We start from the raw sequence: 144179 nt of genomic DNA, 5'->3' as shown, positions 1-144179 counted from the left end.
CACAGCGCATTCAAGATTCTCTCCGCCTGCTGTGTTCCCTCACTTTGACGCTCACCTGATAATGCGATGAGTCATTCATTCATTCATAGCTCGTGCCAACACGTGTAAACACCACGCCACTGCTCGCTCCTTCCTTCCCTCCTTCCTCCCCCTCTTAGCCAGGTTTCACTCAGATTAATCCGCCGAGGGTTTTTGTTGTGGAGCTACAGGCTTGTAATAGGATCTGGAGAAAGCATCTGGATGTGCGGTAACACGGTGAGCTCTTAAGTTGTACGAAACAGGGCGTACCTCGGGAAAATCGTCTTAATGGATAATGCTGGATAAAGAAAGGGATAACGTTCTCTTGTAGCGCGTTTACAGGAAGTAAAATTAAATTGGATGTGTTGTTGTGTTTGATGTGATGTTAGAGGCAAATTACACCCTTGGAGTTCTTGAGTATGTTTACTCTAAGCAAGAAAGAGGGAAAACACAATGTCCCATTTGAATAGGCCTGAATATCGCCTTTATACATCACATCAGTGAAATGATCCATGCAGTGCCTCCATTGTATTCTGGAGTTCAGGACTTGCTTTCTTTTGGACAGTCTGTCCACTCTCCTCTTCCTCCAATTCCGTCATATTCTTCGGGTAATAATGAATACAGAGTAAGAGCAGATTTGGATAGTGGTTAGAGAAGCAGCTTTGGGTTCCAGGTTTGCATCCCCATGTCCATGGCTGACGTGCCTTGAGCAAACATCTAATCTCCGGAGAGCTCTCCGGGTGCTACACAAGAAGCACCCCACTGCTCCGAGAGTACACACTGCTGCGTGAACGAATGGATGGGTCAAATGCAGAGAAACAGTTTCCCCATGAGGGATCAATAAAGTAATAAAAATGATTATTATTGCTATTTTATTTGTTTAACTGACAAATTAAATGTCTTAACAATTGACCCGGTTCTCCAGGGGTTATTCACAGTGGCTGTATGACATAGATGGCGTAACTTACGCACGCAGCCTACGCCGGTGCAAGTCATATATAGTTGTACGCTCGTCAGTATGGCTCACTCTGTAAAAACGCCTCCCAAACACTAGTCGGCGCTGTGTCTTTTTTTTTTTGCCAGTCGGATTCATTTTTGTTTCCACTTCCTGCTTCACTTTCAACAATGGCGACAGAAACCTTCGCTGAAATTTTGTCGAAGTCGAGTCATGCAAATGTTTGTATCTCCGAACCTCTTCAGTTAACCTCTCCTCGATGTGTTCCATCTTTATTGATCCAAAACAATCAATCTGAAAATTGTTTTAGACTCCTCACACACAGCCCAAAGACATGCATGTTTGGTGTCAATTGCTCCTAATGACGATTGTGACCACTTATTTTGTGATATTGTGAGATTAACTGCACGTGGTTCATGCTGCGAAGACTTGTTTGTATTAGTATGTGCATCATGTGCATGATTTGGGGAGAATTTAACTGGAATGATCACTAGTAAAGTCTACGATAAAATGTCGGATTAGTGCTAAATGAATTGCACTTTAGTACCACCAAAGTAATGTGGTTTGGAAATGAAGTGTTGCTGGGAAATACTCCACCAGCTGGTATGTGCGCGCACACACTGTACGTGTACGTCACATTCCAGGAGCAGATCACGCACCTAATTTTCTCCAAAGCAACCCTTCCTTCCTCCGGCCTGCGTCCATTCAAAGGGAAGCTAAGTTTTTCAATTAGACTCAGGTACATGTCTAGACAGGGCCAGTAACGCCCTGCAACATACCGACATTAACGATATAATTATGCCTTAGATGGGTAATGGCTTATTTACAAAACCCAGTCATTGGTGAGGTCACATTCATTCCAGATAAAGCAATTTGCTTCCATAGACCCTTAGAAGCTGCTTGTGCATGCAAATGGCTGCATTCATTAATACGTGACTGCTCTCTGCGTGGCATAGAGGGGCTATTACCACCAGACACTGGGTGCCATTATCAGACAGAAGAAAGTGAGATGGATAGACCTTTCTCTTCACACTGTCCATGGTTGATGTTGTTAATTTGGGTCCTTGCCAGTGGGAGTGGTGTGTTTTTTTTCCCCGCCTAACAACCCCCTCCAAGTTGGTAATTGGTTGTAACATCTACTGCAGACAAGTTCTTCAGCTGGCCTGAGCAGCCGGTGTGGACGTGGTAATGGTGAGCTGGGAGCGAAAGCACACACAGTCAGCGTCGTTTCAGCCCCCCCCCCCCCCCCCCCCCCCCGACCCACTGACTCATTAATCATGGAGTGTGCTGAAAGTGGAATGACAGGCAGCTAAGAGTGTACACATGCAGAATCAACAGCATAATGGCACAGGAGTCCGCAGGAAAGCCTCGCCTCTGTGTGCTCTGTTTGCTAATGCAGCCGCTGAAGTGCAAATAAGCTCATGTCTGCTTGATGGCATCGGTGTCAATCTGGAGTTGACATCCGTCCACACGCTTACTAATTATGTGGCTGCATTCACGTTACCCGGATTTTAGTTGCGTGACGCTTAACAGAGCGTAGGTGTGAGAAACAAAAACTGCGAGCTTTGTGATCCTGTGAAATAATAAGCGCGAATTAGAGTACAGACTCTGGTGGAAGTTGGTAAACAAAATAATATACAGTACATTGCAGCTAATCAACTTAACAAGAGTCAGCCTATTGTGAAACAACAATATGAAAATGTGATACCGAGATAAGATATTCCTGTAATAATAGTGAAATTAATTAAAAAACACAAACAAACAAGAAATGCGGAAAAGCAGCGCTGTGTAATGAGGCATTACAATTAAAAGGTACATTGCAGCTAATCAACTTAGCAACAGCCAACGTATGGCAAAACAACAACAATACGATGCAGTGATAATGAGTGGAGCTATTCCTGTAATAACAGTGACATTAAAAAAACGAGCGATGTGGAGAAGGTGTACACAGCTGCTCAAAAACAATAGTGGGTGTGAACAGATAGAGAGAATTAAAAAAAAAAGCAGCTTGTCCTTAAAACAGCTGCTTTGCTGCTAGTGTTTCAAAGTATGTGGCGGGTAATGTCGTTTCCGTTTTCATGCAGTTACCGCATGATGTTGAAATGAGCGCTCCACATCAGCTGTAACATTCGTTGCGTGACTTTATGACTATGTTTTGGGTCATTGTATTGCTCCGAGTGAATCTGAGACCAATCAGACGGCCCCGTGGTGCAATAACTACATATATCCGACAGGAATTTAAATATGCCATACTGCATGAACAAACGGCTGAAATCCGTGGTTAGAAATTATGATGTATTTTTGTCTAATGGACACCGGCAGCTAGACATGTCCATTCAGGACAAAAAGGGGTCTTTTTATGGGCGCGTTCTTCCTTTTGGCTGTTTATCATTATGTCACTTTATGGCTATCAAGTATTTAAATTATGACAATATTGTAGATGTTTAGTGTTAAAAAGATTAAGACTATTTGCAGTTTGTCACACTTCATCTCACATGTCTTTATGAACCCATGTGCACCCCCAGGGAGAACACTTTTACATGAACGGTCCAGATAAAGGAGCCTTAGACAAAAAAAAAAATAAAAAAACTGGCAATAACATTGATGCAATGCAGTTCAAGTAATTGCACGATTCACCTCATTGTCTCGTGGAATATTTTTAATATCACATTCAGCAGCCTGGAGCTCCAACTTTCCCTGCCCACAGAATGTTCTGGAGTTGCTCCGTTGGGACGATTATGCCCGGCCCAATCACATTGTTTGTTTGGGATTCATAGGATGATGGACAGAAGAGAGACAACGACGTAGTCATACATGTCATCTGAGCGCTGTTGAGTTTAATTTGTTAACAACAGAATGACTCCGATTGGTTGTAGGACAATCTAATTGTTTAACTGTATCAGTGGAAACACATCAATAATGAAATCCCGGTGGTGTGTTTCCAGAGAACTGAGTCTGCCTAAGCCAGGATTATATTGTCATGTCGACGGACCGGATACTGCTAACATCACAGCCGCAGCTGTCCATCCCAACACACACCCACTCGGTTTAGTCAGCAGTAACTCCTTTGACGTATGATAATTCACTGGCTTCATTGCACCTTTGTGTTTTCCAACCTTGACGATCCCATACCCGTGGCATCCGCGCTAAAACATAAGCTCAGTAACATATAGGCACTGCAACAATCGAACATTTTAGGATTCACAAAGAGCTTGTTGTTTGTTACCTGCAGTGCCGGCAATCGGTCATCCTGCCACAGGTTTTTTTGTCAGCGGGGTTGTGTCACAACAAACCCGAGTTCAGCTAAACATGATGGAGTGTCGGAGCTCCTTGCTGTGATTTACCGTCTCCCGTGTTCACACCAATTAAGAAGACATTAATCAACGCATTATTAAGCAGTTTTGAGCAGGTGTTCAGATGTTAACATCTGTTTCAGAACCATTAAATTCCAAGTCGGTTTGGGAGAGGACTGACTCAATTCACTCATTAGGTACTGGTGGTTGTATTTTGCTTTTTATTTTTATCGTCAAAAACTTTCTCAACATGGATGTAATACATTTGAGATTGTACACTGTAACGAACCAGCTGTCCAAAAGCATACCAGATAACGCTGGCATAAATAGCCCATGTCAACCGTCGTCATTTAATGTTCACACATGGGAAAAGTGTAACCTTTCCTACTCTTATATAAAAGCCTCCATGCTACAGTCTAGGTCAGAATACACTGTACTATAACAAAATTCTCAAAGGACTGTGCTGATGGAGAGAGACTGCTATAGCTTTGCAGTGTGTGGTCCAGGAGAGATGGTTATGGAGATGGTTATATCGAGGCAGGATGACCAAGAATGCCAGAGATGGATTGGGGTAGAAAAGCAGAAAGGCAAATGTAAAAGCCTGTAGGACTAGGGGGAAACATAATAATGGGAGAAAATGCTGAGTGATTCCCAGAAAGGTTGGTGAAGTAGAGGTTATATATCGTCCTGAGAAGAATAAGGAGAAAGGACAGACATGAGAGGAAAACGAGAGAAGAGAGAGTTCACGGCGGGTGCTAAGACAGAAAAAAATATATATACCTGTTTTGGGGGAGATCACAGCGCCAGACCTTGTCGCAGGCAGCCAGTGTGCAGATGTTACAATGTACAAAAGGTCCCAGTCGCCCCTGATCTCGAACAGCTTGACGATGGCTGCCAGCGCTCTCCATGGAGTGGTCAGGTGGGCGAGGGACAGATATAATAAGAAGGGCTATTGTGTTTGGATGGGACTGCAGCGAGCCAGGGCAGTAAAGGTCTAATGAGGCACCGTGTTCCTACAATCACACATAAATACGATACAACGTGGCCACCTGATCGCCGCAGTCGCGCGTCCCGCAGAAATTGAATAGCCTGTCGGAAATAATGGAGTGTGAAAACCTCTGCCCTCCGCTATAAATAACGACCGCAAAACCAAAATAATCGTATAAAAAAAAAAAAAAACACTGGCAAATGCAAATAATCCTGCCACATGATTGTGGGTGTCTCAGTCGGCGGTGCTCGCACGTACAAAGGTGCATAATGTGTATTAGCAGGGTGGATTTCCGATCCTGCAACACTGTAGTGCTGGCAAACCATTTTAATTGATATTAGGCATGCTTAGGTTGCGTTCAATTTGCAGCATGTCTGCACATGGTTTAAAAAGGCAACACAGGGTTTTTCATGTGAGCCCGCAACATTATTTGTTACATTATCAGTGATACACTTAGTGAAAGAGCAGCAGAATGCACCTTCTACCATGTGTACACTGTCCTTGACTTCCATTAAAACTGGGCTGAATTTAACAGACATCGATTGAAGGTTTAATGGGGCCTTGATTCTACATCACTCCAATGACTCATTTCTACATCTAGTTAAGAAAGATGTACACACTTTATATGTTGCGTGGGAAGTAAGTATAGCCTTGCGCATCTTTGCACACTGTACAAGTCATATACACAATAATTTGGTTATTTTCTGTGTCTAGTAGGCACACAGCAAACACAAGGTTTTATAATTCTTGTTTTAAATAGTGCGGAATTCATTATCCACTATCACAAAGACAACAAGAAGAAAAAAATGTGTTAGCTTGGGTGAAATTTCCGGCACTCCAAAGAAGCACATTTTCAGTGAAGCCGTCGAATTTTCATTTGCATTTGTAACAGCGCCTGATTTATAAATACACAATATGATCTTGAGTTTGTATCTGACTCTCTAACAACATGCTATACCTCTTGTGTTCTCAGCTGGAGGCGCTCTGTCATGTGATGTCTGGCGAGTCTGGCAACACCGGCCCAAATGATATATGCACCACCCCTACCTGTCATCATAGCAACACCATTAAGACTCTGCGTGTCACAAAGTGTGAGAATCATTTTTTATTTTTTTTTTCCTAAGTGCCAGGCCAGGAGTTACTGCTGGTATTTTCAATTTTTCTCCGATGAGGGGCCCGTGGGTATTTCCAACACATTAGCGCCTTCGAGTAGCTCGAAGCCGTCGCCGTGCCACTGCGTTTGAACTCAGCAGAAGTAAGGTATTCCTTTCTTTAGTCATCATCAGATCCTTATAGATATGGTAATGTTTCTGAACTGCGGTGAGCTTTGAAGACTAAATAAAAAGATGTGACGAAGGTATCATGCAATGTTTGGTGTCGGAGACATCTCAAAGGATATAAAATGCTTCGTAAATTCGCAGCCATTAATGTTTTACACTGAGTGACTCACAGTTTGACTGCATTTATTTGCACAAAACATTCCTGTTTTTCACTCTCACTCCAAGCTGTTTACATGGCTAGTAAACAAAAAAAAAGAGCAGGCTATTGCCAAACTATCCCAGTTTACATGATTATCATTTGACCCCCAAATCACAACTTCCCTCTTCATTCATGTATTCATTCCATTTTTGGTGGAGCAAACCCTGATATTCATGTCTTTTGTAATAGTTTAAGTGTAGGTGAGTTCTTCTTCCTACAGAGGAATGGGAGCTTTTCTTTGGGGCATCTATCTCTACTACAGAAAAAGGTTGGCTAGGCAGTTTGTGTACAAAGACCTGACCATAACAGACAGGAGGCTGTGTGTCACAAACTGTGGTAAAAACACGAACTGAGATGTGCAGAATGTTGTAAGTGGGGTCCTTTGGGTCCTATGGGTTGAGGGGGAAGGGGCCTCTGTGGATCATCCCACAGATACTTGGTCAGTTTGGGATCTAGTGAATTTGGAGGCCAGGTCAACACCTGTGCTGTTTTTCAAAATGCTAGTTTGGAATTCCAAATGGAATATGACATTTATCAAAACCGAAATATTGTCAACTTTAGAAAAAATATATAAAAAATATTAGTGTTCATGTTAACATATTGAGCGACAAGTTAGTTTATCCTCTCTCCCAGGCTCAAAACTGAGAGCCAAAACCTGAGGCGCAAATGTCTAAAATGTTTTTCTCTTTCGTGTACTCGTGTAATTTTCTAGCTCTTTTCACGTGATGTTACACTGCAGTCCAAAATCTTTCGTGTCTTCAAGTTCATAACACAAGCACCCAGCTGCCTACAAGGCAGAGAGCACATGATTCTGTCACCACAACGCATAAAGCGAGCCTTCCTTCCTTAATTCTTCAAGACATACTGTCATGTCTCTATCCTTCTCTTATTGGCTTGAACTTTCCCAGACTTTTCTGATCTTCGCGAGATCTCTGAGCACAAATTTGAAAACTGTCAAGGGATAACTTTGAGACTGATTATACAGTCCGATGCTGTAACTGCAATGTAGCCCAGCTAATCTCTGTTTTATTTTTACTTTTTATTTCCCTCCTCACCACTTCAATCATCCATGGTTTCCCCCCAAAAAAGATATCATGTCTTTTTCGAGAAGAAAATCCCCAGATTTTTGCGTGTTAGAGAACATAATCATTTATTTATGTGTCCCCCTTGTTTTCACAAGGCTATAACGGAAACAGTGTCATGCAATTTCCACTCTTCACCCAAATGGCTACACAGGTAAACCCATAGTACCTGCCCTGTGGGAGAGAAAGAAACAAGCGAATACAATAAGCAGTGGAAATTACATCTGTACATTACACTAAAGACGCCATAAAATTTCCTATAATGTAGATGGATCTCCTGGCATTGGGCCAGCGATTGTGCACAAACACCGAAACACAAAGAAAGAGCAAACGCAGCAAAACAAAGGATGGTGAATGTGCAAAAGTCTCCACTGTGTAGGTGGAGGAACGCGACGGCATTAAATGACAATGTCCCACGAAGAAGGATAAACAGGACTGTGAAGACCTTTAATTAAAAATAGTGAAAGCTAAAGACAGACACCTTATTCTTCTCATTTGTCAGTCATCTCTGAACCCCACTGGGTTTCCTTGTTTCAGCCCTTCCACCCAAGAGGGGTCCTCCATAATAATTGCCCCATGTGGCATTCACAACCTCATAAGTGGAAATGTTGGGTAATGTCCAAGTTCACGAGATGTGCTGCATTTGCTGAAAATGTTCTCAGAAATTGGAAAACAAAACCTCTGTATATAATCTTACCATCCACGTCTAGATGGTAAGATTATATACAGAGGTTTTGTTTTGTGGAGTTTTCTTTGTAAGTCAAAAATATGGTATATTTTCAAATTCCCAACGGCTGCATCCACTCATTATTGCCTTTGCATTCCCCACATGAAGCTACCCCGCTGTTAGCTTGCTAAACTGTTAGCCTCGGTGGCCTAGCAATGGTGTTCTTGCAACTTACAGCTCATGTTATCACTTGAACACCAAGGATCTTGTGTACAGACAACTTCCCAGGTCCTAACCACAAGCTCAACTATTCCCAACTATGAAAAATAAAATAAGATAATGCATTTTTATCAGTCCGTCATTACCGTAATAAACGTGGATATTGGATTTAGCGACAAATATTAGTAGCCTGTGCTGTTCATTAGTTCATCTACAGGAATACTAAACAAAAGGCTGTTGAGACGCAGCATTCAATGTACAAATGTATGTAAAATTAAATTAAGAATCAGCGAATAAATCTAATTCAATCTAACTTTGCTCGCTTGCGCTTATAAAGTTAAGCTAGTTCACGTCGTGTCTGGAGTCTTTTCCTCCGAGTTTTGACCAACTCTCTTTGAATAATTGTAAATCTCCATGGTCTAAAAGATCAAAAGCACAAACATCGGGTTTTAAAAAAGTGGTGGTCAATTTTTTTATTATGGAACAACACAAATAGCTTCTCATGCTACGTGACTTTTCCATGCCGTTTTCTCCATCAAGTTAAATTCAGTACAGATTAGGTGTGGCTTTGGGGAGGGGAGGGAGAGAGAGAGAGAGATGCTTTCGAGAGCAATACGAAAAACAACGTAAGCGCAATGTTGTTTGAAACGTGCAAAAATATTTCTAATTCGTTATGAGACCATGGAGTGAATTAGACCCTGGCCGGCCACCATAGCATTAACACTGTATGGGAAACAATGCTTTAAGCATTGCCTGATTTGAGCCTGCTTTGGTTTTGTGTTTTGATGCCACACACATTCATTGGATCTCTGATTATGTCAGGTTGCTCTAACTCATGGCAGGTGCTTTTTCTTTAAAAAACCCCAAACATTTATGTATTCAGCTAATTATAGTCAGGATGTTTAGCAATCAGAGTTTAAAATGACGAAACACCTTTTTTATGTGGCACTTAACTTTAAAGCAGAAAAGACCTCCACACATCCTCTCAGTGACTAATTTACCATGTCTAACCTGTGTTGTGAAACGTCAGTTTGTGAGCTTGGATGTAGGACATTTCCAAGACTCTGAGCTCAAGATGTCACATCGCCAAGTGATCTTGAGGAACTCATACTCGTGGTAGGCAGCATAATTATATTTTCTGCCTCCACAGCACTTAATTGGGTACTGGAAACTGAACTGCATCAAATAAATGATGGATATGAGAGGCTGTCACAAATAATACATGCCCTAAATAATTTACTAATGTCAACCAAGTTATGTTTACTCCTGTGAACGCTGCAATATTTAACTTCTTGGCTAATGATTCATTCCATTCACCTTGGATGTTAGAAGACGGAGCTAGGAGATCATTAATCCAAAGATCCAGTGTGACAAGTAAGTCAGAAAACCAAGATACAATACAGAGAATCTGCCCATCAGCCAGATTAGCCATTGGTTGCATCGGTTTACACTGACTATAACAATGTTGACAATCCAGTAGACAGTATTGTATGATTAATGTGTTAATAATATATATATTACTACTTTTGCTTTTACTAATGTCTCTACACAGAGCACACATCTTGGACTTAAGCAGAGTTTATAGACCCACAGGGACATAGACGCTGTAACCTATGCACATAGCCTGTGTCGATGCGAGCCATTTATACTTGTGCACTCGTCAATCTTGCTCGCTCTGTAACAACAACACCGAGACACTAGTGGGCGCTGTGTCTTTTTTGCCAGTCGGATTAATTTTTGTTCTACTTCCTGCTTCACTTTCAACAATGGCGAAGGAAATTTTAGAAATTTGGCCAAAGACAAGTCATACAAATGTTTGTATCTGTACCTAAGTTAACCTTTCCTTGATGTGTTCCATCTTTATTGATCCAAAACAATCGATTCATCGATTGCGCCGATGGAGAAGCAGCTGGAAATACTAAAGCGGAAACACGCTACTACCAAACGAACCAATCAAAACTCTTGTTCTCTGCGTCGCACGTCAGTTACAGCACTCGAGTCTGCGTTGTCGCCATAGTCTCTGCATCAACTTAACGCAGAAGTCTAAACCACCTATTAGAGATTGTAGCTGGTGAAGGTAGTCCAACTTTTTAAGTCCAAAATCTTGTGTGGAAATTTCCTCCTCAACAATTCTGACTTCCTAAGTTTGACAGTCAGGGCTCAAATCTCAAGGGCTGTTTCATCAAACTTTATCAAGTTGGTGGTCAGAAATATTCCAAGTTCTTCAGAATACACCATCTGACTACACCATCTGTTGGAATTTGCCTTATACAGGAGTGTTTTCAGGTGAGGGGAAACAATGGCAGAGAAAGAAAGAGCGAGGCAGTCTTCAGTATTGGAAAGGACGCATGTAGGAAGCTATACAGCCCCATATATGGTAAAGCACACTGAAATACTTCACTTCTGCTGTTTTAGTATCAGTTTGTTTTGTTTGTTTCCCTGATGCGTTCACCCAACCATACGTACAGTATAGCTGTCAGTACTGCACACCAGCTGTGAAATGTGGATGTTACTCACACAGCACAGATGGTTAGGGCGCAGACCGCTACCAGTCTTGCTTAATAAATGTTGGCATTAATAAATGAGTCAATTCTTCATATTTGCAGCCAAATGGAAGTGCGTCAGTATTCCTGACAAGCTGACAGGCGGCCAATGAGATGCAGGAAAGGCAGGGGGAAAACAGACGCTCTCTATGTATTTATTTTGTATGGGATCATATATGATCAGTCAGTAATGGTACAGAAAAGTGGAGATTCGAAAGCACAAAACCTTTTTTTAAACACGCACTAACATTGTCGCCTTTTTTAGTAGATAATATCCACTTTCTTTTCAATGATAAGTAACAGAATGTGAAATACAACAAAGCACCATGACTCTTCTACCACAGCTTTATTTGTATTTCATCAAATCAAGTATCACAGTCTCATTGTGTCTTTGATTTTCCTGGGTTCGTAATGTCTTCTAGCATTAAAGCAGGGCTTTCCGGCACTACTCAATCATCTTCCTCTGCTGCATAAATAGCCGCTGCGAGCACAAGAAGACCAGGGCTCAGTTTACGGCCTGGCCAGGCACATATTGGGGGGGTGTTTTATTTGCCCTTCGCGGTTTGGCTGCCAGTGTGTTGACTCTCCAGCAGACTGTAATAGAATTTAAAGTGATTTAATGAGCGTTAAAATGATTTCAACAGGTTTTAAACTGATTTTTTAGAAGCGCGACGAGAATTCTGAGCGATACCACGTGGCTAAAAGCATGTGGGCACACAAACATCCACGTATTTGTGCCTTCTCTCCGCAGCAGAGGTTTTGCATGAGATTCCAGAGCTCTGCTGAGGAGCATGGACACATGGATAGGCACCAGATTTGTCGTCCCACTGTTTATTTAAAGGTGTTGGATGGGGAAGAGGATATAGATCTGTGCAGATCTGTGAAGTTCTTCAACAAGAAACTGATAAAGTTGGAAGTATTAAAGGGGAACTACTGTTCTTTACAACCTGGACCTTATTTATGGCATAATACGATCGTTTACTCACCCATATAACTTTTGTGTAATTTGTAGTCAATTGGGAGATATTTAGATCAGCGTATATCCATATAGTGGGAGTGACTGGGGCACCGAAACACAGCCTCTAAATAACGCATTATCTGCCACGAAACTCATTAATTTCGCCAATATTTTGTTATCGTACGCTAGTGCTATTCCCCATTGAGTCCGGAGTTACCTGTTATCATCATCCGGGGTCTGCAGATTGACTGCGCGCACCCGCAACGGTTGACTTGTTTACCTGTAATTTGCTACTGTTATGGTTTGTCCACAACCTCAGAATCAGAAACGCACCGCTCAGAGATGACATCATCCAGGTCAGAAGACATCATCCGGGGTCTGTAGGTCAATCTACAGACCCCGGATGATGATAACAGGTAACTCTGGACTCAATGGGGAATAGCACTGGCGTATCATAACAAAATATTGGTGAAATTAATGAGTTTTGCATTATTTAGAGGCTGCGTTTCGGTGCCCCAGTAACTCCCACTATATGGATATACGCAGATCTAATTGTCTCCCGAATGACTGCAAATTACACAAAAGTTATATGGGTGAGTAAACGATCGTATTTTATGCCAGAATTAAGGTCCAGGTTGTAAATAAACAGTAGTTCCCCTTTAAATAAATTGTAATTTAATCAGCCAACATTTCGCTTTAGTGCAATATTAAAATCAACTTGGAAACTATGAAAATAAACCCCAGATAAAACACAATAATGTGTGCATTAGTGTGTGGATTAAGGTGCCCAAATACTTTTGCCTGTAAACCCTGCCTCATCATTTCTATCATAATCATTTGGTTACTGTCTTTTGTGGCTGTTCTTTTCCAATATGGGGACAAAAACGACACTTCCTTCCTCGCCCTCTGTGGAATGCCACTAATTTTTGTTGTACAGATTTATTTCAGCCGTAAAATGGCGGTGAAAACCTTCCATGAAACAAGCTTAGGTGGGTTTATGGGCCTCCATTTCCCTGGTGGTGACACCGAACAACACTGAACATTTTTCTTTCTTGATGAAGGCTGCGCAGCCAAAAGAGGTTCACTCTTAAGCGCTACACCAACACGGCTCTATCATATTTTCATACTCTGAGACGATATATTTCAGCCTCTGCACATATTCAAATCCATTCCATCTCAATTTGTCTTTTTTTGATTTGTGAATAGAGCTGAATGCGCCGCCTTGGTGCATGTATTTGATGGCGCTCAAAGAGAGATTAGTTTCTCAGACATTGGATTGTGAAGTATTCTAAGTGGGAGGCCTCCATCCTGCAGCAGAGGTACCGCATCATGCGGCAACGGAAATATGTTAGCTTCCTAATGAAGCAATCAGACCAGGGAAGATGTTTATCAGTCCAGCAATCACACAGTTTGAAAACCTGCTGAAAGACAGCCAGATGAATTACATGAAACAACCAAGCATATCAAGAGCAATTTACTTTTTTTTTTCTGGTGGGTTTTTGTCAATCCAGGTTGAATCAGTGCTTCTTCACATCACTTCTACTTCATATTAAAAAAATATTCAGATTACTACCTTCTCAGTTGTGTAGTAGGATGAAGATTTTAGACTTTACAACTTGTTTTCTTTTGTTCTTTACTCTCTAAAGAAATGTAAAGCAGATGGAAAGTTTCTAAAAATACGATTTAGCTAAAATTAGGAGTAAGCTCCACACGTAGATTTTATAAGCATTTGAAAAACTTTATTTGTCCATGGTTATTTCACTGAGAGTCAACCTTTTTCCAGAATCACATTCGTACAGCTGCGTTTCATTTAATCAAAATGTGATGGGGCTTCCTAGAGCATCTCCTGACCTTTATTTAGCAAATGGAGCTGGCTCACTTCCTAGGTATGGCGCTATTTGCAGTAGATGGTTGTAGGGAAGATTATAACCTCTGTCTCTTGGGTTCGACGTGAATGGCCTTTTTGATCTTTTACCACTCACTTCCAGTCAAATGACTTTGACCCCTTCCCAGGTAATTGCACATTCACCTCCCTTCGTGGGTTTGGTTCAGAGCTCACCGACAGCTGATATTGTCGCTTTCTATTGTTGATCCGGTTTTTGACTATGCCGTGTTTTCGAGCAGCTTTAGATGTGATTCATGTGTGATTTTGTACACCGGAGCTCAGTTAAAAGCTCGCCGTCGCTGATGATGTTCTGACAACCAAGCCTCACTCTACGTTGGTACATTACTGCTGGTCTCTGATCAATCACCAGTGTCCTTCCTCATCTCCCTGAGGAAATGTTCCTCTTGGCCATGCACTTTTTCTGCCATTATTGTCCTCCCACATTGGGGCGATTAGCAGTGTTGCCGGATGGGAAATGAAGAAATATTGTACTGTGGCTTTTAAAATGATTGTATTTTTATTATATTTTGCACGGCCACCCCTTTCGCCCTTAACTATCAAAATAAAAGCATCGGAACTACACACTGCATGCAGAGCTGCCTCAGAAGGAGAAACTGAACTGCTTTCTTACCGCTGTCCGTGTCTGTGCTGCCGGACTCTTTTCTTTTAGTACTTCTTCCCACCGAGTCTGAACTCATGTTCACTTATTTTTTTAAGTTTTTCTTGCGGGCACAGACAAACATGAGCTGAAAGCTGCCGATGTGATTGGCGGCGAGGAGGAGCCAGCCAGGCATGAGCTGATCGGGGATGAGCAGGCATCAGTTTGTGGTGATGTGTGGGTGGTTTTTTTTGTTTTTTTCGGGGGGGTGCGTGGAAAGGCCAAAACTATCTTATTACTACTATATTTGGCCTTTTTTAAAAGTATTGATCTTGAATCGTATAGGCCGTGAAACTAACATATCAGTATGATAATTATGGTATATCTGGCATTACTGGCGATTAGCAGTTAAAAGGTTATTGTTTGGGTTGGCGTCTTAAATTTGTTCAGAAAGGGTAGATGCATTAGAATGGCATCTGCTTGATATCTCCTCACTGAAATGAACACAGGTTTCAAGAAATCACAGCTTGATATTAATGTGCAGTGAACGTGGGCAAGTCCAAAATTAGGGTTAAAGCCAATATTTATGGTGTTTACATGGTGCATCTTACAAAACACACTTACACCTAAGTAATTTAACAAGAATCTCTTTTTTCCAGCTCACAAAAAGCCTACGTAGTGCACATAATGATACAGAAGGTGGAGTGGGTAAGCCTGTTTTTCTGCTGCGTTTAACGATCCCTCCAAGCTGTCACGTTTATTTTTTAAAGACTTAACTGAAGCAGTTTCACTTCATACAATCTATGGGTTTTTTGAGAGAATATCAAAGACAATCTGGAGACTGCACATTGTCTCATCATCGGTTGGCTCGCTTCTTTTGTCCCTCTTATTTGTATTTTCTTCACCATCGCCGAGGGAACGCGGTGGGAGCGGTAATTGTAAGCGTCGGACGGATTTTTTTTATATATTTGCTTATTCCCTCTCAAGCATCATATTAAATAAACTTCCCTGTGAGATTTGTCTAGTCAGCTGGGACATGACTGTGCTATGAGGCAGCCACCGTGGAGAGCTCCACACACCGTATTAGCTTTTGAGGAACTGGGACAGGATTCAACGCTGCTGTATGATTTCAATATGTCACCCGTACATGTGGGTCGCAAACATTTCCCCGGAGCCTTGGAACTGAACATCCAATTGTGTTCCTTCCACAACACACACGACGAGGAAAAGGATCTTGCCCAGTTCTCTGCAGAAAAATCTCGCAGCAACAAAAAGACAGTCCGTGTTTTTGTTCATTTCAGCTTTTGTACATTTTTTTAATCCTGTCATGTTTTTGCAAAATATTCACTTAAAGCTGACGTTAAAGTGTTTTTTGTGCGATGACAGATGCAAAAGAAGAAGAAAAAGCCTACTGATGAATTCCTAGCATCGGCTTTTGCAGAGATGTTCTCAAAGAAACAACAATCACCACCCCATTTCTAACTGTTTGATGTTCCTTCTGAATCCCTTGTGCTTTTCATTTTGCTCATTTTAGAAGCACTAAGAAGGTACTTTAGCTCAAAGACGAGTATTTGAGCACTGTTCTTAGCGTCAGGTAAACACTCATGCGCCACAGGAAACATGGACACTAGCAGCAGAAGCACATCCCTGGGGGCCTCTCTCGGCTTTTATCTCCAGATCGGGAATTATACAGGATAATCTCAAGACTCACATAAATATACATAATCATGAAATGGCAAAATAGAGATGAAGATAGTGCCCTCGCATTACCTATGACATGCTGTGTTGCTCAGCAGGTTTTCACAGATCACTCTGTATATCTCTGCTGCTCTTCTGCAGTCTGCAGATAATGTTACCGCAGTGCAAACATTGCTTAGGGGTTCCTGTCACCCAGAGGAGTTTCTTTTTAAATTCAGCTGCAGCTACGAAAGTTGTTCTTTTATTAAACACTCTATTGTTGTTGGGAATCCAGTCCCGTTGCATGGGGGTCTCTGCTTTACCTGTAAAATCTGTGATAAAAATATGACCTCTGCCTCACTTCCAAACTACTCAAAGGATAGTTAGGGCTAAAAAAAAAAAAAAAATCGTTCTGTTTCATTTTATTTCATATGACAGGATTGTGCCCTCGCTTTGGAAAAGTGGGCCAATTTAGCGTTCGCAGAGAGAACTGCTTCCAAAAGTGTTAAATGAATTTATTCCTCAAGAATAGATTATTGTGGACTTTTCATCGTCCGCGATTCGTTTTAATTCTTGGCAGCGGACTGCAGCTTCCCTGGTGTCTCCATTTTTTGACATAAAGCCAGAAACGTTCAGGTGTAGAAAGTACTAGTAAGTAAGTTAAGTACTCTGGTTCCAGTCCAGTGCTCTTGTTCTTCCCTGTTCACTGACATGATTTAGTTTAGTTTAGTTTTGCCTCCTCGGTTGATGTCGCTTAGGAATTGAATTTCCGTTCTTAAAAAAGACTACTCATACAACTTTACTATTTAGTAAGCTAGAAAAACAGGATGTCCTACTACACCTGCTCACATTTTGCCAGCGTTCTTTCCTAGCAAACCTGACTCATAATACCGTACATAGCTGAAGATACACCGATTGGACATAACATTATGACCACCTTCCTAATATTGCGTAGGTCTCCATTGTGCCTCCAAAACAGTTGTGACTCATCAGAGAATGGACATGGTCCTTCTGAGGGTGTCCTGTTGTATCTGGCAACTGAATGTTATCAGTGGGGGCCTTTAGGTCCTATGGTGTTGAGGGGAGGGGCCTCTGTGGATCATCCCACGGATACTTGATTAGTTTGGGATCTAGTGAACTTGTGCTGTTTTCCAAATTTTTTGAGTTGTTCCTAAACCGTTATTGTGTGTGCGCCTGTGGATGCTGTCATCAAAGAGTGTCATTGCTATGGGGTGGGGGTGCCTGCCTGGTCTGGTCTAGGTGGGTGGTACATGTCTAAGTAACATCCACACGAATGCCAGGTCCAAAAGATACAGAACAGACAAGAAGGTCAATGTTATTCGCTTCAGTGGTTTTAATGTTGTGGCTGACTGGTGTACATCACATAACTGAGCCGCCAAGAAAGGGCAGACGATTAATAACAATAATGGCACCTGAAATTCTCCAAGGTAAGAAATGTAGCACCAACCATTTTTTCAACATTATTCACTAACGTGGATCTGTGTGTGTCTCTTTTTATGCATACTGCACACGATGGCACATAGTTTTGTGAGGGCAGCTTCAGCGCGTACTTGAAGTACAAATCAGAAGTATGCGATTCATAACCCAAGGACAGTTTGGGCTCAGATGGCTGATTTGCACATACCAGGCAAAAGCTGGTAGAATAATAGCAGCACTAAAAATAACTGCTGTAATTGCTGCCGCACACGCTTTTACACCTTCCGACAATATTTCCTTCATAACGTCTGCGCTTTCCGACGCGAGAAAGCTCATATCTTTTTCGGAAAAACATCACAGCTATTTGGCAGCGGGGATTGGGAGTGTTGCTCGATTTTCAAGCGGGACAGTTAACGAAGCTCAAAGAGAGAAAATGCTCCATTGTGCGCCGTATTACTTGACTATTAGCGCTCGGTTGTCCCGTTTAAATTGCTCAGAAGTGAAACACTGCCGTGGCCTCGTTTCATAAGCGTCAGTTTTGTCTCTTATGAAGGCAAATCAAAGTGGTTTATATATTCTGTCCCTCATTCAGCTGAATGTCAGAAACACTCATCTGTGTCTCCCCAAAGACCTCATTATCCTCTTAATTTCCAATTATTTCAAAGACAAATGAGTACACCTGGCATCCCAAGCTATCCTGTCGATGATGAACAAGGGAGACTGTGCCATCCTCGCCTCTCTCAGTGGAGATAAATGGGCTGATGATCAAAACCTTTTTTTTTTTCTTTTCTCTATTCCAACTAGGCTCGAATTCGAACAGGATTTTTTTTTGTCTTCTCACATGTTCCACAATTTTACTCTTTTCTTTTTTTCTCCCACACTCACAGGTAGGGTTACAGTACGTGCTATCTGCCATGTGCTGCTGCTCTGTTGTGATCGCAGCTGATTTGGTTAACACTGAAAGAGGATCTCCAGAGTGCTTTCTAACATGTGCAGTACAGGTGTCATGCGGTTCAACTGTTATCATATAGGCTATTACACTGCGTTCAGATTTAACCTCCTGTAATATAACAAAGCATCTATGACAAATACCAACGCAGCTCTGTATCAAAAATCTGTTTGGCGATCACTTAGACGAGGCTTGTATTTGCTTGGTTGTGTTATTACCCATATTAATTAAGCTCAGATCTGCAGGTATTGAGGGTAAAATTGTTGATCATGCCTGCGCACAAATTAGTGAGTAATTCCCTCAAACTCCTGGCCAAACATCAATCTTGGCCACAGATTATTCCTGCGTGAATTCTTTATTGCGCGGGTTTTCCTTTTTTCAGTGTCCAATAAAACAGCGAGCTTTAGGACATTGTGAGAGCTGCTATTGAAACAAGTCCATGAACACTGATCAGACTGATTGTGCAGAATGCCATACACTATACACCCACGAGAGGTCAAAGTAATCAAGTTAAAATACATCAGTGTAAATAAAAATAGATCATGCATTCTGTGCGTGCAGCACTTTTGGCTTCTTCTACTCTTAATCATTTAGGCCGCTGTGATTTCCAGCTGTCAGAGCAGTGGGGAGTGCCAGAACACCTAGATGAATTGTTAATGCTTGTAATACAACAAACAATAATCAGAGCGGTTACCGATAGGAAGGGCATCACCGCAATATTATTAGTAAAGAACCACCTTGCGGCTGCCTTCAGTTACATATTAGCAGTTTTCCTCCTTCAAAAGATGATGAATTCACGGTCCAAACATGCTGTGTGCAGTTTCCATTATAGAGTAGATGATCTGATATTGCTGAATTCAATACAATAACAGGGGGGAAGTTACTAGTGGATTAAATTATTAATGCTTCAGTATGTGAAGTAGAAATGACTCCACAGCAGAAAGCCCGAAACCAAAGTTCATGTTACACTGAATACGTTTGATCTGGTGAGTTGTGGTTTCACACAGTGGCGATCTTAGATTCTGGGGGGTCTTGGGCAAAGAAGGAAGTGCGCATTCCCCCCAGTCTAAACTAAAGCGGGGGAGATCTTAGGGGAGGTTGTGGACTACTGTGGATGCCTTCGTAGGTTTAGAGGGGGTTTATGGTTGTCATTGCAAAACATGCCAAAAGTTAACCATTTGGGGAGCCCCCTTTCTTCCACATTGCAATTATGAGAGTGCACTAAAGAACACTACAAGACACAGCAGCAGTTATTTCACACTGAGTTATCTCGATGGGAGACTGCACCCTCCTATCACCTAAGGGCTAAGGACTGGTGGTAAACGGATTCCGACACATGCAAAACGTGACCGACCTGGCATGCTATTCATATGCAATTCCATATTAGAACATGCACATGTCTTCATATCATCACGTGTTGGTTTGTAGAAGGGCGCGTTTCTGACCTCTTTGGATGAGCAGATTCATTTTGCTGCCATTGTAATAATATTAATATGGCGTCGCGCAGCTTTGTGAACCAATGTCCCAGTTTCTTTTTCTTTGTTCTCCCATGCGCTCATATCCTTTCTCTTTAATTCTCTGTCCAATACCAAGCAACTGTTGACTTTTCATAACATTGTCAGACCATATTTCAATTAAAAACCTGGTCTCCTCTACTCCCCGTGTGCTACTGCAGCTAACTTTCTGCCCTAACCAATGCTGCTTGGTCCAGACTGTGGTTGGAAGATTCTGCACCTGAAGTTTCGGTTCAGACTGAACAGAAAAGTTGGAAAGTTTGGACCAAGTGAGTTGTGTGTGAGGCGGCACTAAAATGAGAAATTCGTCCAAAAGCAAGCCAAATGAACACAGCTCATCAATGTAGAAGAACAAACAAGTGGGGCACTGTAACCTCAAGAGGAGGTATCAGCTTCCAAACTTCTTCAGTAGAGCCCTTTTAGTTGATTAATCAAAGTTTTCACAAAAGCTATCGAACTGAAACTTCCGGCTTCAATTAAAAGCGGAGAGACATCCACATCAGGGACTAATTAGTGCAAAAACCCTAATGTTAGAGGAAACATTCAGGTATTCAGTCTGTTTTACCTGTTTGATGGTTGCACACCATCAGTTTGTCACTCCAAAGAGTATTGCTGCCTCATTCTACAGAGGCCCACCGTCCCCTGTGGGGTGAAGTCGTGTGAAAGACTCATTCCCGACGAAGAAAGGGACTTCACAAAAAGCAGTCTGGAGTGTGCTGAGAGTTTAAGCTGCGCTAAAATCAACTAACTTGTATGGATTTCTCGTTGAACCTTTTCGGATACCTTCAGAAGGGATCAGGCAAAGGCCACGCGTTCTATTAATGCACAGCTTGCCGGAACAGTAGCAAGTGGCAGCAGATTGACATTACGCCAGAAACAGATGTGGCGCTGAGACAGCTATTCTCTGTGCATTTTCCATCAAAAGGCAAACAAACAACTTCATCCGCGCTGCCTCACATCTGCATCTCGCTTCCCACCTGTGCACTGCATTCCCCCGCGCTCGGCTCAAAGGTACAACACAGCTGGGCGATGCGCATTTTTTAAGGTCAAGCAATTACCGAGCAGTTTTAGCGCCGCTTGCTCCGATTGTTAGCAGTGAGTAACACATTGAATGTAAACCTTAAGGAAACTGAAAACTTTAGCTAATAATGTTTTTCCTTATCACGAGGATCTTATGGTGTTGGCTCATTGAAGGGTCTGGAGGATAATTAAACCTTTAGATTTAACCTTCCACTAAAAATAAGCACGCGGGCCGATAGCTAAACAGATAGATAGCTAGCTAGGTATCTGTTTAGCCATTGACTGTTTGTGATGAACAGTAGAGTTCACGTCTATAAGTTTGGCTTGAATCGAACTGAAAGTTTGAACCATACAAGTTAGGCCTGAAAGGTCCCCAAAATAACAAATGAACTTTAGTACTTTAAGGCATTACAAAGACCTCAAAGAAGCCTCAGAATCTGTTTCCAAACCCTTTCAGCGACAGCCTTCGAATTGTCTTCCATAGCAGTATCCTAGTAGCAGCATGGGATCTGCTCAGCACTTTTGTCACTCTGGATTTGGCATCTTAGCTGTGTTTGTCACATTGCAGTGACGCAAAAGAGACATGGATTTCCTATTTCAGTGACCAGATTGTCCGGACTGAGTCATGTCTGCAAAAATATGGAAATATGGTTTGGAATCCACTTGCACAAAACTCATTTTATATGGATTTCTGCTGTCCGACCTCAATCTGGATACATTCTGATTGTGCCCAGATACAGTCGTGGGCTGGGCAGTCTGAACAACTGTACATATTGTATGTGTAGGCGTTTATGGGAAACTGTCCAAGCCTAATGTGTAATCCAAATTGGCATTTACCAGAATTTTCCAAAAGGAATCGTTACTGCAGCTCCAGCTAACACGCTGACTGAATTACACCTTAAGACAGACAGTTTGCAGTTAATTCCACGTGCATTAAGTAGCATAGGAATCTGTCTCATATCCGCGAACAGGTCTCAATTTCAGGGTGTAGCTTATATTAGTCACACTCGGGTAAAGAAAGTCAGCAGCAGCCTGTTCCCACTTCTCCCCTGCACAATGTTCCAAGGCTATCTAGGTCAGCTGTCTCACTGATGGTGTTTTTCTAAACCGCGATTTTCAACTTCTTCATTGTGAATTCGATGAAGTTATTGGAACTGATGGCCTCAGGCAGAGGTGAAGTATGAGGGAGAAAATGAAAATCAACACATTTCAGCCTTATTTCTCTGACGTCGGTGAAGGTATGCAAGAGCTACACGAATAAGAATGATTATTTTATTTTAAGGTTTCAAAAGCCTGGATTTAAAGGAATCCACTTATCTTATTACAGCCCCTCAACTGTCACGAACATCTGTGACAGAAGTTGCGACGCTGATTAGCCGCTTTGCATCTTAAAGCTGAAACTTCTGCCGAGTACTTTTTAACAGCAAACAAACCTGTGCAGCCCCGACTTTTGGCGTAAAACAACTTTAATGATCACGGGCTTGAATTTGAAAGGATTCTCACTCTCTTTGATCTTTTATTTCCAGTTCACCTTCACGTACTCCAGAGTCATGAACATTTATAATATGCAAAGCCCTCCTCCATTAAACCACACTCTCTGGGAAAGCTTCAAACCTTCTTAGAAGCTTCTGACCTCAAATGCTATAAAAAAAAAAAAAAAAAAGGTGCACCAGCTGGTTCTGTCGGCCCTGAGGTCTTGCTTACACTAACCACTGGAAAATAAAATAGTAACAAGAAATATATACCTTACCCCTAAGGCGCTTCGATATAAATGCACATCCACCCTTGATCTGATATGCAAAGCGTAATTAATGGTGTTCTAGTATGCATGCATGCTCTATAAACAAACTGTGTGATGCTTGGTTACTCTTTCAAAAGATAGGAGGGTGTTAAAGGTGAAGGAGGTAGTAAAACATCGCGAGTACGCAACTGAACAAATATTTTCTTTGATAATCCATTCCGCTCCCTATGACAAAAGATAAAACCTGGAGAGCTATTTCCCCAACAAATATCCTCATCCGGCCCGTGAGATAGTACCCCTGCCTTATCTGGGAAACATATGTGAAGAGCTTTGATAGATTATGGCTCTATAAGACAGAAATCTTTATTCAGGGAGTGACGTTTTAATCCATGTAAACCTCTCTCTGTGTTATCTCACGGCTCATTTTTTTTTTTGTTTTTTTGGTCCAAAAGCGCAATTTGGCACCCAACCCGAAACTTTACACCACTTTTTAATTAACTGACATTTGATTTCATTTCTCAGCTAAAACTTGCCTCGTAAGTGTCATGTTTGCTTAATTTTCCTAACAAGTAACTAATTGCTTCGAGATTAGTTTTTCCAGTCATGGATGAAAAACTCCCCCACCCCACCCCGCCCGCCCCTCGTGGAAGGCTTTATTCTCCACTAGATTTATCTTCTGCGCAAATTGCATGCCCGTGGATGCGATAAGAACATGCTGTGCACAATGGAACGGTGCCGCCTCTGCTGAGGGATATTATGTCGATTTCATGTCATTAGTCTGGCGAGGAGAGACTGCGGCACAACGAGCAGGCCGTGTTGTCCCGTAGAGGTCAAATTCAATGCAGTCAAATTCGAATAGCGTCCTTCAATACACACTGTAAAATAGGCTCTGCAGCTAAATCATTTAGAGAGTCCTGAGGGGTGTTTATTGACTTAGACATCAGCAGCTATACAAAAGCCAGTGTTTAGATGTGAAACTTAAAAACTCGATATCTGCTAGAATATTGAGTGTGAATTTGTGCTTAATTCTGACAAGTTTATGACAAAAATATAAAAGAAAATTAAGTAAAACTGCCTACAGTTATATTCCATAGTCAATATATTATAGCATTGTATATTTTTTTAAATAATAAAAAGACAAATAGCTTTTTGTCAAAACAGTCCAACCCTCACACATATTTACTTTACCAGGACGTGAAAGTCTCAGTTCTGAGAATAAGCTTGAGCCAGAGAACAATTGACAAATAATTTACACGGCTCATTGATGAGACAAATTGTGATGTTTCCCTCAAGTAATGGATTAATCAACAAATCATTTTGGCACCAAACAGGGTAAACGGGACGCTCCAGTGGTTTGGCACAGACACCGTTTAAAAAAAGAACGGTCAAAAATAAGCAGATAATCAGCCTGCGAGTGGAAAATCTAAAAATATTGTTCATTTAAAACGTTTTTTTTTTAAAGACTCTTACTGAATTCAACGAACAGGCAGTTTTACAAATTCGGGTCATTTTCCTGCTACAGTACAAGGAAAACTATTTTAAATTTCCGGTTCCCTCCCCGGGGGCAGGGTCGGGTTTATTTGCTGCCTGGAAAAAAAAAAAAAAAAAAAGAAAGAAAATTTGACACTTTAAGAGCTTGGGTGTCATCAAAAAGTTGCAGTTTTCTAGGCTATGTTTCCCCTGGCAACCGCCACCAGAAGAGTGTGAGATTGTAAAAAATTGTTAACAGATGAAAGGGAAGAGGATGACAGAGTCTGAGTGTTGACTGACGGCTTCTGCGTTCGCCTGATTCAAATACTTTAGGTACAAATCAAACCCGAGATGTGCTTTTCAAAAATGCAAATACACAGTGTCTCCAAATAGAAGGAGATGCAGCACAGCTGAATGACAATTTTGAAAACTTCTACGCTTGCCTTTGGCTAATTTATATCACCTTTGCCGTGAGCCAGCCTCAGGCTCTTCACAAATGTTGGAAGCATTTCTACACCTGTCGCCGTGTTTCAACGCAATTGTGAAAGACAAAGGCACAGCAATTCTGTAAACAGAGGAAAATGAGCGAGGAAAGATAGAATTGCTATAACCACATTACCGCATGGTAGGAGTGGTGAGTGTAAAATATTCATCATCCCCACTTTGTCTCCTCCAAGACCAAGATAAGAGCTCCTGAAACTACCAACACTGAATGAGAGAGCGTGACACAAAAGAGGAGACATCTTCTACCATTTCTGTAAGTCCTTTTTTTTTTTTTTCCTGTCGTCACCATACACAGAAGAGCCAAAGACTTTTTTTGTTGCAGAAATGAGACGTTCACCATTTGTGGCAGCTACTGAACCTCCCGGAGATGACCCTGTTTCACAAAACGCTTCGGGGCACAAAATGAAAGCAAATTGTGCATTTTGGATGGGAGTAGATTACTGTAACTGACAAAATGACACCACTTTGAAGTTTAGTTTTCTTAAATGTATTAGGTGATACGTGTGAGGGGATTCTTTGCGTCCTAATGGATGTCGCACATGGAAAGTTTCTTCCATTTAGTGTCAAAGTGTATAGTAGCTTGATAAAACTTATCAGATGAGACCTACTTTGCAATTAACGCAAAAGCACGTGAGGAAAATGCGAAAATGAGTGTGAATCATAGACTGTATATAAATATGGATGATGCGTCCCCACTTCCTTGCATTGGCCAGACTGACGCTATATTCCTGGGGATACGGGTGGCGCCATCTTGTGACTTTGGAGCCAGAGTTTGCACAGTACAGTCCGAAAGCCACGCGGAGCCGCGATAATGATTATATTATATTATATTAACTACCTAAAATGATTGAAACCATCCTTGAAAAATGTATTAAACATGTACTTTCATGTTTTAACTTGGCCTAAGTCCCATCCACTGACATCGACGAGGTGGAGCTTATGACCTATACTGTAGCCAGTCACCCGGGGGAGCTCTACTTGCTTTGGCAAGGAACAATTCCACCGTCCATCTTTATATAGCTTATGGTATGAACTTTAATGCTCTACTTTGCATGTATGAAAGCCAGTAAACAAACTACAAGTAGGGAACTTTGGAAAAATATCAAGTACCAATCTTGATTTCAGTTTGGATGCTTTTCCGCAACACTTTACGTCAGCTGTACCCCAAATCTAGTTCTGTATACTACTACACACACACTTCACACTCACTGTTGACGCACACTCTATTGGCATTTTGTATCCGAGATGTGTATCAAAGCTGCTGAAATACAAATGTGACATGTTAGAGAAGCCTAAATGTGTCTCCTTTTTAGTTTAGTTTTGTTCTCCATGCTGTCCCTGGAGCTTTATCGCCATTTCTATCCTGCAGTGAAGTTCAGTTTCCTTTCTGCATTGTGGGCCAACAGGAAATAGCAATGACACACTTAAAAACTTCAGTTTTAGTTTAGCTTAAAAAAACCAAAAACAACACTGTTTACCTATAGCTCCCTAAGCGGTCCCGCATCACGGACAAACAAATTAATAAACCAACACACCAACAGAGAAATGGATTCCTATGATTGCCTCTCAAACAACTGATAAATTGGAGACTTGACCATGAACAGACACCACAGAAACCAAGTTTTTTTTTGTTTTTTGTCTTATGTGTTTTAGAGGAAGCGAGAACCTGACAGGTTTCTTTGGATCATACAGTCCACATCGATCAGGCATAACATTATGACCTTATGACCATTGTGTAGGGCTGCCTTGTGCCTCCAAAACAGTTCACCGGAGAATGGACGTGGGCCTTCTGAGGGTGTCCTGTGCTGAGTGTGGCCTCTCTGTATATCAGGCTTGTTCCAGTGCATCCCACAAATAATTGATCAGTTTGGGATCTAGGGAATTTATAGGCCAGGTCAACACCTTGTGCTGTTTTTTTATGTGTTTTTCAGTTGTTCTTAAACTGTTTTTTGTGTGTGTGTCTGTGTCAGGCTGCATCCTGCTGGGGATGGCTGCTGCCATCGAGGAGTGTCATTGCTACGGGGTGGGGGTGTGGGTGGGTGCTGCATGTCTAAGTAACATCCACATGAATGCCAGGTCCAAAAGTTTCCCTGCAGAACATTGCACTGTCACAAGATGGTCAATGTAATTTACTTCTCCTGTCAGTGGTCATAATGTTATGCATGTTCTGTGTATGCATCATGCTGTACGTACTGTATCAAAGATGACAGCTATGATACATGATCCACTGTGTATCTTCTAAGTTATACTGCTTCACCTTCAGTTAACAACAGAGAAGAATTTGCATAATGGCTGATTTCAGAAAGCGTTTGAAGCGAGCGACTGCACGGAATAAAGACACAAAACACCTTGTAAGCTCATTTGACGGGAGGTGTCATCGTTGTGCATATGGCTGCCTCAGCACCATCCTCTGAATCACGAACACCTTTGGTGATACATCCCACCACGTTATCTGCTAACTCGCTGTGCTGTAGATGCATTCTCTGAGAAAGAAAACAACAGTACCATTTGTTTTTCTTTTTTTTTCACATATCCACTCAAATGGATTTCAGGACTTTATTGAGCATTAAAAAATATACACCAAGGAAAATATCATTTTCCTTTTTTTCGCCCCGTATTTATGTTCTTCCATCTTAAAATCTGATTTAATACTTCCGGATGAACGACCCATGATCCAAAGCGACAAAAAACTGAAAAACAAAACAAAACAAAAAAAGTTGAGCAGTCTTTTTTTTAGTTCAACAGTAGAAGTCGAAAACCACCAAAACAGTTTGAAAGTCTGTTCGTATCATTCACTGAAAATCTGAAAAACGGATTTCAAACAGATTTGGTTCGAACGGGGGTGAAATCACAGACTAGGTCGTCACATCTGACTCTGCCTCTCCGTAGAGTTCTGCTAGTTTCTGGAACTCGGGTCCCCAGTCGTCCAGGTAGTTATAATCCTGCTCCGACTGCGTGCCGGTGGAGTCTAACGGGCTGATGGACCCTGTGGGCGAGCCCTGACCCTCGTAGGCGTAGGTCTGTAGGGAGTCGTAAGGCGGCACGCTGGTGTCCATGTCGGCCTCCACCAGTCTCTGCTTGATGAATTTGTGCACGTCCACCTCATCCAGCTCCACGGACGGGCTCCGGCAGCTGCGGGGTGGGCCGCAATGTTTCCTTGCCTCGGGGCGAATGTCCCGTCGGAACTTGAGCTCCTCTGCGGCGGCTGGGTTACGAAGAGCAATGATGTCGAAGGCCTCCGTGTCCTCCTCGCCTCCGCCCTCGTCATCGTAGGTGACCACGTTCTCTCTAATGTCCTCTTCAGAGATGATAAGTGGTTCTTTCTTGCTCCGCCTCAGCGTAATGAAGAGAACCACAATTGCTGTAAGACAAAAGAAAATTTTTGTAGCACCCATGCATACATTTCTTCAGAGTCTTGAGGTTTACACATGACATAGAACAAAATAAAGACAGGCAGACGGAAAGATAGTGTGCTTTCTCAGAAATTAAATGTGGTTATGATGCTTAGCTGTGTTTTTCTATGCTAATGCCTGTGCATTTTAATTTATAACTCCTGACAGAAAAACACGTTGCGGCTCCTAAACAGCAAATCAAATGAACACAAGGCAATTTTATGTGCACATTTATCCAATTTTCCATCAGGACACTAAAACTGTCCAAGCGTTGAAAAGTTATAAGTCAATAATGCACATTAGCCACCATTAGCTGAATGCAAGCTTTCGAGATGATGACAATTTACACATTAGAGTCCTCCGCGGAGCAGACACTGCTTCACATTCAACCACAACGCAATATGTCAAGAGAGGAGAAAGCATATGGAGGACTGTCTCCGGCAATAATCTTTAGGTGAACGGACAGTGAGAGCCAGCTGTGCCACACATCAAAGAAAGCACAGCCTGATGTTTTAAAACGTCTCCAATCATAAGTAGCGTGCGGTGCGGAATATCTTCTCCAACTGTTAATGAAGTCTAGTAATATTTAATGACATGCTACAGCGTGGAACTTGTTCCTATAGCTAATGAGAGATATGCTTCTGTGGGTTAATGATGACCCCTCACCAAGATGTTAACATTTATTTAATAAAATGACTTCAGCGAGGGAGGAACAGATTTACAGCAGCGCCATATCGAAGAGGAGTTCATTATGCCGCATTAACCGTGACGACAGCGATAGATCAGTGAACCTACAGAGGCATTGTGGCTTCAAAATGAAACCGTGTCGAGGGTTAGCAGGAGAAACAACATTCAGAGCAACAAAGTGAAAATCCAACTAATGAAAAGCTTTTTTTTTTGAAAAGGTGACATATATGGCATCCTACACCCGATTCTGCATTAATTTAAAAAGCAAATGTTTTAAATTAGCATCCTTGTAACACATACACTATATTGCCACAGGTGTATAAATTCAAGCACCTAGGCATTCAGACTGCTTCTACAAACATTTATGAAAGAATGGGTCGCTCAGGAGGAGCTGAGTGAATTCCAGCGTGGCACTGTGGTAGGATGCCACCTGTGCAACAAGTCCAGTTGTGAAATTTCCTCGCTACTAAATACAGTCAACTGTCAATGGTATTATAACAAAGTGAAAGCGATTGGGAGCGTCAGCAACTGAACCACAAAGTGGCAGGCCATGTAAAATGACAGAGCGGGGTCAGCGGATGCTGAGGCGCATAGTGCGCCGCGTCAATCGCTACAGACCTCCAAACTTCATGTGGCCTTCAGATTAGCTGAGGAACAGTGCGTAGAGGGCTTCATGGAATGGGTTTCCATGGCCGAGCAGCTGCATCCAAGCCATACATCACCAAGTGCAATGCAAAACGTCGGATGCAGTGGCGTAAAGTACACCACCACTGGACTCAGTGGAGACGTGTTCTCTGGAGTGACTAATCATGCTTCTCCAACTGGCAATCTGAGGGACGAATCTGGGTTTGGCGGTTTCCAGAAGAACAGTACTTGTTTTACTGCATTGTGCCAAGTGTGAAGTTTGGTGGAGGGGCGATTATGGTATGGGGTTGTTTTTCAGGAGCTGGGCTTGACCCCTTAGTTCCAGTGAAAGAAACTCTGAATGCTTCAGCATACCAAGAGATTTTGGACAATTCCATGCTCCCAACTTTGTGGGAACAGTTTGGCGATGGCCCCTTCCTGTTCCAACGTGACTAGAGCTCAAAGCAAAGTCCATAAAGACGTGGATGAGCGAGTTTGGTGTAGAGTCCTGACCTCAACCCGACGGAACACCTTTGGGATGAATTAGAGCGAAGACTGCGAGCCAGACCTTCTAGTCCAACATCAGTGTCTGACCTCACAAATGCGCTTCTGGAAGAACAGTCAAAAATTCCCATAAACACACTCCTAAACTTTGTGGAAAGCCTTCTCAGAATAGCTGAAGCTCTTATAGCTGCAAATGGTGGGCTGACGACATATTAAACCCTATGGATAAAGAATGGGATGTCACTTAAATTCATATGTGTGTAAAGGCAGATGAGCAAATACTGTTGGAAATATAGTCTACAAGACAGGAACGTGTTACATTTATATAAAGAGTTCAGCTGGCATAACCTCAAGGACGCTGTGATACATTACATACATTGACCAGTCCAGTGTATTTACTGAAGCAGTGCACTTTTGTACACACTGCAGTCCTTACACCAAGCTACAGAGATACCATAAAGCCGTTTCTTTAGTTGCACTGACATCAAGCTTGAGGTGAAGACTGGAAACCTTTTCAGTCCACTTGGATAGGTGTGTATAACCACATTCAAAGTGGGCCAGTCACATGCATTTGAATGGGGTCACTGCACCGATGCAATGGTCATGTCAAACCAGAAGGCTCTGGCAAAGTGAGAGTTCATCTTGGCTCGACGCGACTTGCAAGTTGTGATGTTCGCCAGCTGAATTCATCTGAGCACACATTCCCGGTTTGACATCTCTACCTCGAGGTTTTTTGCAAGTAAACGATTAAATGATCCACCACTTTGTCTCGCAGTATAATAAACTACACTGCCTTGCAATCGGATCAGACCTTTCAATGACGCACGCTGACCTTCTAAAGTCAAATTCAATCATCTCATCCAGCCCTGGGAATGAGCAGACAGAGATTGGCGTCTCATAGCCAGCAGTTATGCTTGGAGCCTCAAATAATAAAATAAATTAAAATAGTCTGGGTTCAAATTATCACAGCTATTTCTTTATGTCTTCTTATCTAAATTGTATCTGCAAGGTAAAATCTAACTTACTAGCTTTCTAACTTAGGCACTGATTGCGTTGCAGCTGAATGTCAAGTTAAAAGTAAAATGCAATGTAAAGTAAGATGTGTAATTATGACTTTGCTAAAAAAAAAAAAAAAATGTCCCTTAAGACACCTTATGACTTAAGTAATTACATATAATTTCATCTGTCTACTGTACATATATTTCATCGTTAAGTGCGGCTTCTTGCTTCTGTTTTAATGAAATGTCCCTGCTTGTTATTAATCGATGCAAAAAAGTCTAATTTCACTTTATGACCACCAGGTGCACCAGCACTGCCCAAGTGGGGTTATTGAGGGTGAGAAATGCAATTTGTCTGGAACAGTGCTTATCGCACGCCTTGTTTAAAGCAACCAATTACAAAATGCAGAAATGTGAGAGTGTGTGAGGTGAGTTGAGGTCAACCGCTGAGCAGGAACAGGAAATTCTTGCTATTTAGGTCCTGGTGCACATGCTTCCACTATCTACGGTTTAACAATTCACTGTGGTTTAGAATGAAACAACTGGAGCATAAGGAAAGTAAAAATAATAACGTGCATTAGGGTACATTAACTTTTTCACACTACCCAGAAAGTTCCCTGCTCAGTCCATTATTTCACAACTTAGCTCTCATCAAGCATCTGACATGCTCTTTTGTTTCTGCTTGCTTTCCTCTGCAGGGCGTATTACTGCTCTCCACAGGGTTCAGTTATTTCCTACGACCACACATCAGAGTCTGCTCGCTTTCCACAACGTTCCCACTTGTTTTGATCATTTATGATCTCTCAAACCAAGGGGCAGGCTGAGGTCATAATAACAGAAGACATGTGCATTAAAAAGAATTAGTAAATTCGTTAAAAGGAATTCGTGTTAACGCATTATTTTGAGATAATGCACCTTTACCATGACATTTTAAAATCTGCTTACATCTTGCTTGTGTAGTGTTTGCCCATACATTGTACACACCGTACTGTACATCAGGGGTGCCCAATACGTTGATTGCAATCGACCAGTTGTTCGCAAAGGTGGTGCGTGTAGATCCCGTGCCATTAAAGAAATTAATTAGATGTTAGTCTGTCATCAATGCTCTCTAGGGCGTTTGACCCATGGTTGACCGACAATACAGTGATGGATAGACAGGTGGCCAGTCTGAGATGGCCCCATGCATGCACGGTTAAACGCTTGGTGAGCTAAGCAGTTAGCCGTCCAATTTATATCGACCAAAGAAGGCTAGTGCAAGTCATCAGAGTAAGGTAAGTGACCATAAATGTATTGAATTGTACTGTGCCTTAAGGGTTCAACAACAAAAGAGAACAAAATGTATTAAACACATTAAAATGACACAAACGTAATACCAACTGTCCGTAAGGTTTTTTAAAAAAACAAAACAAAACACAGCACTTCTTTCTATGATCAATTTGGAAGCCCTGTAGTTTAGTCGGTTTTAAAACCGCTATATAGATGGGGTCCCTGGAAAATAATCGGACTAATGTCAGCAGTTTGTTAAGTAGCTGTGAGAATAAGGAAGAACTGCTAAGGATTACCGTATAGAACCACCTCTTCAAATTAACAAAAATGCTATGTTTTACAAAAGGCATGGTATTACAGCTGTCATTAAGATCGCTTCTGTGTTGATAATACTAAGTCAGATGAGTTCGTCCTGCATTAAGTAGGGACAGAAAAGACATAATGGTTTATTATGATTGTATTTTTAATCTATTCTATTCTCCCACTTAACCCAATTAGTACTGCATTACTGTACCATTTCCTTTGAAATTAAATCCAAATAATGATCTGCCCATGAATATTTTAAGGTATTTAAGTCATGTGTAAAGGCCATTATCAACCGAGCAGGCCCAGGAATAGTTAGTATCCCTTTCTGTTTTGCTGCAGACTTAATTAAGATGGGTTATTGGAGGGCACAGATATAAAGCACGAACATTAATCGGACAAACAGAAAACAATCAGGCGGAGGACAAATCACACCGACAAACAAAGATGAGCGAGAATTGAAAATGTGAGCCATGTCCGCGTAAGTGATACACTCACTCTATTTGTTTGCCAGCAAATGAGCTTTGGGAATGGGTTTGCATTTCTAAAAAATAAATAAATAAATAAATAAAAATAACACCCACAATCACTTTTTCTCATATGACTCTAGAGGTGTGTCCATCGTCATAACTCATTGTTTCCTCATTAATAGACAGTATCTCAGTTTGGAGACGACCAATGTTTCAGCCTTTCCACACTATGATTCCAAATGATTGACGGTATCCAGTTGATTACAATCTGTAACCTCACTAAGCCACTAAACCATACATTCTCATATATAAGCAAACCCAAAAAAAGTAGCATGTAATAGTTTAAGCTACTAATTTAAACAATGCCTCTACGTAGATTTATTTTTTATTTTTTTGTTGGAGATTTATGTCCATCCAGTGTTGCATTCATTTTTCACCAAGATCTTGTATTGATGATGGGAGAGTCTGACCACTGTGCAAAGCCTTCCCCACCAAAGATTCTCAATGGGGTTAAGGTCTGGACTCTGTGGTGGCCAATCCATGTGTGAAAATTATGTCTCATGCTCCCTGAACCACTCGTTCACAATTTGAGGCCGATTAATCCTGGCACTGTCATCTTGGAATACGCCCGTGCCATCAGGGGAAAAAAAAATCCATTGATGGAATAACCTGGTCATAAAGTATATTCAGGTAGTCAGCTGACCTCATTCTTTGGGCACATAATGTTGCTGAACCTAGACCTGACCAACTGCAGCAACCCCAGATCATAACACTGCCCCCACAGGCTTGTACAGTAGGCACTAGGCATGATGGGTGCGTCACCTCATCTGCCTCTCTTCTTACCCTGATGCCCCCATCACTCTGGAACAGGGTAAACCTGGACTCATCAGACCACATGGCCTTCTTCCATTGCTCTAGAGTTCAATCTTTATGCTCCCTAGCAAACTGAAGCCTTTTTATTCCGGTCAGCCTCACTGATTAGTGGTTTTCTTAAGGCTACACAGCTGTTCAGTACCAATCCCTTCACAGTGTACATGTGGAAATGTTCTCACTTTCATTATTAAACACAGTCCTGAGTTGTACTGTTGTTCTTCTTTGATTTGATTTCACCAAAAGTTTAAGTGATGGCTGATCACGATCAATCAGGATTTTCTTTCGACCACATTTCACGAAGACGTTGGTTACCCACTATCCTTCCGGTTTTTAATAAAGTGGTGGACAGTTCTTAACCCAATCTTAGTAGTTTCTGCAATCTCCTTAGATGTTTGTTTTCTCTGCTTGATGCATGCCAATGATTTGACTCTTCTCAAACGGACTAAAATCTTTTCCACGACCACGGGATGTGTCTTTCACCATGGTTGTTTAAGAAATGAGAAGCTACTCATTGCATCAGTTGGGATTAAATAACTTGTTTCCAGAAATGGATGAAACAATATCTACTTTAATGAAAACTCAGCTCAAGCTAGTGACATAAAGCGATGCCATGAAAAAACTGGCAGACAAAAAACCTCATAAAACAGCAGTAATTTCAACACAGACAGCTCAACAGATGACTTGACAAAGGAAAGGCAGGACTATATATACACACACACAAGCTGAGGGGTTAACAAGATACAGGTGGGACTAATGAGGGCGGAGCACACAAGGAGAAACCAATCCAACAATCAAAGGGGGGGGGAACACAGGAAATGAAGCAAGAAAGAAAACATCGAGGACGGAATTTTCAAGACAGAAACATTAAACGCAAAGAAAACCAGACAGGAAAAACACAACATCATTGACGGTGACGTGAAGTGGGAATGCAGCAAGTGGAACTAATCTCAAGTTTGAGGCGATTTAAGGTGACAGTACAGGAGACACACATATGATGCAAACACGGAGTTCAACAGAACATTCACTGCAAGAAAACACCGCCTACAGCTTTGTATCTTCTCACCAAATTCAAACTTCTGATAGCAGGCTTGGAGCGTGAACATAGGTGTCGTTGGCATTTTATTTTATTTTTTTCATTTCAAACACAAAGTGACGGCAACAAGAGTTGACTCCATTCATTCCGCAGTATTTTTCTGCTGTGTTTTTTTTTCACTCTGAAACATTTGGGCTGGGTTACATGCATAATTGCGACCTAGGCAATCACTCAAACGAAGCTCCTTACATTGGGTACCGCAAAAGTGCCATTTTGGAAACACTTATTTCTCTTCGGTGCCTTTTTTTTTTAACCTCACTTCTCAGAGACCCAAACATGTGTGACATTTCCAGTTAAACATCATCACTAGATCTATCTCGTCTCAGGCAGAAGGCCAACCGCTGGGTGATACGCCGCGAACTGTGCAGGGCTTGTAATCGTGTGCCACCGCAGGCTCCCATTTCCCGAACTTGCAAATTCAAGGTCCTTTGTATAATTTAATGAGTGTGTCATAGGCTTACACACCATTTTGTTACCTCACTGGGAAAAGCTAAATGACTAAACAGAGATTCACTGAAAGATTTGAAAGATTTAAACTGTGTACACAGGCGTCTTAGACCACATTTACACATTCATCTGTTTCTTCCTCACACCTGTGACATGGTTAATTATGAAAAAGGCAGAGAGATGTGAAATGGAGTGGAATCTCAAATCTCTCGGGGCGAACCTCCGCCTGAGCTATGCGCGAGACACCAAACCTGGAACTAGAAAGTGTGAACTCAAAAGACCTTCAGTTCCTGCCTCTGTGCGTTACTTTTTCTGTTTTGCTCAGACTAGGATCAGCTTTGTGCCGATGATTAGCGATTCGGCATGTGCCTCTCACTCAAGTGTTTTCTCCGAACGCCGGTGATGGCCTTTTGTTCGGCCCCAGCCAGAGGCTCTGGCGTGGAGGAGAGAGAAAAGCCAGTATGAATATGCATAACCTTCACGCACTAATGTCCACAGACAATCAGTAAAGAGGGGAGGGGAGCAACGGTGAGGCTGGGTTATTAGACCGCTTTGTTTGATCGTCTCCTGCTGCAGTTTGGTTTGTCTGTCTGTCTGCGGCACTCCTCATGTCTTAGCTGGCAGGAGATTGTTTACATTGCTGAATTTAATGAGTTCCTTTTTGATCCTTTACTTTGAGTTTGTGCCACATGTTTCCACCGCTATCTTTTTTTTTTTTAGTTGTTTTTTTTTCTGATCTGACCTGTAATGCTGACCGTCCACTTTCCAAATTCAAAGCGACAAGATCATATTTGCAAGTTTATATATATAAATATATAAAATCATGCCCTGTCACTGCAAAGGCCGGTCGCCATAGTAACAAGGCATGCATTCTCATTGACTCGAAGGAGTGTTTTTCTGGGGTGCCGAGACGAGCTGGTGAAACTGAAGAAGCCCTGCGTGTATTTTTCACAGTACGTCTGGTGGCGTTTTGTATTCGTGGCGCACCACCAATCCTTCACACCTGAAATCAACAAGAGTGGTATCTGTGTTGGCTGTCACCGCATTCCTCCATGCTTGTCCTATGCTCTTCTAGTCACAACGTGCAGTGTCAAACGCATGCCAGGCACGGAGGGATGGAGAAGAAAGTAGGATTCTGTTTTGTAGTAGGAGCCAAATTTCCATTTGTTGTCTACAAATGTGATTTACACCGATCAGGCATAACGTTATGACCACCTGCCTAATATTGTGTAAGTCTCCCTTGTGCCTCCGAAACAGTTGTGACTCATCAGAGAATGGACATGGGCCTTCTGGGGGTGTCCTGTGGTGTCTGGTAACAGGATGTTGTCAGTGGGGGTCTTTGGGTCCTATGGTTGAGAGGAGGGGCCTTTTTGTGTGTAGCTGCTGCCATCAAAGAGTGTCATTGCTATGGGATGGGGGTGCTTCGTCTGGTCTAGGTGGGTGGAACATGTCTAAGTAACATCCACACGAATGCCAGGTCCAAAAGTTTCGAAGTAGAACACTGAATTGTCACAAGATGGTCAGTGTTATGTGCTTCTCCTCCTAGTGGTCATATTGTTATGCCTGATCGGTGTAGGTCCCTTTTTTTTTTTTTTTTTGAGCTGCTATATGTCAAAATGTTTCCCTTATTCCAACTGCTGTATGTTGGTTTTCAACAATCTTTCTGTTGTATGCACCTCCATTCTGAATCACATTAACCCTGCATTCTACCTCTATCTTGTCTGTCTCTGTCCCCATCTCCTTTTTAGCCGCCTTTCCTCCACTGTCACCCTCCTCTTCTGCCCTTGACGTCCTCTTCTTTTTCTTCCACTCCTTCCCTCTCCTCATTCCAAATTCTACCTGTGTCTTTGCATGTCTATTCATCGCTCTCTCCTCCTCTGCCCTTGTCACACCCTTTCAAAGCCTTCCACTAGTCCCTGCTCCTCTATGGTCCATCTCCTCAGTCCACAGGCCTCGGGATATTTGCCCCCAGGCAGCTCCCCATCTCCCCCCACCCACCCCGCTGCAGTCACTGCAGTCCCTGCAGCGGCTGTGCCAGCTTACCCAGCAGGATGACGATACACAGCAGGATGGCAATCAGAGCCCCGGTGCTGAGGCCCGCGGAGGAGAGGAACGCCTCGCCCTGGCACATCCGGATTCGGCCGTGGCGTTGGCACGGGCACACCCGCAGGGTCAAGGTGCTGGTGCCGCTCAGCGACGGCTCCCCGCCATCCCACACCACGATGGGCAGCTCGTACAGCTCTTGTGTCAGGTGGTTGAAACGCCGCCGCCTGGCAATAATGCTGGCCGTGCTGTCTGTAATGAAAAACATTTATGTTTTTTTTTTTAAATTAATACAATATATAAGAACCTATATTTCAAAACACTAACTGATGATTTCCTCTTTCTTCTCAGTAAAATTTGCAATTACATGTTTACAGATAACGTTTATCAGCTAAACAGGGGAAAAAACTGACATTTAACACATTTGAATCTCCCTTTTGAAGTACATTATCTCGAGCTGCTAGATGTCTGAGCTGCAGCTCAATGCTAATTAATTTCAAAGGTGTTTGTTTACTATTTTAACGTGCCACGAAAGAGCAGTTCACCTTGGCCTCTGCAGAAACACTCCAGTTAATGGAACATGTCATGTACATAAACTGAAATAAAAGGCTGGATTTGTGGATTTAAAAACAAATAAGATGAATCTCTAGAGGGAGGATTTGTGAAGACTGAACAAAGAGAGGATAACCCACTACACACACACACACACACACACACAGATGTGAATTGAAAATTACATTGCTAAATGACTTTTCGTTGGTTTCCGGTGCTCTCCCGGGTGGATTATGTCTGAGTGCAGGAACTCTAACAGCCTCTACTCAAAGCCCTCGTCGATAGACCCATACCCACGAGTCCAAACCATAGACTGTATATAAATATGGAACCCACTTCCCTGCATTGGCCAAACTGACGCTATTTTCCCAGGGGTACGGGCAGTGCCATCTTGCAACTTTGGAGCCAGAGTCTGTGCAGTACGGTCCGAGAGTGGAGCTGCTATATCCTTGAGCCATCCACACTTCCTTAATACTACGCTCTTCGCTACCTCCACCAGTTACAAAGAAATGTTCTATTATACACTATACTTTTTTGTACTTCAATGTGTTTTTTTTTTTGTTTACAATTCTCACGGCCCCACAGGACCACTTGCTAACCGCTTTACGGAGGGGTTGGCATGACAGCTGGTCGTCGCCATGATGAAACATCCTGTTTCTATAGCGTCAAATAACTAACGAAACTTATCCAAAAAATTGACACTTGCATATAAAATGACAGAAACAATATTGAAAAAAAACAATTTTTATTTGACATGTATTTTAGTTTGGGCCAAGTCCCATCCGCTAACATAGAGCTTACGGTCTATACTGTAGCCAGTCACCAGGGGGCACTCTACTTGCTTTGGTTTCACTTTCGAGGCGCAGTCCCGCCGTCCATATTTATACAGTCTATGGTTCGTTGGAGTCAAATGAAGCAGCTAGTTTGCCAGGTTTATTTTGATGTTAACTAATTGTCTAAGCACTGGAGGAATACCGGCTACCGGCTTATTTTAGATTGTGTCTGTTTGAGCCAGGGATGACAGTTAAAAAAGATTCCAACGGTGAGATAGTCTGGGCAGCGACACGGACAATATTGCTGACCATTAGCCATCTGGTAGTGTTTAAGCTCCAGCTGCCAAAAACTGAGCCACCATGCTGTATTGACTTCCACCGTGGGCTGTTTGCCTTTAACTATGCTGGCAACATCAGCGCACTCATATCAGAGTGCTCAATATATTCTTTCACTAGCTTATCTGTAAACTAAATCGATGTTTGTACATGGACTGCTATATATTGTATTCTGAGACTGAAACAAGGATATTTCAGTGTAATACTACTATTGTTTTCCATGGATACCCTTCTTCTACTTCATTTCAGCCCAGTCCTATTTGATGCAATAGTCACAGAATTTAATTAAAGGTACTCGTGTCCTTGGACACCTGTTTTCTGGGGCACAGATCACATCTTTGAATATAATATATTTCAGTTAGTGGCAGTATCATTTGTGGTTGCTCCACTATTTCAAGGGAACCCAAACCACAACCTTTTTCTGAAACCAATCCAGTGGTTTTTGCTGCCTGAACCAAAGCAAGTGGCATTTGAAAGTGAGAGAAAAGAGTCTGTGCTTCACATTTGCCGGTACTGCACCTTGATACAAGTAGTCCTGGAAAAAAGGAAAATTCGAGTCTCAGTTGATTCGGTTTCATTGCTGTTTACTTATTGCAATCTTAAATGACTGTAAATAGCCTTTTTATCTCCAGCATCTTTTGTTTTTGTGAGAAGAGCCTACCATGAGGCTTATAGGCAGTTTAGACTTCTGCGTTATGTTGACGCAGAGGCTACAGTGATAACGCAGACACCTACGCAGAGACTAGCACTGTAGCTGACGTGCACCTCCGTAAGTACTCCCCATCTCCGCAATTTTCTAATAGATTGTTTTGGATCAATAAAGAATCTGTAAGGTTAACTGAGGAGGTGATGGAGAAGCAGCCGGAAATACTAAAGCGGAAACACGTTACTATCAAGCAGACCAATCACAGCTCTTGAGGTCGCCGCGGCGCAAAGTTACATTTCTGGAGAGGTGCACGTCAGCTACGGTCTATTACTCTAACACATAGCTCAACATACACCAATCAGGCATAACATTATGACCGCCTTCCTAATGTTGTGTAGGTCTCCCTTGTGACTCCAAAACAGTTGTGACCCATCAGAGAACGGACATGGGCCTTCCTAGGGTGTCCTGTGGTGTCTGGAAACAGAATGTTTTTTTAGTGAGGGGCCTTTGGGTCCTATGGGTTGAGGGGAGTGGCCTCTTGTTCCAGTGCATCCGACAGATACTTGATCAGTTTGGGATCTAGGGAATTTGGAGGCCAGGTCAACACCTTGTGCTGTTTTTCATGTGTACCATCTTTGTGTGTGTGCCTGTGTCAGGCTGCATCCTGCTGGGGATGGCTGCTGCCATCAAGGAGTGTCATTGCTATGGGGTGGGGGTGCCTGGTCTGGTCTAGGTGGATGGTACATGTCTAAGTAACATCTGCACGAAAGCCAGGATCAAATGTTTCCCGGCAGAACATTGTATTGTCACAAGATGGTCATTGTTATTTACTTCTCCTGTCAGTGGTCATAATGTTATGCCTATGACACACTATGCTTACTGGTGCATTAGATAATCTGCACAGACGAACATGAGGATATTAGATAATATGGATAGGTGTAGGTTTAATAGACAATATCGTGCAATCACAGGCCATTGGAGTAGATAACTGGAAGCAAATTAAGTTGGTGTGTAATGAATAAAGAGTCATCATCACATGATAATAAATAAAACTTGCTTGTAAAGCTCTAGGTACTAGATTATCCCTGCTCATTTTAACTATACGCCTGGCTGAATCAGGTACTTGGATGAACAACTTGGGCCTCATATGACTGACTCACAAGAAACCTGCAGATGACACGTTGCATACTGATACATATTCACGCAATATCTTAAGTTCTGAAAATGCTGAATCGTGCACACGGGGCAACCTTTCCTTTCCACCCTGCGAAAACACCTCCGTACTATAGCGTTGCTGCTCTGAGACCTCGCCTCCCACTCCAATCTCTGCTCCATCTATGAATAATTATAATGATCGACAGTTGGAATGACAACACGTACTTCAAGCTTTATTAAGTCAGACTCGCAGTCTCACCGTATCAGCAAGCAGATGGGTGGGTGGGGGTCGGAGAGAGGGGATTGTGAGAGATGCAAATAACAAGGAAGAGAGATGGGGAGTTGGGGGATGAGAGAAGAAGAGGGGAGGAAGCGTGATGAGTGAATGGAGGAGGAGTGTGTGTTTGTGTGTTAGCCAAAGAGAGGGAGTAGTGAAGATGGAGGCTGAGGAAAGGAGACACCCACAAGCTCTGTGTACGTGATGTTTGCCGCCACATCATTTACACTTTGAAGCACAACACCGCAGCAGCGCAGGTCCTTGTACGGGCCAAAATGAGGAAGTTCACATCAATTATCTCATGCTAATTTCACATCAAAAAGCCTCTCGTCGCAGGCAGGTTGGAGGAGAGCTGCGTGCTTGTTGATTAACGCCGCAGCGAGACGGGCCATCTGCATCCACGCCGCATCCACATAAGAGGAGAGGATGCATGAGTTAGCGCAGTCAGTTTAACTGCGCTGTGACAGCTCTCACTACGTCACATTACCTGCAGTACAAGACAGACGCCAACGCAGGAAATAAGGGAAAATATGCCTTTAAGAAGATTTAACACTTCATTGAAAAACGACTCACTCTTTTCTTCCCCCCGCTGCCTGCCCTTTTCCAGCATTAGAAAAAATAAATCACACAGGTATTCACATGAACACGTGTGGCACTGCAGTCCTGTGGAATTCCTTCCCGCACCGAGTTCGTTAAGCCGGAGTCAGAGCATGAGCCACTAACAGGCAAATGGCCTCATTTTTTCACTTTTCCGAAAGCATTAACATGATGAGAAGTGTCGCTTACATAACTTTTCTGCCACTTATGCATTCCTGCCGCTCCATTTCAAGATAGGCATGGAAAATTGGTGCAGTCTACGGAAACACATGATATATAGATATGATCTCACTGACGGTCAAAACACCTTTGAATGTCCCACAAACACTGGAGCCTTTTAAAGAAGCTGCACTTCTCTTGAACCGAAACCTGAACGCAAGTACGAGGCAGGCAGATGTGGAAATGTTTACCAGAAAAATTCTTGTTTTACTGTATGATGCTATATCAACGAATAACAATCTGTATATTTATGATATTTAAAATGCATTCAAAACGCAAATATCTGTAGAACATGTGAAGGGTGTGAGTAAAAAAAAATAAGCAAACCAAAAATAAATCAACAAGAGACGCACAAAGTCGCAACCACATCTCTGCAGACTTCACACTTGCCCACACATGCACTTAGCTGGATTCCTTGTGAACCTTGGTGGGTGTGTGTAGGTGCCGCTGATGGGATTCAGCACGATGCTTCCCTCCAGTTGCCACTTGGAACGTAATATACATACAGTGCTGTGGCACCGCTATTTTCGGGGTGTGTAACTATGTAACTTAGGGCATCGTGTTTATACAGACAAGAAAATGTACACACCGATCAGCCGCAGCATTATTAAAACCACTGACAGAAGTAAATAACACTAACCATCTTGTAACAATACAATGTTCTGTTGGGAAACAGGCATTCATGTGGATGTTACTTAGACATGTACCATCCACCTAGACCAGACCAGGCACCCCCACCCCATAGCAATGATACTCCTCGATGGCAGGATGCAGCCTTACACAGACACACACACAAAAACGGTTTAGGAACAACTCAAAACACATGAAAAACAGCACAAGGTGTTGACCTGGCCTTCAAATTCCCTAGATCCCAAATTGATCAAGTATCTGTGGGATGCACTGGAATAAGCAGAAGGTCCATGCCCATTCTCTGATGAATCAGAACTGTTTTGGAGGCACAAGGGGCGACCTACAGAATATTAGGACATAATGGTCATAATGTTATGCCTGATTGTGTATTTTGCACCATCATCAACACTATTGATTACCCAACAGGTCAATGATTAACAAGACAGTTTATTAAAGATGTCTGCTCTGAACATTTTAAGAACATTTTAAGAACTATCTAAAGTATGTGAGTTATGTCAAATGCAGGTAAATCGTCAGGCTTAATATGAATCAAACCTGACGATTTAGTCACAGACTATGACCTTCCCACAGTTCACTGAATGCTGTTGCATTACAATGGCTGATGCATGGATTTTATTCAAACTGTAGTTAATGCTTATACAAGAAGGTTCAGAGGCCAAGGCTGCTGTGTAGTTTCTATGGAAAGACAGAATGTGGAGATGCCTTGTAGGTTTAAGTATGGTTGCATGTGATAAGCACCCTATATGTTCTATAAAAAAACAAGTCACAGTGACGCACATCAGTTTTTTCATCAAATGAGCTAAAAAAATAAAAAAATAAAAAAGATAACGTTGCTTGAAGCAATGTGGTTGAGCAATGCCGGAACACAGCTTTCAGCCTATACAATCCATTTTATAATTTACTGTGAAACCCTTTTACATTAGGAGGGCTTACATGCTTTGACTTTCCATTTACACATACTATACCGGGGTAGAGGGTTTAGTTTTTGCCTTAAGGGCCACATTGAAAATATGACAGGTGGGCCGGGTCTGTAGGAGACTGGGTGTGAAACACAGACGGTATATAAATATGTACAACACGTCCCCACTTCCTTGCATTGGCCAAACTGATGGTATTTTCTCGGGGATACGGGCTGCGGCATTTTGTGACTTTGGAACCAGAGTCTGCGCAGTACATACTGCGCATGAGGCTAACCAGGTTAGCATGTCCTGGCCAACCAAGTCCCATACCAAACCTAACTATACTAAACAGAATACTACACGGACTGTAACACATATAGGCAGCCTTGAATACTGACAAATGGATCAGCTTTGTTCTGAGACTAATGGCGTTTTGTGCAGAAATAAAATGTCTTTCATGAGGACTAACAACACATCAAAAGACATACGTTCTATCTCCTTTTCAAAGCAGCCCCTATATTCAATAAGGATTAGCTTGACTCAGTAAGGCTTAGCTTAACACAACATGCCTGGCAGTAAAAACAGATAGCGATGTGTGCTGCTTGTGAGAAAACAGCTTTTCCTCACTGGTTTGAGCTTAATCTCCCCGACATCAGGGTTGCGTTTAAGGGTTGTGTTTTGCGTATTTGACTTAATGGCGAGGTTGGTCTGTATACTTTTGCAGCAGTAATCAAAAGGGACTCCGCAGCAATGTCGCGTTCCTCACCCGCGCAGGAACAAACTGGGTTACAGCTACGAAGCAACCGCCGAATCCTTCCTGCGCACATGTATAGCTCATTCATAACAATATTTAATCTCCAAATAGCTTCCCCTGTAATCATAAACACAGAGCAATTAGGGAAAATTCAAAACTTTGATTGAACAATGGGAAGCCTAATCAAATCTTCCGAAATGCGAGCGTGACAATTTTCAGCTGTTTGCTGTGCAAGTTTTAATAAAGCCAGCATGTGACAGGCTGCTCTGCCCTCTACATAAATCATGCTGTTTCAGCAGATAATAGGTGTTTGCGAGTCTGGAAGTCTAACACCCATTGCAAGTGAAGTGTGAATGACATAAAAGCTAATTAAAAGTCCCACATATCAATGGCTTGGCAGCGCTTCTTTCAACACAGCTGATTAACTGTAATATTATAAGGTCTTCTGTATGCAGGCTGGAAGAACATGCCTTCAGAAATCAACTGATCTATTTAAGTAGATGGGTTATTTTGGGATCACAGTATAATTTTTTTCAGAGGAAAATGTCATCACAGTGTGACAGCTCACAAGATCAGAGAGGCATTCACTCTTCAGTCATTGTAAAGTAGATATAGTCAAGTCGAATCTGTTTAAAGTGCTTTTAACAGTGCAGGTTCGTCACAAAGTGCTTTCCCAGAGCAGCCGAGCAGAAGCCCCCCTCCCTTTGTTTTTCAGCTTTAATGGTTTCTAATATGTTGCAGGAGTTTGACCTGCAGTTATTGTAGCACATCCGGCGCTTCAACAGGATCAACATTTCTGCATGACAACTCAATCTAAGGCACCCTGACTTCATCTGAGCAGACAAAGGCTGCAATTCCACGGCAAGAAAAAAGACCTTGATCTAAATCTAACACTGAATGTGTGCTTGCTTGCTTTTTTTTTTTTTTTTGCTGAAAAATCGACCGCTCTGCTGATATGATTTCGTGAAACAGATCTCATAAAGAAGATGAAAACGACCAACGGCAACGAGATCGGCAACAAATCTGATATGGCTAAGTACAGTAAAAAGCTTCCCCAAAAGGCCGTAACACTTTAGTTAATGAGTCCTTTAAGAGGTCGTGATTGTGGAATTATCAGTCGCAGATAAAACTGGCTCTTCATTAAATGTGTCAGTGTCTCAGACTAAATGATGTTTTTCTTTGTGTAGAAACAAACTGCACTCAGGCACAGAAATTCAAGTTCCTGGAGGATCCGCTGCGAGCAAACTGTAAACGCGGAGGAGGGAAAGGAGGTCATCAGAGAGTTAGCCGTGTGAGTGACTGAGAAGGATTTTTGTCAGTCGCACAACAACAGAGGGAGGTATTAGGCCTTGGCACAGAGCAGCTACCAACTGTTGGTCCGCTACAACAGCAATGGAAGAAGCTGCTTTGAGTGTGAAGAGCTTACTTTAATTATCAGACCCAGGAGTCAACAGTATGCCGCATTGTGCCTCTCTCTCTCTCTCTCTTTCACACAGCACATATCTTTTAACACAGTGAAAATACAAAGCCACATGATCTTTGCGCACCTTTAAAGTTCAAGTGCAAATGCAGACTCTGGGTGACTGCAGCTTCAACATTTCAGAGGAAAGGTTCATGCAGATGAGAGAAGAATTCAGAGAAAAAAAAGGTGGACGTCAAGTCGTAGCATGAAAACAGATCTGAAACAAAAGGTATGCTCGATGCTACACACCAATACAATGGTTTGTCATTTGAGTTTTCGGTCTGAAGCATTTTCTTTGTCTGAAAGTGAACAGAAAGGCATTTAGCTGCTCTGGTGAAGAACAAGCTGAAGGCTTAGTTGGGCTGCTCCCTCTCTGTCCTCCTGTATAAGTCGTTTCACCAAATCAAAACACGGTCTTAGGGAAGCGTCCTGGAGAAAAGGTAAGCTGAATGAGGAACTACAAAGATCCCTGCGGGTTAGAATGCTTGTTTAAATCCCACTCCTCTGCCAACATGATTGTTAGAATATTGTAGAATCAGCTGTCAGTTGTGTTACTGACTTCTTCTAAAGAGCGACTTCCGCCACGTACAGCGTGTCTTGCACAAAGTTTCTTCAGATTCTCTGCGACAAATGATTAAAGGCTGAATAGTTTTCTATTTGTATGTCGTAAAACGTAATTTGTCCATCCCACATGGGATTATATCACAGATCTAGACTGAGAATAAAAACATGAGCCTGTGGGATGGCAAGCAGTTGGAGCTTAAACCCGAACTGAAAAGAACCATTACTGAAACAGCATGAAGCAAAAAGAAAATTTCAAGTAATAAGGGCTCCCTTCCTGAACTCTTTAGGAATATTTTGCTGCAGATGGTTCCGCTGCAATAAAACCTTTGAGAGGATCATTTTGCAAGAGTGGAAAATGTTTTTTAAATGGTGGGTATTTGGATAAACAGAGTATTAAAGGTGCTAAGCAGTGGCCCCAGTGGCACACCTTGCCATGAGGCTACAGGAGGATGCCCTGACTTCTCTGGTCCAAGGAGAATGTTCTGAAGACACTTATCCAAGAAGAGCTTCGAGTTGCCCAGACTCCAGACTTTCATCTAAACCCAGTTAGCCCCAGAAGACTCTACCAGGAGCTTTTACCCCAACAAAAAAAGGTGCCATCAACACAAAGCAAATGCATAAATACAAAAATGAAAAAATTAAAGTCACCCTAGCAGAATTTGCAGTCTTTACCTCACTGTACATTTACACGTTAGCATTCGCTGCCATCGCAGAGTTTCAGTTCACAACTATGTACCGACGCTTGCATTACCTTGCAGGCAACACTATCCAGAAAGAACAACACGAATCTAAAGAAAACAAAGCAGCAGCTTGTTGTTGTTCCTTTTGTTATCTTTCCTCACTGTCATCCCTTAACACGGCATATGGCAAATCAGCAAGAGCTGTTTGCATGCAGCCGTGGAGGTGTACCTTGGTGTATTTCTCGGTAATACCCAGAGTAACAATGTGACAAAGATAAAAAAAAAAAAAAAGAAAAAACAGCGACACATATTTATCAAGTGGGTTTCATATACAACATACTCTCAAAAACACCCGTTCTCAAATAGGTGGGATAAAACCGGGCTAAGTGAGACTGCGGGATTTACAACAAACTGTGAATCCTTTGATATGGAGTTCTCATATTTTTGATTGGTAAAATGATTGGATCCTTGGAGGAATTCTGCAACAGACTGTAACGGATATAATTCAAGTAGAATGATTAATATTTGAGCATGGAAACATGGAATAGTAACTTTTTGGAGGCTCAGTAGTAGACTTCCAACCTGCTCTGGGTTGTATAAGTATAAAACTGAAAGAAAGCAGTGCCAGGAATATTTATTTATTCCATATACAGTATATACTTTAAAATTATATATATATATATATATATATATATATATATATAAAAAACACTGCCTTGCCTTGTTTGATTCATTTACCCCTTGGGAGTGGAGGTGGGCGGGGTTGAGGGATGTCTCTTAGTGCCACTTAAATGAATCCTGAAGTAGGGAAGGGAGTGCTCGGGATGGGAAGCAACTGGACCGACGGCTAAGCAGACTTATCTCCTATTATCACATTGATTTTTTTTTTTTTTTTTTATCCCTCTCATGCTATCTCCCTGTCTGTTTTTATGCCACTCTCAGGCTCAGAGATTCATCTGGAGTGCTGTGAACTCCTCTTCTCCGTGGGCATCTGTGAGATCTTCTAGCTGAGAGCTTTTTTATAAAAAAAAAAAAGAAAAAGCCCTGTGATTGCAGACCAACCCAGGGCTAGGTATTCACCTGAGGTTGAAGTGGTTGCTATGGCAACGCCCGCTGTTGGCCCTAAGCCGGCACAAAATAACGCACGCAGGGGGTGGAAAGAGAGGTTGGCATGAGCGGGTAATCCATCTGACAACACAATGCGCAAACAATCCAAACCTCTACGACTCTATGTTTCATGCGGACTTGACTCGGAGTCGGCCCCAGCGGCACTCGTATCTTCGCGTGGTTACCATACCCCGTTGACAGACAGCATACTTTTATTGCACCTCCAAGGTATGAGGAAATCAGTGCAGCTTATTGGATCTTAGAATGGGAGCGATGAGGATAATTCTGTAGACACAGTGCAATGCTCCTAAGAAATGCAAACAAACATATTGATCACTCTAATTACCTTCATTGTCCTTCAGGGTGAAGTTGGGATTAACTGGTAGCTGGCTCGGCAGAGCAAAGGAAAACCGCTGTCCATTGGCAAAGTCATCCTTATCCACTGCTGTGACAGTCTGGATCACCTGTTGTTTGGAAGACACGTCGTAAATTGCTTTCCAGAGGCAACACATGCAACATTTAATTAGCCCCTGCGCCATTTAGAATCGCTCCCTCTAATTACAAGCGGGGCGAGGAGCTGATTTAGCTTCTGAAGCATGTCTCGTGATTTGTTGATCATAATTCGTCAAAGTCAGCGTGCCTCTGACCTACAGCCAAATGGCGGTGTAACGTTTCCTCCTCTACCTGTGTACGGCGCCTGAAGGACAGTGCCTGGTTGTCACACTTGGATTTGAGAGCATTTGGCTTGGGCCTGGGGGGAGCTGGCATCTAACAATGACAAGGGTGCTCCCAGGGCACCCTCACTGCCACTTTTGTCAGATTGCTACCCTTAATTGGTAAAAGACACAGTGAGAGAGAGAGAGGAGGGAAACGGCACTGAGAGGGAAAATGACCCAATAGACTCTGTCACCACTGGAAGTTCTTATCTTCAGTGTGAAATTTGGGGCATTGTTGTGCTCCTGGTGTATTTGGTCAAGCCTCTTTCTTTAACTGCGCAGTATTAGGGTGCATTTTGTGTGTGATTGAGTTTACTTTTGAGAGTGAGGAAGGCAGGGCTCCCTTTTAATAATGGCTCCAGTGTTAAGTTTTCATTTTGCATCAGTGTGAATCCCACTAAGTGCCACTCAGTTATTCTTAAAAAATCGGGATAATGGAATGACTATATTCAAACATCCATGGGCTACCAATGGTTTATTAATACATCCATTCAGTAATCACAATTTCAAATGATACACCAGTACAGCACTGTGGCTGTTAAGTCCACATTTGCTGTTATCACACTGGGGTTTTTGCATAACCACAACCGTCAGATCCAAGAATCAGACTAGTCAAACTAACTTTTGAGCCTTTACAACCTAATCCAATTTTCTTTACACCAGTAACTCTTATGATGTTTTGCAGTTTGGGCACTTCCAACAGGCAAAGAAAAGCTGCATTAAAATCGTTACTTGAACCCTTATATACCCTGTACAGTGATTTAAAATTTGCGTATCCACCCAAAATACTCTAAACCATCGGTCTTCAACGTTTTCCAGAACAAGGACCCCCAAACTGATGGAGAGATGGAGTGGGGACCCCCTACTTATGTTTATGTGTATTTAAATACATTTAAATTTATGGGAAAAAATATTCGAGACCCCCCTGCAGTATCTCCGCGGACCCCCTAGGGGTTGCAGACCCCCTGCTGAAGACCTCTGCTCTAAACCCATAGTCCCAGGAACCAAAAGGTTCCTTCAGATCATAGGTTGTGTGAAGGACCTCCAGTCCAATAGTTGGCACAATGTTTCAACTATTGGACCAATCAGAAATATTCATTACTGCAAGCCCCACCCCCAAAGTTCTTGAACTTTTAAAAAAGCGCTCCCACCGTGAGCAGCTTTATTTGGATGCCGTCCCTGTGTTAGAAATGCACTTTTATATGTTTCCTCCTGTGGTTCCTAGCCCAAATAGAAAGTTCCTGCAGTGGAAACGTGGATGTAGGTGCCGGGCTACAAGTTTGATAGACACCTGCCACATTTATCGAAAGTTCTCCATTGCAGTGGTAGAATAATTGGAATTCAAATAGATTCTGAAACATAAATGAGCAGATCTGTTCTTTCACATACATTGTGGTGTACCACTGTCTCATCCAATGCATTATAATTCTTTCCACTTAATTGTCTGGGGGCAAGAATCTTGAGGCTACATTGTAACCTTAATTCAAATTCAATACAAACTTCTATTTAAAGTTTTCTCCCACCAGCGTGAAACTATTAAAAATGTATTTAGTTAGGACTTCCCAGTCTTTACTCCATCATCTTTTGCCGAACCACACTTTCAGCCATTTCCATGCCGCTGATTGCTCTATATCTCAGAAACCTTCTTAATTTGAATGAATCAAAGACTACTGAGAGCAAATTGGAATGAGCTTCGATTTAGAGCCGTCATGGTTTGCTGCTGAGATACTCGTTCTGAATGAGGGATGATTAAGCAGCTCTCTCTAGTTCCTTCACAGGCGCCTACTGCTCGGCTCTTACCGAGCAACTCAAACTGCTGAGGGAAACAATAGTTCAGTGCAGGAGTGCATGTAGTCAGGGAAATGGCTGTGGTTAATGGACAGCTCTCAACACTTACCTTCTGAGGTGCTTTCGGCATGAAGGATGTTTTGGGCGTGCGAGAGCACAGAGATGAAGAGAAAAACAGAAATATGTGTTGAGTGGCTTCTCTCAGACACTCACCTGTCCTGGCCTTGAGCTCTCACACACAATGACTTCCTCATCGGTTGCTATTTCTGGCGGATTGTCGTTCACGTCCAGGACCTGGACGGTAACAGGAACGTGATTGAGAAGGCTGGGGTTGTCTGTAGCAGAGAGAGAGAAAGAGAGAGAGAGAGAATGAGGACAAAGAAAATGAATGCCAAATGCAAGCCTTAATAGCAAAATAAAACATTCACCGCTGCGGCTCTAAACTGGGGCACACTGTGCTCTTCTTGTTAGACTGTTTATGGGTTTTGTCTCCGGTTTTGCCACCATAAAAGCACCGAAGGATGCAGCGTTGTAGAAAGCAATTTTGTTTATTAAAGTTAATCTGACCGTGTTTTGTGCGGCTTTCATTTTGTCTCAGTTGGGGCTCTCAATTGTAATACAGTACATCATCTGGCCCTTGCACAAGCGACTCGGCTAGCAAGTAAAGCATCCCATCTGCTGTGTGAAAAACAAAACATGCCTGAGTTATCTTTTGCTTTACTGAACTAATTCTAATAATTAACCGATATTACGAACTCTCTCCCATGTGATGGACACCAGTATGGACATCAAAGTGCCATCAGTCCAGAAACGTCAAGATAAATGGCTTTTATGTCTTACTGGGACTGTCTGAAACAACGTTAATAATGAGCAAAGACAATACTGACCTATTAAAATGTACAGCTTTCCATTTATTATTGGAATATTGAACTAATCAAGGTATTTAACCCTCAACACCTCGGCCCCTGGCGGAAAAGTATTTTTACCGGGTAGTGTCCAGGTGTGAGTATACTTAACAGTGCTGAAAAATAGACTGCACGCTCTGCAAAACCTTCAGTGAAGTCACACAGGTGCACAAGTCCTTAAATTAAATTTATGGACTCAAGATTTTTACTTAATTTATCCTGTGCTCCAGGATGCTGCACGCACCCTTTTTTGCTTTTTAGCACCTCATGAAAGCCTGACATTGCGCCTACTGTGTTTTTAGATGACGAGTACTGTGATAATCCACGGACAAAGAAATTCAATCATGGCTTCTCTAATTTACTCGCTCGCCGTGGAGAGTCTGTCTACTCCTTGTGGCCATTAGAAAGCGGGATAAAATCTCTGCAGGATCGTTTGCCCAGCTGTGTTGGGTGCTTTGTCTCTCTCTATGACACAGTGTGTCCTTGCTCATTCAGAGAGGTAAAAATTTATCATTCTGCCTTTTGACAGTGCCTCGGCATGTAACTCTTTCCTTGAATACTAAAGAGAAGGCGAAGAGATAAAGAAACATTAGCATGCAGCCCCCCTGTTGGTCGGCGAGAGATTTGCTTAATTGTGATTACAAATTACCCAAGTTACCTGATAGCGGTTCATGGAGTTAGAGGGGGCTGTATTGATTTAATTAATTTTCAGAATAGAAAAGGACATTGAAACAATTGGGACTAATTTAATTTTGTACTTAATTATGAGGAAAATACACACGCACCTATCTGAATACAATCCAATCATTATGCAAATGGTATCCTTCGTCCTTGTTTTCCTCAGACTTTGTTCATTTCATTATAAAGAGACTTGGCATTGAGCTGTGCTTAAATACAGTTAGTGATGGTTCTTGTAGGCTGTTAATAATGTTATTTAAATCATGCTGTGCTGAAAACAATACTCACACATGTCTGCGTGTAGATTAAAGTGTGCCAATTTTTCAGTTTAGCTCATGAATCGGGTTGGAAAGTTTAATTTCCTATTTATCCATTTATCCATTAAAAATGACATGACAATGTCCAAAAACACAAGGCGATTGTTATCGTTACATAATTTGTACATTGCAAGGCTTGCAGCAGCACTTTTTTATTTTTAACAGGCATCGTTTTTGGATAAATAAAATGCTGAACCTCCACGTAAATACCGCTCTGCTCTTTTTATCCTGTCGGTAAAGAGGGTGCAGTGCCGATCCATGTACTCATTTCTCTTTATGGAAACTTTCTTTTGTTGATATTGATTTTGACTCCAATTTTACCCTCTATGAATTTGAACCTAGACTGCTGTCAACAATACGATCCCCTCAGGGTGTCTCGTTATCTGGTGGCAGAGGAAAAAAATAAATAAATAAGATCTCTGGCTCGAGATATAGCATACACCTTTTTTATACACACACACATATATATATAGAAAACTTCTACTTTTTAAATCATGCTGTCATGGCACAGGCTCAAGCCACCGTCACCCATGATTTGAATGCAATTCTGATTTATAATGTCTAGCATTAGCTTGAGGCTAAAGAAAGTGAGTGTGGAATGAAAGATCGATCTGTCAGCCTCCTCTTGCAGCAACTGCTTTACAGCATTTCATGTGTTTACTGCGGTTCAGTTCAGGATGAGAAGTGTATGTGTGTACCTTCCCATCTGCTTTGTTACCTTTTGCAAAGCCGTAAACTTTACACAGACTAAAATAAATTAGATTTCTTTTATCGCTTTTAAAGCTAGGTAACGGTCATCTGTTGGATCGACCAGCTCTGCATGAGGATGTGTAGCACTTCCTAGCTTCCTAACTGGCCTTTGCTCTTCCTTTTTCCCCCTTTTTCAAATGCAAATACGGACTACTGCCAGCTACAGGTATAAAAAGCGCAAGGTGCGTTCAAGGTCAACCTTTCGGCCCAGACACAGTCAACGTACGGAAGCGTCACAGCCGGCCTTCTCTGCCGGTAGTTCTTTGACGTTCAGCGTGCATGCACCTTCAGAGACTCCCTAAAGCTAGTTTTAAGCCGGAATCACCTTTGCTCGCTCATAAAATAGTCACAACAGGTGTTGCCACGTTCGTCGCAAACTCAAACATTCGGTTTCCGGAGAGCGGCCTGGGTACCTACCAACCTCCGAGGCCATCACAGTAATGTTGTGCCAAGGCATGTCCTCTCTGTCCAGAGGCTGCGTCGTACGTATGACTCCGCTGCTCTCGTCGATTCTGAAGTACCTCACTCCATCCTCTTTGCTGTCCAAGAAGTATCTATTGGAAGAGAAAATTACAATCGTATGACTTCACTGAGGCAGAAAAAAACAGACATTACATTGACTCTGTGACTGTTTAACCCACATCAAGCAATATTAATACATCCATTATGAAAAATGAAACACACTGTAAAGAAAATACTAATTCAGAGCCTTACGTGTTTCAAACTGCCTTTTAACATTACCACGGAGTCACATTCTGTTCTGGACTGATCAACACTGTGCGGAAAATCCGTGTAATGTAAAGTAGAGTGGAAAAAGACAAAATTAAGCATGTGAAGCTGATATGTCTTAAGGGGTGTTCGAACAATTAAGTACTGCACTTCCACAAAGACTGGCGGCTCATAAGAGAGAGATAAAAGAAACAGAGAATGCTCAAACTCTAGGAAAAATAGCCTGGACTTTATAACCTTATAGCTCCCGTGGGTCAATCTTAATAAATACTGGATCTTATATTGCCCGCGATCAAACTAATAAAAATTTTTACCAAGCTTTTCCTTAACATAACCCGGATGATATGATCAGGAAAAGTTTTTAAAAACGGCTCCCTTCAGAGGCACGGATTATTATACGACTGCTTTCAGAGACCGAGCAATCCCGTGTATTATGGGTAAACTGATCTTAGCGTTTAATTGATCCAGTTTCCTTTTAAGTACCTAATTAAATGCCTCACAATCACTTGATGCGTTTCGCGACTGCTGGGGCCTCGGGAAACAAACATTTATTTGCATTTTTTTATGTCATATTTTGTTGAATAACCAGAAAACAAAGCCCTAAATTAATGAGAACTAGTCAACCGAAGCCAGACTGGAGCAGTTGGCGCGCTGGAGTGACGGAGGTACAGAAGCAGAAGCAGCTCAAGCCAAAGGGGATGCGTTTATGCTTCCGTGATTTTCCAAAGCCTTGTCCCACCTCTGAGGTACATGAATAGAATAATCCCTGCTGCTTTTAAATGGACTGGAGTGTTCTCAAAATACATATTTCTAAGTCAAGAGCAATTATCTTCAATATTTAATAATGACAATGCTGCCAATGTTTACACTCCTGTAATGTCTTTCTAGCAACAGCGTTATCAAACTAGAAGCAAAGCAGTCGCTGGAATACAAAGAGGAAATGGACTCCTCTCATGAGTTCAAGCACAAAATGGCCATTGACTGTGTATTCCCTAATTTATTTTTTAATGACCTATTTACACCTTTAATCCATCGTTCATTCAGCAGCGTAATGTACCCTAATGTCGAATATTTTCAATTGACACGAGAGAAGGAGGCAGTATAGGAATATAAATGCCAGGATTGAAGTTATTGGAAATAATGATCAATTTTTATTTATTTATTTTTTATCCCAGATTGCCAGTTTACCCGGCAGCCCATGCTGGAAATGCTGCCCTGATTTACTGAATGTTCGGGCTCATAAAAGCATGAAGGCTGCAAACGTGAGCGTCTTTGTCTGCAGAAGAGAAGCACATTATTTTACGGCTTACAGGGAAGTGGCACTGAAAAAACACTTCATTGTCGTTAATTACCGCTACCGGTGATAAATCTGGTGCATTCTGTTGTTTTAGTGTTGTTTCGTTGGCGGCAATTTTCTCCTTTGTGCAGATAACTAGAACAAGATGTCGCACTACAGGACCGTGGAAGACGAAAATCTTTGTTTTTCCTCGGTCAACATCAGGTTGACAATATCGTCTCAAGACCAAACATTTCTTAAACTGTTTCTTTAAATGAGTAATCTGTTGTAAGAAGTAGATTACAATTTAACATTTAAATATGTAGAAAACTGTTAAGATATGGTGGCCTTCCTGGCATTTCATCCCTACGTTTACTGATCATTTAATCAGTTTGTTAGTTAATACAGTGGATTATTGGGGCAGTAGCAGTGGCGTTCCTTGGTTCAGGGGGTCCTCGGGCCTCTAACATAAGACATCAAGACTAAACCTAACCTACCCGACCTATAAAAAACAACAGAGTAAAAGCTCCCACTGCAATGGCTGCAATGGCACACATCCATTTATTGGTTTTCTTCAATTAGACCAGACTGGTGTAATCTGAGGTACAAATGCAAGACAGCATGAGTCGGACACCATGTACCTCTCATAAATAGCATCTGGGGGCATTGGAGCACGTAGCGGTTCACACGCAAAGCTGCACAATTGGCTTGGTTTGCCTGTCATGACGGTGCGCCCCTGGGCAGGAGCAGTCTCCCCATCGACTGATTGATTGGTTAGTCAGTGTACTCTCTTTCAGACAAATTCTCAATGGGTGGACACTTGCCTTCATCAACAGCCTTCCAGGATTAATCCATACTTCTCAACAACGGGAGGTACAGACTGCACGTGAAGACCATTTGCACAACTTGCCCAACCTACGGGAGACAGTTAGGCCTAACGTATCTAACGTTCACTCAATACCCACTCGGACTTGGCTCCAAAGTGATCGCCACCATGTTAAAGAATTCGTCAATGTGTCTGCATTTTGTTAAAAATGGTGGACAATATCTACTAAAAAAAAATGTAGAGAAACCACTCTGTGTTGGTCAACTCTGAGTCTATTGGATAAAAATAGATGAATAGCACCAAACACCAGCATTCTTGTGTTACATTTATAATTTAGGCTTATAATCTTACAAAATAGAGAGCACTCAATGCACTATGCAGACTAATTATTCCAGAAATGAGAAGCTATTTTCCCTGTGACCATCTGGCACAACATTAAAACCACTGAAAAGAGAAGCAACTAAGATTGACCATCTTGTGACAATGCAATGATCTAATGTGAAACTTTTGGACCTGGCATTTGTGTGGATGTTGCTTAGACATGTACCACCCACCTAGACCAGACCACGCAGCAGCCATCCCCAGCAGGATGCAGCCTGACACAGGCACACACACAAAAACGGTTTAGGAACAACTCAAAAAAACATGAAGAACAGCACAAGGTGTTGACCTGGCCTCCAAATTCACTAGATCCCAAACTGGTCAAGTATCTCTGGGATGCACTGGAACAAGTCTGATCCACAGAGGCCCCTCCACTCAACCCATAGGACCCTAAGGCCCCCACTAACAACATCCTGTTACCAGACACCACAGGACACCCTCATAAGGCCCATGTCCATTCTCTGATGAGTCACAACTGTTTTGGAGGTACAGGGGAGACCTACACAACATTAGGTCATAATGTTGATTTTCTTCGGTCGACTACAGCCCTACCGTTTATACCGGAAGGTAAAAGACCTTAGTCTTACAAGTCCTTACGAGTATCTAGGCAATAATTATGTTAATATCCAAGAGCAACCACAGGAAATGACCCACAGAGACCTTGTTTGGTAATTTAGATGTCAATTTCACAGCATTCCTCAAAGTTTAAAATGCCACTTCAGTGACATGTTTATTTCACTGCACGCACGGGCAGACTTTTGATGATCAAAGGCCGCCAAACACTGATCCCTGCTGCGCTTTACATTCAGATGCCAACATGAGCGGCGGCAGTGGCACAGTTGTTTAGTATTCTGGGTTCAAGTGGATGTCATCAGAATATTTCCCGCTGGCTTCTTTTATATGTGGTGATCACTGCGAGCGATGCTCTATAGGAATGGACGAGGTATCCCACAAGGACAAAATGGAAAGTCTTTCATATGTAGATTACCTTCTTGTTTACGACAAATCGCTCACGTCAAGATTCTGACAGGAAACCTTATTTAACCCCCGTTTTCTTTTCATTTCACAGTGGACGAGAGCATCGCAGAGCTCACCTCGTACAAAACAAACAAAAAAGTAGTATGGAAATGTACTGATAGAGAATTTCAGGGCCATTAAATGCATAAATCTGTCATCCGTGGGCGATTTCAATATCAACACAACACAAAACCAGATGATATACATCTTACAAATCAAACATGAATAGCATTTTTATAATGACCGGTGCCAATGTTAAGGCGTCCTTCAACCATTCAACCCTAGAATCAGGCCCTTAACTTATTTTTTATTTGTCGTGTTTACTTTTTCAATATATGAACTAATTAATGACCAGACCTCCACACTGAATACCACGCACAGACTACAACAAACATATCACAAATGAACAGTTTTCCTTTGCAGCAATGAAGCAAACAGCCCCGCAGCATCTTTGCTTCTCTCCTCCGTCATCCTCCTTCCTTGAGAGTCACACAAGTTCAGGATACAAGCTAATTAGTGTTCATTTGCAGCTTATTTACCACAGTTCACCATGTTATGTCTGTAGAACACCGGCTAGGGCTGTGGAGGCAGTTTCTCAGTTAGGAGCGAAGTGGAAAGTCAAAGGAATGATCGCTGTGTGACGTATTATTGTTGCGATGTAGCGTTAGGATCCTAATTATATTAACGTGGTGCAGAACTCACTTTTTTTGTTTTCAAAGATTTCGAACAGACCAGGTCCAGCTTTGAAAACAGTAAATTTAGAGCCTGGACAAGTCGAGAAGTAGACTTCATCTCATCCAGACTGGAGTTCAGACCAGAAACTACTAGACACAGACTTGTCAAATATAGACTAATTTCGTGTAAACAGTGTAAAGATTGACTATATTAATTATAAATGGTATTTTATTTCTACAAACAAGAGACAACATGATGCTTCTGGTCTAATGCGGTCTAGTTGTGGAAAACTACGTTTTTTGGGGATAAAATAAAAGTTTCAAACCCATCTTTTACTCTTACTGTTACTTGTACTCTACTTGTTATCAAAGACAGGGTTTTATAAGTCAAATCTTTAAAAGAGACCTGGTCAACAGAGGGGAAAACGCAGTGACATTGAAGTTTTGTGCTTTCACAAGTCAAACACTGTGTCTTAAACATCATCACACTGTGTCTACAGAGAAAGCGCAGCTTGAACAGCGTGTTAGCCGAGCAGCAGCTCCAGTGTACCTTGCACTCGCAGTTACAGCGGCTTCCCCAGAGCTCCGTCTGTGTCGACACGGGACGCGTTCAAACACAGTATCAAGCTTCAGGTCAACACAGTTTTCACAATCCACAATCCTCGTGGTTTCGCGTATAAGATGGCACGTCAAAATATGCTTTGGCAGCGTTTTATAATATAAGTAACAATGTCACTTAAATTCTGTCGTAACTGCACATTTCGGCAAATTTATGTTTTCACCTCTGTGTTCATGACTTCAATATACATTGAGTCTACACTATAGACACACTACACTGTAAATACTAGCTCCAGGAAATAGACGTATACACTAATTAGACACTAAGGAGTAAATTGCATTGACCATCTTGTGACAATTCAATGTTCTGCTGGGAAACTTTTAGACCTGGCATTCATGTGGATGCTACTTAGACATTACCACCCACCTAGACTAGACCAGGCACCCCCCACCCCATAACAATGACATTCCTTGATGGCAGCAGCCATCCCCAGCAGGATGCAGCCACAGACAGGCACACACACAAAAATGGTTTAGGAACAACTAAAAAAAAACATGAAAAACAACTCAAGGTGTTGACGTGGCCTCCAAATTCACTAGATCAAGTATCTATAAGATGCACTGGAACAAGCCTGATCCATAGAGGCCCCACCCCTCAACCCACAGGACCTAAAGGCCTCCACTAACAACATTCAGTTGCCAGACACCACAGGACACCCTCAGAAGGCCCATGTCCATTCTCTGATGAGTCAAAACGGTTATGGAGGAACAAGGGAGACCGACACAATATTAGGAAGGTGGTCATATACATGGGTGAAAGCATTACACCCTCAACTCAATGACATTTGAGTACTGCGTGACCACATTTACCTTGCTTGAACAGTGTGGAAGGTGACTGCCTGGTACATGTTTTCACACTGGTGCTGAGACAGCTGAGTGCCACAAACTCGTATGCTCGACTCGACTCGGCTGATGCTAATACCAGCTGTCAAACGTTCTCACTCCCCTCAACGTCACGTACATGCCTGTGTGCCAAAGCATGCCAAACAGGTCTCTTGGGAGCTTTGGAGTTTGTTCAATTGGTCCATGTACCAGAGTCACAGCAGACTCTGCTAGCCTGTGCACAACCAGTGGCAAAGATTCCCACTCCGAACTGGCGTTTGAGGGGTGTACCTTGTCTGCAGCCATGCCCTGCTTCATCACAGGGACCTATTAGCTGAAATCTCATCATCAGCATGATAATAATTACATTTTCTTGCTTACAGGCCACTAATATATCAGCCACCATTATACTATTGTGCATCCTCAGTGATACGTTGCAGTGTTTACTCCTGTTCAGAAAACTCCAAGACTATGCAGCTCATGCCAGGGCCTTCAACAATGATCCTATACCATGTAACGGCAACAGAAAATTGCTACTTATTGACATGCAGCATAAGCAATACTTCACCTCACAGGGAGCATCATGTTTGCAGCTACCCATCAGTTAAGTCGCGACTATGGCAAGAATTCAAATTAACGCCAGCAGCGCTCTAGTGTAATGTCATGAAACGAGGTACCTGTTCTCAGCACCCAAGATTAGTCCACACAGCCTGAGGCTTATATCAATCTTTTTTTTCCCCACAGTACACAAGCATGTGTTTATAGTGCATACAAATGTGCCGAGCGGTCGGGTTGCCTCAGGTGACTCCACGAGCTTGCAGACAAAATAACCAGCTATGTGATGATAGCGCAACACAACAATGATTCACCATGCACACGGCTCCTGTAAAGGCTACTAAATATATCACGGTACGTCTACTTAACATTTACATTGGTGTGACTCGAGACGAATCCAAGGCCACCTGAATAATCACATGGTGTCACATGGTGGTTCAAGGCACAAAATGTAGGGTTGTTCCATATGCTGCTAAATATAGACCGATCAGGCATAACATTATGACCTAATATTGTGTAGGTCTCCCTTGTGCCTCTAAAACAATGTTGTTAGTGGGGGCCATTGGGTCCTATGGGTTGGGGGGGGGGGGGGGGGGGGGGGGATCATCCCACAGATACTTGATCACTTTGGGATCTAGTGAATTTGGAGGCCAGGTCAACACCTTGTGCTGTTCTTCATGTTTTTTGAGTTGTTCCTAAACCGTTTTTGTGTGTGTGCCTGTGTCAGGCGGCATCCTGCTGGGGATGCCTGCTGCCCTCAAGTAGTGTCATTGCTATGGGGTGGGGGTGCCTGGTCTGGTCTAGGTGGGTGGTACATGTCTAAGTAACAGCCACACGAATGCCAGGTACAAAAGTTTCCCAGCAGAACACTGAATTGTCACAAGATCAGTGGTCAGTGGTCAAAAGGTTATGCCTGATCGGTGTATGTGCGTAGTAATGCATGTGCAAACCTTGTATGATTCTATAACAATATATAAAATACTGTGTAAGTTTGCAGGTGGAAATAATCATATTATTTTTGAATCTCAATATGCAAGTTCATTTGCCTGGTAAACCAGAAGGCCCAGTAGATGAATAAATAAAACTGTAATGAAGTGACGAATTAATAAACAAAGTGTTCTTGGATATGTTTTAACAGCAAGGCAAATCCAAACAGAGATGGTAACCAGGCATTTTAGACATTTCTCAGAAATCCATCTGGCTAAGACTGGTATGTTTTTTATAGTGGCGCATTGGCTGCCAGTCCGCTGAGCCTCAAAATAAGCCTCCTAACATTAGCAACATCCTCTTTCCCCTCCCTTTGCAAAGGGAAAATGTCTGATATTTAACAAAAGACAATAAACTGATGAAGACAAAACACCTAGAGAGCTGCTCTCCTTCTGATTATTTGCAATCGGCTTGCAAATAACTTATGCCTAAGTAGAAAGTCAGAACATCTAACCTGACAGGACTGTTCCTGCTGTCGGGATCCCGCGCCGTTACTGCGCCCACCTCCGTGCCGCTCCGTGCGTTTTCGTAAACATCCAGTATGTAATAATCCATAGAAAAGACGGGGGCCTCGTCCACATCCCCAACTGTGATTTTAAGGGTGGCGGTGTCTTTGAAAGAGCCAAGGTAGGAAAAACGAGGGTCCACGTGTGTGTTCGTCCCCTCAATGTGCAGCGTGTAGGTCTTCTTCCTCTCGTAGTTCAGAGGCTGTTGGGAGAAGGCAGCAAAGGGCCGTGAGATTAGCATACTCATTGAGAACTGCACTTTTGGTACACTGACTGCTACTTCTGTCTGCAGATGCACCATTTGTATGCCGGTAAAATATTTAACCAGCATCAAAACAAGGCCGTTCAGTGCTACTAGGTCAAAAATCCCATTTAAGGAAAGTGCTGAAGCATGAAGTTAGAACATGCTTACCTTTTTGAGGCTGATGATTCCCTCCCTTGTGTCTCTGTCCGTGGATATGGAGAACATGTTGGCTCCCTCTGAGTTAATGATGCTGTACTTGATGTCTGCATTGATGCCAAGGTCCTCATCATTGGCTTTGATCTTCCCCACCGCTTTCCCGACTTGAGCTGATTCGGGTACGTACAGCTGGTAATTTTCTGCGGATGAACATTGATGTATGCCCGTTTAAAGACAGCAAGAAATGAAAAAAAAAAAAGAAAAAGAAAAAACTGTTTTACACACATTACCGAACCTCCTCTGCCCCACATCGCCGTCTCCTTAAAGGGCTTAGCTAAGCAATTTGCCTTTGTCACCATTTGTTCCTGAGGGTATGTCATTAAAAACACTCCGCAGAGCTTCAAATGACATTAAATGCTAAGCCGAGGTTGATAGCGCCGCTGTGGAGCAGATCAAACTCTGAGGCAGACGATTATTCAGAAAATGTTGATGGCTTTGAAATAGTTTTTTTTCTATCCTTTTTTTTTTTTCCTCGCCACGGCACAAATGAAAAAAATCAGAGCCGAAGGGGGATTATACTTGATGAGGCACTTTCAAAGACAACGAGTCGCAACTTTATCATTACTTAAGTTTATCATTAAAATGGGGGAAAAAAATCCAGACCCTCTGCAAAACAGAGGGTTTTGATGAATGCTCGTCTAATTTTGCTAATTATAAGAAATACGAGTGCAATATTAGACTACCGAGTCACACAATGAGTATTATATATCACAGTGAGGTTTCCTGAATAGATATATAGTATTAGGGGGAGGCTCAAAAGTCCGTGATTTGCTTTTTAAATATTCTTAAAGATTTATGTAGTCAATAAATGCATGTGTATATAGAAATGATTACCATTCAAGGAACACATCGGAGAATACACTTGAAAAGATACTCTGCCTCTCTTTCATGCACAAATAAGGACTTTTGTTCCACTGTGTGAAAATAATAAATAAAATACCTTATCAGTGTGTTTTTATAAATTAAGCTACTGGCTAGCCCAGAAGCAACAGATTTCTAATTGTTCTAATTTGCTGTCTTCCAGTTTCCTAAATGTAATGCACTTTATTCCAACAAAACTATTATTTGCATCATTTATATTTACAACTATTTTGCACCTTCATATACTACCACAACACCACATGAAAAGTGCTATTTGAAACGCTATAGTTTGTTAGGCCAACCGCCTCGGTTTGGCGTATTCGTGCACATACTTTGGGGGAACTGGGGCGGGTTGTCGTTGACGTCTGTCAGCGTGATGTTGATCATGGTGGAACCAGAGAGGCCTCCAACCTGGCCTGCCATGTCTTTGGCTTGGATAACGACAGTGTAGTGTTCTCTGGCTTCCCGGTCCATGTTAGCTAAGGCAGTCCTGATGATTCCTGCACAGGTGGAAAAGGGGAAAAAAAAGATAAATGACAAGAGCGTCCACGTGCACTCTTGTGGCGTCAGATAAAATAACCAGTTGGCTGACCACAATGAAAGAAAAACACACTGCGTTACGGGAGCGGACACGGACCAAGTGGACAAAAAAAAATAATCACGCTTTAGACATGGACAAAAAGGAATCACTGTTTCCATGAAAACATCTTTCAGTTATGGACTACACACATAACCCAGATGCTGCCTTTTCCTTTAAAGACCAACACTGCGCGGCTCTCATCTTTGATTCTCCTGGCCTCTCATCGTCAAGGATAGCCTTTCCCCACTTTTCATTGTATTTAAAATGACTATGCAACCTTGGATCGGGGCAGAATGCAACTTTCTAAGGCACACGCTCTGTCATATTTATTACTACTATAACGTAGCAAACACAGCCATGAACTTTCACAATGTTAACTCGGTGATATATGACTGCACCACTGCCCACTACAGAGAAACTGCACACAGGTAAATTGCAACACAGTAAGAAAACTAACAAAAAAATAAATAAAAAAATGTAGGAACAGTGTTTGCGTCTTATGCTGCTGGGTGGTAGGTGATTTATTGAATGTAATAGGCTCATGTCTTGACCGTATATTTGTCTGTGTGTGTTTGTGCGCCACTATAACGTGTCTGTTGGTCTATATTAGTTTTGTTGTGTGTGTCTATACCTGTGCTACAGGGTTAATTGGCCATCTTAGCTCCTGAAACCACATCACCACACCGAGCCTGATTTACTGTAATACGTTCTACCTGCTGCATCAGTGTTAATTTTAAATCGGGCTTTTCTACAGAGCCGAGACCCTCTGGCAACCACTGGACTTGTGTTCTTGTGAACTTGTGAACCCTGCAATAACACACAATGGTCGTCCAGGAGCAGAGAGACCTGAGTAGTCTATGGTACGGCGTTGATCATGGAGTGAAATTGACTTTTCTGCTTTGGCCTATGTTGTGGTTGGAAATCTCAGTACTCTCATAATCAATTCATGCACCTTTTTGTCTGAAAGATGAACACAAACACGTTTGGTTTGTCTTGTTGGGCATAAAATCGTGGTCACATTCGTTGTGTTAATGTGAATGTGATCATCTATTCTGGTCACATTATGCAGGTGCTGTGACAGCTATATGTTTTTTGGGTTGTCAGCAGACTTGTACATCTAAAAATCCCACCCTATGCACTACATACGCAATACGTATTATTTTTCCAGCCACTTTTTTTGTGGAAATGAACAATAGCATATATCTTTAAGGAGGACACTGCTCAGTCACATAGTAATGGTTTCATACTGAGCTCTGGGACATGCAAAATCTTACATATTTGCTGCAAAAGGTACAGTGTGAAAACACTGCATTGTTCTCATCCTCCATGCTTGTCATTTTATGTTGGTATATGGTGAGTGCATAGAGTGCATAGAGTACCGTGTATTACACGGGAGAGCACGATTTCATGTGATAGCATGGAACTTAGGTAACAGATAAAGAGACATTTTTTTCTCAGGAGCTGGTTGAAAGCAACAAACAGCTAAAACTGACATTCCCAGGTATTAAGATGCCTGGTGGATGAGCACTGCACACAGTTCAGCATATCAACAAAAGCGGTGTTAAAAAAATAGTTGGAGACGTGAGGTTTGAGGACAGTCGTGTACACCCTTAGGCGCATCCAGTCGGAAATTTGGACACACAGCATTAAAGGGGAACTACTCTTTTTTACAACCTGGACCTTATTTCTAGCATAAAATACGATCGTTTACTCACCCATAGAACTTTGGTGTCATTTGTAGTTGTTTGGGAGATATTTGGATTTGCGTATATCTATATAGTGAGAATGACTGGGGCACCAAAACGCAGCCTCTAAATAACGCATTATCTGCCGCAAAACAAGAATAGATAACAGGTAACTCCAGACTCAATGGGGAATAGCACTAGCGTATCATAACAAAATATTGGTGAAATGAAGGAGTTTCGCGGCAGATAATGCGGTATTTAGAGGCTGCGTTTCGGTGCCCCAGTCACTCCCACTATATGGATATACGCTGATCTGAATATCTCCTGAATGACTACGAATGACACCAAGGTTATATGGGTGAGTAAACATATTTTATGCCAGAAATGAGGTCCAGGTTGTAAAAAACGGCAGTTCCCCTTTAAAAGAAAAAAAAAAAAATAGATATATATATATATCTATATATATATAAATAAATTCCTATATTTTAGGAAAATCGTAAAATGCAATTCACTCACACGTTGGCTTTTCTTATTGCCATGTTCCATGAAAGTTGCAGAGCACATCTAGGACTGAGGACAGTTGTTAAACATCGGTTACTGATGCAGACTGCCGATTTTCCAATCTTAACCTTTGCATCTTGCATTTTACATGCAGATTTACAATTTCCTGCACCTCACTAAAAAGGCTGCTCTAGCTATGTTATATACAACGGGTAATTTCTCTCTAGTGCTTTTTCTTTTCTCTAGGACTCTATAGACATAAACTAATCTACTTGGCTCAGGCTGAATAATCATTAAAAGTGGGTCAAGGAACGAGGCTGCCAACAGTATTACGATCCAGGGGATCTTAGGTTACACATCATCTGTCACGCGGCAGTGACACAGACTTGATAGTGAATCAACAGAAAAGATGAATATACTTCAAATAACATGACAAGCCGGAAAAGTAATATCTAGAACAAATAAGTTTGATGAATGGAAGATGTTTAAGCAGTCAGTGTCTGCTGAGAAGTGCATTCAAGATTTAACCTACAATATCAGATGATTCTGTAATCTCAGTGTAACCTTTAAAAATATAATCTTGACAAGTTGAGGATGTTGCCATGAATGAGCTGCGGATAGCATTTCTGCTGCCACATCTGCAGTGGCATTAATAAACTCTAACCCTTGGTTCCCCCTGTTCATCTTTCTCTCGTTGTCCCTAGACTTCTTTCATAAAAAGGACAGGGTCGCTTAACTACATAAAAAAGACTTTTTCCAACATGAAATGTCACAGCATAGCACAGTGTCCTTAAACTCCACTTCGAGGTTGCACAGACCGACCCCATGTTGGAAAATGTGAGATAAAGTAAAACTGGATTTGGACACTTGTAATTTTCCAGCGGTCCAATCTACTTTACAGTATACACTAAATCTGATAGTGCCTACAGCTTTCTCTGGTGTCATTCTGTGCTGCAAAAGTACAACTGTTAAGTGAGATAGGCTTTATTTCAAGGTATATCAAAGCAAATACATCTACTTTGACTCCCAGGTAGCTTCCTCTCTGGCTATATAGAACTGTTTAGTAAGAACTACAGTAATAATAGCCATTATATCAATCAGCCACAGCATTAAAACCACCGAGAGGTGCAGTGCATAGCTTTGGTCATTTCACTATATTGCAACATTGTGCTGGGGAAACCTTGGATCCTGACACAGACCACCCAGCTAAGGATTGTGAAAGACCAAGACTACCCTCCACTTCGGCAACTGCAGTCCACCCTCTATATAAAGATGGATGGACCCTCTGTGACATTACACATGCAGTAGGTGAACGGTGCTCTTGAGGCTCAATGTCGGTGACGCCGGCATGTTGGCAGTGCTTGACTCGCATCCCAGACTCCTCCTAACAACCGGCAAATTCAGAAATGGTCAACGATGTGGAGCCTGAGCGATGCTGAGACGGGTGGGGGACTATAGATGTTGACTATTTTTGCATAACTGTGTGCCTTGACACAAATGAAACAGGACAATAATATAAAAATCCTCTTACAACTGTCTTGAATCAGTATTTTTTTTTTATAGGGACAATACAGCCTGCTACACCACAAAAAAAATAAATAAATAAAATTGCTCAAGCTCAAAAAACTCGCCAAAGAGCCCAAGGCTCTATATAAATGAGCATCCTTGGGATACACTCGAGCAAGCCAAATCCACAGAGGACCCATCCCGAAACTGACAGGACCCAAAGGATCCGCTGCCAATGTCCCAGTGCCAGACTCCACAGGACATCACCAGAGGTCAGGAGTCCATGCAATGACGGGCGAGAGCTGTTTTGGCAGCCCAACATTGGGAGAGGTACGCAGGGAATGGCTGATAGGTATGTATCCGAACTCTAGATCTAGCTGAATGATTGCCCTAATTAAATCCGAGTCAACCGACTTGTGAGCTGGCAGTGAGTTACACTTTGGTACATTCTGTCTTTCAAATACTAAGCAGGCAGCGACTCTGTTTGATCTTTGGCTGAGTTGACAGGACACATTAACTTCATGCTGCCCTCTATGTTGGACAAGCTGGAGCTATGAGTAAAATGCACATAAATAATGCACACCAGTGTTTATATTGGGACGACTGGGATTCCCAGGGATCTCAAAGTTGTGCCAAGATAACAATTTGTGACAGCTGTATGAACACCCTGGAAAAATTCTTGCCTTCAGTTCTTAAAAATTTTATCAAATCCAAGAGGCTTACATTGCACATTTAAATATACACACAATGTGAATTATTAAAGCCTCCAAAAACCATTGTATATAGTATACAACAGAAATCTTATCGGACTCAAAAAAAAAAAATGTCAGTCTTTCCAGGCGCCCTGCGTTCTGAACAAAATATCAGAATCTGAAGACAAATGTTTTATTTTTATCCCGGTGTTCTTCTCAAATGCCAAGTCCCAGCATGGATCTGCTGCTTTTCTTGGTTTCTAAACTAATTACAGTGCTTGCAGCCATTTTCCTGTAATGATGTGAGGTCTGCAAACTCTATTGGAAGTCCTTTGTTATTAACTGCCGCCTTAGCATTACTTAACCTGGGGTCCTTGAGACACACAGACCTTGGCAAGTGGCCACACTTTTCCATTAAAACCACACCAAGACAGACGATCCGACCTTTCAAGTCTCTTATTACCTCTTTTTTTTTTCTCATGAAGATGCATCACACCCGAGCAATATTTCACAGCGGCGTGTTTGGGAACAATGAGCACACACAGAAAGACTGAGGTTTTCTTTTTTTGGCTATGGAAATCTCAATGCTATCCACAACGGTGAGAATGACGCGCTGTCAGTCATCTGACACTTGTGACAATACCTTCACCGCTGACGCAATGCAGCAACAACACAAGCAGACAATCAGGGAGCGGCATTCTTTCTTAAACGAAATTCTTTAACAATACAGAAAAAGCCACAGGGGTATTCTTGAAAGTGCAAATGCCTGAAAGGTATGTCAGTACTTTGACACAAAGTTCGCACCTCTGAACTCCTTTTCCTGACCACTCCTGAGCCGTAATACCTCAGATAGTCTCTTCTAAATCTCTATGGAGCTCGTCAGTTAATTTAGAAAATAATTGAGAAGAAGCTGACTTCCTTGAACCTGGGCCCATTTGACACAGTGAGGTGGTTAGCCTTTTCCTCAACCTCCCCAGTCTATTAGAGTTGATACCATCACACTATCCACCTCTTTGTCTGGCTGGAAACTTCTAAAGAAGGACAATCTCCTGGGTGAACAAAAAGGATTATAGGAGATTACTAAAGCGCGCTTCAATCTCCAGCTCCAGGAATCTTGGTTTTTGGCCAAGGCAATACGATGTTATCCCTGTGTGCCTGCACTCTTACAGCATTGCTGTAAAAAAAAAAAAAAGAGGTAGATAACATCAGCAAAAGCAGCAATATTAATCCTAGAAATCATAATGGTACACAGATTGTGCTGCACAAATATTTTTTTCTTTTTATGTATTGCGATGGAGTATAGCCGCTCAGGTGCACATCGCAAATGATTGGCAAAGCGACACCCTTGCTGCTTATCTAACTAGAGGTAAGATTCAATCCGTTAACTACGAAAATGCCTTGATCTGTGTCAGCTCCCTCAGTAAACTCGAACACTCGCAAATCCCAGATCAGCAGTGAAATTAGCCTATTTAGGATGCAACGGGGACTTGGGGGTTCTGCAGCGCGGTGTGGTTTTGCGTGCGCGAGTGAGCGAGCACAGATGTGAGGTGGTCTTGAGGGGCATTCGGCTGTGAGACTCAGGAGGAACAGCCTTGATGTCTCTGCGGGTAAGTGACAGATGCACAGTAGTGATAGGGAAGACAGGAGTTACAACCCAACTATAAAAAGGATGAATGCAGTCACCATCGCATATGTACTTTTCGCTGAGATATATAAAGCTCATATTAAATTTGCTGCCTTGCAGTTTTGAGATTTGCAAACCATGTAATCAAGTAAATCCACTGCAGTGAATGTTCTTGATACAGTTAGCGTGCCACTGAGCTTGCCACATCACACTAGTTATATTCCCTTATACTGTAACAGCACTCTGACAAAAAGTGACAGAGCTTACTTAGAGAAAAAAAAAACACCATTTTGCATCATTTTTTACTTTCCTACAGAGTGATCTATATTTATTGAGCAGATACATGCTCAATCTGTCTAATTCTCTGTTGTCCTTGTGCTTTTTTTCCTTTCATTTGACTAAACTCTCCACACCAAGCATAACGTAAGCATCAGGTAAGGGTTTAAAGGTCCTTCTAAAATGATCTGTGGCTGCTGTTTGGAACTTTTGACTGCGTAACTGCTGATACTCTTTTAAAATGTTTAAAGGAATGGTCTGGCATTTTAGCATAAAGGCTAGAAAGAAGACGAAACATCTACGCCGCCTCTGCTTAAAGGTAAAATCCACTTATCAGCTAAAGTTCATCATAACATGGCGTAACTGCTCTGCAGGAAGTGACTTCCTGAAGTGTTGTTGGTGCCGTGAGGTTGCCAAGCAACAAGTAGAGACTGCATAAAAGCCAATGCGGCCTGGAGCAAAAACTAATCATGTAAACTGGTGAGGTTTAATGGGGCTGGTAGGCACTTTTCATTTACTTTGGCTGAAGCGCAGCCAGATGCCCTCCCCCCCTGCAGAGTCTTGTCATGTAACTCAAACACTCAATAAATGTGTTTTCAAAATTGTCCAAAAACTTCCTTTAAATCCATTTCTGGGAAATCACATCGTAGTTAATATTTATTAGTGATGAATATTTAGAGAACTGCTGGGAACTGGACTCGATTATTAATTGCAGTCTTGCCGCAACAGCAGGTAAAAAATAAAATAAATAAAATGAAAATGAGCAAATGAAGGAAATGGTGTTGAATTGAAAAGTCTGCAGGTTTTCACTCCAGCCGCAAACTGGGCGAGTTCACTGATTAGTCTCTCCCCTCTTCTTCTCCTCACTGTGCTTGAACAACGCAATAATCCAGACACACCTCTAAATTACATTTCACAGGGCTTTCTTTCATAACGCAGGGGACACCGTGCAATATCACCATGATTTATTATATAAATCATAAATGTATTTGCCTGGTTTAAACTAATACGCGACCATTTTGTGTCGCATTTCCGTGTGCGGTTTTCTTTCAGGGTATCGTATTGTGAATGATTTCCAACTAATGTCACTTTTTATGGTCTCACTTATTTTCACATCCAAGTTTTTATATATACGGGTAATGACAAGTTAGGATATCTCTCCTCAACACGAGGTTTTTTGGTAAATTTAGGTAAAATATGGACACCGTTAATGCATTTAACTCTTTTATGTCATCTCTATTTTACAGAAATAATAACTTTTTAATTAGTGAATGAAGCAAGACCAAAAGGCAGCGTAACAGCATTATTAGACAACCAAAGAGGTTTCTAATGAATGTCACGGCCACATAACGTATATGAAATGAAATGAAATTATTAGAACGATGCTGCCACGTTTGTTTTCTTCTGCCCACATTTCCCCTCCAGGCTTTTCATCATTATCAGCTGCATCGGTTTATATTTATGGCTGTACAAAGTATGTGTCATGCTGTTTTTTCTTTCCAGCAAAGTAAATCTAATACCAAATGCTTAATGTTATATGAAACCACAATGGATGTGTCACTTACAATTTCACCTCTGTTATCGAATCCTTTTTTTCCAGTGGTGACAAGCAAATGCCTTAATGTAGATTCCTGACTCATGTCGTCTGTTAAGAAGTGTAAATACTGTCCTGTTTTTTACTTTGTTATTAACACATTTGTCTCAGAAATGACTGCCTTCAAAAATTATTGATTGTTGGTTTGATAAATACGTAAGGGGGTTACTGGTGGGTTAATGTCTGGTGTGCGAATGTAGAAAACCTGATAGTTTAGCTATCACAAGGTTACAGCCATGCACTTCAGTCATGTTCAAATTATTATATGATATATGATAAATATTATGAGGTGTGTGGTCACTGCTTGTTTTAGTCTTGAATTTGCTTTTGAACAATGTAAAATGCTTAAATACCATACAGAGAAGAAATGCCTAAATGTACGGCATATGCAATCTTTCAGAGATGTCTCACAATAAACATTGCCACTAATTTTGCTTTAGAGCCACAATAAAGCCACACAGAATGCATTTTGAGTACTAGCATGGTTCAGCAGCATCTGCAGGTGTCCTTTGATCAGGAATGTTCAGGTACAGTAATTTAAAGGGGGCACCAAATATCAAATATAGTGTGTCCTGAGAAGTCACTGAGGTTTGCAGCTCTTTAGTACATCTCAAGGGCATAAGCCCGCAGCTAGCTGACAAACAAATATGCTGCAGATAAAGCTGAAGTTACTGCTAGTCACCACATCACACATAAATCATCCGAGCAACACTGATAAACTAACTGCACAGCTCTCTTCCTGAGAGGAGTGTGGGCAGCAGCAGCTCATTTGCATTTAAAGGGACAGGCACCGAACCACCCGTTTGGATCTGGCCTAAAACTAGGGGTGTAAAGACAGGGGAGAATGAATCGTCGATCCAATATTTTGAGCTGAAACTTGCAATTAACAATGTGTGAGACTAACATTCACTTGTTAAAAGCTGTATAGTGTGGGACCTTTAATTTAATTTAATTAACACCTCCAGCAACTCAGTGATATACACAGTTGGTCAGGTCTAGGTTCAGCAACATTATGTGACCAAAGAATGAGGTTAGCTGACTACCTGAATATACTGAATGACCAGGTTATTCCATCAATGGATTTTTTTCTTCCCTGATGGCACGGCCATATTCCAAGATGACAATGTCAGGATTCATGGGGCTCAAATTGTGAAAGAGTGGTTCAGGGAGCATGAGACATCATTTTCACACATGGATTGGCCACCACAGAGTCCAGACCGTAACCCCATTGAGAATCTTTGGGATGTGCTGGAGAAGGCTTTGTGCAGTGGTCAGACTCTGCCATCATCAATACAAGATCTTGGTGAAAAATGAATGCAACACTGGATGGAAATAAATCTGGTGACATTGCAGAAGCTTATCGAAACAATGCCACAGCGAATGCGTGCTGTGATCAAAGCTAAAGGCGGTCCAACAAAGTATTAGAGTGTGTGACCTTTTTTTTTGGCCAGGCAGTGCATATAGTTAAGACTTTATGAGCTAAAGCTAAACGTCAAGATATCTTTGCCAAGGCAGCCTGTTATATCAGCAGTTTTCAACCTTAAATGTCCACTTTTGTGTTTAAAGTGCAATATGCTGTAACTGTGGTCAGTTATATACAATTTGCAAATGGTCAGACAAATTGGTAATTTCAGTAAGTACATTTGGGATGATGTTAATGAAATCATGAAGCTAGGAAGATGAAACTGGAAAAAGTGTTTGTTGCTAAGGATTTGGGTCAAGTCTGGGACAATCCATTGGGTATACCTTCAGTGCCATATGTGCAGGCCAAATACTATCATTACCCTTTGTCCCAAAAGGATCGTTCCTTCAACCTCATGAGTCATAAAATCTGCCACTCCTTCTATCAGGCCACCAGACCAAGCTCAAATGGGAAGACGTGTGCAAACGTGTGCGTGTTCTTTTAACCCTTCCACTAATACCCTGTGTGAGTTTCCCATGACGATGTGTCTGCAGTTTGGGAAGGCGCCAGGTACATGTGGTTATGAGGTGGGGTAAGCAAGCTAATGCACTGTGAGACAGATGCAGGAGCTGATCATCTCCCCAGCGTGGTGCTCCGATGTGGCAACATGCCAGTACGGCTGCTTTAAGACTTGGGCTTAGCATATTAAAGATCACATGCAAGTGCAGCTCCTTCCATGTGCACATTTTCCACTGACCGCTGTAGGTCCTTGTCCTAATTTGAGGACTGAGGGCGGTTTGTCAGTGGCGGACACAACGGCCGACTTGTGTAAATTAATATGTGTGGGTGGAGTAGTGCTGTGTTGAGAGTGCAGCTGGATAGGCCTTCGATCACATCCCGACTCCTCTGCACAACCCATGCTGAATTACAATGCGGACAAGATGCTGAGTCAGCTAAAGCAAAACAAGCTATGCGATGTGTCCAAAAACACACTGCACAAGGAGGAAAGGAATCTAAATCTCAACTACAGTAAAGTATCCTTGATATATACAAAGTGTGTGGCGTTGCATGAGAAAGTCCAGTTTTAATTCAAAATATGGCACCACTTCTGCCTCACCACGCCACTGTGAAATTGCTCTATCAATCAACGCAGCCTTTTCCCTAGAGGTATAGTCAAAATATTCAGCACTTCATTTGTGTTGCTCATTCAGCAAAGAATTCATGTAGTACATGGGCGGTACGGTCTCAGAGGGACCAATAGTTGTTGCAGACAGCAATGAATCAATTCATACAAGTGAATTGTTGTTCATGTTAACCGACATCTGCAGCAGCAGCAGCAGCAGCAGCAACGGAAAAAGAGGCAGGCATGCAAAACTTCTGAAACGTGTGCACGTACACACTCCTTTGTGAGACGAAGACAGATCAGAAATAAACAGGCTTTCGCACTCTTGCAACAACACATCATATAAAAGTTATATGTCTTGCACTTTGGAAGGCTTATTAACATTTAATAGATTCTGGTCAAGGCCTCTCAGACAAAAGATGGATTTTGAAAACAGAGAGAACGGCCTGCTGCGGCTTCCCCCCCTTTCAAAATGCAGGAAACAATGGGTTTAGGAAGGCACCACAGCAAAAGTTCTCCTTTTCTCCCTTTAAACCCTGAGGAATCAGTTATGGCCCACAAAGACTGGATCGTGTGCTCAACAATATAGCAGGTGTATGAGTAGTCCATAACTCCACTATGGCTGTTTCCGCTTTTATGATGTTGGACGTGCTACAATAACAGAACAGGATGTTCACTGCAAGAAGTCTATGCTGCACAGATTTCACAGCACGATAAGCAATATTATTTTAGGAGATCGACAACAAAGTCCCATTTACAATTCATCATTTTAGCTCCAATTTTCTAATCGCAGTTACAAAGCTTGCAAGTGAATGGACTCTTTGCTTTGTCAAAGCACTTTTTCCCCAAGCATGCAGTTATACCACACCTGTTTTGGGGTCGACAGAGAAATATGGCTGTCCTTGAAGAATACTGTAGACTATTCTGGCGCTGTTTCCATAGGTGGGGTCGTCAGCATCGGTCGCCGTGACTTGCAACACAGATGTGCCTGAAAGGGAACACAGCAGAACTTATTTCCTGATAAATACCGTCTGTCCAAGCAGATCCGCTGGGCATAATATCAAAATATATATGTTAAAGGGAAGAGAAGAGAGTTACAGAGCTACAGCTTTAAGAAGAGTCATCTCATTTAATGCAAAAGAACTTACATGCTGATCTAGCAGCACACTTTAAAACTACTGACATTTTAAACAAATCGCTGCCCCCTGCACACAAACAAAGAAAAAGCAATGTGAAAAATTAACATGATATACCTTGGTCAATTATGTCATCACAAAATAAGCACAGAAATGAACTGTGTACATGACACAATAGAAAGAAATCACACCAAAATATGTTCACGAGTACTGCTCTGCAAGTTGACTGCAGCATGCACGAGTTATGAGGATAATTACTGGACACGTTTCTAATCTTCCCAGTTAAATGGGAATGTTTTGCAAGTATAATCGCTGAATTTTTCATTGCAAAAAAAAAAAAAAAAAAAAAAAAAGACAAATGATTTTAAAACTTCTAGTGAGACTCGCTGTTATGCAGACATTCAGTGTAAAACCCATTGTGATTCAATTTAACACTTCAAGTGTTGCTCACACAGCATTACAGGCTTCATTAACCCATTATAATTACATGATGAGTGCATTGTAATTGCACGACAGGGTTATTTAATGCATTAGTATGTGTAAGGATTGTGGTATGATTGTGTTAGGGGACCCGTGAGCAATGTGATACATCTCGCAGCCTGTAAATCTTCTGGACACTTGCTTTGTTGTGTTCCTTTGGGAATTTTAACTAAATCAAACAAGTGAAACTCACTCCACCGTGTCCCACCAGATATGACTTATTTTTTTCTTTGAAAGCATGAGGAACGGAGTGAAATGTCAGCCATAATGAACCACGCACACCACAATATGCTTGTGTACTGTCAAACTAGTGGCAGAAATTGTACTGGGAATTATTTGGACTTCATTAATTCCGGGCTTTAGGAGCTTTAAAAGCTCACCTGGTTCCAAATCATCAACTTTAAATTGTTCTGTTATTGGCATGCATGAAGGAATATTTTCTAAGCACCAATTTCACAAATATCTTCGCAGAAGTAACACCTCTTTTATTTAATAGTGGAAAGAGTTTCATATCATTGTACACTCAGTGTGATAATTCACCTTCATGCAGTTCTAAAAGACTGTAAAATGTTCTTGGCTTTGCACAGACTGCACTTCAACTTAAGTGCAATAATTGCACTATATATATTTAGAAGCATTTAAGATATGAGAGCTACTATAAAGGGTCTGATTGTACTCATTAAAAAGTGAAAAACACTCAGCGTGCAATCCTTTTCATAAGTGCAGTAGAACTCTGCTGGAAATCTGGTTTTCCAGAGTTAATGTGGCTTTACAGTCACTTTCATGATGCAGGCAGTGCACTCTGTCAGATTATAGTCACTTTCACACCACGAATAGACAAAGACTCACAAGGCAACCACAAGCCCAGCAGGAGCTAGGGACTAAGTAGGAGCCTGGAAACTATGTACTAACTTCCATTAAAACCATTAGTTACTATTATGCAAATCCTTGCAGACCAAGGAGTTCTTGGACTTGTTTCAGCACTTTAACATAAAGCCATTTTTGGTCCTGTGTCCTGAAGTTGTTAAAGCCTTAGAAATGATCTCCTACTAATATATATAATATACAATATTACATATTCATAAAAAAAGAACATCGTGAAATCTGTGCTCGTTTCAACAGATCATCCTTTCCATTATGAACCAAGTCACATACTGTGTCCCATTTTTACATCCACTTTCATCACCTTTACGTTTCGATCCATATATCTTCAACAGACCTCGCTGGACTCTTTGCTGCGACTGCGAAACATTATGCACTTTTAAAAGATCAAGGTTAGTCTCTGAAACTGAATTAAAACCACCAGGGTTTCTTCATCCTCACTCGACCGCTATCAAGGCTCTTTTGCTGTTTGCTTCATTCCCACTTTCATTTGGCCGTGGATATGAAGCCTGATCACAGACTACTGGGTAAAAGTTAATTTGAAATTTGAAAGCAGAAACAAAATGTAGGACATTTACACCTATTCTTTGATGGATATCCGTATATATACCATAAACTGTAAATAAAGATGGATGGCATAACAGCTGCTCTAAAGTGAAGCCAAAGCAAGCAGAGCTCCACCTGGTGGCTGGCTGCAGTATAGGTCATAAGCTCCACCTCCTGCATATTAGTAGATGGGACTTGGGCTGAACTTTAACACCAAAATACAACGTCAAATAATTTTTTTAAGGATAGTTTCGGTCATTTTAGGTAGTTAATATAATACCGATGCCTACTCAAATGTCAAATTTGTCTGATAAGTTTCATTTTAGTTAGCTGATGCTATAGAAACACGATGTGACAACATTATGACTCCCAGTTGCCATGCCAACCACTCCTTTAAGCAGTCCCATGGGACTGTGAGAGTTGAAAATAAATAAATAAATTAATTAGTACAGTGTATAATCCAACATTTCCTTGTAACTGATTCAGGCAGAGCAGAGCACAGTATATATTAATTAAACAAAAACACAAGCAAGTCTGGACCACACTGCTCAGACTCTGGCTCCAAAGTTGCAAGATGGTGGAGGCCATATCCCAGGAAAATAGAGTCAGTTTGGCCAATGCAAGGAAGTGGGGACGCATTGTCCATATTTTTATACAGTCTATGGCCTATACTGAAAATATGCAACCTTGCATTTCCATTGTGTTTATAAAACCTTTGACACTTACCTGTGTGAGCAATTCACACAGGTAAGTGTGAATTGCTCTAATAACACAAATTTAATCTCAACTATTTATCTAAACAAGCTACTGCCTCTGGGTCTTTAAACCACCATTAAACTGTGATTTCCCAGAAGTGAAATGGTTGACTGGAAAGCAGAGTTACTATCTGCATTCAGAGACATCTCAAGTGTGAAGCATGCGGTATGAAACTGATACTCCTTTCATCCAGCACTCACAAAATATGACTGTAGCTTTGAATAGGAAGGTACGAAACAGTCGGGCTACCTGGCACATGCCCAGCTAATCAATTTAGGCAGGAAAAAGAACATCACAACCAATTAGCTGCTACACTCCAAGACAGCCCCTTCCCACACTCGGGAGCCCCAGTATTGACAAACGCGGGGGGATTAGTGCTCTGGAGTGTGAGGACAGTTGATTGTTACAGCCGATTTGACGCGGCAGACGCCGAACCGAAGAGGAATCACTTTAATGGACGTGAGCAAAAAAAAAAAGCAAAAAAAAAAGAAAAGGGGGGTGGGAAAAAAAGGCTAATTATTTTCCCCTTCACAGTCCTTGATTCCTTCCCTTTGGTCGTCAATGGTGATTGATTCTTTTTGTGCAACCGATGATGAAGTTTCCAGCGGAACACTGAAACTTTAAAATAAGTAGTCTTGTTAAAGCTAAAAAAAAACAAAAAAGGAGGTGCAGAGGAACCACACCTAAATCTAAAAATATAATAATTATTCTGTAAATATTGTTCCACACAGTACCAGAAGATACAGTGCAGCTTTCTCGGAAGAGATTAAGCCGTGTACGTGACAGACCAAAGTTAGAAACAAATACAATGACTGTCAAAGTTGTATGTGTGTCAGGCTTGTCTGTTCATGAATATTCATGAATGCAACCAGAGAGATATTGACTGTTTATAAAGAAGGCGCCTACAGGTCTGTTGGGGTTTGCATATTTAATCGTTTTTTTCACATTTCCATCTTCTTCCCGCACGGTGCTGATGAAGCCATTCATTTTCTATTCGAGTTATACTTCAGTAAGTACTTCAGCTTCTTTTCAGTAACGGCTGGGGTTATTCTCGTCGGAGGGGTGTCTATGGAAGGTTTTCTACGAGCTGACAGTGCCATAAATTCACTATGTTATGGTATATTTGAAGCAAAATCACTATGGCAGCAGTTTGGCCACCATTTGGACAACCTATGTTTTGAAAGAGCGCTGCGGAATATAAGAGTGTCACACTTTTGAGCTATTGTGCTGTGAGGCAGAATCCACTGGACTGGGGCGGCTTTTGTTCATCCGAGCTAAAAGCAGAACGGGAGAGTAAAGAAATAAAACATAGATGTTTGCCACATGATGCTGTGCAGACGAGGAGCCGCTGTCTCAGCGGAGGTGGATAGAGGCTTTACTTTCCGGCATGATGTGAAGGGCTCCACTGTCTCGATGGCGGGGATTGCTGTGGAGGCACTATTGAGTGCTTTATAAAGACCTGCCCACCCGGGAGCGAGAGCATCACAGCAACCAGAAAACAAAGATGAAAAAGAGGACTCGGCTGGCTTACGGAAGATCAAACATTCTGCAGAACATTATCACAGAGAGGACAAACCAGAACGCTGCACAGGGTAATAACATGTTTGATTGCGGATCTTCATGCTAATGCCGTCTTTTAATCCATCTTGCAGCAGCATTCGGTCATGAGTCTTTTTGGGTGTCAGAGGTCTTTCCATACTATTTTTCTCTTTACTGGTGGGATAAAAGGGATTACACACATGCAGAATATCTAAAAAACTACAAACACAACACTCATGTTCAGACAGTTTTCTCATCTCTCAAACCATTCAAACAAACTCTCAGTGCTATTGACAGCGGAGAGCAATCATTTGAAGGCCCGGTTTATTTTGTAGCACTACTCACCCACTTCAGACATCTCTGGCACCGTAGCTACAAAGGGTCCATCTGGAAATTTGGGCGCATTGTCATTGATGTCTTGCACTTTGATGATGAATTCCGACTTTGGTTCCAGGGCCTCCTCTGTGTTGCGGTCCAAGGCTTGCGCGTGCAGGACGTAATGCGCTTTCCTCTCCCGGTCCAGGCTCTTAGTGGCGTGAATATCTCCTGTCACTTCATCGATGATAAATATAGTCCCAGCTCCTTCCCCGCTCAGAATGTATCTGACAGATCCATCACCTTTATCGGAGTTTGAGTGAAGCTGCAAGGGAAGCCAGACAGAAGGTGTGTGAATACAGAGAAAAGAACTATGCCACTTCTTATGGCTGATCTAGTTAAAGGTTTCAAGGTTGTGCAACTAACAATGGCCTCAGTGCTCTGCTGTACTTCAAAAGAAACGTGTAAAGAGGAGCATGGATCATTGTGCTATTCATAATAGTGCCATAATGATCGTTTGATAGTCAGTTGGCATACCATAGGTCAGGGTTCCCCAATTAATTTTAGCAAGGGCTGAATATTGTCAAGCATGTCAAGACAAGAAAACCAGAAAACAGTGTAATACTGATAAAAAAAAAAAGTATCTGTAGTTCCATTCCCAATCCATATAAAGGCATGGGATTGCGATATTTCACTACCAAGGATATTTAAAACATCTGTACTTTCACCTTTGCAGCATTACTGCACTGGTAGTCCTTATCCCACGTTTCAGCTTCAGAAAACTCCCAACATCTAACTCAGGCATTACAATATTCAATATTCCTCTCTCAGACTTTACTTAACCCAAGCATCACTGAAGAAATGCAATCTTTGGAGATTAAAGTTTTTGGGGAAATCCTTAAAAGGCTGTTATAGATTGAAGAGCGCTGCCTCTCGTTCTCACCCGGAGAAGGAGGAAGACCGAGCCACTTGTTCAGCCATAATTGATACCAGGAGGATTAAGTCTTTTGTGACAATCGCTCAGCCAGTTTGCAGTTTTGAACTTTATGACAATATTTTTTTCCAGCGCTACTGTATTTCAAAAGCGAGGCGCCGTGGTAACATTATTATTTTAAACAATTTCATTTCCACCCATGAATAAAACATGCAAGAAACTCGCATTTTTTGCATTTTTTTTCCCTTATCCTTAGGGAAACGTCACAGCCGAACATAACGGAGAAATCAATTTTTGATTGGGAACACACAACGTACTGGCGGTACTGGTGATATTTTTACATTTCACATTTGTAGACGCACATCTGCTCCGTGCTTTGAATTCCAAAGCACGCCGCAATCTCGTTCCAGGCAAGATCCACGCAGGTCTTTGGAGGATATCAGATACACATGTTGGCACTGAATAAACAATTCATACCGCGTATGGAGAAATTATGTTGAAGCTTCCCCCAGTATAACATAGCCCGTACATAGACAGGAGAAAAGCATGGATATTATAAAAAACTATGTTTGCAAAGTAGCAAGCTGCAGAGGGGGAGAGAAAATGCTAACGCGAAATGCCATGCTTATCAGTGGAACTGGTTTATCACATCAAAGTTAAATAACTCTGAAGTAATAAATCACAATAACAACAGTAGCTTCATTTTCGTTGAAAGCCAATTAGCAGCATCTGTCAGATATAAAAGAGGTCGGACGCGCAGCAATTTCAGCTCAGCACAATCACATCACATCACATCACAAAGGGACCGGATCATCTCAACTGCAGGCGCAGTCCAAAATAAATAAAACGGTACAATTTCAAGTTTTAAAAAATTCATGACAAACACGGGCCGGTGGAAACACAGGCTGGGGCTCATTTGATCCCAGTGATGTAACATTTGCAGTGATACAGCAGTCGCTTTTTACATCGAGACAGTTTAAGCCTTGGATGACTCAACATAGTTTGTCTAATGCACTAATTCTGGGATTCATAAGGGTTCAGGAGAATTTGGCAAATGACTTGGCTGTTTGCTGCATAATTTACTCAATCGTTTGTGGCTTATGTGTTAGAACCCTGCCAATATACATGCATGCAGTTTGGAATGAACTGCTAGTGAATTTAATAATAGGGCCAACCCACAGGCTATTACTTTTTCGTAAACACTTGTGCAGCCTGTGAACTGGGACACTGCTTCGGAGTGGGCTAGAGGTGAAGACAAGACACTCTACTTTCACAGTAACCTAAATACTAAAGCAATTTATCATTATACTGTTTAGTTTATTGAGAGAATTAAAGACTGCACCCGGTATTGACCAAGCTTCATTACACTGTATGTCTTTTTTTTTTCTGTCATTGTGTCATGTAATTAATTACTGTTTCTGCACTGCTAATCCACCACCGGCCCCTCCATCAAAACACTTCTCCTGGGAGACATGACCTGACTAGAAAACCTGCATACCCAGAAAGGTGCATACGAACACACGTACAGAAGAAAAACCCACGGCATAAGCTCGTGTCAGGGTTCTGTTTTTGCCAGCTTTGCGTACTTTCTAATCGCTTGACAGTAAGCACAATCGCAGGAGTGAAAATCTATATCAAAAATGCAAAGGACCTCATTACTAGTAGTCTAAAAAGTACAACCACACACATGCATTGAGGCGCGTTGTTTAACATGTCGAACAGCGGAGGTCCTTGGGCCGCGTCTAATCAAACCCTGGACTCGCAAATAAATTACTAATTGGAAAGCCCCAGCTGATTGCAGGCCTGACTCTTGATGAGAGCTGACTGTCCTTTCCATGGCAAATATCAAGCCTGTAATTAGATAAGGAGTCAAAGATCCTGTTGAATGTAGTAGTTAATTAGTTGCTAGATTGTATTAATATGAAACACAACCTACAAAGCAATGAAATAAAAAATAATAATAATAATTAAATACACCGATCAGTCACCACATTAATTCCACTGCCAGGAGAAGTGAATAACATTGAGCATCTTGTGACATTACAATGTTCTGCTGGGAAACGTTTGGACCTGGCATTCGTGTGGATGTCACTTAGACATGTACCACCCACGTAGACCAGACCAGGCACCCCCACCCCATGGCAATGACACTTCTTGATGGCAGCAGCTATCCCCAACTCAAAAAACATGAAAAACAGAACTTGGTCTCCAATTCCCTCGATCCCAAACTGATCAAGTATCTGTGGGATGTTATGGAACAAGCCTGAGCCACAGAGGCCCCTCCCCTAAATATATATTCACTTTGTAGGTTGTGTTGTGTATTAGTACATATTACATATATACGAGGCCAATTACTTTGTTGGCAATGGTTGGGCAAATTTCTGAGTACTCACTTTTAATTTAGTGCCAGACATTTAGAAATATTATGTTCTACTGCTAGCTGTAGTTAGATAATCAATGGTTACCAATAAATTTAATCATTTACAGACAGAGCATTATAGAGTTATTGCTTAACAACAGGCAGCACTCTACTCCACCTCATAAATGTAATTTTGCCCCCAGTCAAACCGCTAATTTGGCCATTGACTTCCGTTGCAGGAGTCAATAAATCATGCCGAGCCAATGATGCATACTGTGACTATTCCAAAATCTATGGGTGATAAAAGTGTCAACAGGTCATGGGCCATTACACAAACATTACCGGCTGAGGATACAGCAGTGTCGCGCCAGCTGAGAGTAAAACAATATGAGGATACAGAATCTTTAAATCAGAAAGAGGCTAACTTAGCAATTAGGAAAATGAGAATCGACCATGGCTTCCATTTTCACCTGACATTACGCTCAAGGTGGGAAACATTGAATGTCATAAAGCAAGCTTAAAAGTAAACTTAACTTGTTTACCATCACTTTCCTATGGTCAAAATGATTTAAAACAAGGATGCGGCAACTTAGTTGGACCTAGCATTCAAAATTCAGAGGATTTGCTAAGTTAATGTTGGCTAGCCAGCATGACGTTTGGAATTTACTGTCAGATGAGAAATCAATCCAATGGATTTTGCTAACGTTAAAGACTAACTACAATTACACGGTTGCATGATTTACTGCGTCACTGATACAGTGATGTCATGGCAGAAAAACAAACCGGCATCCCTGGCCAGCCTCTTTATGCCACACCAAATACTGAGTGTAAAATCCTTGGTACACACTTTGTTTTGCATGCAATCTATATAAACATTAGGAAGTAATAAGAGCTCCAATATGCATCACGTAACTGACTGAACCAAAATATTCTTGAGGTTTGGTGAAAAGACAGAATTAAACTTAAACAGTACTGATAGCCACTAAGTGGCTGTATGCAAATGTTTTTGTCTAACGTAGGTGCTAGGTTATCAAATATATCATTTTAGCTTCAAATACAGCTCTCTCAGGTTTTCACTAGCCATTCTTTTTTCAACCACTGATCGATGGAGAAGAGGTGAAAATGTAACAGTTAACAGGCCTTGTGATTGGTCTGCTGACCACCAGCTAGAGGGCTCCTGTGATTTGTCACACTTCCTATGTTACTGTTGCTAGGTTAGACTATAGACTGTATATAAATATGGACAAACCGTCCCCACTTCTTTGCGTTGGCCAAACTGACACTATTTTCGCAAGGATACGGGCGGCGCCATATCGCGAGTTTGAAGCATGAGTCTACGCAATACAGTCAGAGAGTCAACCCACGTGGAGCCTTGTTATCCCACACTCACTCGTGTTTTTGTTCATTTAATACTACGCTCTGCTCTACCTCCACCAGTTACAAGGAAATGTTGGATTATACATTGTTGGATTATATATTTGTTTCCTAGTCTCACGGCCCTACAGGACCGCTTTATGGAGCGGTTGGCGTGGCAACTGGTAGTCATCATGAGGTCAAATCCTGTTTCTATAGTGTCAAATAAAATGAAACTTAGCAGAAAAATTGACACTTGAACATGCATCAGCATTTTATTAACTACCTAAAATGACAGAAACTATCCTTGGAAAAAAAAAAATTATCTGACGTATATTTTATTGTTTTAGTTGGGCAGAAGTCCCATCCACCAATATGGAGGAGGTGGAGCTTATGACCTATACTGCAGTCAGACACCAGGGGGAGCTCTACTTGCTTTGGCTTCACTTTTGAGGGGCTGTTTTGAGGTCCATATTTATTTACAGTCTACAGGCTGGACAAACAACAGGCAGGCTGGGGCCATAGAAAAAATATTGAAAACATCTATACTGAAACTTGGAATTGGGATTGTTCGAAAACGTGAATAACGTACAATGGAGTGTGGGTTCAGCTGAGGAAATGGTGAAAGCACTATTCATTTGTCTGCCAACATTGCCAGTGTTAGCTATTTTGCCTCCACGTAACCTCTAAACTGTATTATTACACGTCTTCTATGTTTTCATGGCTGTGCGTGACTATTGTTTGTCTAGTCTGGCAACAGTAACATAGGAGGTCGGGTCTCGACACAGGGTTGGGACACTCTTGTTGATTGTCAGCTGACAAATAAGAAGCCCAACAAAAAGTCAATTTGTGCTGCCAACCCTGACATTAAAGGAACGTGAATATGGAATATTTTCTGGCATTCTCAGCACGTTACGTAGCCTTTACTCTTATCGTCTAAAGTGCCTGAATTCATGAGAGACGTGTCCTACATACTATGCATTCGACTGATACACAATCCGATCTGTACATATTCTGTTCCTATGCTTTCCACTGAAGACAGAAAATCCAGAATCCAGAACCCTCTAGATAAGCCAGCCATAAAATAGCCCTTATAAGAATTACAGACCAAAGTTACCTTTTAACCTTCAAAAGTATGGGCATGGTATTAGATATTCTGCTGACAAAGCTAAAAAACAGCTAATTATATTCATGTCTTGTGAAATAAATCGCAGCAAGAGGTAAAGAGGCCAACTGCAACATCAGGTCTTGGGAATCTCGCTATTTAATGTGACTAAACACATGTCTTCAGTGCCTTCAGAATAGAACTAATCAAACATTGGAGCATTGCTTGCATTAATTATACATGCACTCATATGAATTAGATTTACATGCAGTGGCAAGTAGGGAGCAGGCTTCACCTTTCAGACTCCATTCAGGCAACACCTAAGCACCTCATTGTCGGAGCCACTGCCAGCTTCATAAAAAAATCAAAGAATGCTATCATCACCCTTGCATGTTTTTGGTAAAAAAAAAATTATTTAATTCTTAATTAAATGTACAGATAGATACAACAATACAAAACTGCCACTACTACGAACATGATAACCAATTTAATCATAATGTGTTACTTGCCAGATTGAATCTGGGATAGAGAGCCCCTGGCTTTGCTGTTGCCCTGACACTGCTTTTAAGCAGGGCCATTTATATTTCACACATTTCCCTCTCTGATTGTACAAAAACAGGCTTGGGGCAATTTTCTGTCACACGATCCCGGGAAAAAAAAACGGCTCCATTTCTCTGCAGAGCCGGCTGCCGCTACCGCATTCTGGCTTCAGCGCTGGGATGGTTTATTTATACTCCATTCATTTTGATCACACAGAAAATTTCATGATGACCCGCCTTAATGCAATTAGCACTGATTTTGTTAAACCACGGAGCGGGCCCGATGTGAGCTTAACGTACAATGCAGCGTGAGCATGTGTGGCAATCCGGGAAAGAAAAGGAAAGGAAAATGCCCGCACTGTCCAAGCCGCGCAGTAAATAATGGATGGAAAAATATGAAAATCTTTCACAGATACTGATCGGAGAAGCCAAAGGAGTTGAGGAAGGTGAGATATGACCTCTCCAACCTTGTTTTGTCATCTCCCCACAGAGCCTTTGAGGAATCCTTTTCATCCACAGGGCATCAAAACAAGGGATTGTGTATATCTCTCTGTCTCTATGGGCGACTTTATTAAATACTGGTGGAATAGATGACTGGCATGCGGCTGCTAGCTGGCAGCTGGCAATGCATTTCTGAGAAGTTTAAAGAGATCAACAGAGTCTGGGGCTTTAAAGCTGCATGGCAAAAAACACTCCAATCGCAAAGAGAACCAGACTCATAATTTCATCATATGCCCACAGGAGAGAGAGAGAGAGACCTGGAAGAAAGTGTATCTTCTCATCCTGTTGTCAACAAGCGTTCTTTTCACCGTTGGGGTTGTTTATCCTCATCACTGAGCGCAGCCTTAAACTGTGTTTACAAGTGAATTGGTATGCGCAGTCAAACTGTTTACCTTTGGTTCTGCTGTGCCACTTGTCAGGTGTCAATTACAAGAGATTTGATGAAAAAAAAAAAACAATCCTCCGCGCTGACAGAGATCCCCCCCCCCCCATTAGAACATTATTTCTGCAACATTAAGCTGCGAGTTTAGTCATTGTAATAACGCTGGATGCAATAATATAGTTCCCGGGCCAGACATGTAATCAAACTGAAACTCTAACATATGATCACTGTTAACACTGTCACTTGTTTAGTCTGTCAGAGCTCGTGACAAATGAAAAGTCACAAATGACTAAAGTGCAGCGTGACAATTGCACCGATGAATAACAATAAACGCAGCTTTTTTTGTTTTGTTAAGCTTTTTTGTTTTGCAGACATAACTCAAATTATAAGCAATGCATTGTGGTGATTGATTAGATTGATAGGTTCATCATTAATGAATATTTTCACCTCATACACCTGTCAGGCATAATATTATGACCACCTTCCTAATATTGTGTATGTAAGATAAGTAAGATAGGTAAGATTTGTCACATGCACAGTTATACATAGTACAATGCACAGTGTATTTTTGTACCTGCAGCCAGTAGTAAAAAGTACTACAGTAAAACAGTATTAATTGCACATAACACACAAGGTAAACAAAGCAGGTCTCCCTTGTGCTTCCAAACAGTTGTGACTCATTAGAGAATGGACACGGTCCTTCTGAGGGTGTCCTGTGGTGTCTGGCAACAGAATAATGTTAGTGAGGGCCTTTGGATCCTATGGGTGGGGGGGGGGGGGGGGGGGGGGGGTCTACATCAGTTTAGGATCTAGTGAATTTGGAGGCCAGGTCAACACCTTGTGCTGTACTTCATGCTTTTTGAGTTGTTCCTAATCCATTTTTATGTGTGTCTGTGTCAGACTGCATCCTGCTGGGGATGGCTGCTGCCATCAAGGAGTGTCATTGCTATGGGGTGGGGGAGCCTGGCCTGGTCTAAGTGGGTGGTACATGTCTAAGTAACATCCATACATTGTATTGTCACAAGATGGTCAATGTTATTTACTTCACCAGTGGTTTTAATGTTCTTCTTATTATTTTGGATTAATCGGGGGCTCATTTTTTGATTAACCATTTCAATGGTTTGGCCATCAAATATTAGCCAACATTACTTGCAACCAGCTATTACTATCTATTCACTATCATCCGTGGCAAAGAAAAGCCTCAAAACCTCACACCTGACAAGCTCTCTGCCAACTGAACAATCCATTTCACTTAAAATGGTCAGTAATACCCAAGCAGCAGTTCAGTCCGCCAATATGCTGTAGCAACCGACAAAACAACAAACAACTACATCAAACAGAACAGTTACGGTTACGGTAACAGCCCCCAACAAACCTGTTCCTCCATTGAAGATAAAAGTCTCCATTTATGGGCCGAGAGCATTTTGGTCTTGGTTTAGGCGTAACCACCATGCCCAATTATTCTATTCCTGCCAATTTTTCTGCTGAACAAATAGGGAGCCGAGTGGCGACCGGCTTCTGCGGCAATCACCAAAAAGACTTAGAAGTGGCTACAATTCAAACAGACATAACTCGTTCCCCATTTCAGGTAGAAAATGACTTAAAGTCTGTGAACCTTAATGGAGCTTGAACAGTGTTTCTGGAAAGGGACTACATGACATGTAACACAGTCTTCAAAATTACATGGCGCTGGCGGTGGATACGCTTTGTCGAGCACCGTCCTGATACGTTATTAGTGGCTATGCAGTTTGACCTTCATCTGTTTTACTCCTGTACTTCTTTGCTCCTCTTCCCTGGCTTTGTCCTTTTCATTGTAGGGATCGTGAAAATGTATGTGCCCCGCTGAATCGCGTTGTGAATGCCCTTTGTATTCGGTGTACAGATCAGCGTAATGTATGTGCCTAGCTCCGATAGTTTGTTCTCTGATTGTGCGAAAGAAGAAGGTGAACAAGAAGAAGGTCTTTTTACTGCCCTGAGAAGACGAATGAGATTAAATGTAGGATTATGAGAATCATGTGAAATCTAGGCTCAGGATCGAAATACAGCCACGTCAGCTACATTACTGCTAATTGATCCTGTGTATCTTTCAGCTAAACGTTAACAGGGACAGGGACGGGGATAAATGTACCAAGAGGCAACACTGGGGCGCAGGTGCGGCAAGTCCACAAATAGCTGCACGTGCATCACTGCAAGCTCAACATCTTTGTTTACCTCTGTGTGTGCTTTATTGAGATTTCATAACTCTTGAAGTCAGAAGAGGAGCACAAGGTAAACATTTACTTCATGCTGTTTCAGAACAGATTCATGAAGCTGCTTCGCTTTTATGTGGAAAGCAGGTCTTGGTGATGTATAAACAGGATTTGAAGGTGAGAGTCTGGGGGAGAGGAGCATTTATTCCATCAACAATGTGCTGTGGGGGTGAGGAGAAGGAGAAATGAAGAGGCTATGCACCCTAGCTGATGATCAGTGTCTTGGCTTCATATTTGTAATTAGTGACGGGGGGTGGGTTCGTTTTTGATTAAATCTCAGCTCTTACACTTCACTCAAGAGGACTTAATCACTTTTTATGTGGGTGTGCTTGATTGTCTGATTATCACCACATTTTGGCCATGCTCCCTCCCAATCAACTCCTCTGAGCACCTTCTCTCCGATTGATTTGCAACAGTCACGGTAAACCCTGATGATGGAGCGCCCGCCTAATGACCATACATCAAGAGGAAGCGATGAGGGGCGTGCTGAAGACATGCACATCACGGAGATCCGCCCTAATCGTTGTCCTCTGCGGGGAGAAACAGAAAGAGTTGTTGTCTTCTCAGCACGATGGCTGACTTCTTGATGTACGTTAATGAGATTATTAGAGTCCCGGAAGCGGCTCTGACACTAATCTAATGGCTCTGCCCCTAAATGCTGCTAACATTTGCGTGTTTTGAACGAAACAGAAAGGGAACTGTCAACAGATCGGCTTTAGAAAACGTGAGTTTCTGCCTCATGCTCGGGCGGTAAGTGAAAGCAAATGGTTTTAGTCTCAAGCGTCTAATATGTTTGAACGTTTCGGCTAAAGGACAGGGGAATGCACTTTGGAAATTACGCATGCCTGCACAGACAGCAGACATGTTATTTCCCCCCGACATTGTCGAATCCGTGAGAGTTAAGCTGTAATTCACTTGGCTTCACCCGCTTTATGTCATCCTTTCGTTTAGACAAAGTGTGACTTTATAAGGAAACTGAGGTACTTTAAAATTTTGTTTCTGATGATCCAAACTGCTTTGCACACAGTCGAGATCAATTAGTTGATCTGTTTTTGCCACACATGTCCACACAAGTTGGTGCCATAACAATTAATTATGTAAAAATTTTTGATAATCATTCATTGTTCCAAACCATAGACTGTATAAAGATGGACAGCGGAAGAGCTCCTCAAAAGTGTAACCAAAGCAAGTAGAGCTCCCCCTGGTGTCTGGCTGCAGTATAGGTCATAAGCTCCACCTCCTCCATGTTAGTGGGTGGGACCAAAACACTAAAATACATGACAATTTATTTTTATTTTTTTTTCAAGAATAGTTTATTTTATTTTAGGTAGTTAATCTAATACTGGGGCAGCACAGTTTTGAGGTGGTTAGCACTGATGCCTGACAGCAAGAAGGTTCTGGGTTCGAATCCATCGGCCAACTGGGGCCTTTCTGTGTGGAGTATGCATGTTCTCCCTGTATCTGCGTGGGTTCTCTCTGGCTACCCCTGCTTCCTCCCACCCTCCAAAGACATGCTTGTTAGGTTAATTGATTTATTAAGTGATTCTAAATTGGCTGTAGGTGTAAGTGTGAATGGTTGTCTGTCCTTCTGTGTTAGCCCTGTGATAGACTGGCGACCTGTCCAGGGTGTACCCCGCCTCTCGTCCGATGACAGCTGGGATAGGCTCCAGTCCCCCGTGACCCTCCAGAGGATAAGTGGTTACATAAGCAGTTGACACTTGAAAATGCATTATATTGGTGCCACCCGTATCCCCGGGAAAGTAGCGTCAGTTTGGCCAATGCAAGGGAGTGGGGACGCATTGTGCATATTTTTATACAGTCTATGTTCCAGGCTGCACCAATCAATAGGCCATGTGTAATGTTGACACTGGATAAAATGCATGCTGGGAAAGTTGTTCCAAAAGCCACCGCCTCCTCTCTATAACGCCTTTTAGTGTCTTTCAGCTCATGCTTTTGATTTTGTTTGTTCTTTGAACAGCATAATTCCCAGAGGTAGCTTCGGAAAATGTTACCTGCCCAACAGCAAGTACATTAATTTAGCCAGCAATTGAGCCAGTTTCCTGGAACGGTTTTTCAATTGAGATCAAAACTAATCTAACATCAGAATACTAAATCCGATCTTTACTAAACGGTCAACGCCGTGCTACAAAATAAATGCTGGTGTGATGTTTGTGTCCGCTTGATTCAGGTCAGAAAATATTTCATATTCACGTGGTGGTCACTTTCCTCTAATGTCAGGGTTGGAAGCACAAACTGACCTTTTGTTGGCCTTCTGACAATCAGCCAGAGGGCTCCTACCGACTTCCTATGTTACCGTTGCCAGGCCGGACAAATAATAGCCATGCACGGCCATTGGCAACGTTGGCGGACATTAGAAAAAATAATAGAGTTTTCACCATCTACTTGTCGGAAAACAAGCGGAAAAGAAACCATCACTTCGGATTACTCAAAAGCTCACTTTGAGCTTTGGGAAACTGCTATGGGCTTTTCCAATATATTTTCTGTTCATAATACTGGACAGTCCACCAACAAGCCGCAGGGCTAACACTGAGAAACACAGAGAGAAGGAGAGACCAATAACCTACAGCCAATTTAGAGCCACCAATTAACCCACCATTCTTTTCTCCATATTGATTCTAAATAGCGATTTGAAGAGTGTGCAGTAATGAAAGATGCATCTTTAGCTGTAGCCTCAAAACACATACAAAGATGTACTCAGTGGCTGACAAGTATTATTTCTGCCATTTTTCCGATGTCTCTCTTTCCTACAATGCACTTTAATAATGCAATACTGACTGTGAAATTGTTATTTCATGTGACACCACTGGTTTAACAGTGAAAACATTCCCATTTGCATGGACTTGATTGGCGCATTGCAAAGCATGGGGGGGGAAAGCATTTTTATGTAAAAACTTTGCTTCATTTTATTTTCATTTTATTTTTTTATTCTCCTTCTCACTGTTGAGCCATTACTGTACATACAACAAGACAGTTGCCTGATTCTGTCACAGCACAACCCATTTTTAGACGCATGAATAAAACATTTAGGCACCTTTCATAGAGGTTGCCACTTTGCTCTGCAAATGAACAAGGGATAAGACAAGGGCCGTTCCGTCTAGTCCGGGCTGGAGCACCCATTCTGTCAAATAACACGTTGTTTGCTGTATATTTAAGCAGCAGCCAAATGCGAAATGATAGTTCTATTCGGGGGTTTTCTGACCAAAGGATGAGGCTCCTGCATCCCATCTGCCAACTAAGTTAGAGCAGACACGAGGACTGCGGATTTGCATCGCCTTCTTAAAATTACCATCCAGCCTGTAACCTGCTTGACTACTTCAAAGCGCCACGCTGAGCTGACTGACACGAAGACATTCACACCTCCCATTGGGAGAATGGGTTGTCTCCTGTCTAGTATCAGGACGGGCCCTGTCCCCCACCAAGCATTTGCGTCTCACTCATGCACGAAGCTGTCATTTCCCAAATGCATCAGCCCCCCCCGGAAGGTGTCACTGGGGATTATGGGCTACCTCAGGAGGATTAAAATGTTCTTGACAGACTGGCCGCTTCACTTACTCCCAGGAGTCACCGTGTGGATTTTTTTTTTTTTATTTGAGAGTATTGGCAAAGAGTACACATAAGATATCCAGCTTTGACCGTGCAGATTCCTTTACTTCTTTTGAAGTGTTTTTTATGCGCAATTGATATGTTTGCGCACAACTTATCTTCTGCTTGAAACTCCACATATTTTCATGAAGCAATTATCGACAGAGAAGCTGTTTCCCAGCAGCGGAACTCTTCATTTGCGGCTTGTTAATGTCCAGAGTTTTTAATCAAGCAAAGAAAGGAATGCCGCGTGCATTAATCTTCCTCCTCCCCCTCCTCCCCCCCTCCTCCTCCTCCCCCTCCTGTCTTTCTCTAATTAAGGGTCATCTCGTCTCCTGGCCACATTAGGACACTGCGCACTAGTCCCAGCCCACATAATTAAATGTTTTTTTTGTGCTTACCATCTGGAGACCTCATCTCTTTAAACATGCATGTCAAATTGATTCCTTAATAATGTTTATGTCTCTTCTCAGTGCTTTATTATCATGCAGGATTAGCTGTTCGTGTTTATTTTGCTTTCATCAGCAACACCCGCCCCACGCACACACACAAATACACACCCAGAACAACAGTACCCTTAAGGTACTGCAGCAGTAGAACTAGCACAGAGCACCCAGCAAACCTAACAATCATAAACTTCAAAGCAGTGGACAGGCTTAATGTGAAAGTAACACGATCGAATATGAAAGTACGGCTCCGAATCGGCCGCAAACATCTCGGGTATTGCTCAGATACTCAGGGCAACAATCAGCGCAAGAAATTGCTTTTGCACCGACGGATTTTACGGTTCATTCTTGCATCAAACAATTCGAGCAGTAACACGTCCCACCGATAAATAACCTTTCTGTGTCAGCCTCATGAGGACCTCTGATTGTGACCCCAGGTTGATTCAATGAGCAGACATTTGAGGTGGAAAGTGAAATTTGCTGTTCTTTTTTTCACTCTCATCCTTTGTCCGAGCATTAGACCCCCCCCCCCCATTCGAACGGCAGCATTGTTGTAAATACAGACATATGTGCAGTCGGAGGAGCGGTCTGCCTTTCTCATTCTCTTTCACTCAAAGTGCAGTTGAGGATTAGTCTGTGCCTGAGTGCCTAGAATAATGATCACTGCAGCGGAGAAACACATTTTCACATTTCGGGAGATAAGGGCAGGCAATCTGCAAGCAGAGGACTTAACCAGCTCCCTGTGGCTTATTGTGGAGCTAACAGAAAAGTCGCCACCGACCGCCAACAACTGGGCTGCACCATAAACTGCACAAGCAGAAGGAACACCCACCTCTTTCTTTTTTTTTTTCCACCGGGCATCCGTCACTCCAAAATGACACTGAAATTACATTCATAAAAATTTCTAACTACAAGGCACCCTGAGTTACTATGTCCCTACTGTGCTGGTGTCCAATTTCCTACTGTGGTGGTTCATTTCCCACCAAGAGATGAAATCTGGGTTTATTCCCCACAGAGGGAGAAAATCTAATATTTCAGTTTTCAGTTCAGAGATAGCTCGATGTAGAGGGCTGTTCTGACTTTCAGGCTTAATCCATTCTTGCATAGCTGGCTTCCCAGAGTGGCAGACATGCTGAGAGGCACTCCTTAATTATAGAGAATAAAACATTTTCTGGACATTATCGTGAGAGGAACTGTCGGATATTGTAATGTCAGAAAAAAGCGCACACACCTTCACAATTGAGGCCCGAATTTCCACATCAATAGATTAAAAAAAAAAATCTACCTCAGTAAAACAGCTTGCTGCTTTGTAACCTATTCCTCAATAATAAAGAGAGAAGGGAGAAAAATGCCAAGTAAGCGGTTCAAAAGGAAGTTCCCTGGGATCAAAAGATATTTCTTTTTTGTTTTCCACCTACCTTTCCCACATACTGTGCATCTGGTCCCATGTGTTCTTCTAAAACAAAGAATTGGTTCCAGATCCAGCCACGCTTGGGCCGGTGGTGCACCTCCGTCTCCCCGTTGGCCAGTTTGGTCTGGTTCTTGGAGGGCACTTTGGTGGGGACGTGGTGGCTCGCCCCGTAGCACCTCTGGATGAAGCAGAGGCAGACCAGAAAGGGACAGAGACAAGAGGTGGTGGATATCCTCATGGTGGCGCCTGATTTTGTAAAGTTATCCCCGTGTTCCAAGGTGGCAAGGTCCTCCCGCCACCGCCGCTGTAGCCGCCACCAACAGCCACCGCTGCAGACCCGTCCTGTAGCCCCAGCAGAGGAGGAGTCTAGATCCAAAATAGGGAACACGTTGTCCAAGGAGATCCTCTGATATTCATGGCCAAGGCCGAAGGTTTAATAAAAGAAAGAGCAAGGCGCATTTACATAGTGGAATTTCCCAGTCAATAAAGGCTGTGCAAATGGACGTGAACTTCTGGGTAGTTCTACCAAGAGCAGAGGTTAATCCCGGGAGCCATTCTGAACGTCCTAGGAGAGAGAAGAAGGGGAAAGAGGAACACAGAGTTAGAGATTAATTTGACGGATATTAGAAGCTAAATGTCCACTAATTCCTTCCAATTAAATTGCAACTCGTAAATCCTCACGGATGAGGATGCACACATCAAACTGCCTGGCTGTGATAAAGTAAAAAAAAGGCAGGGAGAAATCCTTCAGTATTCCGGTCGTATCTGCCATTATGCAGATGATCCAAACAAGTTTGGACTTGAGGAGCTGCATTACTATTAAAAGGTTGTCCATGCCTATAAGGTCAGAGCGCTGCTTGGTGACTGATACTGCACTGCGGGCTCAGAGTCATGTATCACAGCGGCGTAGCATCGGGCCCCCGTAACTCAAGCGATGAGTTGCCTTTATTAAAAAAATAACCGAGAAAGCTTTGATTTGGATGTTTTAACGCGACACACCGCGAGGCTCAGGGAGCTCCTCATGCGCGGCGAATAATAAGCGAGGCAGGAAGAAATATATTTACTACGATAAGGACAGACATGAAGCCACTCAGACGTAAGGCATGAGGTGATTTTCGGGGAGCAGTGGAACGGAAAAGACAGAAGGAATGTTTTTCTAAATGCAAATTACACACAGCGTCGAAGGTGGAATTAAGGCGGCAGCAGCGAGCAGTGCTGAATTGCTGTGTTAGCGGGCATTCAAGTGAAGCTCCGTCAGACCTCGCATTCTCTTTAGAAGAATGCGCAACACGGGCGCACCTGCACCTCTGTGCTCTTTAGAGAGGGGGCATTAGGGAATGAATTGTCTGGTCTTGGGTGGATTTTAAAGTTAGATATGCTATTTAAGTGGAGCTGAGGCATGAAATCAGCCCTCGCTGCTCTCTTTTTCATGAGAGGAAATTGCATCATTTGACCTTGCTATTCTGAGATGCCCTTCAGTTTAATGCCACCAAAAAGAAAAAAGGAAAAAGAAATTTAGAATCTGATTTATTGCAGTCTACCAGTGTGTCAAGTTAAAACCTGCCAACGGAAACATGTATATTCTCGCTGACATAACCAGCTCCTATCATTAGACGCAAACACAACTGTACACCTGCTTCACAATGTTGTGACCTGTGTGACCTTATGACCCCTTGTGTGGTCAGATGCTTACTATGATTGCTTTGTTAGGATCTTACATTTACTTTGTCCCAAAACATCAATTAGCAATAACGAATAATGGACTTTTAGCCGCAAAATGTATTAAATCCTATATTTTTAATGTGCAGGGATGCACCGAAAATTTTTGGCAGAAAAACCGGAAATGCACTTTTGGGCCATTTTTGGCTGAAAATTGCTGCAGTTGTTGCTTGCATCATCACAACATCCTGTTTCGGCCGAGTTGTTTCGGCCGTGTTGTTTCGGCGATAGATTTTCAGCCGAAAATGGCCCGAAAGTGCATTTTCGGTTTTCGGCCAAAAATTTTTAGTGCATCCCTAAGAAGAACACATTTGTAAGCCAAATGCTGATGTCCACAAAAGCACAAGGGCAAAAAAAAAAAAGAGGGTGAAACAAGATGATGTTTGGGAATGACAAGGGATAAGGGTCAAGGCCTTAACAAAGTCAGGCAGTCATTGTTGTGCATTATTTATAATGCAAGTGCACACAAGCTGCCCGTTTCACCGAAGGCTGGTGTGCGACTTTCTCATTTTTGGGCAGAAGTTACACCGCTTCATTGCAAACAACTAAAAATAAGTGAATTCACATGCATTTTTGAGTCAACTCGGTAAAAAAAGTGCAAAAAAGTAAAAGTTTGTGCCCCTCGCATAAAAACTCTCGAAGACCGACTTTGCAAGCAGACTTAGAGCTGCAGCAGAATAGCAGCTTTGTGGGGATTATTAAGAGGACAAATACATGCATTTGATATTTAACAGGATACAGAGCTGACAGACTTCAAAGGCTCGCTGCTGCTCTCCACTTCTTACGTTGCGTGTCTGAAACGAGACATTAATGCAGCTCATGATCGTCACACACTTTGAAGGATAATCACTGAATTATTATTTTTTTCTCTCATAAATATAAATATTTGTACATATACATATATATATGTATGGATTAAGATGTGCTTAGAACTCCTTGACTAATCCCTATGTTTCAAATATCTCTACATGGAATTTATGCGGCTCAACCACAGTTGTTGGCCATGTTGACTAAGTGCGGCGGCTGTAATGGGTAATTCCTACTGCCAGCCCGCGCACTGAAATGGAACGCAAAGTCTGTTCCACATCGACTTGGATTAAAGCAGGGGAGGATAAATACTCAGCCGCACACAAAACACGTGTAATCTGGGAAGAGATTCTCATCTGCATAGGTAGAGCTACGCCCCAAATCCTGCTTTCCTTGCTCTTTACCTGTGAATGAGATAATGACATCAAGCCCTGCAGAGAACTCCGACAGAGTACTTCCTCTTTCCAATAAGCTCTTGTAGAGACGTTAAGGCGTTCCTTGCCGGTTCAGAATCATTTGTCTGATTGAATAACACGACCCAACAACAACGTGAAACACTCTCCTACGCATACGGAGCATCGCTGAGGCAGTCGTGGTACCTGAGTGAGTCAGACTGTGTCAGAGTATCTTTTCCAGTGGTTTCACTTTCGCCTCCTGGGGCTCTCTTCAATCAGTCACCTAATTGTCTGATTATCATGCTCATTCCAACCAAAATACATTTCAGGGAGCCATGAAATCAACAGCATCTGGCTCCGTCAATGGAAACAATTTCCCCTTTTGTCTTCTTTTTTTTATTATGACAACAATATTGATTTCATTGTGCACGTACCTGTACCAGATGCAAAGAAAATAAAGTTGAATCTAATTTATTGTTTTGAGCAGCCTTCAGCCCACAGCATTTTTCTATTTAGCATGTGCAGCGTTTAACAGGAGGGGTTATGCGGAGCGATAAGGCAGCCACAAATATTTTGGCAGGGTGCGTTCAAGAGCGGCTACGTTTATCTGCCCACGCAATTTTTGCCTGAATGTGAAAACGTTAATGCCATACGGATACGTGATTGCATTATCATGGATAAGTTCGTACTCGATTATGAAAAGAAAAGAAAAAAAAATATTTTTCTACCCTGATTTATTTATTTATTCACAATAAGAATAAGGCTGGGAATAATCAACATTTTGTAAATTAAAAGTCCTAATTAATTTCATTCTACTTACTAGGGCTGGGGGAAATCTTCTTTGTGCTCGAAACAAAACAAGATTCAAAACAAGGATTTTTTTTTATATGCATATATATATATATATATATATATATATATATGTTATATAACAACAGCACACTAACTAAAAGGCAATAGTGACAAAGGTGCCAGTGTGCATTAGTATTACTATTTGACGAGTGGAGAAAAGTTCACAATGAAAGTTTTACTACAAACTGGTTGAACTTTCCGTGTTTGTAACGCGGTGTAAATTAGCACCTCTCTAATTTCCCCCCCACTGGCGCCCTATCTATCTCGTCAAATGGCGTGACGCTAGAAAATTGAGGCAGCCAAAACGTAGGCTTTTTTTTTTTTTTTTCATTGTTCAAAATGAAAACGTCAAATTAATTCAACGCAACTGCCCAGCGCTACCGCTAAAACACTATATACACACGACAGCCTGAGCCTGATACGGGTAATAGGGATGTTCCCCCATTTTTGCTCATTTTAATCGAGTGGGTGCGGATCGAGTCGTTTTTAAAATGACCGGATCAGATTGAACAAATAGACAAAACCAATTGTTTCTTAATTTTTTTGTGTCTCTTTAAGGAAATGCTCGGAGGCAATAGCTTTTTTTTCTCCTAATGTACGGCAGAGCTATGCAACTGCCAATATTAAACTGATCAAGGGCGAAAAACTTGATAGGGTCATCCAAATTGGGTGAGACAACTTTATTTACATACAGAAAGGCAATACATATAAAAAACAGATACAAATTGTATCTGTAAACCAATACACTTCCTTCCTCTTTATGCCTTCCTCCCAGATCCCTCAGTTGTACTTGAACGTTTTCATACTTTATCCTCTGCTATGGGTCTGTCCAAACTATGGCTCAAACACTATATGAGGCCAGAAATCCTATGTCTCCATCTCCTGTTTTATTCATGGAAAACTCGATCACAGGGACCCAACTGAACAACTTAAATTTCATCAGACTTTAGCCAGAGCAGAGTCCACAGCTCTTCTGTGAAACCACAGCCACTGATGACACAGCGGGAGCTGAGGCGCTTTAAAAACGCGGAGAGACAAAGCGAAATGACCGACAGCAAGGGAGGAAGGGATTTTGAGAAAGCAACGCAGGCGCACCTCAATTTAGCCGGGCACAGGGGGAGAACAGGCTCCTGTCGCCTGCCTCTGATAGCTAATGTTTCGCCCCCCCCCGCTGAGAGCTCGCCCACTGCATTCGATTTCACAGCATCAGCTTTCTGCCGATGTCAAACACAAGAGAGCAGAAGAAGACCCGGGCGGGTCAAAAACACATCGCTGAACCACTGTTCTGTCTTCGGAACAAAGAGGGCCGAGAAGAGAGAGACGACCGCAGCGAGAGAGACGCTTGACATTTCACCTCCAAGATACAAATACAAACGTTTTCCCCACCCGTTTACAGGACCCGTTTGTTGCCTGCAGTCTCGGGCGATGTCGGAGTAAGTAAACAGGAGAGTGGAAGTGAGTGCAGAAAAACCCACAACACACACACACAAAAAAAAAATTAGTGACACAGCAATATGTATTTATGTGAAATCCAACCACAGCACTGCTGTGAAATGTTCCCGGGGCCTGTACATGAATTTATTTTATGTTTCTGTTGTTTCTGCTGAATCCGAAAGAGCCCTCCCTGAACGTGCTGCTTAAATGAAAGGCAGGCCATTTAAAGACACAGTGTGTGGTCTAACCATTGAGCCACTAAGTATGGTTAATTAATATAACAACATGAGCACTTAGAAGTCATAAATTAGTAGTAGTATATTATTTTTTCATTAATGATGTGTAAGCACATTAGTCCTAATCACAATAAAATTCCCTAGATCCCAAACTGATCAAGTATCTATAGGATGCACTGGAACAAGCCTGATCCACAGAGGCCCCTCTCCTCAACCCATAGGATCCAAAGGCCCCCCACTAACAACATCGTGTTTCCGGACACCACAGGACACCCTCAGAAGGCCCATGTCCATTCTCTCATGAGTCACAACTGTTTTGGAGGCACAAGTGAGACCTACACAATATTAGGAAGGTGGTCATAATGTTATGCCTGATCGGTGTATCTTATCAGATCATTTTATGCCTCCATGTAGACAAATAATTTGGAATCTATAAAAATACATAAATCCATGTAACACCATCTAACAAAATTATTATACAAGATTTTTTTCAGACATCTTATTATTACATTACTTATTGTAATGTAAAACGAGACGTATCATAAGAGGATTTTATCCATACGTTAGGCAGTGTCATCATCTCTGCTTCGAAATTTGCTCAACAGGAAATGTAAATATCAACTTTGTTTAACAGAAAAAAAACATAGTCTCTGAAGCTGAACTACATTATTAATCCTGACTCCGAAACTTCATAAGGACAAATGTGTTTGCCATGGATTAAATGTGAGCACGTGTGAACTTTGTCTTCTTGTGTAAAAGTGTTACAGAGTTTTGTATTGATCTAAACTATGACTTTGGGTTTGTTTTGATGTATTTAGGTCTCCAAGATTATAACTCTTTTTATACCTTTTAATGGGGATATTAATGGACTGCTTTTTAGTCCATCATGATCAAACTATGGAACTAAATTCTGGTCAGAGTTTTCTGACGACTAAAACACACTGGCTTGATGTGTACCAGCTCTAAAAATAAGAGCTTTGTGCCTGGAGTCTGCTGGGTGATTTGACCCAGCTCATTGTTGGTGAAAGAAAGCAGATTAGTCTGATCAGCTTCACAAGCGGGGCAATCCTCTGAATGTGTGGCACACCCTGGAGGTTCCACAAAATTGGAGGAGACAAATAGGTTTGAGAGAGATGCCAGCGAATCGAGAGGTTTAGCCAAGCAGACTGTAGTATTTCCACATTGCCATTTCACTAGGAAAACACAGGGAGTCACGGCCGAATGAACTGTTTCAGTGGCTAGCTTTTCCTCACACACTGCTTAAGCTTGTGAGTCCTTTTCCACTCCGGTTTAGCTTAAGCTTTTGGAGATAGCTGCGAAATCTGTTTTTTGGCACTTCTTATTTGACAAATCAGCGCCACCCACCCTTGGTGTGATGAATGTTCCGTCCACATGGCGGCAATAAAAATAGCTCTGACGGATGAAGACGCCTCGAGCTATCGCAGCTTCTCCGTCAGAGTCGTCTTTGCTCAAGAGCACCTTGAGAGCAACTGCTCAGCCAGAAACAGGAGTTGAGATTCAGACCGGCAACCCACTTGGCACGTCACGCACTTGATGCTCTAACCTTCGAGATTTCCAAACGCCAAATTGCGCTGACATAGAAAGGGAAGCACGCGCCAAACACAGAAATGCAAGAAACACATGCAAAAAGAATTGGTACACCAGAAGCCATCCACATATTTTAACTCAGTCCCTTTGGATAAAAACTCCTAACCTCCTTTTGTGTACTTTTCCAGAGGTAGACGACAGATACTTTCCTCTCCCAGTTAACTTATTCCAACACCTGCAAGACTTTGATCACATTACATAACCCAAGAATGGTCGGCAGAAAACAACCTCAAGATCATCTAATAATCATGAGTCGGCTCCGCGGATAACACCTCCTTCGACTCGTCTCCTTGTCAAATCGGGGATGTGAAGATCTGAGAGTCAACTCTCCCTTTCTTCTTTCCTAAAATGAGGAGGGTAATTTAACTTTTAGGGTACTGACAGTACAACCGCCTGAGTTACAATCCAAAATGAAGGTGTAACCTGAGAAAGAGGAAAGAAAATACTCGGCTGTCAAACGCACTTGTGCTGCAGAGTATGAGGGGAGTTAAGGTACTCCGTGTGAACAGTCCAGGAAATAAAGAACTCCAGTGAAACCACAATTTAGTGCACTGTAATAAATGCATTCCAGCACCGGTTTCCTCTCTCTTGTGCACATACGAATGGTCCAACCTTGCATTTCCATCTTTTCCCAACACTTGTGGGTAATTAAAAGCAATAAGCAGCAGGTTTTTAAACACAGATTAGGCCTGAAGGTAATTAGGCCCGTCGCAGTAATGACTCCCACTGAGTCATGTGGGGAGGATGGTGTGTCAGTCACCCCCTCCCACCATTTCTCCCAGAGTCAACAGTGACTTGTCCTTCAGGCACGCTACCCTCCAAACGCCATCTGTCCTAACCCCTCAGCTTTGATTACCTCAAACCCGGAGCGCACCGCTCCTCGCGATGCACGGCGAGGCAAAGGTTGGCAAAACGAGGAGCGGGAAGCCTCTGATGGTTTCATCTCCGCATGTTCACATGCCAAGTAAAACAACCTTAATTATATCTATGAAGGAGGAGTTCTTACTTCATTTTTTTTTTCTTCTCGGTGCCAAATTAGAAAACATGTCCGCACTCGTCAGCCCCACTATATGTTGTTTGGCTGCTTAATGAGAGTTGGGTGGAAGATGGAAAATGTCCCATCTGTTGTGTGTTTAATGGCTGGATTCTTGAGCTCTCATCATACAGCGGGAGTGCCAAGATGGAGCAGACAGCACCCATCTGCTGGCCACTGCCGGGGTAAAAAAAAAAAAGAAAAAAGAAAACACTCTTTTTCAACTCGCATCATCATCCTCATCTCTCTCCACTCTGAGTGCAGCGCTGCCACACAACATTCAGAGAAGGGTCCGTCAGAATTATGCACACAAGATGCTGAAGACTGGCAAATGAAAGGATGTAGCATTGGCACTCGGTTGACATACTTCATTAATTCATGCGTGAATGATGGGCTGAATTAGTCCGTGAGTTGCCAGGAAAAGAAAATGCTTATCACAGTTTCTAAGCTGTCCGACCGAAAGTAAATGAAAAAGATTTTAAATACACACTCGTACAAACCAATGAAAAGCAAGGGAGGATCACAGTTGAGTAGATGAGACCAGCATGTTAGCTCAGTGCATGAATTTAACATCAAATGACCAATAAATACTCTCTTTCTGTCCACCGAATGGTCTATTTATTTATTTATCTTAATTTATGAGTCCTCTCCTAACAAAAATCAAACAAAAGGCAGGAAACGAAGATGACTGCTAGCAAGTAAACACGCATGTTTGAATTTCAAATCCTTCCCGAGATCCAGGCGATTCCAGGAGCTCGTTTCATTTGTTCTGGGCAGAACAAACAGCCGACTTGCCTTCCATTCCCACAGGTTTCCATCCATCCAGCCTTGCCCCTGCCAGGCCAATCACAGCCCTAATGTGGGGCCCGAACCGTATGGGGGCGCAGTACAGCTGAGGGCCTTTTGTGGCACGTTCAGTTGCTCTGATTAGTTGTCAGCCTAAGACACTGCGTTCAATTTACGGCTGTTGATAATGCGCCTTGGTGATCAGAAAGGTACTCAGGGGGTTTCGGGTAGGGCGATATGTTAACATGTTCAAACCAGCCAGTGTCCAATCAGCCAACAACCAGGTTACACTCGCAGTATAAAGTAAAGCTACGGACAAAACAACATTATTATTCATCATTTAAGCAACAGCCTATTTCATAATCTCCTGTGGCCTTTTGGGTCATTTTGGCTGACACAATCTTAGCCCTCAATATTGTTAAATAGTTAATGAAATATCACAGCCTTCAGGCTATGACATTAAGATCTACGACCTAAGAACTCTGATAAGCAAGAAAGCTGTGAGGAGGGGCTGAACAGCTGTCCGACGCCATCTGAGAAAAAGAGTCCGACGCCATCGACCGAAGCCTCTAAATGAACAAACAGGTGGGTATAACGTACGCCGTTAAAGGATCAGGCCGCGCAACTGCTCCTACAGTTTTTGGAATACTTCTCAAATGGTATTTATTGAACTGCTGTTGCTTCTCAGCCCCAATCAATCGGACAATAAGCGCCGTGCTTCGTGCAGAGTGGGAATCAGTGAGACGAGACGAGCAAAGAATTTGCAAAATGAAATGACAGAGATTGACCCAAATGAACCAACCAGGAATAAACTAGGCCGATCGCTGACGGCCATCCCAAGCGCCAGATTTGTTTGCATTTGTGCATTTGTCTGGTAATGCCAGGCTCCACATTGTACCTCTAAAGGCGTTCATTCATTTGGTTCAAGGAAATGACTGATAATTAATGAATATATTCAATCGATGAGCTGACCACTCATTTCGGCCCTGCTTGAACGAGCTTTTGGGATTTAAGTCATCCCTTACCAAACAGAGCAAGAGAAAACGACACAAGCCGGATACAGAGAGGAAATTTATTCATATCACCTGCAGCACTTGGTTCTCTTCATGTCTGAGGAGTCAAAAATTCTGGTTGAAGCTACTGGAGTTTGGCAGGCTTGGCCGTTTCACACATGCTAAAACACACAGAGCAGGTGGGTTTTACAACAAGGAGAGGGCCCCTCTGTGCTCTCAACCACAAAGCAGGGCTGAGGCTATCCACATTAGCATTTCATACACAGATAAGCTTGCTTTCTCGCTGCCAGGTAGATTCCCCCATGAGTGGATGAAGTGCGAGAGATTTGGGGGGGGTGTTTCGCAGATGCTCGCCGCACTGCTTTTCGAGCGCCCACTGAGACTCGTGGCGGGGGGGTGGGGGGTTAGGAGCAGCAACAGACAAATGTGCCACCTCATTGTCCAAATAAAGAATAAGCCAGTGATGCAGACTGCAGAGACAGGGGGAGGGAAAGAAAAGGGTAGGGCAAGGAGGTGTGCAATGTGGGCTGGCTTTCGCCTTTTTCTTTTTTCAACATAATTTTCAATGCTGTTAAAAGTTAAAACTACTGAAGGACAAACATCATTATCTATTAAAGAGAATCATTACTTTCTCAGGATTGAGATTATGATTCAGGCACAGTTTGTTTCCTCTATCTCTAAATCGCCGGTGTCTCCTCGATTCTGACTCATTTTTTTTTTTCTCCAAGGATTCTTTATTTTACAGATTTAAAATATACCTTCCATTTTTTGCACCACGTGCCTCTCAACAACTTGGTGCGGTGTGTTCCCTTGGTAGAGGCACTGCATGACCAAGTGAGTTTATATCAAATGAACGGTGTGCAGTGCAATATCCGGATTTGCTGCAGAGAGAACAGAGTAATGCTGCCCTCTGGATTATTGCTGCCTCAGTGTTTTATTGATCAGTCCAACGCAGTCTCTCTAGCAGTTAAAGAAATAGTCAAGAAATCTAATCACTGATTCTTGTCTATGGACAGGACGTTCACCCAGGAGAGTGGCTTCAATTCCCTGGTGGGGCCGTTACTTTATCCTTTTATTTCTTGAGTCACTATCAGTTGCTATTTGGTTCAGTTTAGGCAATTAAAACACTTAGTTAGATTAAAGATTGGGTTAAAATGGCTTGGTTTAAAGAATCGACTAATAAAATCCTTGGATTGACTTTCTAGAATGCATGTCATTTTCGCATCTTCTCGTTTTTTCAAGACTATGCAATGAGATCAGTTCACGAGTGCAGGACACATGACAGAGAGAAAGCTGATTGGATTTAAAAAGTAAGAGCTTGACAAAAGCAAAGCCCAAGATGTGAAAATAGGTTCTGTTGTGAAATATTGGGAACTCGCGAATTGGAATCTAATCGGGAATCTAATCAGTAGCGACACCCAGTCCTCCTTGATGGTGACAAGTTTTTGGGGGATGTGCGTTATGTGTAAGGGCATGTGGATTTGGATGCGGGATCTGAGTTTTAAATCCATCCCTTGATCCATCCCTCGATAACGAGACTGGAAAATGATCAAGATAGAACAGCGGCTAGGTCTTCACCTTTACAGAGACATCAGTGGCACCTGGTGCGATGCCAACAAAAAGACAGTGTAAATCAAATTTAAATATGCACATACACTTAAATAAACTCTGGTATCAATAAGATGTCAGGCGTGAAATTAACCTCCTGGCACGGGGTTGTCGACTTGTTTCGGCACAGTGAGACTCACTTCAAAACTTGGAGAGCCGTCTCACTCCTTGGCACATACGTTGACAGTTTGGCAACGGCGCCCTAGCTCACCAGCTCAGTCCCTGGGGTTGACGAAGGAAGAAGGCAGATGTTGCTGCAATGTGAATGGATCAATCACGATTCTGGAGACAATCTGATAATACAGACTAGATAGACTTAGCTGGAGCACTGAGAGCCACAACCTGTGATGGAGTACAGTCAGCATCAAGAGGCAGTCTGGACGCCTTGTCCAGAACAAGAGAACGGGAAAAATGCATGTTCACACTGCTCTTCTGCTTCCGCTGGCTCTCATACACGTAGCTTTAAATAATTTAAACCTTACAGATGAGATGTTGGGATTTAAATTTCAATTTACTTAATGGTCAAGTTGCTTGTTTATGAAACTCTGTATCGAATTTAACCTTCTTCAGAAGTATTCAAGTGGAATTAAAATTCCATTTGTCGTGTTAACTCTGCAGGACAGCCCCCTGCGGCTCATCCACCTCAGATCTGTGAATCAGTATGGATGCCCCGTCCATCTTCCACCCCCTACTCCCTCTCCCTTTCATAAAGCATTGGCATGGCCCAATTAATATGTCTCTCGCATCTCCGCGATGCACGTGAGGGGTGAAAAGGTCTGACAGGCGCAGAGCACACTAATGTTTTATCAGTGCCACACATCAGGGTTTCTCTTTGCACTGTGACATCGACAACTAACTGACGAGACTCGCCCTTCCAGTCCGTCAGGGTACTACACGACTTTTGAGTTAGGAGTCCATATTCCGCCGAAAGTAATATTTGTAAGGCTGTAAATGTCTTGCCTGTCAGCCACGGAAGCATACAGGACTAGTTAAGGGAGGCAATTTGTTTTAAGATGTTGCACATTCCCTGTAAAATTGATGGCCTAGCGAAAGTCCCCAGGGGGAAGCCGTCCCATCATCGCAAGTTTAATCTCAACATTGTCTATCAACATGCACACACGCTGGTGAACTCTCCCTGAGCATAACGCTGAGCGTCTGCCTCTTCATGCCGTGCAAATTGCCGAGAACAAAAGTGCAAGGGAAACGCCTCGAGCTCAAGAATGTAAATCTAGAGGGGGATAAGTTTAATAAAGGATGTGCCCAGGTGAATAAAATAACTTTGCAGTGGGAGCTGAAACATCCCGAATGTGACCGAAAGGCATACCCACATCCCCGGCTCTTTCAAGCAGAGAACAGAATAAAATACTGGGAGGTAGCCCCCAGGATCCCTGGCAGAAACACACAGCGCTTACATAATGGCGGTTCATCCTTAAGAGCTATTTAAAAAAGGGAAAGTCTCTGAGCAAACACTCACAAATGTGAGATGGAAATCCAGCCCCTCTAATAGTACATTAAGTATTCATGCAGCATATTGGCAATCAAATGGCTCTGTTTTCATGGTTTGCAAAGTCATTCTTACGATGGAAAAATATGCCGCCGGAATATTCTGAAACGCAGACCACTGCAGTGTCATTTTTCCAATTTTATGTGAGACTTGTTATTCATTTTAGTTTATGTAGTTGACAACAAAACACCCTACCATTTCTTTACCATTTCTGAATTAAGGTATTTTTTTTTATATACTTTGAGAAATCTATTCAAATTAGTGAGTCTATTTAAACACAAAGAAATCCTGAACAGTTGATACAACCAGACTATTTATTATTTAATTTCAGCGAATTAGAAGCATCACTCACTGTGCGCTTCTAAGGTCAAAATCACAATGCCATGGCCTAGATTCTTGCCCACATAGTGCTGAGTGCTCTTTAAGGAAATGCTTTGTTGCCCATTCATCACTGACAGTGAGAGTGGATGAATCACGTTGCTTTCACCCATGCTGAAGAAACCCACAGCGCCAGTGTGATATGGACGCCTCAGTGTTCCACTTTAAGCAATGAAACGCTGGAACCAAATGCCAAATGGCAACCTAGAATTGTGTTTTAAAAGCGTAAGACCTGACTCTATGTATCCCAAATTGCATCGATGAGCTCTGTGCTTACTGTGTGTTTTGCTGACTGACTTTTTGTTCTTCCCAAAGCAGGACAAGACAGAATCCCCCGAGGGAAGTCTGCACTTGCATTCTTGTGTTCTTGCGAAATGTCATCACTTGCTACCCAAGTACTGTTCCAATTCAAAGCATCTGACCGAACGTGGTTCAAATTCCCAGATGTGTTCTTTCCCCTGTCCAGGTAACTTGTGTGGACACTGGACAGCCAGGTGTCCCAGAATATATTTTGCGGGCGTCATCAAGTACACTGCTGTTCCAAATTACAGAATGACCGTCCTGTCCTCCCATACCCAAGGGTCCGTACTTAAAAGTCAAATTGTCAAGTCTGAACTACCAAGTACAGGAGTCTGAACTAAGCATACTTGGTACTGATAAATGCCCCTTGATCACACCAAACCAGCTGATGAGATTATGGGAAACACCTTGTATCCACCTTGTTACCATCTGTCTCCTAATAACCTGTTTAAAGCTCATTACATACTCAGTGAGAAGCAAGAAATTTGTTCTTGTTTTCGAGGTGAACAAGAACAAGAACAAAGTTCGTTTCGGCCAGGTCTTTTATACTTCCCAAGAAACTCAAGCGTCGGACTCCAGCTGCGAATATTAGCATCTGGGAGCTCACAGAGTGGCCGCTAGCATTTCCGCTTTTCCGTATTAACCATCCCCACTTCCAATTTCTGGCGGACACCACACAAGAAAAAAAGTTCCGCTCGGTTCATGTGTCGAGAACAATCTGCGAGAACTCCCAAAAGAGCCTTGCGAGAACAAATTTCTTGCTTCTCGCGGGGTATGTAACAGCCTTAAGGCTGCAGAAATAGTCAGTCTGTAAGTAGTGCTAATGGTGGCCCAGTAACACTGTGATTTTGCTGAAAAGGAAATTGACGTCTTTTGAGAATACAGAGTGTGGGTGTTATTCTATGTGATGGCACCGAATGCAAAATTCTCAACAGGGAATAATGATGCTAAACACACTGGTGCAAAGATAAATGCTGAGGATTGGATAATTTGGTTGAAAAGCGCCCCTTGAAACACAATACCGTCGGTGGCATTTGGAAAGCAGAGTATATCAATAACTTCCATTGGGATATAAAAAAACAATGGTGACAAATCCACTTTATTGATGATTGCATAACCGATAACAGAAGCACAGAAAGTGCCGTGGCAGAAAGCGGAACCAGAATGTCAATACCATTGAACACTGGAGTCTTAATAACACGGCATGACAGGTGCATTGATAATATTTTCTCAGAGCCTCGAAGATAAATACAGTTTTGTTCCTAATGCTGATGGCGAACAATGCCTGATTCACTATGGCCCTGGTAGCTGTATGTGGTTGTTGAAGCCTTTTCTCTACAGATTTCAAATGATAGGGATGAAGTAGTGTATGAACACTCTGAAAGATTCCTTTAGAGTGCAGTGTTTTTCTTCTTGGCTGTGTTGCAAAAGAGTCACAGAGCTAAACTGTCATTTCCTGACTGATTTTGTCAAATCTCCATTAGTTTTTCCGCAGCTAAATTAACTTTCACTTGGTGGAGCTCGGTCTTTTCCCTCAGCTGTGCTCGTGCCACCCGTTGCCTCTTCAGCTTATTCCAAATGAATTGCCGCTGCCCCTGCCAGGATTTTGATGCAAAATTTAGTGTTCAATGCTCAATAAGAGAACTCGGTTTTGATTGAGTTTGTGCACATACGTTCCCATCTGTGTCTGAGAAATTTAAAAATTCCATGCATCATTTATCTCCGCAAGCCATACAATAACATCACTCCGCTGCATTAGAGGCAGGGGATTATTTCACCTTGTCACATCCTGGATTTAGAGAAAGATGGCACCGCTGACAAGACTCATCAACGCTTGCCTTTTCTATTTATTTATTTATTTTTATATAGCTATAATTCTTACTTGAATAAAATCCCCATTGTGCCCTGGTTGGCAGACTGGGCCACTTTGCCATGTGGGAAGAGATTATTAATGTTTGGAGGAAAGCATGATTCATCTTTTAAATGGCCCTTTTGACTGTGCTGTTGAAACGGTAAACTCAACGTCCTTATTTCTGTCTAGTCTGTTGGTGACAGGACGGAAAATATTATGGTCACACTGGTAGCCAATTGCTTTCTGGAATTGATTGCTTTAAAGATGGATTGTGGTACGTCCCAGTACACAGTACCTCAAATGCAGCACGCTAATAGTACTATGATGTCCTACTACTGTACATCCACTCACATGCTTTTCTTTTCTGAGTCACAATCCTCTGAGCAACCAAAGATGTGTCAAATGACTGAGCGGCCGGCTGAACACCGATGAGACAACCCAACAGTAATGACATTAATGGCAATTGTCATCGTTGGCGCTAAATTTGGCGCTATACACTGGGACATGGGAGCACAAGGGGCAAAGGTTAAAACAATGTTGTGACAACCCGGTGTGCCACAATAGGACACATACTGCGTGCAATGATAGTAGAAAGCTGCAGTACATGCAAAAAGAAGAGGTACGGCACTTGGGAAGCCTCTCCTGTGAACTCTGTATGAGTTTACAGTTTAAATTAGTAGACTTCCAGTCAAAGGAGGGATAGTACAATAATCCCTCTACTCAAAAGCCTCATAAGACTTTAAACAGCCTTTTATTAAAGCTAATATAATGAATAAATTGGTGTGTTGTGTGTCAAAGTTTGGTCATATTTCAGACATTTTATGCTGTGTTGAATGTTGCTGGCCTGTGCTGGTTTTTTTTAGCCACTGCACTGTAGGCTACACTTAAACTACATAAAAATCACTAACAGGAGAAGTAAATAACACTGACCTTCTTGCGTCAATTCAATGTTCTGCTGGGAAACTTTTGGACCTGGCATTCATGTGGATGTTACTGTGACATGTACCACCCACCTAGACCAGACCAGGCAACCCCAGCCCATAACAATGACACTCCTTGATGGCAGCAGCCATCCTCAGCAGGATGCAGCCCGACACACACACAAAAACAGTTTAGGAACAACTAAAAAAAACATGAAGAACAGCACAAGGTGTTGACCCGGCCTCCAGATTCACTAGATCCCAAACTGATCAGGTATCTGTGGGATGCACTGGAACAAGCCTGATCCACAGAGGCCCCTCCCCTCAACCCATAGGACCCAAAGACCCCCACTATAACAACATTCTGTTGCTAGACACCACAGGACACCCTCAGAAGGCCCATGTCCATTCTCTGATGAGTCACAACTGTTTTGGAGGCACAAGGGAGACCTGCACAATATTAGGAAGATGGTCATAATGTTATGCCTGATATGTGGTTAGCATGCTGTAACAGTGGCTAAAGTGGACTATTTTCAATATTTTTACAATTACTCATGTGTGTGATGTAAAATTGCACCTAGTTTGAGAACCTGCTATTCTGTAGTGCTACTGCCATGCTGAGCAATTTGCTCAGTTTAAGATGTCTGCTCTGCTGCGAGTGCAACTCCAATGAGTGACACAACTGCTCACACTTCAGTCGACACAACGCTTCGGGGCAATGTTTGTGTAACGGGTGTCAAGCGGGATTCCGGTGATTAACATAGCTTGGCCTTTACGCAATTATCACAACATCTGCATCACACGCAAAGTGATGTTCAAACACGCCAAGTCTTGCTCACATGAAACGGGCATCACTGCGACTTCACTGACATTAATAACGGTTAATAATTAGCTTTCAGAGACCCTTCCAGGCAAAGAGACATCCATGGGGTTGAACAAACACGCACGCTATTATATCTGCAGAGAGGGTCCAAGAAGGAAGGCCACTGAGGCCACTGTGTCACTTCAGAACATCTGCAATTATCTTCTCGCAGAACCATCGTTCTTGTAGGTGAAAAGCCTACGTCGCTAATGCGAGAAGGCGCGAGAAATCAAAACTTCCTTTATTAAATGATCATTTGGTATCGTGGTTGCTGGCATGGTGTCATTGTGTGTGTCTGCGGGGCTGAAAAACTTGTCAATTAACTGATTATCCAGAAAGTGAATCAATCACAATTTCTGTAATTTGATATTTAAACCATTTTACCAGGTAAATACAGCTAGGGCGGTGTTTTTTTCCCTTTGATTACCTCTATTATATTGTATCTATTATGTTTTTTCAAGGCCTATGTGTCGGTTAAATAAACATTAAATTGGCCTCTGACACCAAAAATCTATTTTTAATAACAATCTACCCCTGCTTCTCTTCAGCTTTAGCAGTTTTTCCCGGTGTTGCTGGTGGGGCTACACTGCACACATGTTGCCACGCTACTCCAGGTGGCTCCACTTGCCTGATTAAACCGAGCAGCTGACCAGTGCATCACAAATTTGAGCACAGACTCCCTGGGCTTGTGTAGAACGCAGACAGCTGCCTTGTGTTAACAACATCCACAAAGAGATAACACCTACTCCGTTCTGGATTTCATCTGGTGGTTTCTTGATGGTTAATTCAAAGTCAAGTTAAGTCAGTAATGGTGCGCCTGTGCCATATTCTGACAAAAGTGGGTAAAAGTGGGTGATAATGATTTCTGCAGTCAAATAAATTGCACTGATGGGTGGACGTTCAACAGAGGACCCTCCAGTGCTCAGATCTTCCTTGCATGGCGTGCAAGCCTACAGTACATGTTCTGAAACACCTGGAACCTGAATAATTAACCAATTGTCCGAGAAATAGCTGAGAGGTGATCAGATATTAAAAAATTAGAGTTACTTTTTGCCTTAGTTCAGTCCACCTGGCTTAATAAGACCATGCATAGGAACCCCTCTAAGCTCCAGGCCCCAATTAAAGAAAACGAAAATCTTTCTTCTCCCTCAGTGCAGTTTTTTCATCCATACATATAAAGAGGATTCACCTGGATGAGCGTCAAAGCCCATACAGTAGCAGCCAAATGGCTCCCACAAAAAAAAAAAATAAGAAAGACAGTAAACTATTCAGCTACAGAGGCAGCAGCATCCACTGCTCTTTTTTTCTCCCTCCTTTGGTATAGCCCGTAACATGCTGCTGAATTACGTGACACTTGGCATCCTTTCTCCAAAACATTTGCTAACACATCAGGGAGGTGAGCACCTTTAAAAGATGCAACGCGTAAGACTGGCAGCCGTACAATTCTCCCCTGCGCTCACCAGAATCCAATCAATGCAACATTAACAGGGACAGCTAAGCAGCTGGCACTTGCCTCACGCATCTTTCCCCACACACACACACACACGACTGTCAAGGCGTTTCACAGAATTCAGATGTCATTCGCTCAAAACGCGTCTGTGTGTTCTCTTTTCTTTCCTTTTTTTCCCCCTTGCTCCTTTCTCCTGCCTCAACTGCTGAGAGAGAAATCTGGACTTATAGAGAGGCTGCAGTCAATGAGTGGACTCCTGTTTCCTGCAGTGCGCGTAAATTCCAGTCTGGCTACACTGGTGCGGCACAGGCATCAGAGGGATCGGATAGCCTCCAACTCCCTCTCTGTTATAGCATTCTGTCTATCACTGATAACTCCACAGAGGCGCTGTGAGCAACAACACCTCAAGAGATCCAAAAAATATATAGATATATAATAAAATAACGCGCTTTGGACTCAAAGCCCAAATATGACTGGTGCGCACTCTACTACTTATTTCCCCCTCATGTCTATTTCTCTCTGCTTGGTGCCCAATTTCGTGGCGCGCAATTGCAAAAGGCGCGCACGGTCCAACTAAAGGCTCAGAAAGCGCGTGATTCACGCGCGCGAGGCTCCCGATTATTCACAATTTCTCTCAAGCACCAAGACAGTGTGCGAGGAGGCACACGCCCGCCACTGAGAACCACGCGCACACGCGCAAATAACAACTTCCAATGTAAAGATAACAGCGAGAAAGCCACGCAAACTTCTCCTCCTTACCTGTCCGCGTGAAGCCCCCTGCGCGCACATGACAGCGGCTGATTAACGGCGAAAAAGACGCACGAGTTTGAGTTTGTTCCTCATAGTCTCCTTTTTTTCCTCCGTCCCTGTCAATTTCCTCCCCTTTCCCCTGTCATCCTCTCCGGGGCGAAGCTTCGCTGCACGGCTTGCGGAGAGACCGATACTCTGCCTTCCTCTCCGGGTGCGTGTGCGTGCGAGCGAGCGACCGGACGGAGCGAGCCGAGCCAGTGCGTGTGTGCGCGTCTCTCCCAACCGAGGGCATTCTCCAATCGCGCCCGGTTACTGCGGCGGCTCAGGCCGAGGGAGGCGCCCGATTGGTCGGCTTCCAGATCAATCCACGGCTCCCGAGCTCGGGACCAGCCTCCCCGAGCTCCCCGCTACCTCTCTCCATTATCTCCCTCTCCTCCTCTGCTGCTGCCGCTGTCTTTCTCTGTTAACACGTGATTATATAAGATAGTGATCAGGAAGTGATACGTTATCCCATTCTCATTTTCCTGGACACGCACGCACACGCACAGGGAACACGCACAATGCCAGACATAACCCACCTCCTCCTCAGTGTCCCAACAGAATATAGAGCATCAACAATGAGGGGAAACTGCAAAGCAAGAGAAGGATGTGCTTTGAAACAGGGAAATAGAGAAATTTACAATTTAATAGCTTTAAAAAAGGGTTCACTGTGTATATCACTTTAACATTTCCATGTGGAAATGGTATAAAATACTCCTCTCCCCCGACAAAATGATACAGCGCGAGGCATTTTGTTTTTCATATTAAACCGAAGTTTCATTTTAAAATCCCAAGAGACTCCAGATTCAATCCTGGGCCGCAAATCACACCGATGTTCAGGACTGTGGGAGCTATAGATTACATTTTTACACAGTTTCCTTTCATATTCCATGTTTTAAAACCTTTCACTTCCAAAAGTATGTTTTTGTAGGACTCCTCTTTAAACGTGTTTGCTATTTTACAATAAAATCAAACGTTTATACATTTCTTGGCATAATCTAGGATGTTTTATCACATTTCCACCAGCCACCCTGACTCCTGTGGACTCCAGGTCAAGTATCAATGTGGATAGTCTACTCAAGAAGCGGTTATAACCGAGTTTAATATTTAAATAATCTTCAGAATTTTATTCTAGCACATTGATGGTCAGTTAAATTAACAGTCAAGCAAGGGAACAGTAACAGATGGTGCTTCAGTAACTTATAAATAAAAAGAAAAATCCAGTGAATGTGTTTGATGAACAAAACAGTTGACCAAAGACCCTCATTCTGACCCGTGGAGGTAGCCTGCGTCCGTTCAAATCTTAGGGTGTAGCAGTGGCATCTGCTTTTTTTCCCCCTTAAGATGGAAATTAGGATCCTTTTTCAAAAGCTTTAAAAATAGTCCGACAAGTCTAAGAATAAAGCACATTTTAAAAACACAGAGCGTCTTTCAGGTTCTCTGGTCGAGAGTCTCTGAGAGTGGAGTGTTACTTTTATCGCACGGAATCTTAATAGCACCAACAGCGAAGCACCAATTATTCCAGTGAGTTCAGAAGAGTTGCTAGACTGAGGTCAACATCTGAGCAGTGGAAGTGAGGAAAAAAAAAAACTCTCTAAAGATTCATCATTAATTTGCTTGTTTGGCCATTTCCAAGAAGAAAATGGGCAGCTTTCGACAGTTCAGAATTCAGTTTTGCATTGAGGTTTTTAGCTTTAGAGGCAAAACTATCGGTTTTGAGCAGTAAGGTTATTTAAACCCAAACTTAAAAGTCAGAGTTAAGGCTCATTTAAAGTACTGCGGGACAGAGACGGCGTAACCTCCGCACATAGCCAACATTGGTGCGAGCCATTCATACTTGTGCGCTCATCAGTCCGACTCTGTAAAAACACCACCCAAACACAAGCCGGCGCTGTGTCATTTTTTTGCCAGTCGGGTTATTTTTTGTTTCTACTTCCCGTTTCACTTTTCACTTTCAGCTTCACTGTCAATAATGGCAACTGAAACTTTGGAGTTTCAGAGTCATACAAAGGTTTGTATCTCTGAATCTGTATCTTCCATCTTCACTGATCCAATACAATCATTTTGAAAATTGCGGAGGTGGAAAAGCAGCCGTAAATACTAAAGCAGAAACACGCTACTACCAAGCGGACCAATCGCAGCTCTTGCGGTCTGCATTGCCGTGGTGCGTAGTTACATTTCTGTCGAGGTACACGTCAGCTATGGCGCTAGGGTCTGCATAGGCTCTGCGCTGTTGCCGTAGCTATGGCGTCAAATTGACGCAGAAGTCTAAACCACCTCTGAAAGACATTGGACATACAGCAGTCTGTTCCAACTGGATGTCACAGACTTTCATTTGATTTCCTAATAATTAGTCAATAAATATAAAATACATCTAATCAGATCTATTTTATTGTAACACATGTTCATTACTGAAACTCAGCTGCATAAACAAAAACTAAATCCTGTTCTTGCTGTAGCATTACAGTATCCATGCTACCACTTCAACTACATTTATATATCCGAGTACCATATATGCTGTAGCTTCTGTATCCGCTCTATATGTGATGGATGCATCAGTCAGTAGTCGCTTTGACTTGAGGTGCACTGAAGCTTTCAATAAAAGCTGACATTTTGTTTTGAACCACCCCTCCCCCCCATGAAATTCAAAGCTGTTTTTGCGACCGTGTATGCATCTATAAAAACACTCTCCTTCCTCAAGTGTTTGCACATTGCGTGTTGCTGACAGTCTGTCACAGGGGTCCGTTCCCTTGGGGCTTTTAGGTGTTCGGAGTCTGGCGATAATCAAAACCGGGGACTGAATTCACAGACTCACAAGCAGTGGGCAAATTTTAACGTGTCCGACAGCCGGTAAAGTGCGACTCCTTACAATGTTACATGAAAATAAAACTCTAAACAACATTCCATTCAGGGGTTAACTGAATATTTTCCTTCGCTGAAATTTTTCAGCAATAATGGAAAAATTGGAAGGCCGTCCTTCCTTTTGACGAATCGCAGCAAAGGTTACATTTTATATGTTCAAAGTCTGTTGGTCTGTTTCTGTTGTTAACATAAAACATTCCAATGCAGAATCATTGCTGTACTCTTACACTGTCCTACTATAACCTTCAGATGTAGAGCGAATAAAACCATCAACCTTCAGATGTCGAGTGAATAAAACTGAGTGTATGTATTCAAATGACTGATCGCTGACTATGTGCACACCATTCTGACCAGTTGGTTGCAAGTATGCAGATCAATTCTTTGACCTTACATGCAGGAGATTGTTGTCTAGCCAGCTTTTAGCTATTGCATTGTAGGACCAGGTATTCATGTGGATGTTACTTAGACATGTACCGCCCACCTCGACCAGACCAGGCACCCCCACCCTGTAGTACTGACACTCCTTGATGGCAGCAGCCATCCCGAACATTCTGTTGCCAGACACCACAGGACACCCTCAGAAGGCCCATGTCCATTCTCCGATGAGTCACAACTGTTTTTTTAGGCACAAGGAAGACCTACACAATATTAGGAAGGTGGTCATAATGTTATGCCTGATCAATGTATATCGCTATTGCAAAATGTGAGGCAGCTTAACGCCTAAAGTTTCTTCAAAAAGCCCAGTAACGGTGATGTCGTTGACAAATTAGATGTCTTTAACGTATTGTCGTATGACTAGGGCTGCAACAACGTCTTGATTATGCTGTTCATGTGAAAACACTGATTTGTGTTGTCTTTAATTCCCAATTATGGCAACTCCCTCATGCTGAAAATGAGATTTTATCCAAAAAAAAGCCTGAACTCGATCCTCAAAAGTTTGTCAATTCTTTGAAGCTAAAACTGAAATGGCCTACTACAGCAGCACAACCTGCCACGTATGGGCATCTCAACAGAAATCCTGCTGGGACAACAAGACACCAGGGTCAGTATTTGGTCTATTTGAGTCTTGATTGGTGGTCAGTGCCTTGTAGTCACTGTGGCATCCTTGCGGCATCTGCTGTTTCAGAGATATAACTCAACCAAGACTCTCTGAAGCAGATGCTAACGGTTAGCACGGGAACACTTGTTTTCCAGTGCATTTTCAAGACGTAAGGGCCCAAGTTTTTTTGGTTTTGGATTACAATCCCCTTGTGTGACCTTGGCTGCGGTGTGCTCATTCAGTGTTTCGAAAGTCTTTCGAAGCGTACACTCTGCTTCTTTGACTTTCACTTGTTACCTTTCTCTCCCTTTTTGTTATCGTCTGTCAGTCACTCTCCTTCCATCCCCCCACCTCCCATTCCACACAAACATTCACATCACTCAGGTACCCTTGGGCCAGCTGTTGAGTCTGCCTATGAATTCAGCCATGCTTTTGCTCTCTCTGGATCTGAAGGGAAACTTAATGAATAATGAACGGAGCAGTGAAATGGGCGAGTGGGGGTGGAGGATGAGCGCAAGAGTGAGGGAGAGAGGCCCTTCAGGACCAGGACACGATGGAGAGATTGAGGGAGGGCAACTTGTTAGTGTTCACCCATCAATTAGGCCGCAGAGGAGACATGAAGGGAATGGAGGCTGATGCGTCATGGACAAGGGGACCTGGGGGAAGGAGGTGGAAGTCTGCGAACTAAAGAGTGCGCTTGCCGAGGAGACAGATTAGGCGAGGTGGTGAGCGGCGAGATGAGAGTAAGAAGGAAGTGGACGCGGGGAGACAGGGGTCTCGAAGGCGTCAGCAGCTCCTCACCACGCTGCCTCCAGCTTCATCTATCATCCAAACCTAGTTCTTCCTGCCAACACAACCGTGTCTCTGGTCCGCATCCAGAGTTGGCATGCCGCTTCAAAAACACTCTAAAGTGGATGTGCTCGGTGTATTAAGCAAAGTAATGAGTCTCCTTGAAACTGCAGACAGGTGTTTTTGTTCTAAAAAAGAATCACACTTTCAAATTCACAGCACTGCCAGATGTTAAGGTTACATTTTATGTGGGTTTTATTTACCTGGGTACAATCATAATGCTGGTGCCTCTTTTAGCACGTCGTCAAACTAGCTCATCTTCCTAAAATTACAACTGCTTAAGCTTTAAAAAGTTAAGGAAGCAGTTTCATGTCTTTTTTTTTTTTAGTACTATGCAAAGAATTATAACACATTCATGTATATTCAGCACAGGTGGTGAACTCCGTCTCCAAGAGATTGTTTTCACACTGCTACTAATTTTGCTAAACATTGCAGATCACTTTCATGCACTCGCTCAGTTTAAGCTATGCCAGGCAACAGTTTTAGTGTCATTCGTTTCCAATCCATTGATATCTGGTTTTGTAGAGCAATATTCTCAAGAGCCCACTCAAGAATAATTAGGTTGCTTTTATAGTCACGTCTAGGAACTGACAGAACATTCTGTATTTTTGGTTCAATGCACGAAGTTGACAGTCACAGAGTTTACTCTTGGAATCTCACTGAAGCCACAGTGTTTCGCTAACCTTAAGCCAAAGGGTTCCTGTGAATGAATCAAAGTTTAAAAAGGGAGGTATCGGGAATCAAAGTTCGGCACTGCCCCCCTCCCCCCCGGGCTTGAAAAATGAAGGCAATACCGCGGTTTCAAAAACTGCAGTTCTTCAAATTTTCACTTTCGGCAGTCTCCAAAAGCGAGTCAGTCCCCACAGACTTCTATTTGTTAAGCTAAAAATTTACAGCCTGGTACAAAACAAACAAAAAACAACCAAAAAAAAAAAAAAAAAAAAAAAAGAATTTGCTCTCTATAGCTGATTGCCTCATTCATAACAACCGCACAGGAGATGAATATTTTCAAATTGCATGACAACCTAATGTCATGCATAATTAAGAGCGCGGCCGCTTTGCGTGACAGGTCTGAATGTCACGTGGTCATCTCGGCTGCACTCCTGCTTTACCTCCTCTTTGCCCATTTTTCAATGGAGGGTTTGTCGATCACCAAACACGCACTGTTTGGTCAAAGAATTAAGTCATGGGACAGATGCGTTGGGGAAGGATGAACAGATGAAAAAGACTCAAGTTAGGAAGTGTGTGGGAGTCTTTTAGCCAAGTTCTGCAATCCACAAACATCATCCCATGTGCTGGATGTAGATGGATGCTGGAGAGGGAACTTCCTTCCACTATGAAAATGCAATCAAGGAACACAATCTAAGCAACGGCCCGTCTCAAGAAATAAGGGTTTAGTTCATTAAAAAGAAACAAAAAAGGTCGACAGGTGAGCCTCTGCAGCCGAAACGTGGTCTCTTAGGTCTTTTCAACTAGTCCCTGTATTCAGGGTTAAGGTCATTAAGCACAAGCCAAAGACACTTGCACAGGCACTACTTAACACCTCCCCCCTCAAAAAGGATTATGCAGGAGCCCTAAAAATGAACACAGCCCCTCTGCGATCATTCCCAGTCTTCCAAGAGCTGCAAGAATAGATGCCCCGACACATGATTACGCAACATTTTGACACCAAATACAAAACATGACCCACACAACATAGAGCACAACAGCCACAAACCAAATTAATTACTGACACCAAGTTACTACCTTTGACAAAGGTTAGCAACAAGTAATCCTATGGTTTACTTGTTGCTAAAAGTTACACAACTTACAAACTTCAATGAACACCTTAACAAAGAACACTGTAAAAGCAAAAGTCAGCGAATGCTACCACATGCCATCACAAAATTAGAGGTGCTCGTTCCCCAGTTAAACTGTTACGTTAAGAACTTACCTGGTTTCGTCTCCACCTAGACCTCAACTAGTCTTCGTCGGCTTTCCCGTGCACGCCAGGGGCAACCCCAGGGTTACCGCACAAAGAAATAATAAAGTGGTGATGGTCATACCGACCCCCGGAGGCTTTCTACGCCAGGCAAGTTCTAAAATAGGCAAATCTATGTCTATCTATGGAAACATTAGCTCAAACCTACTGATTGACTGACTGACTGAAAGTTCAGCTTTGGATGATCCCCATTCTCACGAACTCTTGCGTTCAGTTGCCACAAAAACGTCCAAGAAATATACCGGATGAGCCCCTATTTATGTTATGACCTGCCTCTAAGGGGTCGCAACATAAAGACACATGACAGGATTACAAAAATAAGGATTTATTTCATTAAAAAGAAAGAAAGGCAACAGATGAGGCGTGGTGAGCCTCTACAGCTGAAACGTGGTCGTCTAAGTCCTCTTCAACAACGCTCTTTGGTCAATCTTCTCAGGTTTGGCTGGTTAAAGTGTTTAAGCACAAACACTGCAAGGCCAGTGGAGATGCAGAGGCATTCTGCTCCAAAACTAACACTCAAAAACTGGGAAAACAAGTTACTTCCGTACTGTACGCGCTTCATGTCATATCTGGTTGAAATGTGGGTTTGAGAGGGAATGGAGAGGCGCTACGTTGGATTCGTAGCATCCTTCAACTAGTGTTTCCAGATATACGATAGTTATCGTATTTATACGATAGTTTCAGGGCCTATGCAACATAAAAGGGCAAATATACAATAGTCTGCCATTTGACTGACAACGAATAAAGCAGTTGTTTCATTCAAATGGCCAAGCCTCTGCGTTTATTCAGCTTTGATTTTAAATGCACTGTCCTAGTGTATGATTTTTTCAGGTTGTTTTAGTATGCGTAATAGTTTGGGTCAAAATATGATAATTTTAAAGCGACAGTACGATATTTCTTCATTTCCCATCTGTCGACACTGCCTTTTACCAACCTTTACCAGGCCTTTTATATTACCGAACAAAACTGCAGATCTGAAGATGTGCTCGGTGACTTTGACAAACTTCCCAAAACAATGTAACGTTATGAAATCATATGTGGGAAACAAAATGAAATCTTGTTATTCTGGCTGGATCCCCTCTTTCAGGGAAATTCCACTCCTTGTGCAGTATTCTGTAAGCTACTCTCGATGCACAGACTATTTATCTATTCAGCTCCTAAACCTCACATTAAGGTATGAGGCCGCGGCTCCTTCATTATTCCCTTTAAATCTGCATGTCAATAAGATCAAAGGTTTACAGCAGCCGCGCTTAAATAAAGATGTGCGTGTCGCAGGGGAAGCCTCCTGTACAGATAGGGGAAGAAACCTCGCACTGACAGCTGACATCCTTTCTGACTTCATCGCACACAGCTTCCTGTCAATCACCCGACACTGTCATCCCACTGTTTTTTCGCATGCGTTGGGGTTTGACGCTGTTGCGTCCAGGCGCAACTTGAAAACCTATAAGATGAATTTAGGATGAAACTGCTGCAAAACATGTGAGACAGACAGATAAGCAGTGCATGATTTTACTAATGGCTTATTAACGGGGCTCTAGAGAATTTCCTAGCACATGAGTTTGAAACTCTGTAAACACGAATGCTTCTCCCTAATGTCGAGCTGCACAGTGCTTCGGTGGTTACTTGGGTATCGATCCAAAGGGCCATTTCTCTGCATGATGTCTATTTCCCTGACGGGTTTTTAATGACATGTCAGTAAATCATTTTGCCAGAGGGGCTAATTGCCGGCGAGCCTTTAACGATACTCTCAGATTGCCACGTGCCCCTTGGACAAGTTTGCGAGCGATTAAGCGGCGAGGACATTGTTGTGGCGTGCCAGATTTTTAATCGTGAAAACTGGACCCTCCATATAGTGCATAAGAGATATTTGGTCAATTAATCACAGCTAAGCAGAACTGAAGGATTATGCACTTGAGTGAATCTCATTTCAAGCTGCTGGTTTGGGTGGGTGTGTGCACGGGAGCCGCTGTGGACACAGACAAATGGCTGAGGCGTCGAGCTGTGCTGGAGCCTGGGAGACACATATCACCACTGCAGGCCAGGACTGGGAATTTGTTTGGTTCCCGCAACATATCTAATTTATACGTGGTTGACGAGCATCAAGGTTACACTGGGCAGCCGCCATTAAAAATCCATGTACTACTCTTTCCCTCTGTGGGGGATACTATGAGTACTGTTACCCGTGAACACTTAGCCACCCAAAACAAATTGCTGCTCAGGAATCAGACAAAACATTGTCTTTGCTGCAGATTCTGAAAACCTATCGCCTCCTCATTAGAATGCATCAAACGTCTTGCTGAAGAATTTGCTGCATCTCAAAAGCTGCTACACTGTCTCACACGCAACGGTTAGATATGACCAGCACAAGGAAAGCAGTTAACAAGTCTTTATAGAAGACTTACAAGGATATTGGTGACAATATTAGTCTAGAATAAACAAAAGAGCGTCTCTAATTAAATGCATGAATAAAAACGGCGCTTCCATTTTTTGCTCTCTTTACAGTAATGAGAACACACAAGGGTTCCACATCCCACTTCACACATTTGTACTCTCATTAATTTTGCATTCACTGGATCAGGAGTCAATCTGTTTACACACGGGGAAAGTTTACATTCAGCTTACTTATATCCAGCTCAGGCACACAAACGGAAAAACCGAAAGTAAGCACAAATCACGTCCGACATGAAATATTAGCCGCAAAGTGGGAATGTAACCAGCGGAACGGGCGAGAAAGAATGAGGCCGGGCCGAAAAAAAATAAAAAAAATAAAAATTCCCGCGACCGAACAGAGTCATTGACTTTCAAAGCCATGTTGCTTTGCACTTGTGTATCGAGTGGCGGCTCAGCTCGGCTCCATTGCTCTGAGTGATGACTAAACACAGGAAATGGTGTGAGTAAAGAGACAAGAGTTATAGCTCCTAATGGGACGAGTGCTTTCCGACTGAGCAGTGGAGCATTTGCTAATGAAAACAAGGGGTACAATTAGAGAAACGAGTCGAGACGTATAAACCTACATCAAAGTATGGAAAAATCTTTCAAATATCAGTGCTTTTTTCTCACGGCTGATTAAATAGTATTTTCTTTTATGAGTTAATTACTTTCTCCTTCCACTACTACTACTTTTAATGGACATATATTAGTAAGTCATCAAGCGGAAAACATTACCTGTCAACATCCTGTTTTTCATTTTACTTATAATATCTGCTGATGGCTGTAAAATCATCAACACAGTGAGCAGTTTTATTGATCATTTTAGGCAACAAACGTTGGGAAAAGCCGATACCCTTTGCTGAGCACTTAAAAGGTGTGCGAGCAAGGCGCCAAATCACGTTGCGTAGTATCAGCAGGCATTCCGTGGTTTCGGTGTGGTATTTCACGCCGCGTAGCCTCGATGCAAACCCGAACCATGACCATCGTTTTGTGGAACTGAATAGCACACAAAAAGCTTGTAACGTGTACCACAAGGGCATGCTATTTATACACAACTCCACGATATCGAGTTGTACGGTGACACAAGGCGGGACAGTGTTTTAATGTGGAGTATATGAATACCGTAAGCAAAACCAACCATTCGTCCTTACTTTATCCAGTGCCAGGGAAAGGCATCCGTGCAGAAATTACAGTACCTTCCCTCTCCACTTTCATCCGACACAAATGTTGTGTTTTGGAGACAAGGTTAAAAAAATCCGCCATAATTTCCGACACTGTGAAGTTGTGCTGCTCAAACAGTTAATTTCCAAAGATATCAGCTTGAGAAAAGGCAGCAAATGCTCACCTCCAGGAAGCACAAACAAACTAGTATCTTTTCTTCTGTTGAATTGTCACAGAAAAACATCATGCAGAGATCGTGGCTTTAGAAACTACAGATTCATTTTAATGCGCTGACTGTAGTAAGGCATCAACAGTAACACATGTGCACGGAGGAAAAGGAGATATTGTTGGTTTACAAAGACCTCTCAGTAACTCTCACCCACCCATTTTAAGGCTTAACCGAGGGGTCAGAGCTCTCTCTGTAGGACACTCTTTTTCCACCCTCAGAAATACTATAGTAACCTTTATAATTTTTCAATTAACCCAGGTTTTTCAGATCTTGTTACTCTCCAATCACAGGGAAGGTGCAGACGTCCCTGTTCAAAATCGTGCACACGGAGCACAAAGTAAGAATATGTCCGCAGTGAGAGTTTTGCATGGTGAAGTGTGGAAATTAGTCCACAAGAATAAAGAGCTGTTTTAAGCATTTGATTCCATCCACTGTGGAGAGTGTGGCTCTGAGATTTTGACACTTTTAAGTAAAATATGCTTGTTTTGATTTCGCTCAGAGAGTTTCGTTTAAGTTAGTATCTGTTCAGTTAGTATCTGTTGCTGAATAAGTTAATATGTTGGTACTCCAAACTATGGCCCACAGATAATTATTATGAATAGGGTGTTGAGGCGACATTTCTGGAAACAATTCCGCTTTAAGTTAATGCTAATGCAGTTTCTATCAACAGATATCTTGATCTGATCTATAGTAATATATATATATTTTTTTTTACAGCAGATGATTTTGAAATGTTGCAGTAGTAGAGTACAATGAGTAATGAAACTACTATAGTGAGCTGTTAGATGAAGGGCCGCCGATCACAGTTGCTCACCGAATGATAAAAAAAAAAGCCTTTGAGTCTGGGCAGCCCTCCCTTAAGAGTAGTATCTCTCTGGAGGCAGATTAATGTGTATGTTTTGAAATGAAATGCTCACCATTTCTTAGTTAGTTAGTGATTAGTTTTGTGACTATAAGGTGTTTTCCATCATTTTGGTGGCTAAATACTTGCAGCCACAGAGGATGTGGTTACAAGTCCAGCCTCTTTATCTAAAACACATAAGTAACCTGAAATGTTCTTTGAAAAGGTCTAATCTGTTCAGTAAGTACAGTTTGTGAGTACATTCTATGGTATTTCTTACGTTGTGGTATTACTATTATTTTTTACTTAAGCAAAGCTTAAATATATATATATATATATATATATATATATATATATATCTGTCACTGGTGCATTATGAAATTAAAGACACTGCTGTCAAAATACAGTCTACAGCAGATGGTGAAAGGCCCAACAAGGATTACAAGAACAACTAAAACTTTGATAGATCTAATTATTACAAACAGACCCCAGCGAATCATGAGAACTTATAACTTACTCACAGGGCTATCAGATCATAACATGACCATGGTTGTCCGAAAACTTACTAAACAACGGTTATCAAAATTTGCGAATGAAAGTAAATCCGGTAACCAGGGTATTCCCAAAAACAAGCGGGCACAAATTGAAAATGACCTAAACAATTTAGACTGGGATAATGTTCTACAATCAAACGAGCTAGAAAGTTGTTGTATCTCCTTAACACAGAATCTCACGAACCTAATTGGGAAATACATGAAAGCGTTTAGGGGCACGCAGCGAAAAGCATCCTTACCATGGTTGAGTAATGGCATTCGCCAGCTAATGAAAAAAAGAGACTACGCATTGAAAAAATCACTACTCACTAAAACTAATACGGATCTTCTTATTTTTAAAGGACTGAGAAATGCAGTAGTCAGAGAATTGCGTAAAGCAAAAACAGCTTATTATATGCAACTGATTGGGGAATCTGAGGGAAACAGTGCCTCCCTCTGGAAGCACCTCGACAGTCTTACTAAAATTAAGCCAAGTCAACAAAAAACAATAACCGAATTGAAAGTGAATGGAGTTATTAGCACTAACAATCTAGCTATTGCAAATGAATTTAACAACTTCTTTATTCAGTCAGTGGAAGAGCTTGCTGAGACTTTTGAACCAGCAACACTGCAGAGCTCAAAGTCTATGCCATTAAACTTGTTCCAAATTGAGGAGGTTAGTGAGGAAAAAGTACATAAAATTATTAATATGTTAAATAAGTCTAAAGCAAAGGACGTGTTTGGGTTGGACACTGCTTTTATTAGAACTCACTGCTTGGCCTTGGTTAAACCTATAACTCATCTGGTAAATCTTTCCATCAGAGTGGGCAAATTCCCACAAAGCTGGAAGCAAGCCATTATTATTCCAATTTTTAAGGCTGGTGCAAAGGACCAAGCAGGCAACTATAGGCCAATTTCAATATTACCCGCCCTTTCAAAAATTTTAGAAAAAATCATAACAGAACAACTAGTTGGTCATCTTGAAAACAACTGTCTCATTAACCCCAAACAATTTGGTTTCAGACAAGGGTATTCAACAGAAATGGCCAACTGCTACCTAACCGAGAATATTAAGAGTGAGCTGGACAAGGGTAATGTTGTGGGAGCCGTGTTTATAGACCTCAAAAAGGCCTTCGACACGGTGAACCACAGCATACTCTTGAACAAGCTTACCAACTTCAACTTCTCTGAACATGCTATCGGTTGGTTTGCCTCATACCTGGCCAAACGAGAGCAACGTGTTAAAATAAACACAGAACTCTCAATGCCACTTCAATCGTCAATGGGTGTCCCACAGGGATCCATCCTGGGGCCTCTGCTGTTTAGTCTGTATATCAACGACTTACCAACATGCTGTCAGTCAGCAAACTGTCAAATGTATGCTGACGATACAGTCATATACGCACCAGCCAGAACACCAGGTGCAGCAGCAGAGGTCCTGACCAAGGAAATGGAGGGAGTATCCCAATGGCTCAAAGATAACCACTTGACGTTTAACATCAAAAAGACTGTCTCAATGTGCTTCTCTATAAGAGGTAAAGCCAAATGTACCATTAAATTAGGCCAAGAGGCTATAGAGGAAGTGGATGAATTTAAATTTTTAGGTATTATTTTAGACTCACAACTTAATTTCAAAAAACATGTTAAGAAACTCTGTAAGACAGTTCGGACAAACCTGAACTGCTTTAGAATGATAAGACATCACATCCCGGTCAAAGCAGCTTTATTGTTCTTTCATGCGATGATACTCTCTCACTTATCATACTGTATTACTGTATGGGGACAAGCCTCCCAGACAACCGTCAATCCAGTCAAATCATTATACAAACAGGCGCTTAAAATAATGGACCAGAAACCAGTAACATCACACCACTGTTTAATCTTGCAAAAATATAAGTTATTAAGTTTTGACAATTTTATTAAGTTTTCTTTTCTTAAAATAATTTTTAAATGTGCAAATAATCTGGCACCCTCTGTACTCTGTCCATTTGTCATGAAAACAAAGGCAAGGGGCGTGGCCACAAGGGGAGCAGTGGGTGGCAACTGCACAGTAGAGGGGCGCAAAACTTCTTTCGGCCAGTCATGTTTTTCAGTAATAGGAATTCGTTTTTGGAACGACTTACCGATAGAACTAAAAACACAAACACAACTGAAAACATTTAATAGTAAGGTAAAACACTGGCTGAAAGTAAATCAGGATTGTGACCATTAAGACATGTGCGCACGCACGCACACACACACACACCCTCACACGCACATACATACACATACTCTATTGTCTATGTTTACTGTACTGTCTGTGCTGATGCCTGGCTGTTCGCATAGGTGAGAGTTTGCGGGCGGTTGGGTATCTGGGGACTGGGGTCTTACGTGATGTGATGTTTTGTTGCCTGTGTTGTTGTGTGTGTGACTGGCTGCTCCCATAGGTGAGAGTTTGCGGGCGGCTAGGTATCTGGGGGTTGTATCGTATGTGATTGCTTTTTGTGTTATTGTATTGGCGTATGTTGTGACTGGTATGTTGTGGTTATTCTGTTGTGTATGGTTAGGATGTGAACACTAAAATTACCCTTGATGTTTTTTTGGTTTCTATGTGCATAGAGAGGTGTTTGTACACATATACTACACTTTTAGAATACTTTTAGACTACAACATGTTTATAGAAAGGTCTGACCAGGGACTGGGGTTGCAAATTAGCCAACTGGCTAGAAACCTTTTATGTAACACATCTACAGACATTGTTATGGCATTGACTGTGATAGCTATGTATGTAATAATGTGCGCTGCATTGTCCCTGATAAATAAACTAATAATAATAAAAAAAATAATAATGTGAACAGTCTGAAATTTTATTCTGTCTTGAGAAAAAAAAAAAAAAAAAGCATTTGCAATTGTGCCGTTTTCCTTTTCTACCTCAAATTGAAAGGTCACATTGTTATTTCTGTTACACGGTATCCGGCTCTTACTCATTGATTTGTTGAAAACTTGTCTTTTCCAGTTTCTGTCTGACAAGACTGAAATGTAGCCTTGGATGAATTATTTAACATTTCACATGGTGAGCTATAGACCATTACATATGCACTGTGGTGCGAGGCATGTCTGTGTGGCACTGCATGTGGACGTCTTCCTCTCTCGCAAGTCAGGCTCACCCTACATGAGAGTGAATAACAGTGCACTGGCTGCCAGATGAGAATTACATTTGATAACAGTATGCCATGAACTATACATGTTTTGCAGGTTAGTGTCGGAAAGTCCTCGCCACTGTGTGCCCCTGCCTCTGGCAGCGCCCCGAGGATCTCTGTCCTCCCATGCATAGAGATCTCATTTATAGAACCAATCAGGATTCACTCAAAGAGGGAAAGTGGCACCTGCTTGAAACTAAAATAAATCGAATTCTGGAAAGTTTCAGATGGCAGCTGCAAAATGCATATTTGACTAAATGACTTGTATACATTATAAAGTAGGTTTGGCTATCAGTAATGATTCTGCCACACATTTTATAGTCAGGCTGTTAGTGACTGCCGGTATTGTTTTCAGTGTAACTTAAAGTAACGATAACTCTACTGCTAAAACATTAGATTAGCAAAAAGAGACTGCAGGTATTTTTTTTTTAATTTTAAATTAAAAGTCCAGAAAATGTACCACTCTAAACTGTAACACTGACTAAACTGTGGGGTGTGATTGACCTGTTTGTCATCATGATGAATGTTTGAACTCCGTATGTAAGGTACAAGAGGAAACATCTAGGACCGAAAAGCTGCAGTTCCTCAAACGGCCACTTGAGGCTGGCTCCAAAAGCAATTCAGCCACAAAAGACCAACTTTACAGCAGAAACAAACATATTTTCAGACGGTACAACAAGCATATTTGGTCTCTATAGCTTATTTCTCCATTCGTGACAATTGTGCAAGGGATTTTTTAAAATATGAATCAACTGTTTAAACTATATCAAGGCTTAAAGTTTTGCATTGTGAAGAGCGTGGTCACTTTCAGTGACTGGTAGGTGCCGTCACAGCCTATCTTCCCTCATGCTTCCCATCTTTGCCCATTTTTGAATTAGCCGGGGGTCGGGAGGAGTCAGACACTGCCAAGATGGCGACGGCCAGAGCCACCACACTGAGATTCATAATCGGTCTTCATGAATCCTTTCACAGACCTACTTTCTCTGCGAGTGTGCACGGTCACGTAAAGAATCCAGCCCTGGTTTTACAACATGATAACCACATACTGTGTATAATATGATATTGTGATCACATATAAGATGTTTTCTAATCACGTATTGCACCAACAGTGCTGCCCGATGTTCCCACACCACTGTCTGTTGAGACTTTCGGTTATGCTATCACATCCTGCTACAGTGTGTGACATGTGAATATTTGCATAGATTTATAATTGCATAACTCTTCTTTTAGGTTTTGTTTTTTTTTAATATTAAATTATACGTTCTAATTGCGCTGTGCAGCACTGTGTGAACATAAAGAAGATGGATCTCAGCTGGCAAAATAGAGAGTGGTACACCTCCATCATCTCTAATACTGTGGGCAGTTTTTTTTTAGGAGGGTGTCTGACCTAAAAAACACAAAGGACTTACTTGAGCTACTGGAGAACTGTTGACACGGCTGTAGTTATTTGAGGAATGATGGGACTGGAAAAAAAACTCAGTGTTTGTTCACATAACTTAGACAGTCACTTTCCCGGGAAGTCACAGCCTCAGCAAACAACAACAACCAAACACCATCTGTCTTCTGACATGATCCACTTCACGCCACTTAATTAATCTTTTAATGCCGCAAAGACAAAGTACGGCTATGTTGTTTCTGACAGCTCCAAATAAAAATAAAATGGCTGCCTGAGTTTAAATACTAAGAATAATGGAATTTATGTTTATTATTGTCATTTGTCAGCTGCTTGTGACTCACTTTGCCCTTTGAATCATTGATGTGATCAATACTCTGTCCGAGCGCTGCAGATGTGGATGAAATCCAAGTCGGAACTTTAATATCAGGGCAGGCAGGGTGACCACAAGGCATTGAATCATCCATAATAATAGCTGGATGAGAGACTGCATGGCGAATAACGGTTAACAACCGGCGCACTGAGAAGGATGCTGCAGATGAAGTTAGGGCTGAAAACATGGATTCATTTCATCTTTTGGGTCAACAGCCTCATGGGACAGCCAATAATAGTTCATATCTGTTACTGCATGACTCCATGTTGTTCGGAAGGGATGAGAGGTGACTCCACCCGTGCAGTGCATGTGCGTGGATAGAGTAGAATAGCACTTTTGGCAAGAGCAGGTTGAGTTAATGCCCGAGCAGCAACCCAGGCTAGCTCATTAGCTTGAGAAGATTAAGCGAGAAGATGGATATCAGACATCATGTGATGAGCTCTCCCCTATTGATGTGATGACGCTGAAGGTGACTGATTTATGGAATTAGAATCGCTTTTAAAGGGTCCTGCCAAGGTTGTACACTGAGCTAAGACACCGGATCTATACCTGTGTAAGGTGAACATGCACAGAATCCCGACATTCTCACGTTGACACAATGCACGTAAGATCGGAGCCTAACTTTGATTATCTGATTTATCATTCATAGACAGTAAAGTTCATAATATCGCTCTGACCTGGTATTTTCTGATTGATCACTTAACATTACTGCAGCCACGACATCAAGACATGTCCGAGTTTTAACCGCTTGTCGCAGCGTCTTAGTCCGGTGGCGTGGCTTCGCTCGCGGGATGTCCTGAAGGAAATATGAGCCGGCTTGACAGCCTGAATAAATCCTGAAAGCCAATATGGACTGCCTATTGGTGAGAGACAGATTGTGGATGGACCTCTGCGCCTCCCCGAGCAACCTGCTCCAGTTTTAGTTTTGCACCGTTGCAGCTAAATCAATAAGTGTATTATTATCCATGAGCGATTGCACAAGTTTCTTTGGAGGTTCTGTTAACTTCTCGGATTGAGTTGAGGAATTGCTTTAACACCATTGTCCAATACCTTCATGTTTAGTTAAACTTGGCTATTTATGAGACTATATTTGGAGAAATGCCTGCAAATATAAAATGTCATTTCAATGTTTGCAAATGTGTCAGTTGTGATTAAAAAATTAGACACTAATGTATTAGACGGTCTTCATATTGAGATTAATCTGCTTCAAATGCAGCAGGGGACCATTGATCTCCCACCTATTTCTACACTGAATAAAACTAAAAATGCCCAATATAATTGAAACTGTATATATCTCCACAAACTGACCTATTTTCTAAAGCATTTAGACAGAGGGCATTGCCCAAGATTCATTAAACAGGCAGTTAGGACAGGAATCTACCCACAGTACAGTAATATTAATGGATGGACTTTGCAGAAAGTCCCTGGTCCAAATGTCTCATCCTCTGTCACCAAAGGCTTTGCGGTTCAGCTTTACCCAGATGTATTATTTCTTTTCTTACCTCTAACCCTACTTGATAGATGTATATTTACGCTTGGTAAACTTGTTATATTGCAGATAAATAACAGTTTTACTGTTCATTAAACATGGTGTAAGTCAACATTATTTGACAGGAAATTGCACGATATGCAGACTCTGCTATAATCCATTTATGTGGGGGACTTGATACAGACTAAAGGGAGCTTTCTTAAAGGATATCTGATTGCTAAATAAGCACTCTGACGCTTTTAGTGGGTATTTTGTGCCACAAACAAAATGAAGGTAATATTCTGTGACAGGTGAAATTGCAATTGTTTCTTAGAACTGCAAGGGTACATGGGGGACTGTTACATTCCAGGGACCAATTAGAATAATGTCCTTTTTCCGCTGAAGTCCCAGTCAGATTGTGTCCCATTCACTGCTAAAAACCGATACCAACGCTAATAGGCCGAGGATCCTTTACAATATCTTTTACACGCTCTGAGCTGGTTAAACACGGTCTGTTCAAAGGCATCACCGGCGTGGATACGAGTCATGTTCTAGTAGCGGCTTTAAGAGCTCCTCTCATTATGCTGAGTCAAGAGCATTTGATAAAACATGAAGTGACAAGCGTGTTTTCGGCGGCAGCACCGCCTAAATGTCTGACAGGGAGTTGCTGCAGACGAGACGAGCCAAAAGGCGCCCGGAGCTCGAACCGAAACTGTTCCGTGGAAATCAACACTGTCAGACGTCATTCACATGAAGAGGAGGCAATGCGGAGGCACCTGCGTCACTCCGATTGTCTTACACTCCAAGGCTAGATGGCCGCAGGCAGGAGATGCTGACGTAAAGTTATACACAGGCTCCGCTACACAAATACTATACAAAGTGACAATCTGAAGCACCAAAATGTAGTAAACTTAGACTGAAGCAAATCTTAAAAGCCAAATAAGAATAGGAAAGTTAATTCTACCTGAAAAAGTGAAGTATTTTTCAATGCGTCACCTGCTTTCAAATTTATTGAACAACAAGTTCCTCCACTAGAGTATTTCTACCAACAGTATAACTCTGTCTGTACGAAATCTTATATTAATTAGACCTGCTTCATTTGGAGTCAGCTTGTACAAGCTCTAGTTTTACCAGTAAAAGTACTTTTTCATTGCAACTGCTCGAGTGATGCCCAGATAAAGAGCCAGCAACCAATGACGCAACCAGACTGGTCACTCACGGGCAGCCAAGCAATTCACATTCAGAACAATTGTCACGAATGGAGGAATTAGCTAAAGAGACCAAAACCAGACTGTAAACATGTTTATTTTTGCTGTAAAGTTGGACAGTTTAACATCTTCGGGGTTGAGCCTCTAGTGGTCTCTCAAGGAACTGCAGGTTTTGGCTCTTAGTCCAGTACGTCTGCACACCATCTTTCAGCCTCGGAGGCAGCCACATGCAATCACCGCCATTCACAGGTATTCATTCACAGCAGTATTACAGAGCTGTGTCTGTAAGTGTTTATCGAACGAGACCCAGGGCTCCATAACGCCGGCGGGTATCAGGATCAACCGTGTTTTCTGACCTTGTGCCTACCACGTCTTTATCACACCTCAAACTCCTCTGAGTTACAGCATAAAATAAAGTGCAATAGCCGAGTTCGCTGACTTGTAACCACAAGCTGTTTCTTAAGTGCAATATTATCAGGAGTTGCGGGGTCAGATGGACAGCAAACTAAGCTTGCCTGCAGAGTGCGCAGCAGACAAGGTAACCGAGCATATAGTTGCATCGAATACGGAGAAAAGCATGTTATACTCTCTAGTAAAAAAAATAAATAAAATGTTATTTTAATATTTAAACTAATGTGATAACCCCTTGTCTTTATTCGGTGAAGGTAAATTTGCATTTTGAGCGAAATTCTAGATCTAAGAAGACAGCATGTACAGAGGAAGTTTACTTCAGTGCATAATAATGTTTGTGCAAATCAGGCATGGTTAAAATCTACCTTGTAACTACAGTGGAAGAATTACTTTCTCCTTCAGTCATGGTTGTTTTGGCACAATACGCTATCTATCCCTTTGAGAATAAAGGCTTCATAATCTGGGAGCAACGCGATGCTCCCCCGCTGCGAAGGGAGACTGTTCGCGAGTGTTGCAAGTGTCTCGATCTGTATGCAGGTCCTGCTTCGGCTTCTTTTCTCCCACACAGAGCATTCCTCGGGAGGTAGCACTCATTACCTCCCATAACACCAAAGTAAACTCTAAATCCGTGGGACATGTGTCTCATAAACAAGCGAAATCAGTTGTTTTCCCAGCACAATAGCGGGGACACACAGGTTTTATGGGTTACACACTGTACCAGTCAAAACACATCTCCTCATTCAATGTTTTGTTATATTCTACATTGTAGCTTAATACGGAAGAACTACAATATGATGTTATGCTATATTTTGCTTTGACGACACCTTTGCACACTCTTGGCATTCTCTCAGCTTCACGAGGTAGTCGCCTGGAAAGGTTTTCCATCAGTCTTGAAGGGGTTCCCAGATGTACTGAGCACTTGTTGGCTGCTTTGGCTTCACCCTGCGGCCCAGCTCACCCTAAACCATCTCATTTTGGGTTGAGGTCTTGTGATCGTGGAGGCCAGGTCATCTGATGCAGCACTCCATCACGTTCCTTCTTGGTCAAGTAGCCCTTACACAATCTAGAAGTGTGTTTGGGATCATTCTCCAGGTTAAGAGTGCGTTGAATTTGAAATAAGTCAACAGCAAAGTGCATCCCACACCATCACACCTCCTCCTCCATGCTTCAAGGTGGGATCCGCAAATCAAAATCGCCCGCTCACCTTTTTTTGTGTCTCGCCAAGACATATAGCGGGTGGAAGTATATATCTCAAATTTGGACTTATCAGACCAAAGCACAGATTTGCACTGGTTCTAATGTGCTTGTGGTTCTTAGATCGCTGCACGTCTGCAAATAGATAACAGGTAACTCCGGATTCAGCGGGGAATAGCACTAGCGTACGATAACAAAATATTGGTGAAATGAACGAGTTTTGCGGCAGATAATGCATTATTTAGAGGCTGTGTTGCGCTGCCCCAGTCACTCCCACTATATGGATATATGCGGATGTAAATATCATCCGAACGACTCCAAATGACATCAAAGTTATATCGGTGAGTAAATTATCATATTTTATGCCAGAAATAAGTTCCAGGTTGTAAAAAATGGTAGTTCCCCTAAAAAATGGTAGTTTCCCAGCAGAACATTGTATTGTCACAAGATGGTCAATGTTATTTACGTCTCCTGTCAGTGGTTTTAATGTTGTGGCTGATCGATGAATGTATGCTTTGTTTTCATTCTGATGAAACCCAGGAAACAACCACCTCTTTGCCCTGCTTGTGTAAGAAAAATCATTATCTAATGAGAGCAATGTTTGGGGAAGCTGGAAATAACTCGATGAATATTTCAACGCTCCAGCAGCTATTTACTAAGAACCAGTTGCAGTGTGGTTTTAGAAAAACAAAAATTAACAAACAGCGGGAATGCGAGGCTGCTGGGTGGGCAGTTAAGGCATGTCACTTCTCAGACTTGCATGTGCTTGATTTCCTCAGCGCTAATCTTTGCGAGACAGATCTGGGATTAGAGAATCAGGAGCGTATCACCAGGTAATCCAGCTTGTGTGTCTCGCTGGCAGAGGTCAAGCATGTCAGCGTCTGCTGCTAAATATGGCCTCCAGCCGGCGTGCTGCAGAATGGCAGCTAGAATCCCGTGGGATAAGCTTCTCACCTACCCTAACAAGCAGTGCTTTTAAGTCAATTCACTCAAGCTGGTTATGTTGGTTTATCCACACAGTAGATTGATTATTTTCCTTCAGGTGGAGATGCAACTATGCCCCTCTTCTTTGACATTACCAGCCGACCCTTTAGGAATTCCTTAAACATATGTGCCACGCTCACAGAGGCTATAAACATCCAATAACATGTAACCGACGTGTGAGTTTATGAGGTCAAGCAGCCCAAGCGGTAATCTCACACAGATTCCCAGAAAGCTGTAAGGTCACCCTCCACACTGTCAGAAAGATCAAGAATCCACATCTTACCCAAGGGTCAAGTGCCTCCTTACACCCCCTCCATTTCCAAGAAATTTAGACCTCCAGACATCAAACTGGAGGCTGCAGAGAGCATCCACATCAAGATGGGAGAATTACAGTATCTTGATTGTGAACTCCCATGCCACCTGCCTTTACACCAAGCACGATCAATACTGCCCACCAATAACAGCCCTGCGGCGTGGTGATTCAGCTTCGACACCGGACAGCATGCCGACCTGGTGAGGCAGAGGCCATTACCTCCTAGGTTAACACTGAGGCAATAATAAATCATTTCATCAGCCCACAACCACAGCTCTGAGAAAGTGTGCTTTCCACATATGACACAACTACAGCTGCGCAATTTCAGACTGATGCGCAAACAGTGGCAGGGTATAATGTAGCATCTATGACACTCAAGCGAAAAAAATTAAAAAGAAATTGTAACCTGAAACTTGACAGTATTTTGTCACACAAGGTCCTTAAAGGGGAACTACTTTTTTTTACCTGGACCTTATTTCTGGCATAAAATAAGGTTGTTTACTCACCCATACAACTTTTGTGTAATTTGTAGTCGTTCGGGAGATAATTAGATCAGCGTATATCCGTATAGTGTGAGTGACTGGGGCACCGAAAGCAGCCTCTAAATAACGCATTATCTGCCGCGAAACTCGTTCATTTCACCAATATTTTGTTATCGTACGCTAGTGGTTCATCCACAACCTCAGAATCTGAAAAATACTCACCCATGTTGCAAAAAACTAGCAGTAGCAAATTACAGGTAAACAAGCCAACCGGTGCTCAGAGATGACATCATCCAGGTCAGAAGACATCACCCGGGGCCTGTAGGTCAATCTACAGATGATGATAACAGGTAACTCTGGACTCAATGGGGAAAAGCACTAGCGTACGATAACAAAATATTGGGGAAATTAACGAGTTTCGTGGCAGATAATGCATTATTTAGAGGCTGCGTTTCGGTGCCCCAGTTACTCCCACTATACGGATATACGCTGATCTAATTATCTCCGGAACGACTACAACTTACACATAAGTTATATGGGTGAGTAAACGATTGTATTTTATGCCACGTCAAGGTTGTCAAAAACAGTATTTCCCCTTTAAATCCTTAAACCTGTAAAATTGTCAGAAAAAAAAAAACATCATAAGATCGACAGGTCTGTTTATAGCACAAAATGAAAGTCCAATTTGCACTCAACACTGAAAATCACATCTACTGAAAATCAGACCTTCTACAATGAAACTGGCCTATCATCTATACTTTGCATCACTCTGCAACGTCTGACTAAATCGAACGGAAGTTGTCTGGCCACCCGAAGGGGCCACGAAAATTCCACAGGTAGAAACTACATCGAAATTAAAGACTCGTGGAGCAGTCACAAACCTCTCCATCACTGTCGCCCCCGAAACAATGCCACGAGACGTACCTGCCGAGTGGAGTCGTTTTGAAACCAGTGCGCTAATACGGCCACCGCGATGCGAGGGCGACGTCTTAATCTCTTACCTCATTAAGCCGTATAATGAGCAATAAAATTCTCATTCCACGCAGAGAAGCCCGGAGAGTTTAGTCTTCGGACTCCAGAGTAACAGCCAGTACCGGCGATGGTTAAATCCCACATGGGCAGCAGCAGGTGTGAAAAGCAACACAGCACGTATAAGACCATGCACTTTTACCCGGGCTTTATGTTAATAGCTGGATAATCCCCTCTTATCAACTTAGGGATGTAAACACATCGAGAGAGATTGCTATTTCTAACACGTCTCTTTTGTATGGACATTCTGTTTTAGCATTTCTATTTCCCTCTCTTCAGCAAGGCAGATTTTATTTAATGAAATCAATGAGGAGAAGCGTGCGTGGTTGGAAAGGTGCTCAGGGTGCACAAACATCTGCTGGTTACAGGAAATCGTCTCTGACCGCTTTCCTCCACTTCAGCGGCGCATTCGAGCGCGCTGAGAAAGATTTATCTCGGAGATGTATTTGACTTTATTATTATCAACATTCGAAATTACTGTTAAATCGAAATGCTTTGCAGAGGGTGCCGACACAAAGTCAAACAATTTTCCTTTTTTTTTTCTACTCTCGAGGAATGATTTCGCCATTACATCAAGCGACACTCCTGCTCTGGTCACACAATAACAATCCATCCTGAGATATGGAATCACTTGTCAGATATAATGCATTAGGACACAAACGGGCCATCTGATCGATCTGGTCCCAAGGGTGATTTAAATTGTTCCACTGCCCTTATAACACTTCAGCAGTTAAGGCAAGAGAGAATGTGCCCTCCATTCACCATGTTTATCAGTGAAACACACTTAATATATCCCAGCAATGGCAATTAACGAGCCGGATCTTGAATCTCAGCGGGACTGTTTAGGATACTCGAGACAGCCTTTAATCCAGGCGCCTTAGATTTTTCCCGCCTGCCTCACCAACACTCTCCCCTGGGCTTCGCCTGCTCCAGAAATTTCAGTAGGAATGCCTACGCTTCTGCTCTGTCAGTCCCAGTGATCTTCAGGAGGAATGGCCCTGAAGAGATAAGGCAGCCGGACAATGAGCATGTCCACCTGGAAAGGCGAGATGCTCCATCACAGGGCCTAGGGTTACTGAGGTGTCAGTGGCTCTCTCGGTCCGCAACGCTGAACAAGTGCCACATCCTCAATGGTGCTTGGCAGATACACAAGACCGCATGGCGCAGCTATAGCCACTGACTGCAAGGTCTGATTTTATACTAAAGTCAGTCCAAAATTAAAGCTGCACTAAGCAAGAATGTAACTTAACAAGGACACGGTGTAATGAGGTGCAGGACCAGAAACTAGGCCCAGGAGAGCGTCAGGGCTAGCGCTCCATTTATATAGAAGGGATTGGAAGAGTGCAAAAACCTTTCTTACGATGGTTTTCTCATTTCCACACAGCTTTGTGTGCCCCCTAATGTTCAGTGTGAGGAAATAAATGTAATCAGTGCAGCCATGGAGAGAGGCTAAAGCAATGTTTATACCTCTGCAGGACATAGACGCTGTAACCTAGTAACCGGTGCAAGCCATTTATACTTGTGCACTCGCCAGTCAGTAACAACGCCACCCAAACACTAGTCGGCTCTGTGTCTTTTTTGCCAGTTGGGTTAATTTATGTTTCCGCTTCCTGCTTCACTTTCAACAATGGCGACTGAAACTTTTGCTGAAATTTCACCGGAGACGAGTCATACGAACGTTTGTATCTCTGATGCTCCCCAGTCAACGTTACCTCAATGTGTTCCATCTGTATTGATCCAAAACAATCAATTGGAAAATTGCGGAGATGGAGAAGGAGCCAGAAACACTAAACAGGAAATACGCTACCACAAAGCGGACCAATCACAGCTCTTGCGGTCTGCGTTGCTACATTTCTGGGAAGGTGCGTAGGGTCTGTGCTGTCGCCGTAGCTACGGACACAGAGGTGTCCAGAAGGACCAGAAACATAGACCAGAATGTTCCAAGTTGCTTTCCTTTCGGGTTTGCTAAATAAAATAAAGTACAAGCTACCTGACCAGAAATACTTAATTTAAAATGTTTTTATAATGTGATCCAATGAGTGCCATGTTGTGCTGGCAAACAACCTTCTTTTTAATTAAACATTTGACCGTTTGGTCTGTCTGCACAGACTGTTAGTCTACTGGCTAATTTCTGCAAACACACTGTTGGTCACAAAGGTTTCCAGTGGAATGAAAGGATTTCCACTTGACTCACATGCACACAGTGAGCTATGTGAAAACATGGCGTTACAAGAAAAAAAAAGAAGAGAGGGTGGATTACATGCCATTTTATGTGAAGGCAGCATTATCGGCTGTGCATATGGATCCATTGCATTTTTTTTTTTTCTTTTTTGAATTCACTGGCTCCACCTCAGACAGCACACAATAGCCAGAGGGAAACATATGTGGCCCTCTGCAGCAGGATGCAAATGTGCTGTTCAAAAATCCTTCAAGAAGTTTCAAGAATCATAACTACAAAAAAAAAAAAAAAAATCATAAATGGATGTATGAATTACATCACATTCACATTTCTTTCCTAAAATTGAAACCGCTTTTTAATTTTTCTTTTAAATTATTATTCTATATATGCAGACCACTTCTGGACAAATTACATACACTGATTTTTGAAATGAAGTAAGCCCTCTAGTTAAATATGAGCCATTCTTCAAATATGAATACACTGCTGTTACTTTTTTCATAACTTCCAGTCGTAGTCTCAGAATTTCATTACTTGCCAGGCCTAAGTTGACTTTTTATGACTTGCTAGGTCGGTCAAGAATTGTCAGATGATAAATTCTGCAAGTCTTCAAAAGTTTGCTAACGCCCAAAAACCATGGACTTAACAATAGATCAAGGGTCTGAAGACAAATCAGGGCCTACAAACCAGGGGGAGACTATGAAAATATATTAAAGCATTGTCTTAGTTTCGTTGAGAAAAAGCTGTCGGAAAGACAAAGAAAACTCTGACAAAACAAAACGTGGTGGTGCACTGTTAACCAACAGCTTTACTCACTTGCAAGAGTCATCAGAAAAAAACCTTAAATCCAACCTCATTACAATAGGTCTAAAGTACAAGCAATAACTGCATGAGGAAAACTAGATGAAAGAACGGGCTTCACGGAACATGAGCAATTTCCAATACAAATGTCCTGCAGGCAGCCACAAATGTCATGCAGGCCGGCTTAAAGAAAATCTCTGAATATTCCTTTTGGAATGGCTCTTCTGTGGGTTTATCTTAAAATGTTACTGCAACCCAGGATGAAAATATCTGCAATGATCTGCAAGCGGAGGTGAAAGATTCTGCTGCACGCCTAAAGACTTGTTTGGGTCTCCAAATGCTTTGTTTAAACGCGACTGCTAGGCTTTTTGTGATGGCAGTAACTGTGGCCGGTTGTGTATATATTTCTGCTTGCCTGTGAGCACATCACGAGTGCTTTGAGGGGATCTCTGCATATTTGGCTCTGATGTCCGCTTGGACTCAGGAAAGTTGACAGATCAAGATCACCGCTACCTGAGAAAAAGTAACCTTGTCCATAAATCCTGATTAATACGCATATAATTAAGGTCAACTTCACAGTGAGCTCTAACTATAATACCATTACTATACCTAAACACAGCCAATCAACTCGGTGCATCCATGATGTGCTTATTCTTCTTGGAGCAGCTCTAGATTCCATATTAATTCACAACATAGACAATCTATTAATAAATACATCAAAATCTAAGGATAATAATAACTACTAATGGCATTCAGCTCTTTTTTTTTTTTTTTTTTAAACTGACTGGCATTGCAGCCAAGTCATTTCTGAGCAGCTGCCATTCTTTTCTTTGGTCGGGGAGGAGCGGGTGTCGCCGCCTAAATCACACCAGATGGCTCAAGAAGCGACACAAGAAGTAGGTAATCTGGATTTATGTCCTCGGACATATGCTGAGTGCAGGAGCATCTGTTGTGATGAACGTGGCAGCTATTTTAATGAAAGCGGGAACTTTGGTGGCAAAGATCTTATGGGGGGGGCGTAAAAAATGACAGCACGCTGCGCCAAGGTTGCTCCCGAGCGGCCCCGTGTTTGGCCTTGCAATCGTGGTGGAGCTTTGAATCAATACCCCAAAGAAATTTCAAACGTAACATGCCGATTCTCTTAAATCCTTCGAAACATCTGTGTGGCGGAAAATGCAAATAATAATGACAGTGATCATCAGCATCGGTGTTTAGATAGCAGCACTTAAATGCCTTACATCAGCAATTCTTACTCAGGTAATCCTAGGGCTCCTTCACTGCTGCTGCTACTGTACTTAGCACAACTGTCAAGTGATATTCAACAAGAGGAAAGAGATGATAGAGACTAACAAGATAGTACTCGGGAGATAGAGATCTCTTGAGTCAGTGAAAACAAATGCCTTTAGCTGGGAAAATCAACTTAAAATATCATCTCATCTGGCAGTCTGGCTTAAAAATGAAATTTTCTGTCCACGCACCGCCGCTTCCTGCACGTTTCACTGTCAAAAAAGGAAGATGACTAAACATAATTGTTCCTCGCGCTTACACAATCCAGCGGCTTTCTTTTCAAAATCGTATCATCATCATCATCTGCTCAGTCTCAGGTCGCGACGAACTGGGCGAGAACCAGCTGTTTTCAGGACCACAAAGGCTGCTCCTGCCACAGGAGTGAGTTGAACTGATTTATTTCTCTACACCGCCTAAGTGTTGCTCACGCTCGTTTCCTCTCCACAAAGTTGCAATTTGCTGTGACAGCCGTAACACGTTATCCCCTGCACTGAGATGAAGAGGGAGAATTTAAGTCATGTCACACTGACTCTGAAATAGAAGTCGAATGAGAGAAGCCCAGATGAGGGTCTTGCGTGCAGAAGGACCACCGGAGAGCATGACATCTATGATGGTTAGAATACGGTGTGTACAGCACTGATGTGGCTACTTCGTTTATATAGGACGTGAGTCTATTATTATTTATGATAATGTTATTTTGGCATGAAATGAAATAGCCTCAGAAGTTAGACAGCTCTTATAATTCGGCATGGCGGTGAGAATTGCGAGCTCGCATTTTGTCCATCTGAATTGTGCTTAAAGCTTAAGCTTTATGACTAATTGGTTGTTAAATGACTCGAACACAAACAGATTCTGTTGTTTTCCTGCCCCCTCATCAAGTAAAGCGACAAATGCAAACAACATCATCCATTTGATGTGCGATTGTTTGGTTCAGAACGCGGATGCCTGAATCAGAACAAAGCCAAATCCTCATTAGTGATCTGAGCTGTAGGCTTCAACAATGTCATTTCCCCCATTAACTTGTAAAACTGTCTGTTAAGTCCGTGCTGCGAGGTAAATGGAATCTAATTATATATATTTTTTTCCATAGCCATGTTTACACAATCCAATAAACAAACAAAAGAAAACTTATGGGAACTTGTGCATATTGCTAAAATGCAAGTGCATGGTAAGCTAATTCGCCATTAAAACCTGGATGTTGGTTACATTTAACCCTTGGCCAAACAAGCTGACACAATGCTAATTAAGCTTAAAGGGGAACTACTGTTTTTTTACAACCTGGACCTTATTTCTGGCATAAAATACGGTCATTTACTCACCCATATAACTTTGTGTAATTTGTATTCCTTCAGGAGATATTTAGATCTGCGTATATCCATATAGTGGGAGTGACTGGGGCACTGAAACACAGCCTCTAAATAACGCATGATCTGCTGCAAAACTCGTTCATTTCACCAATATTTTGTTATCGTACGCTAGTGCTATTCCCCGTTGAGTCCGGAGTGAGCTGTTATCATCACCTGGGGTCTGTAGGTCACTCTACAAACCCCTGATCTACAGGATGATGTCTTCTGACCTGGATGATGTCGTCTCTGACTGCTGCGCGCACCCACGACGGTGGGCACCCGTCCAGGTCAGAAGACATCATCCGGGGTC

At 42.3% G+C, this 144179-nt stretch overlaps 1 protein-coding gene across 1 annotated transcript; it reads right to left on the bottom strand.

Moving 5' to 3' along the window:
- Nucleotides 1-27158: 27158 nt before the first annotated feature.
- Nucleotides 27159-94992, bottom strand: LOC311503596 (cadherin-18; the record flags this gene model as incomplete). Its single annotated transcript, XM_084566410.1, has 11 exons — nt 27159-28358; nt 37698-37949; nt 48716-48833; nt 51087-51208; nt 53941-54077; nt 61863-62116; nt 62327-62514; nt 63568-63735; nt 75087-75206; nt 79903-80197; nt 94762-94992. 11 exons carry the CDS (start codon nt 94990-94992, stop codon nt 27853-27855), a joined length of 2391 nt encoding a protein of 796 aa, XP_084422536.1. The 3' UTR covers nt 27159-27852.
- Between the last annotated feature and the right edge of the window lie 49187 nt (nt 94993-144179).

The sequence above is a fragment of the Chelon labrosus genome (genome assembly GCF_963514085.1).
Source record: "Chelon labrosus genome assembly, chromosome: 18".
In the NCBI taxonomy this organism is placed as follows: Eukaryota; Metazoa; Chordata; class Actinopteri; order Mugiliformes; family Mugilidae; genus Chelon; species Chelon labrosus.
Note: the sequence above shows the minus strand (reverse complement) of the source record. Positions and strands in the feature narration are given on the sequence as shown.